This window comes from Gymnoscopelus microlampas (assembly GCF_963454915.1).
Source record: "Gymnoscopelus microlampas genome assembly, chromosome: 11".
Classification (NCBI taxonomy): domain Eukaryota; kingdom Metazoa; phylum Chordata; class Actinopteri; order Myctophiformes; family Myctophidae; genus Gymnoscopelus; species Gymnoscopelus microlampas.
In genome coordinates this window covers 48,630,327-48,774,505 of record NC_139948.1, presented here as the reverse complement: position 1 = coordinate 48,774,505, position 144,179 = coordinate 48,630,327, and the positions used below count along the sequence as shown (strand labels likewise).

The following is a 144,179-nucleotide window of genomic DNA, read 5'->3' as shown; positions in this document are numbered from 1 at the left end:
AATAAAAGATTCACTAAATACAGCCAGACAGGTACATAACAACCAATCAGAATTGTGTGACGCTGTCGTTATGATCAAGCAGGGTGTTAATTTACGAAAATAACACAAATGGTTAGAATATGGATTTAAGAGGTTTTCTTGCCCGACATCAACGATATCCAATATAAGAGAAGTCCCCCCCCCCCCACCCTCCTCTGCCTCTCTTAACCCTTTCAGACCGGCAACGCATCTGTGTCTTTCTTTGGATTTCTTGGCTATTCAAAAATAGCAGATCTACAAGCTCATAGCGCGGCACCGAGTGCCGCGCTATGAGCTTGTAGATCTGCTATTTATTTATTTTTATCGTGAAAATGTGTGCAAATCTTTAGTTTGAATATATATATATTTTTTTAAAGCGGAAGTTTTTAACTAAAATCTTTGCTTCTGGGGATTTTACAAACGTCTTCTAAATCCTAACTGTTTTTTCTTCCTAAAGTAGTTTTTTTTTTTTTTTTTTACTTATGTTGCTATATTATCAATGGTTTTCAAACTTTTTTCATGTCAAGGACCCCCAAAATAATATGTATTTGTCCGCGTATTTGCCCCCTCCCACCTAAAAATATTTAGTTCCAGGGACCCCCAGAAGCAAAGATCTGAGTTAGAAATGTATATAAAAAATGTGCACAAAGTTTCGCGATTAAAAACAAATAAATAGCAGATCTACAAGCTCTGAGCTTGTATATCTGCTATTTTTGAATAGCCAAAGAAATCTTTAAAATGACACACATGCGTTCCCTTCCCGGCCTTAAAGGGTTAAGGGAAACATAATTACACAGATGATGTGCAATAGAGAGTATCGTATCACATGGATCACAATCAAACCAAGACGAAGCTCGATAATCATATTGGCGTCTGAACACAGGCGGCCGCAGACTGTGGTTTGGGTGATGTCATTACAGGTTTCAGATGAATGTGGCTGTTTCTGTTGTGCAGTGGTGTAAAGTAACTAAGTACATTTACTCAAGTACTGTACTTGTTAAGTACAATTTTGAGGTACTTTGACTTTACTGGGGAGTATTTCCAATTGTCAGTACTTTTACTTCTACTCCACTACATCTCAGAGGCAAATATTGTACTTTTACTCACTACAATTATTTGAACACTTTAGTCACTAGTTAGTAAATATTTTAGTACTTTTACTTTTGGTACTTTAAGTACATTTTGATGCCAATACTTCTGTGCTTTTACTCAAGTACATTTTTAATTCTGGACTTTTACTTATAACAGAGTATTTCTGTATTGCAGTATTGGTACTACTTAAGTAAAGAATTTGAGTACTTTTTCCACCACTGCTGTTTCCGTTGTAGCTGCTCTTTTCAACAAGACAACACCCTGCACAGTATTTATGCAACTGCAACCCGTTTAGAAGAGCCAAAGGTCAATCTATGATAGGGTTTAATTGGGGCCCTTTTACCCAACTCTTAAGGGACGTTGGCGTGTCGGACATGCTTCGAAAGGACGATAATGGAAATACCTCTTTTGTAACTTTATGCACTTCATTTGCCCTTTGTGTTGGTCTGATTTATTTTTACAAATTTATTTTATTGATTTCTGTTAGGGTCCGGTCTTTTTTTTGTTGTTGTTTTGTTTCTGCCTCTGTGTAAAATATGTGTAAAGATTGTGTAAAGTTTGTCATGTTTTATAATTTTGTTTAAAAACAATAAACATATTGTTTAAAAAAAAAGAAGAGCCAAAGGTTGGCCAAGAAGATTACAGTGAGCCGTTGTGAGCTTGTGTGAGCTTGTAGATCGGTATTTTCAAATTATTTCTATACATTTTGCAAAGCTGTGAAATGTGACATTCTGCATAACGAGTACTTTTACTTTTGATGCTTAAAGTATATCTTGATGCCAATACTTTTACCCAAGTAAATGTCAAATACCGGACTTTTACTTGTAACAGAGATAATTTCTTCATTATGGTATTCATAGTTTTAGTTAAGACCTAGAATTGTGTCATTTTTAGATTTGAGCTAAAAAGCATTATTTTACACTGTGGGCTATTCAAAAATAGCAGATCTACAAGCTCGTAGCGCGGCACCGAGTGCCGCGCTACGAGCTTGTAGATCTGCTATTTTTGAAAAATCGTGAAAATGTGTGCAAATATTTTAAATATATATATATTTTTTAAAGCGAACATTTTTAACTCAAATCTTTGCTTCTGGTGGTCCCTGGAACAAAATATTTTGATGGGGGTCCGCGGCCAAATACATATGATTTTGGGGGTCCTTGACATGAAAAAGGTTTGAGCACCACTGATATAGAAACATACGTTTTTCAGAAAACTGTTGGGATTTAGGAGACATGTAGAATCGGCTTCAGGCTTCCACCACTGATGAGGTCAAATGAAACCCAATGTAACACCCCATGCAGATTCAAACCCTGGTCTCCCGTGTGGGACACCAAACATCTACCTTCCGAGTCCCCCCCCCCCCCCCCTTGGCCAGGGGAGATACCAGGCTTTTGGGGGGCTTCACGTTGAGCTGGTCTCCTCAAGCATTTTATCAGGAAATTAAGGGTAAATCCAGTAAGCCACCATGGCAGACCATGCATTACTAAGCTCTATATGTAGATACATTAAAGGACAACTTCAGCCATTTTCACCCTATCTTCATATAATTGGTCCTCACTAATGCGCATGATAAAACGGTACAAAATTCTACTCAGTCTGCAGAAACCCGCCTACCAGTGACATCATCGGTAGGCAGATTTTTTTTTTCAAACAAGATTTCAAATGTTTTACTCTTATTTGTGTTAAGGTTACACGTGGCTAGCTTCCACTTTAGCATGCTAACTTTCCAGGAAGAGAAAGCCTGCGGTTTCGATTAGCTTGGATTCCCCCATCGATGATGTCACTGGTAGGCAGGTTTCTGAAATGACAGAAACTGTACCATATTATAAGGAACATGTTAGTGAGGACCAATTATATGAAGGTCCTTTTTAACCACTTTCAGCCTGGCGTTCCTCACCCACACAAAGTATTGGTTCTTCACTGGTTCTCTGCTGGCTTTTCACCCTAGTTTAGGCACCTCTAAAAGGCTTTATATAGCACCATTACACAAAGGGCACCGTTAACACATTCACTGCCATGTACTATATGCATCAGGGAAGTCACAGGCTCTCAGAAGGTGGGTGGGGTGGACTTTCGGTGGAAGGACTAGCCTATACCCCTTATTTTACACTTTGGCTATTTCAAAATAGCAGATATACAAGCTCATAGCGCGGCACCGAGTGCCGCGCTATGAGCTTGTAGATCTGCTATTTTTGAAAAATCGTGAAAAACATTTGTAACTGTCAAATGTAAACAAATTTTGCATTTTCAAACTGTTGACTTTTTTGGGTGGATTGTGTTAGTTTGTTTTCGTGTTTTGGTTACTTTATTTCGGTTTTAGGGTTAGGGTTAGGTTATTTAATTCTTATTTTTGCCTTATTTTACCGATTTATTATCAAAACATTTTTTTTATTTTATTTTTTTCAAAAAGTTGGGGGTATGAAATCACAGATCTGTGAGAGTGAGGGTGTCGCGTCGTACGCACAGTGAATGGCCGTGACGCCCCTGCTATGCATACGTATTTCTTTAGCTTCTGCCAGGTTTTTTTAAAATTTTTCTAACCTTTTCAAGTAGTCACAGAATATCTCCAGTACGATCGATGCCCTGATGGTTGCTAATCACTGAGGGTTTCACTGTGCTTCTGTGAAAAAGAAAAGAAAAAATGTGTTAAGATTGTAGAGTGTTTTAAAGTGATATGGAAATGTCATTAGGCCTAATAGGTGAACGGTTTTCCAAAGATTTCAGAAAAACTTTCAGAGAATAGCGGATCTGCAATTTGTTTTTACCCATTAAAACCGGGAAAGCATCTTGTGTCATTTTAGATTTTAGCTAGGCTATATAGCAACATAAGTTCTTCAGAAAGCTCTTAGGGCAGGGGTCTTCAACGTTTTCAGGCCAAGGACCCCTTGGCTGAGAGCGAGATAAAGCAGGGAACCCCATTGTATATTGTATAAAATATTAATTGTTTTTCATAGATTTCATCGGCAACTTCATAGACTTGTTTCACAGCACTATCATCTTGGATTCATGTTAATGTGTATTTTCAGATATTTAACCATGCTCTTAAACAATACATAGTATACCTGACCTTTCACTCTGTACTTAGTCTGCTCTTTTTCCCCCCTACACCAAACCACTTTGCCGAAAATAGCAGATCTACAAGCGCACAACGCCTCGCAGCACGAGGCGTTGTGTGCTTGTAGATCTGCTATTTTTGGCTAAAGTTCTCCACAGAAAAGGGATTGGGGTTGAAGTGGTTAATGTAAAAATCACACAAAGATTTGGCGGACCCCCTGCAGTAACTCTGAGGATCCCCTAGGGATCCCGGACCCCCTGTTGAAGACCTCTGTCTTAGGTAACACAGCGTGGCACAAAGTGACGCACTGTGACCTTGTACATCTGCTATTTTGAAGAAAAGAAAACTGTTTGAAAATGTTTGAATAATTTTGGATTTATTAACACAAATCTTCTCTTATGGGGGGGGGGGGGGGTCCCTGGGCACAAAATACATGCCAAATACATATCATTTTGGGGTCCTTGGCATGAAAAAGTTTAAGAACCACTGATTTGAAAGGCATTTGTAGAATGAACCTCAGGTCTTAAAGGACGACTTCACCGCTTTTCAACCTGTCTTCATATAATAGGTCCTCACTAATACTCATGATAAAATGGTACAATTTTTTCCTACTCGGTCTGTGTCTCAGAGGAGGGCTGTGGACAGTCCAGAAACCCGTCTACATCATCATTAAGCAGGATTTTTTTTCTCCAACAAGATTTAAAACATTTTATTTCGATTTTTATTAACGCGAGAACAATGGCTTCTATTATTGCATTGCAACTTTCCAGGAATACAAAGCCTGCAGTTTCTATTAGCTTGGATTCCCCATCGATGATGTCACTGGTAGACGGGTTTCTGAACTGTCCACACTCTCCTATGAGACACAGACTGAGTAGAAAAAAATGGTACAGTTTTATCATGAGCATTAGTGAGGACCTATTATATGAAGATAGGTTGAAAATGGGTGAAGTCGTCCTTTAATGGGGTAAAAATAGAGCTTCTATAAGGAACATGTTTAGCAGCCACTGTGACAGCCTGGCATGATGGCCGCCACATGGTAGATCCATTAGCACCTCCAGAGGGGGGGCGGGTATAGGCAGGGGCCCGGCCGGCAGCCCCCCCAGCCCCATAAACAGCCCCAGCCGGGGGTCCGTCCTAATGGACTGAAGCTCATTCCCAGCCACAGGCCCGGGCCCAGGGCTCCAGGTGGGGAAAGCTGGCCCTGTAATTGATAATTAGGGGGCAATAAGCCAGCGGTCAATGGAGGCCTCACGTCATGGGGGGGGAAGGGGAGGGGGGGGGGCGACAGGCCTCACACTGTCACTCACAAAACACAGGGAATGAAGTATAGAATGGAGGGGAGGGGAGGGGGTTGTAATTTGACAATAGGAGTGAAAGGGAGGGGTGGGTGGGTGGTTGTATAGAGCATACATGGGCAACTGGCGGCCCGGGGGCCACATGCGCCCCCCCCACCTTCACTTAATGCGCCCCGCAGGTTAATATCAGAATACTGATATATTATTGATTTTTCAGCTGTTACAATTCCAAACATGACCCGCTTTAAATACTTCAGTCTATATTAGTAGCTTAATGACTAGTATTAAGATTCTATTGACTTTTTTTATGTCCAATGTATTTCAAAAAGTTAACATAAGTATATGAATTTGAAATTAAATCAAATGTTCTGGAACTTTTCAGGATTCCAATAAAAAAAAAGCAAAAACAAAAAAATCATGATTACAATTCAAAAATAGTTTTTTTTTTTTTTTTGCTACTTTTGTGTGACATAGAATGGCCAAAGTACGGCATTCATTTACGAAAAAAGTTAAAAATGGAGGAGATAAAAGGTGTCTGGTCGACAGTATATGCAATGTGGCCCTCTGGAGTGAGTGTGGAAATATAGTGGCCCTCTCCATCATCAAAGCTGCCCACCCCTGTTGTAAAGAGTGAGGTGGGTCCTGAAAGCCTAGTGACTTGTCTCTCAGTCAGTCAGTCAAGCAGGCAGATTTCTTTAAAAAAATATCTTGCACAATGCATGAGGGGGCCGTGTTTTTTCATTTTTTAAAAAAATATTTTTTTGAGGGAAATGAAAAAAGTAATCCAAAAAACAAGGTCCCTCACGCATAAGAAGGACAATACCAGTCACAAGAACCAAGGACGGGCGTTTTCAATGAATCCATCATGGTTAAAATGGAGTTTGAAGTTACAATGGGTTTGTATGGGAAGGGGGCGTGTCTGATAAAAATGAATATCAAATATCGAAACACTGACTCAAGCAACTTAAAAACCGTCCGGGGTGTCTACAGAAACCAGAGTAGATGTTAAAATGACCCCAAATATGTTTGAAAGTGAAATATCCCTGTAATGAGAGTCAAAGGGGGGTTCAACATTATCATTCCAATGCTTGTCGTACAGATGAGCAAAAATATAACCTCTCAATAATAAAGTGTTATATCACACACGTACGCACGCACTCATGCCCAATAAACCAGTGTAGATTTCATCGACTAAAACTATGACGAAAAATGTTCGTTGACTACCTTTTTTCACTAACGAAAACTAAATAGAAACTAAATAGAAACTAAGCTATGATGTCTAAAGCTAAGATTAAATATATTGACAATTTCGTCAATACATACAAACTAGACTAAAATGTTAGTGAGGGTCTAGTGTAGAACAGATCCAGTAGAAGTTTGGTTGCGCTTTGGTTGCGCTCAGGTGTTGCGCTCTGATAATAGCAGATCTACAAGCTCACAGCGCGTTGTGAGCTTGTAGATCGGCTATTTTCAGCATGCAACCAAGTGTAAAATCAGCCATTAAGACGCCATCAAGGCACCACCAACATACATTTTAGTCGACTAAATCAACTGTAGATTTAGTCGACTAGAATCTTATTATATTTAGTTGACTAAAACTAGACAAAAACTAAAACTTTTCAGATGACTAAAATATGACTAAAACTAAATGGAATTTTATTCAAAAGGCTATGACTAAAACTAAATCAAAATTTGCTGTCAAAATCAACACTGCCCCCAAGTTTATTCTAGCTTTACATTCAGCTCAATTCAACTAATCTTTCTTTGTCTTTATACACGGCTGTGGTCATTGCTGTTCGCTGTCTTGTCTGCCATTGGTGAAACTAAAACATTTGCATAATACAACGTGTCACTTCGTGCCGCGTTTCGAGCTTGCAGATCTGCTACTTTTGATGCTTCCGTGTGACGTTGTAGTGTGATCAAGTATATAGACGTTCATTTTCGCTGTCTGCTATTGGTGAAACTAAAACATTTGCATATGCAACGTCAATTACATTGTCCAAAATGCAGCACACCAGAAGAAGAAGAGATCACCAGTCTTGTCAACACTACTCTGGCTACCTGTATCTTTTAGAATTGATTTTAAAGCACTTGTATTTGTTTACAAAGCAGTTTACAAATCCACTCAAGGATTCTATAGAGCTTTATGTTCCAACCAGAACACTCAGGTCCTCCTCCGCTCTCCTACAAGAGGTTCCCAAAGCTTCTCATAACGAACACCGGTGAGGCTGCTTTCTGGGTCTATGGCCCTAAGTTGTGGAATACATTAACACTGGAACTTAAAACGGCGAGCTCTCTCAGTGTTTTTAAGAGTAAACTGAGAACCTATCTTTTAATATGGCATTTATCTAAATTCATCTTGTGTTCACGTTTTATGCTTTTTACTATTTTTATTACTTATATTTTTGTTTTGTATTGCTATTTCTGCTTTGATTAATGTGTATAATTCTGCCCTACTGTATGTCGACTTGATCTTTAGTTTAACTAACTACACTGTTTAGTTGTGTTCCTGTTTGCCAATTAATTTTTTTCTGGCATTCTACTATTCATTATCTTAATGTGAAGCACGTTTCATGTTGCAATTTTGCAACCTGTAGATGGACCCCTGCGTATGTCGTTGTGTCCAATAAATGATACAAGCTTCTGAGTCTGTCTTCAATTCCATGCAGTACCGAAGCTCTAAAGTTTTACAGTTAAGCTCTATCCAATTCATTAAACGCTCAAATCCTTCTCCAGGGGTCTTCGAACTTTTTCAGGCCAAGGTCCCCTTAGCTGAGAGAGAGATGAAGCAAGGGGTCCAGTACATATTGGATGCATGTTAATTCGTGTTTTCAGACATTTAACCATTAGACTCTCACTACTTTGTAAACATGACCGTTGGCTCTTTTTTTCCCTGTACACCAAACCTCTTAGCCCCTTTTGGATAATTAATTAGTATTATTGGTAACACCTGTAAAGGAAGTAAGGCAGGGGCCCAATTCATTCCCAATATGGCTGCTGTGCATAGAGCATATTAGATTTGAAGTCATATCCCCCATCAGCCCTATACTGCCACGTCAGCAGACTAACAGCCGTGCCACTACACCCAGCAGTGTCAAATAAAGCTCCAGCATTGGTCGGCCTTGCATATTGTACACCATGCAGTCTGTGTACCTTGCAGCCTCGCCGCACATTATCAGACATACTAACGTTTGCTGTTAGACCACAGATCCTATCACAATCAGCACGGTTTGTGTGCTCAACGGTTTCTCAATGACACCTCTTGTCTGTCGCTTTAGGCAAAGCGGCCGTGGGAATATATTATATAACACTCTCGGATGATACGTCCCCCATTTACATTTTATGAGCCGGCTGATAAGCTTCTGTGAAAGCAGCTCTAGCAGCGCCCACGTTTCATGTCCTCCTCCTCCTACCACACAGGTAGCCTACCGGTGGTGTATGATACCACACACACACCGCTCTCTGCGTTCAGTCTGTTAGCCTTGCATCTGGCCTATTTTGTCCATGTTAATCATTACATTTATATTCATTGATAAAACACAGTGGTGGAAAAAAAGGTACTCACGTTTTTTTACTTAAGTAAAAGTGTCAATACTGCAATGTAGAAATACTCTGTTAAGTAAAAGTCCGGAATTCAAAATGTACTTGAGTGAAAGTACAAAAGTATTGGTATCAAAATGTACTTAAAGGTAGGGTAAGTGATTTTTTAGTTTTTTAAGTACTATATTCTTATAGTAATCATTGCTACAGAGCATTTGTTCGGTCACAGGGGTCTCTCCAGCTCTTTAGTAAACACAATATAGTACATTTTCAGGTAGGTGACAACATTTAAGCCAATCGGGAGAGAGCACTGAAAATGCATTTTCTGTTTAATGAAGAGCTGGAGTGACATGGAGACTCCTTTTACTGAACAAACACTCTATAGCAATGAGTACTATCAGAATATAGAGCTATTTAACACTTATTGTAACCAAAGTAAATCACTCCTTGCAACTGCCTTTGGGGATAATGGTTGCGAGTAGTTGCATGTTGCAAGGAGTTGCATTGGTGTGGACTGGCCTTTAAAGCAGGGGTCTTCAACGTTTTCAGGGCAAGGACCCCCTAGCTGAGAGAGAGATGAAGCAGGGACCCCCTACTCTATATTGTATAAAATTGTGTTTCAGATTAAAGTTTTTTTTTTTCACTTAGTCTGCTCTTTTTTCCCTCTACACCTATAGCCTCTTTGCCAAAAATAGCCGATCTACAAGCTCTCAACGCCTCGCAGCGCGAGGCGTTGAGAGCTTGTAAATCTGCTATTTTTGGCTAATGTTCCCCTCAGAAAAGGAATTCTAGGGTTCAAGTGGTTAAAGTAAAAAAACGAAATGTAAAAAAAACGAAATCCTATCACACAAAGAATTGGCGGACCCCCTAGCTCTGAGGACCCGCTAGGGGTCCCGGACCCCCTGTTGAAGACCCCTGCTTTAGAGTGTGCGAAGGTTTTTCTACACAACCGTGTATCTCCTCACCTTTTTGAAGCGGTTTCATAAATTAAACGCACTATTTTATACTTTGTCGTAATGACGGTGTCAAAAAAGCTAAAACAGACGATCTACAAGCTCACAATGTGTGTGTGGCGCTGTGTGCATTGTGAGCTTGTAGATCTTTCTATATTCACTGTTTTCTAACCGTTTTGAAAGAGAAAGCGGCTAGGTGAGTCTAGTTGTATAAGCAAAGCGGCCGTGGCAATAACACTCTCCAATGTCACCATTTACATTTTACGAGCAGCTGATAAGGTTCTCTGGAGCGCAGTACGTTTCATGTCCTACCACACACACACACACACACACAGGTAGATACCACGCACACACGCTGCACCTGCATTTCAATCTTTTAACCCTCTATAGCTGCTATAGGGCTGCAGGAAAAAAAACGATTTGAATACAAATCGCGATTCTTAAGTTTGAACGATTCAGAATCGATTCTCATTTTCTAAAAAATATTTCACCGGAAGGAAAAATCAGGTCAATCAAAAAATCCCATTGACCAGATCTGTAGAGCAGTGGTTCTCAAACCTTTTCATGTCAAGGACCCCCAAATTGACACTTATTAGCCCGCGGACCCCCATTTCAAAAGATATGCCAGGGACCCCCATAAGAGAGGATTTTTACGGCTCTACAGCAGTGATTCTCAACCATTTTAATTTCAAGGACCCCCAGTTTGACATGCATTAGGGCTACGGACCCCCATTTAATGGCATTTCTTTCACTTGGACCACAATTCATATTGTAAAATCTATGTCAATTTAACTCTGAGAGTGTACAAATGGAATGGGTCCATTTGGTTCCATTTGGACACTCTCAGAGTTACAGACCCATAAGGGTCCATTTGGTGCCTAATCTATCATTTAGCTGGGGACCCCCTGGAACTCCCTCAAGGACCCCTGGGGGTCCCCGGACCCCACTTTGAGAACCAATGCTGTAGAGGGCGCAGTGGAGCAACCAAAAAACATTTTCCTTACGGTGAAATATTTTCTTTTCTGGCCAAAACGTGTATTTTACAGAGAAGGTGGGGTGCTGAGAGGCTTCCCACCTCCGAGAACAGACGTTCAACAACACAAAACAGCCTTTGTTTCGGTGAGTATAGCGAAGTGGTTTTATTTATTTTTACTACAGTTGGAGCCCTCGCAGGGCAGTGGAATATATTCCTTGTCTATATGAGCAGAGCCGAGCGCCTGGAAGGCCGTTTGAGAGAACTCACTAAACGCTCTGGACCAGGGCTTCACTGGTCACAACATCTCGGAGGCAACCGCACCTCTGAATGACGTCATATTGTAGTCTGGACCTAGCCGAACCAAACTCTTTTTTTTCTCTGTACGCATCGTGCTTAAGTGTCTCCTCGTAAAACATCCTCCGTGTCTGATGCTGTTTTTCTGAGGTTCCGGGTTGTTTACCAATAATAAAAGACCTGTATGAGTTACTGAAAAAGTGAGTCACGGCCTGGAGGCCTGAAGTTATGAGTAATGAGAAGTGGCATTTATTCATTTATGTGTTTATTGTCATTTTGCCTTTATCTGGTTTCTTGCTCTTGAAACGCATTAGGGCCAGAGAGGGGCTATCAATCAGGGGCTTAATGGGCTGTAATTGCAGGCAGGCTATAGGCCCCCCACATCAGAGGCTGCCCAGAGGGTCTCTGGGCACCGAAACACACCGCGCGCACGCGCGCACACCACACGCGCACACATACGCGCACACACACACACACACACACACACACACACACACACACACACACACACACGTTTGTATTACTACATTTGTGAGGACATCAACATTTTAGGAAGCCTATTTTATGATTGATTCATGTTTTTTTTTTTGGGGCATTTTTAACCGCAAGTCTAAAGCCGGAAAATAGCAGATCTACAAGCTCACAACGTGTCGCGCTGCGACACGTTGTGAGCTTGTAGATCGGCTATTTTCCGGTGTTTTGACATCGCCACACAACTACTGTAAGTATGAAATAGGGAACAATCTACAACCCCGACCCCTAAACCTAACCTCTGAATGTCTGATCATAAACCTAATCTCAAGCTGAATCTTGTTCTAATTGTAAAAAATTCACAGCTCTATATCTGCATACTCCAGTACATACATGGGCAACTGGCGGCCTGGGGGCCACATGCGGGCCCCACCTTCCCTTAATGCGGCTCTTATTAATATGGGAATACTGATATATAATTGATTTCAGCTGTTACAATTGCAAACATGCAAACATGACCCGATTTAATTACTTCAGTCTATATTAGTAGCTTAATGACTAGTATAAAAATTATATTGTCTTTTTTATGTCCAATGTATTTGTATTCAAGTTCATGAAGTGCACATAAATATAACTAAATGCATTTGAAATTAAATAAAAATGTTACATTTCAGGATTTCAATTCAAAAATAGCAAAAATAGGAGATCTACAAGCTCAAAACGTGTCGCGCTGCAACGCATTTTGAGCTTGTGGATCGGCTATTTTTGCTACTTTTGTGTGACAAAGAATGGCTAAGTACGGCATTAAAGGAGGAGTTCACCCAAAAAATGACTTATTTTCTATCAATTACACACCCCATGAAGCCTTGATTTCATGGATTTATTTCAGTGTTTGTGGCATTCCTAAGACAATAATTTGATGACCGTGTAGGAGACACAAATAATCTACTTTGTGTCTCCTACCGGATACATTAGCCGGTAGGACACCGGAATCAAATTATTAGCTTAAGAATGCGACAAAAACAAAAACGAATCCATGGATTCAAGGCTTCATAGGGTGTATTATTGATAGAAAATAAGTCCTTTTTTGGGTGAACTCCTCCTTTAATTTAAGGAAAAAAAGTTAAAATACAGAGATAAGAGGTGTCTGCCCTCTGACAGTATATTATGCAATGTGGCCCTCTGTAGTGAGTGTGGAAATATAGTGTCCCTCTCCATCATCAAAGTTGCATCACCTCCTGCTCCAGTACAACAGCCGATGTGAGTTTGGTTTTGGTTGTGCTCCCCGAACAAAAAACAAACAAAAACAAAAGTGGCAAGGGGCGTCCGCTGGCCTAGCGGTCCAGGCAGGCGTGTACCGCATACGCTGGTAACCCAGCTTGACAGCGCGTCGCGGGTTCGACTCCCGATCCCGATGACCTCTCCTGTGTGTCTCCCCCCATCTCTCTCCCCATTTCCTGTAGCCTACTGTCCTGTCTAAATAAAGGCATTAAAGCCCCAAAAAATATCTTTAATATATATTCTTTTTAAAGTGGCAAATGTCATTTCATACTTCTGGTGTCTCGCCCTCGCAGCTCGTGCTGTTGGTGGCGAGTGGAGACTCGCCCAAGCAGTGTGTATAGGCCAGTGGTGGAAGAAGTAATCAGGTATTTTACTGAAGTAAAAGTAGCAATACCGCCATATAAAAATACTCTGTTACAAGTAAAAGGCCTGTGTTCAAAATGAAACTTGAATAAATCGTTTTTTTTCCAGCGCTGCACACCACACACGCGCGCACGCACACACACACACACACACACACACACACACACACACACACACACACACACACACACACACACACACACACACACACACACACACACACACACACACACACACACACACACACACACACACACACACACACACACACACACACATGCACACGCACACACAAACACCATGGACCAAGTCCCCGGGTTGACCGTATGGTTCGGGTTAGTATAATGTACAACTCATTTTCCTTTTGAAACTGATTATAGTCGTTCCCAACCACTTCTTGCATTAATCAACTAGGTTACCATACTTAAGAAGAAGAAGGAGAAGAAGAAGGAGAAGGGCCCAGAGCTGAATCTGGAGAGAAGGAAATAAAAGACCGTTTATCCCTTTTAGAACGGGAACGCGTCTGTGTGTCATTTTAAGATTGCTTAGGCTATTCAAAAATAGCAGATCTACGAGCTCATAATTTTGGAGAGAAAAAATTAACATGTGTGCAAATCTTTGAATATATGTTTTTTAAAGCGAACATTTGTAACTCAAATCTTTGCTTCTGGGGGATTCTACAAATGTCTTCTAATTCCTACCAGTTTTTAAAAAAAACTTATGCTGCTATAATATCAGTGGTTGTCAAACTTTTTTCATGTCAAGGACCCCCAGAATGATATGTATTTGGCCACGGACCCCCATCTCAAAATAAGTTGTTCCAGGGACCCCCCATGAAGCAAAGATTTGAGTTAAAAATGTTCAAAGATTTACAAAAATCTTCACGATTTTTCAAATATAGCAGATCTACAAGCTCGTAGTGCGGCACTCGGTGCCGCGCTATGAGCTTGTAGATCTGCTATTTTTGAATAGCCAAAGAAATCAAAAAAATGACACAGATGCGTTCCCGGTTTTAATGGGTTAAAGAACATCTACAAAGCATTTGGGATAAACAAACAAATACTCCCCAAATATGGATATTGTTTTGTCACTCTGAAACAAGTGTTCCTAGTAAAGGAAACGAGAAGAACATTCCATGGAAGGAGGTATTCGTGGCTTTCATATTCCATGGAAGGAGGTATTTGTTCTTTCATATTCCATGGAAGGAGGTATTTGTGCCATATAATAGTCCATGAGCCAGACAAGATTTTATTACCAAAAGAGTGGGCAAAACCATACCTATATTAAATTGTTCATAGGGTCAATATAAGTAAATAAATGTATGATAACCTTTCCACAGGAGTAGCTTTTTCATATCACATGACACATTTAGTTATTTTCCCCATACGTACATGACGGGTGAAAAAAAAATCACAAAATTTAAAAAATAGTTATCATAATGAAACTTCCCCAGTTGATTACTTACATGAAGACAATGATTTATCGTATTACAAGTTTTCTGAAATTGTATATTTAAATACGCAAATTAGGCATTATATAGGAAAATATGCCCTAATTTGCATATTTAAATATACAATTTCAGAAAACTTGTAATACGATAAATCATTGTCTTCATGTAAGTAATCAACTGGGGAAGTTTCATTATGATAACTATTTTTTTAATTGTGTGATTTTTTTTCACTTGTCATGTACGTATGGGGAAAATAACAAAATGTGTGATAAATATGAAAAAGCTACTCCTGTGGAAAGGTTATCATATATATATTTACTTATATTGACCCTATGAACAATTTGATAGGGGTATGGTTTTGCCCACTCTTTCGGTAATCATTGCTCAATTTTGGGTCTCTGGCTCGTGGACTATAAGGAGATTTTCGTGCTTTCATATTCCGTGGAAGGAGGTTTTCGTGCCAATTCGTGTTCCTTCTTCCGAGGAACTGTTTTGAATTGAGTGACACACTCATTACATCAACACTGCAGGATCCTCCTATCTCCTTATAAAATCTTTAATCTTTAATCTCCGACCTTTTTTTATCTCCCTATCTCATCATGATAGAGTGTCACGCAGAAATATTTATAAATATAAATGTTGCTATTTTTTTTGTGTGTGACGTAGTTCCATGGAACTTCTATGATAGAAGACATACTGACTTCAACCGAATCCAAATGACTGAAACTGAAACTTTGATCCAAAATGAACTTGTGACTAAGTAATAACAGTGGTGTAAAGTAACTAAGTACATTTGCTGAAGTACTGTACTTAAGTACAATGTTGAGGTACTTTTACTTTACTGGAGTTTTATACTGGAGTTTTTTTTCCAACTTTCAATACTTTTACTTCTACTCCACTACATCTCAGAGGCAAATATTGTACTTTTACTCCACTACAATATTTGAAAACTTTAGTCACTAGTTACTTTGCAGATATACATTATTATATTATAAAACATGCATTAACCACTTTAGCCCTGTTTTAAATATAGGCTATTTGAAAATAGCCGATCTACAAGCTCACAACGCGTCGCATCGCGACGCGTTGTGAGCTTGTAGATCGTCTATTTTCAAACATTTTAGTACTTTCACTTTTGGTACTTTAAGTATATTTTGATGCCAATACTTGTGTACTTTTACTCAAGTAACATTTTGAACACAGGCCTTTTACTTGCAACAGAGTATTTCTACATTGTGGTATTGCTACTTTTACTTAAGTAAAAGATCCGAGTACTTCTTCCACTGAGTAATAACCATAGGAACACAGGTTCTCCCCCCCCCCCCCCCCCCCCCCACTTTCGGATATACAAGTTTTCCACCCGACAGACGACACAGCATCTTTTACTGGAAGAGCCACTCCCGTGGGAACAAACAAAGCAAACCTGGCAACCCTCAAAGATCAAGTGTTTTTCCCTGACTTTGGAGGACCTGGCCACCTGACAGAGACACTGATCCTAATCACACAACTGTGTCTGACAGTCAACAAAGTACATGTACTCAAGTACTAATACTTAAAAGAACACTTGAGGTCATTTTACTTTCAGAATAAGAATCATCTTTATTGTCAAATTTCCCTGAGTATGTCAATTTTCCCAATATTTATATACTTTTACTTCACTACGTCTCACAGGCAAATATTGTACTTTTTTCCCCACCAGTGTTGATTTTGACAGCAAATTTTGATTTTGTTTTGGTCTTTTGAATAAAAATCCATTTAGTTTTAGTCATATTTTAGTCATCTGAAATGTTTTACTGTTAGTCTAGTTTAGTCGACTAAATAGCATAAGATTATAGTCGACTAAATCTACAGTTGATTTAGTACTAAAATGTATGTTGGCGGTGCCTTGATGGCGTCATAATGGCTGATTTTACACTTGGTTACGTGCCGAAAATGGCCGATCTTGTGACGTGTTGTGAGCTTGTAGATCTGCTATTTTCAGAGACCAACACACGAGCGCAACCAAACATAAAATGACTTGTCTTTTAGTTCTACTGGATCTCTTCTCCACTAGTCCCTCACTAACATTATAGTCTAGCTTTTATTTGTTGACGAAATTGTCAATATATTTAGTCTTAGTTTTAGTCATAATAGCTTAGTTTTTATTTTGTTTTTGGCAGTGAAAAAAGGTAGTAGACCAAAATTTTTCACCATAGTTTTAGTCAACAAAATCAACACTGCCCCACCACTATTATTTGAAGACTTTAGTCTTTGCATATCTAGACTATAACACCACATACATTAACCAGTTAAGCCATGTCTTCTTTTTTTTTACATTGTCTATTAGAAAATAGCAGATCTACAAGCTTATGTGTGACATTGTGAGTTTTTGTAATTCTTTGGAAGAGTTGTAATTGTAAAATTGTAAAGAACGTTTGAAACAACATTGTGGAATAAAGCATTCTGCATAATGAATAGGCCACTTCTTACTTTTGGTACTCTAAGTATATTTTGATGCCAATCCTTTTGTACTTTCACTGAAATAACATTTTGCCGTACTTCTCAAACCACATGTGTTGCCGCCGTGAAGCCAAGCCATCGCTCACGAACCAGAACAAGATCTGATTGTTCTGTTCTTTTACAGCGCTTAAACTCCAGGAAAAACAACAAGTTAAGTGCCAGTGTCTGGGGATGACGAGATTAAGTAAAAATCCACCTGAAACACGACTCACACAATAACCCTTTGATCCACGGACCATTCAGTCATGACAAAGTGTACACAGACAAGTCTCTTCAGATGCTGCAAACCAAGAGAGCTTTCAGGTCTCTAGTGTGTGTGTGTGTGTGTGTGTGTGTGTGTGTGTGTGTGTGTGTGTGTGTGTCCCAGATATTACTATACTTAGGAGGGCCAGAAGTATTTGTAGCAGGCCTCAAGATATAGACCATTTTCCTGGACCCCACGAGAGAAATTGTCTATGTTAAAAACAGTAACAAGTAAAAGTATCAATACTGCAATGTGGAAATACTCTGTTACAAGTAAAAGTCCAGAATTCAAAATGTACTTAAAAGTGCAAAAAAAACATTTGAGTACTTTTTACACCACTGCTTTTGGTGTCTCGAGCTAGAGCGTTTGGGAACCAGTGACATTAGGAAGTGCCATGAAGTGAGCTTCCCACTGTCTGTGAGCACAGCAGATGTTATCAACATTCACAATAATTATATTTCATTATCTAAAACCCAGAAGAATGGCTTCGTGACAGTGTTGATTTTGTCGACTAAAGCAGGGGTCTTCAACGTTTTCAGGCCAAGGACCCCCTAGCTGAGAGAGAGATGAAGCAGGGACCACCTCTATATTCTATAAAATTGTGTTTCAGATTATACTTTTTTTTTTTTTACTTGGTCTGCTTTTTTTTCTCTCTACACTTCTACATCTTTGCCAAAAAATAGCCGATCTACAAGCCCACAACGCCTCGCAGCGCGAGGCGTTGTGGGCTTGTAGATCGGCTATTTTTGGCTATAAATTGCTGATACAAGCTCAGAGCGCGGCACTCAGTGCCGTGCTATGAGCTTGTATATCTGCAGAAAAGGGATGCTAGGGTTTAAGTGTTTACGGTAAAAAGAAAAATAATATCACACAAAGATTTGGCGGACCCCCTGTAGTAGCTCTGAGGACCCCCTAGGGGTCCCGGACCCCCTGTTGAAGACCCCTGGACTAAAACTACGACGAAAAATGTTGGTCGACTACCTTTTTTCACTGACGAAAACTAAATAAAAACTAAATAAAGCTATGATGACTAAAACTAAGATAAAATAGAAAACTAAAACTAAATATATTGACAATTTCGTCAACAAACAAAGACTAGACTAAAATGTTAGTGAGGGATCTAGTGGAGAAGAGATCCAGTAGAACTAAATGAAAAGTCATTTTTGGTTGCGAGTCAAGGCCAGAGTCAAGGCCGGAAAATAGCCGATCTACAAGCTCACAACGTGTCGCAGCGTTGTGAGCTTGTAGATCTGCTATTTTCGGCATGCAGTACTATAAACCAGGCATTACGACGCCATCAAGGCACCGCCAAAATACATTTTAGTGGACTAAATCAACTGTAGATTTAAATGTGACTAAAACTAAATGGAATTTGATTTAAAAGACTATGACTAAAACTAAATCAAGATTTGCTGTCAAAATCAACACTGCTTCATGACATTTATTTCATTTCAAGGTATAGACTCCGGCTTCTGCTGCAAGAAAAGTGTCTTTAATATGAACCTCTGTTTCTGTGATGTGAGAGATGTAGAGGGTCAGGAGGTCAAGAGGTCGCCGGGACATTCAGTGAACACGGTTCAACCATCCATATGGTCTCTGTGTGGTGGAAACCTCACATGTCCAAAACCGTTACTTTTCAGGATTCAAATAACTACTTTTGATGCTTTTCGTGTGACGTTAGGGCTTTCACGACTATAGAGATTTTTACTGGTCGACTAATTTGACCCAGTGGTGGTAGTGGACTAGTCTACTAGAAATTACCTATTATTATTATCCTCCTGTCTTTATTTTTATGACGTTTTAACCCATTAAGACCTGGAACTGTGTCATTTTTAGATTTGAGCTAAAAAGCATTATTTTACACTTTGGGCTATTCAAAAATAGCAGATATACAAGCTCATAGCGCGGCACCGAGTGCCGCGCTATGAGTTTGTAGATCTGCTATTTTTGAAAAATCGTGAAAATGTGTGAAAATCTTTGAATATATATATTTTTAAAGCGAACATTTTTAACTCAAAACTTTGCTTCTGGGGCGTCCCTGGAACTAAATATTTTGATGGGGGTCGGCGGGCAAATACATATAATTTTGGGGGTCCTTGACATGAAAAAGATCGAGCACCACTGATATAGAAACATACGTTTTTTTCAGAATACTGTTGAGATTTAGGAGACATGTAGAATCGGCTTCAGGTCTCAATGGTTTGGTTTTAGTTGGCGAAAGCCCTACACTGTAGTAACACTATGAGACTAAGCCCTATACGCTGTAGTAACACTATGAGACTAAGCCCTATACGCTGTAGTAACACTATGAGACTAAGCCCTATGCTGTAGTAACACTATGAGACTAAGTCCTATGCTGTAGTAACACTATGAGACTAAGCCCTATGCTGTAGTAACACTATGAGACTAAGCCCTATGCTGTAGTAACACTATGAGACTAAGCCCTATACACTGTAGTAACACTATGAGACTAAGCCCTATGCTGTAGTAACACTATGAGACTAAGCCCTATGCTGTAGTAACACTATGAGACTAAGCCCTATACGCTGTAGTAACACTGTGAGACTAAGTTCATTTAAGAAAACACACACAAAGCTAAAATAGATAAGAGGTTTCTGCCAGCGACGATAAAAAAAATACAAAAATAAAACAGGGCCGGTGATTAATGTAGATAGTGACTAACAGTGTGTGGATACAGCTTCATGATTTTAATAAACATTTTAATAGAAATTGCATATGCAATCATTATCATAATGGCATTTACACGCACGCACACACACACACACACACACGCAGTTCCATTTTGTGCAGCAGTTCTGGGTTAGCTCTCTCTCTCTCTCTCTCTCTCTCTCCAGGCATTTCCAGCAGGCAGCTGCACATGATAACTACTGGAGGAACAGACCCAGTAATGCATGTCATTACAACACACACTGGAGAGAGAGAGAGAGAGAGCGAGAGAGAGGGGCAGAGGAAGTGAGAGAGAGAGGGGGCAGAGAAAGAGCGACAGAGCGACAGAGAGAGAGAGAAAGAGAGAGAGAGAGAGACCCACACACACAGAGAGAGAGCGAGAGAGAGGGCGATTTAAAGGTCCTAATGTTACCTTTTAGCGGTGATTTGAGGAGGTTTTGTTCCCCTCAGGAGAGTCATTCACTAAACTCTCGCGGGAGAGACGTCTCAAAGAGGGTCAAGCCGGCTGGCAGGCCGCCCTGACAGCTGTGTGTGTGTGTGTGTGTGTGGCCCAGAGCTGGGAGGCCATTAGGCCTGTGAAATGTTGTCTTGGTCGTAGACTGTCATCCAGAGCGACTTACAGTAAGCAATATGGTAAATAATAACATACACAGAACACAGAGAGAGAGAGAGAGAGTGTACCTTCTAGAAACTATAGGACACTGAGTAGACCATGAACCTAGCATCTGTCTAAACAATAATGCAATAATCTAAATAACAATCTTGCACGTTAGAACAGCTAGCATACCGTGTCTCACAAAAGTAGCGCAAATAGCCGATCTACAAGCTCATGACTTCAGCTGCTAGAGACTCTTCTAGGTCTAAAGACTGTCGGTCTCTCTCTCTCTCTCTCTCTCTGAGCTGGCCAGGCTCTGCTGTAGAGAGTAGACTCTTCTAGGTCCAAAATATTGCTCTCTCTCTCTCTCATTCCCTCTGTGATGTCTCTCTCTCTCTCTCTCTCCATGACGAGTGGAGCTCTCTCTCTCTCTCTCCATGATGAGTGGTATAATTACGGAGATTGGTCAGGAGGAGGCCTTCTACAGGCTGCTCCCCCAGCTCATTACCAGATGTTTGGAGGTCACTGCAGTTTACGCACACGCACACACACACACACACACACACACACACACACACACACACACACACACACACACACACACACACACACACACACACACACACACACACACACACACACACACACACACACACACACACACACACACACAGCGCAGTGAAGCACATTGTACAGCACAGCAGAGAGAAAGAAGTGAAGATACATTCATGTGGACAGATTCTATTGGTGTAGTGAGGACAGTGTGAGGACAGTGTGAGGACAGTGAGGACAGACATGGCACACTGTCCACAAAGTGTTTTCATTTCAGAGTGAGAGGGAAAAGGATTGCCGGGCGAAAATAAGAAAAAGAACAAAGAACAGAAACAAAGCAACAACAATAACACTGCAGTTGATTTTTTTTCCCAACAACTTGATTAAACACAGGAGACCAAACAATCAGCTGAGAACAGGAACATGGGGCTGGAATACAGTACTATCCCTGGGTAGTGTTCTGTTCTGTTCTTTGGCCAGCAGTGGTGTCACGTTCATACAATCATAGAGCAGTGGTTCCCAATTACCTTTATTCCTTGGAGCCAGTGGTGTAAAGTAACTAAGTACATTATTTAAGTATTCAATTAACTCTTTGACTGCCAGAGTATTTTCATAAAGTACTCCCTCAGTGCCAGCGATTTTCGCTCGACCCCCCCAAACAGGCTCAAACAGTCCAAGCGTCATATCTGGATATGACGTTTTCGCCGCTCGCCGATCGGGCTTCAGATCGTTGGTATACACAACGACGATAACCGATCGTCATCCAGACTAAAGAAAATAGAACTGGAGCTCTCCGTTCGTTTTTTATACTGTGTGAAAAAAACGTATTTTTCCCTATTCTGGCCTAAAAGGACACTTTCAAGCTTCTAGAGAACCGGAAACGGAATCTGCGTCATGAATCCGGATCCCGGTGAGTGTGAAGTAAAGAGAAAGCGAAACTGATGGTGAAAAATACACAGAGAACAGCGCGATCACAGATTAAACAATGAAAAAGCTATCAGCGCGTCGACGGCCAAGTGGACAAACTATCAATTGACTCGATAACGCGTCGACGGCAGTCAAAGAGTTAAGTACTCGATAAAAAAAGAAAAAGAAAATGAGAATTGATTCTGAATTGTTCAACATAAGAATCACGATTCGCATTCGAATCAATTTTTTTCCATCAGCCCTAGCTCTTACACACCAGAACACCCAGGGTGTGATGCGTTGCATCCGTCTCCACATTTCAGCTGCTATTGCTTTGGATGGCCGACACATTCATTCATTATTTCATCCAAGTGCAGGGGTCCCTGGAACAAAATCTTTTCAGATGGGGGTCCGCGGGGGCAACATATACATCTAGGGGTCCTTCACATGAAAAGGTTTGAGAACCACTGTGATGATAAAGGAAACATCTTCAGCCAGTGGCGTGCACAGACATTCTGAGGGGCAGGTGCTCAAGTGAATTATACTTTTTTTTGTTTACTTGGTCTGCTCTTTTTTCCCTCTACACCTATACCTCTTTGCCAAAAATAGCAGATCTACAAGCACACAACGCCTCGCGCTGCGAGGCGTAGATCTGCTATGTTTGGCTAAAGTTCTCCTCACAAAAGGGATGCTAGGTTTCGAGTGGTTATGGTAAAAAGAAAAATCATATCACATAAAGATTTGGCGGACCCCCTGTAGTAACTCTGAGGACCCCCTAGGGGTCCCGGACCCCCCGTTGAAGACCCCTGCTGTGCCCTTTTTTCAAAAGGGCACTTCTGGTCAAGAGGGCAAAGGGCAGGTGCTCTAGCACCACCTAGAGTCTATCTGTGCACGTCCCTGTCTTCAGCCCTATTCTGATGTGAGCATTTTGTGGTGTAAAAAAAAACATTCTTACCTCAGTTTTGGTTTTGTGTTGAAGTGTTGTTCAGCTAGCTGTACCCTCTATAATACGTGACAAATTGCTCATGCAAGGATTATAGCCGCATAGTATTGCTAAATATTCTGTAATTGCTGAAGTTTAAACGCAAACATACACATTGCTGACAGGAGAAACAAGGAAACAAAACAACAAAAGGATTTCACTTTCAAAATATTTTTGGGTCATTTTATCGTCTGCTCAGGCGTTTGTGAGCCCCCCAGACAGTTTTTAAGTTGCTTGATTCAGTATTTAGATATTTGATATTCATTTAATCAGACACGCCCCCTTCCTATACAAACCCATTGTAACTTCAACTTCCATTTTTAACATGTTAGATTCATCAGAAACACGCGTCCTTGGTTCTGGTGACTCATCCTGCCCTCGTAATACGCGAGGGGGCCGTGTTTTTTCGATTACTTGTTTCATTTATTTTATTTTATTTCTTTATTGTATTTAAAAAAATAATAATCCCCAAATAAATATTAAAAATACATGAAAAAAGTGATTAAAAAAACACGGCCTCCTCACGTATTAGAAGGACAATATCAGTCACCAGAACCAAGGACGGTGTTTTTGATGAATCTAACATGGTTAAAATGGAGTTTGAAGTTACAATGGGTTTGTATAGGAAGGGGGCGTGTCTGATTAAATGAATATCAAATGACTAAATACTGAATCAAGCAACTTAAAAACTGTCCGGGGGGCTCACAAAAGCCTGAGTAGACGATACAATGACCAATTTAAAAAAAAACGTGAAATATCCCTTTAAAATGTCCCAAATAATTCATCTCATAAATAAACCTAATTTGTGAGTCGACCCTATCTGGGGGTTTATATCGACGGGCTCGTATCTCATCTCATGTTAATAAAAAAAAAAGGGCCCAGGCCGTGCACTAAAGTTGAGATATGCACACATAATTTGATTATTCACACAAACATTCCATTGTGAGCATGTGAACGACTTTCATAACGTTCAGTGAATGAAGCCTCCAGTCTCATGTTTGAACCCTTGCGTGGATTCCAGTCCAGTCCAGTCCGGTCGCCCCGCCCCGCCCCCAGACCCTTAACCCATTAAGACCTGGAACGCATTTGTGTCATTATTTTATTTGAGCTAAAACGCATTATTTTACACTTTGGCAATTCAAACATAGCAGATCTACAAGCTCATAGCGCGGCTCAGAGTGCCGCGCTATGAGCTTGTAGATCTGCTATTTTTGAAAAATCGTGAAAATGTGGGCAAATCTTTGAATATATATATATATTTTTTTTAAGCGAACATTTGTAACTCCAATCTTTGCTTCATGGGTGTCCCTGGAATTAAATATTTTGGAATGTTGGTCCGCAGTCAAATACATATAATTTTGGGGGTCCTTGACATGAAAAAGCTTGAGAACCACTGATATAGAAACATATTTTTTTTCTCAAAAAAACTGTTAGGATTTAGAAGATATTTGTAGAATCCCCAGAAGCAAAGATTTGAGTTACAAATATTTGCTTTAAATATAAATGTATTCAAAGATTTGCAAAAAGAAACACTTCTCAAAAAATAGCAGATCTACAAGCTCATAGCGCGGCACTCGGTGCCGTGCTATGAGCTTGTATATCTGCTATTTTTTGAATAGCCAAAAGAAATCTAAAAATGACACACAGATGCGTTCCCGGTCTTACAGGGTTAAACACAAACCCCTTCCCATGACCACGTTGGAAGCGCGCCAAGTTTTGTAGCGGACAGCCAGGCTTTCAAACCTGAATTTTTGAGCAGCAGAATGGCGGATGATGATTGTCCATTGTCCTCCAGCAGGAAAAGAGTTTTTTTTCCTCTTTTATTTAATTAAAAAGAAAGAAAGAAAGAAAAAGCTCTTGGTTATTCCGTCCAGCAGCAGAGCATCATGGGTAAATGCCGCGCGGAGTCACGTGACATAGTTTCCGAATACATTCTGGTATAAGGCAGGGTGCCGTGTCAAGCCACGCCACGCCACACCACGCCATGCCAAACAATCAAATTGGCTCTTTTCCGCCTACGAATGGTTAACCCTGAATCTTACCAGAACCTGGAACTTTCCAGAACCCTTGAAGTTCTGGCATGTTTTTTTGTTTGCTGTTTGTTTACGTTTCCTTTATAACCCAGGACAACCACCTCTGAAGGTTGACGTACGTCATAAAAAATGAAACTCATAAAAGAAGAGAACATAGGAAATCTACATTCACATTGTCGCATTACAACAGCTTGTAGATTTGCTATTTTTGCTATTTTCACACACAAAAAAAAACATCTTAAGTATAAGTTGTGGGTTCCTAGAACTCAGGGTCAGTAACACCTCCTGAGCAGGGCCCAAATTAGGTTCTGATCACCAAGGGCGCCGATACTGTGGGTGCCTCGGAGCTAAAGCACCCAGGAGAAATGACGAGCACCCATCACAAACTCATCACAAAAAAGAAAAAACCTCCGACATCTACACTTCATGGAGTACATGTTTTGTACCAAATTAAACGCATTAAAGTAACAAAACCCCCCAAAAAGGTAACAAACCCGGAAAAAAACGAATACGGATGCGTGCCGCGTGCGTTGCGCACCCAGTAGCGCGGACATAAATCGGCGCACCTGCTGATAACCTTATCTGAAACCCAGCCATAAGCGTGTATGGAAACAAACCCAGAACCTGTGAAACTCGTTTCACGGCCACAGCAACGGGTTCAGCTAAGTTCTCGTAGTGGGAAAAGAGCCAAAATAATTCTCCTTAACGATGGCGATGGCGAAACGGGTGGATGGCCGTGGCGACTGCGGCGACATCCCCCAAACCCCCAAACTCATGAGAAACACATCTGTCACTTTGACCAGTAAGCTCCGCCCTTAGATTGTCCCCCCCCCCAGCCTCCGCCTCGGCTCGCTCACGACTGTTTCCGGAAGGTGAAAATCTCCCGGGCCTTGTTGGAGGCCTTCTTGCCCACGGGCGGAGGGGTGGGCGCGGGGTTGGGGGAGGGCGAGGGCGTGGGCGACGGGGAGGGCGAGGAGGAGGGCTGGGGGGTGGAGGTGCCTCCATAGGGGCAGCTCTGGGAGTCCGGGTGCTCGCCGGAACACTCCACGGTGGGGATGTAGCGGCTGTCCCACATGCCCGGCCCGCACAGCCTGCACAGGTCGTGGAGGCTGCAAGGGATCCTGGGTAGGAGGCGGAACTGGTACAGCAGGCTGCGTGCCTAGGAGGAGACAAGGTGATAATTGGCTCTTTTTTCTTTTTCTGTGTTTATTGATTTTCCTAGCCAAGATTTCTTTGGCTATTCAAAAATAGCAGATCTACAGTACAAGCTATGAGCTTGTATATCTGCTATTTCTTTTTTTTAAACGTGAAATGTTTGTGTAAATCTGAATATATATATATTGTTTAAAGCAAACATTTTTAACTCAAATCTCAAATCTTTGCTTCTGGGGGTCCTTGGAACAAAATATTTTGAGATGGGGGTCCGGGGCCAAATACATATCATTTTGGGGGTCCTTGACATGAAAAAAGTTCGAGAACCACTGATATTATAGCGATATAAGTTTAAAAAAGAATCCCCAGAAGCAAAGATTTGAGTTACAAATATTTGCTTTAAAAAAAGAAATGTATATATTCAAAGATTTGCACACATTTTCACTAATTTTCAAAAATAGCAGATCTACAAGCTCGTAGCGCGGCACTCGGTGCCGTGCTATGAGCTTGTAGATCTGCTATTTTTGAATAGCCAAATGACAGATTATTTCCTGGTCTAAATAGGTTAAAAAGAAAGAAAATGAAAAAGGAAAATGACAGTACAGATGTTTCGTAAAAGACAATAAAAACAAGTAAAAAAATCAATTTCCTCACAATAGCTCAAAAAATAAAACACTACTATAATACACTATGGATAAACAAACAAACAAACAAAATAAAATACCATATACATGAACAAAAGAAACTCACAAACCAAACTCAAGTGTAAAAAGAATACGTCTCTTTTCAAATATGAAGGGTAACCTGTGAATTTCATGAATGTTGTTTTGTTTGTTTGCTTAGTTAGTTGCTCAGGCGACAAAGAGATGGAGTAACAGGGTTGCCAACTACCTGAAATGCAAATAAAGGGACACCTGGCTGTAAAGGACGCCCAGAAACAGATAAAATCTCACTGTATATAATGTACAGTTTTTGTATATAATATTAACCACTTGAACCCCAACATCCAATTTTCTGGGGGGGAACATTGGCCAAGAATAGCAGATCTTGTGATTTTGTATATCGGCAATTTTTTGGCAAAGACATTTGGTGTAGACATAAAACGGCTGTCCAAGTAGAGAGACAACTCCGGTCCAGTTTATTATAGCATAATGTATATGAGCCGTTTGAACCTGTAAGATGAACAAAGTCTGTCCCAAAAGGGACACGTCTTTTAGTTTCTCCAAATAATTCAACAATTCAACGAGACAATTCCGTCTTTCAGGGGACTGTTGGCAACTCTAATGGAGTACGAAGCAGAAGCAGAGATACTGTAGGTAAGAAAAATGTATAACAAAAGAACATGTTTTTACAACTGTCACCATAAATGCAAAGCAGAAATGAGTGCAAACGCGGGTTTAAAAGATAAGGTCACAACGACAAAGTCACTGATGCGTTATACAACCTCTAGAGTAAAAATATTCCCGTCTGCTCCCCAGAACTACACATGCAAAATGTCAACCACACAATGCAGGCACAGCAGTAGCAGTGTTGATTTTGTCGACTAAAACAATGACGAAAAATGTTGGACTACCTCTTTTCACTGACGAAAACTAAATAAAAACTAAATAAAAACTAAGCTATGATGACTAAAACTAAGACTAAATATATTGACAATTTCGTCAACAAATAAAAACTAGACTAAAATGTTAGTGAGGGACTAGTGGAGAAGATATCCAGTAGAACTAAAAGACAAGTTATTTTATGTTTGGCTGCGCTCGTTTGTTGCGCTCTGAAAATAGCAGATCTACAAGCTCACAACGCGTTGCGCTGCGACGCGTTGTGAGCTTGTAGATCTGCTATTTTCATCATGCAACCAACTGTAAAATCAGCCATTACGACGCCATCAAGGCACCGCCAACATACATTGTATTAGACTAGCAGCAGCAGCAGCAAACAGGAGTGCAGGCTGCTCACTGTGCTTGTAGCAGTAGGAACGCATGCAGCATACACATACACATGAGGAAGCGCACATAATACATGCACACAGACACACATTTGTATTACTATTCTTGTGAGGACATCAACATTTTAGGACACCGATTTCATGAATGGCACATTTTAACCTCTAAATGTGCAGTCAATGCATTTAACCTATTTTAAATAAAGTGCTACGTACACTATATACTGTAGTACAATGAAGTTCACCGTTTATCATATAACGTGTGTGCACCAAACAGTCTATTAAAGTGCATATTATGGCATTGTCTCCCCCCCTCACTGTGTGTGAAATTTGGGATAGATTGGAAGGTTCAGGATTTTTGCCTTTAATGAAACAACTTAATTGTACCCAAAATGTAAAGCAGGATGTTATAGCGCCACCATGAGGCAACTTTTAAAATTGTGGTGTGGGGTGTCTTCCTTGGTCTACTGAGAGTGTACACACACACACACACACACACACACACACACACACATGCACGCACGCACGCACAAGCAGGGGTGCAGATCATAAATCTGGGCATGGCAGCATTCATTCAGCATCTCAAGGCTGCTGTGAGGCTACTGTCTATCAAGACGTAGTCCCCCCCCCCCCCCCCCCCGCAGCATCAGAAAAGGCAGAGAGAGAGAGAGAGAGAGAGAGAGAGAGAGAGAGAGAGAGACAGAGAGACCAGCGCTACACTGACTCACAGTGACTGAATGGTATTGCCACATATCACATTGATCACATTTAGCAACATGCCAAAGAAAACCAACAACTCATCATTACTAACATCATCTTACGACCATTAATTTACACACTGAGTCATCTGCAGTGGTACTCTGATTGTTTTGTAGTAGTAGTAGTACCAGAGTATTGGCATGAAAATATACTCTGTCCCATTTGAAAAAAGTAAATCTAAATTTGGCAAAATGATGCAAAAATAGCTCATGCCTTGTGAGCTTGTATGTGGGCTAGTTTTCAAAAGACAAAGTATAAAATAGGGATTCATTGGTTAATATATATATATATTTTGTTGTATTTTGTAATAATGATCTAAATCTGCAACGTAACCAATAACTGTAGTGGAGTAAATTACAATACTTGCTTTTGGGAAGTAGTTAAGTAGAAGTACTCAAGAACTACTCATGTATGCCTTTTATTTCTTCCCAATTCATCTGAATGAAAGTGAAGTGACAGCACATACATATTGTAATCAATAGTACTTGAGTAAATGTTCTTAGTTAGTGTACTTTGCACCAGCGGTGCTGTGCATGCAGGTGTGTGTGTGTGTGTGTGTGTGTGTGTGTGTGTGTGTGTGTGTGTGTGTGTGTGTGTGTGTGTGTGTGTGTGTGTGTGTGTGTGTGTGTGTGTGTGTGTGTGTGTGTGTGTGTGTACCTTGCGCAGCACCAGCTCTCCGTTCATGTGCATGGAGAGGTTGCTGAAGTGCAGCAGCATCTGGTCGGTGGCCAGCTGCTGCTCTGACACATCCTCACCGTACAGCACGATGATGGAGACACACAGGAACAGGTGGAAGTAGTCTGTCTGCAGAGAGAGAGGGGGGGAAGAGAGAGAGAGAGAGAGAGAGACAGACAGACAGACAGACAGACAGACAGACAGACAGAGAGAGTGATACACATTGTCAGTGTCATCCACAGTACAGCCAACAACAGAGCAGTGTAGCTTTTTTTTCTTTCTTTTTTTGTGAGATCTGACGTTCATAGTGACAGAACACTATGCCAGTGGTTCTCAAAGTTTTTCATGTCAAGGACCCCCAAATTGACACTTATTAGCCCGCGGACCCCCATTCGAAAAGATAAGCCATGGACCACCATAAGAGAAGATTTTTACGGATCACTAGCAGTGATTCTCAACCATTTTAATTTCAAGGAACCCCCAATTTGACATGCATTAGGCTACGGACCCCCATTTAATGGCATTTCTATCTCTGGGACCCCAATTCATATTGTATAATCAATGTTAATCTAACTCTGAGTGTGTACAAATGGAACCAAATGGACCCGTTAGGGTCCATTTGGTTCCATTTGTACACTCTCAGAGTTACAGACCCATAAGGGTCCATTTAGTTCCTGTCCATCATTTAGCTGGGGACCCCCTGGAACCCCCTCAAGTACCCCTGGGGGTCCCCGGACCCCACTTTGAGAACCAACGATCCACAGGACAGCCAACAACAGAGCAGTGTAGCTTTTTTTCTTTCTTTTTTTTGTGAGATCTGACGTTCATAGTGACAGAACACTATGCAACGTGATTGTCTTGAATACCCCTGGGGGTCCCCGAACCCCACTTTGAGAACCAATCCACTATGCAACGTGATTGTCTTGAATGAATGCGTCCCACCGGAAATCTCGCAAGACTTCGGGTGTGGCGCAAAAATATCAAAATATGTGATCTAGCGCAAGGCCTATTGGAGCGCGTTTCTAGCTGTGGCGGATCCGGGATGGAGTTAAAAAAATCACACCCAGTGTGAAGTGGGCGGTGTGTGGTCATCACAACATGACTCACTTAAAAAAAAGGACAATTGACTTTTTTTTAAGTCCATACTGCTATTCATAGGGCTGCACATGTGTCATGTGTTTCGCTAGCCAATCACAGTCCTGAATTTGCCAAGTCAGCCAATCACATTACAGCTAGTGGTGATGACACTAGCTGTAATGTGATTGGCTGACTTTGCAAAAGTATAGATTTGCATTGACTGTGGAAGGGTTAGGGTTGTAGACTGCGTTGTAGACTATTGGCCAATCACGGTGCAGGATTGGTCAGTGTCCAAAACTCACTTATAGGAAAACCGTGGTCCAAAATTCCCCTCTAATAATGTAATGAAATCCCAAACCACCTCAAGTCTCAGCTCCTCCTTAAATAATGGAGGACAATTTGTCTGTAATTTCTGTCCAGTTCTTCTCAGCCAGACCCCAAAAGAGACGGACTTGATTTTTCCACTGCAGTTTCTAACATGAATCGATCAGGTTTCTTTTGTCTTCCCTCGCCGACCTCGTAAAGAAGCTCAGTGACCATCTTTGGCATCGTGAAGGAGTTTTCACTCTTATTCTTTTTCCCAGTCAGTTTGCTGCCAGCGGCGTTCACTCTCACTTCTCTTTCTTGGGATTCCCTCAAAAGCCTCAAAGAGAGGAGATTTTCTTTTCCTCTTGAGTGAATTCTCCATTTCTCTCGCTTCTTTTTTTCTCAGCCAGTAAATTTATTTGGGAGGAGATCCAGTTTTGCAAAGGCAGTATCTAAGTAAATTTACTCAAGGACTGTATTTAAGTAGGATTCTTTGTTACTTTTGAAACAAATAGTTTATACTTTCATTCATTTACCATTGAAATCATTGAGATACGAGGTTTCTGCCTGACAGCAGAGTTATGCTGCTTCTCCCAGTCCAAACCCTCACTCTGTGTCTGGCTGCATCTCTCTCTCTCTCTGTCTGTCTGTCTGTCTGTCTGTCTGTCTGTCTGTCTGTCTGTCTGTCTCTCTTTCTCTCTTTCTCTCTCTGTCTGTCTGTCTGTCTGTCTGTCTGTCTGTCTGTCTGTCTGTCTGTCTGTCTGTCTGTCTGTCTGTCTGTCTGTCTGTCTGTCTGTCTGTCTGTCTGTCTGTCTGTCTGTCTGTCTGTCTGTCTGTCTGTCTGTCTGTCTGTCTGTCTGTCTCTCTGGCTCACGGTAGCTTCTCTTCTCATGCTGTTTGCTTTGAGAACAAACTTCACGCTGTTGCTTGTCGTCTCATAGATTCAAAGCCTGGTGTTTCTGGCTTCATTCTGATAGCGGTCTGTGTACAGTAATATTCCGAAAAGACATGAAACCGGTACCGTAGCACAATCTCAAAATGTCCAAGTCAAGGAGGACTTGAGTTGACTGACTTGCGAATCGGAGAAGTGTTTCTACCTGTTTCATAGTTCTGTCTTCGCCAGGCCGACAGGCCCGAGAGACTAAGACTATGTATTCGCCCCTGTGTGTGTGTGTGTGTGTGTGTGTGTGTGTGTGTGTGTGTGTGTGTGTGTGTGTGTGTGTGTGTGTGTGTACGCACTATTTGCACGCACACTCTCAGTAGACCAAGGAAGACACCCCACCCACATTTTTCAAATTGGCCTCATGGTGGCGCTATAACAATAAAGTTGCTTCTATTATAAAACATGCATTAACCACTTTAGCCCTATTTTATACCTAGGCTATTTGAAAATAGCCAATCTACAAGCTCACAACGTGTCGCATCGTGACGCGTTGTGAGCTTGTAGATCTGCTATTTTCAAACATTTTTTGTACTTTTACTTTTGGTACTTTAAGTACATTTTGATACCAATACTTTTGTACTTTTACTCAATTAAATTCTGAATTCTGAACTTTTACTTGTAACGGAGTACTTCTACGTTGCAGTATTGATACTTTTACTTAAGTAAAACATTTGAGTACTTTTTCCACCACTGGCGGACGTTTAGTGTTTTTTGTTGATGAGGACCACAATGGAAATAAGCCTTCTGGCTTTATTGTGTTTTCATCCTCGGTGATACAATATGTCGGAAAGTGCTTTTGTGCACTTTTTTTTTATGTCACCAAATAAAATCAATCAATCAATCAGCCAAACCCCATTTGAATTACACTCATAAAGGGGCACCACAACGTATTTCAGCTTTCTATGACTCATTGTTTGTATATTGCATTGTATATCGGCCCTGTTGAGAGATCTTTATGAGAAAATGTCATTATTTTGTCAGAGTCACGCAGTGCTTTGGAGACATACGCTCACAGCTGAGAATGCATAACTCACCATGCATAATTCACCAGCAAATTAGAAACAAGACAAGTATACATTGAGTGTATAGCCTTACACATAAACGCCACTACACAGTAAATTCCTCAGTATTAATCTAACTCCCAAGAATGTACTTAATGGAACCATTCAGAGTTACTGTACACTAATGTAGATGTTTCACTGTCTGGTAGTCAGTGTTGCCCTAACCCTAGCCCCCCTGTACTTGAACATTGCAGTCGGTACAGCTGCCTTTGACGTACTTAAGTACAGTACTTGAGTACAGTACTTGAGTAAATGTACTTAGTTACTTTCCACCACTAACGACATAGTGTCGATGACGAGAGTCCCTTGTACTGTGATGCTAGAGACCGGGGACGACGTGGCGTTCCTGAAGTGGGTTTGTCCCCAAATATTCCGCTGACAATGTTTGACTTTATGACGTCCATATCTAACCGGTATACAAATACTACGTCTTTGTCTGGAGAGCCACATCCAGGAGGTATGGCGTGCACTGGACAATAAAACTATAAATGACCAGATAATAAAAAGCAATAAAAGCCAGTGTTCTTGGGAAAGGTTGTTCCTTTTCCCACCTTTTTAAGTATTTCATTTGTTTAAAAAAAAGAGTAACCTAAAAAGTGTAAACTTTATAAAAAAATCTCCTTATATTTCTGCCTTTTTTATACATTTTGCCATTTTGTTTATTCGTATTTAGACTTACTAACCTTTTGTGTGGATGTATGCTTATAAATTGAGCCTGTCGGAAATTGCAACAGTAAATATGATGTATGGGGCTTTTTTGGAACATAAAATTGTAGTGGTACGTAGAGTAGATCTAGGCTTACACTAAGGCGGACATGCATCTCCATATCGTATGTACAAAGACGTGTAACACAAACAAATACCGTACTGTAAAGTAATAAATGACAGTATTAAAAAAAGCAATAAAAGCCAGTGTTCTTGGGAAAGGTTGTTCCTTTTTCCACCTGTTTTCATTACATTACATTACAGTCATTTAGCAGACGCTTTTATCCAAAGCAACTTACAATGAGTGCATTCAACATAGGTAGGGAACGAAAACTACTAATCACTAGACGTCTTAAGTGCATTTGCTGCAAAAACAAGCAACTAAGAGTATACCTAGCGCTAAGGTAAAAGTGCAATATATCAGCTACCTATTTCCTTAAACAGATGAGACAAAATAGCAAAACCAAATGAGCAGGAGCTAAAACAAATAAGTGTATCGACTAAACAAGATCCAATAAACAATACAACAATAAAACAAGCGTTCGTACAACTAGTTAACAACAAGTAGGCCAGGCAGAGAGGAAGGATAGTGTTTCCTGAAGAGGTGGGTTTTCAGCCTGCGGTGAAAGATGGGCAGTGACTCTGCTGTCCTGACATCAGTGACTCTGCTGTCCTGACATCAGTGGGAAGTCCATTCCACCACTGTGGGGCCAGAACAGAAAAAAGTCGTGACCGTGTAGATCGGCCAGAAGGACCCTTGAGTGACGAGGCAATCAGTCGCCCCGAGGTGGCAGACCGAAGTGGTCGGGCAGGGGTGTGGGCATTGACCACAGCCCGGAGGTAAGTAGAAGCTGTTCATTTCACTGCCCTATAGGCTAGCACCAGGGTTTTGAACTGGATGCGAGTCGCTACGGGGAGCCAGTGTAGAGAACGGAGAAGGATAGTTGTGTGGGAGAACTTGGTGCGGTAGAACACCAGACGAGCCGCAGCCTTCTGAACAAGCTCCAGAGGTCTGATGGTTTTCTTTAAGTAAAGTGTTACCAAAAGGGGTAACCTGACTTTTTCTGCTTTACTGAACAATGGCTTTTGCTAAGAAGACTCCACCCAAAAAAAATAACGTCCACACAACAGCAGCCCTACAGTATACAGTACCTGGTAGTGTGCCCAGCAGGCCTCCCACATGCGCAGGGCCTCGGTGTCGGGGAACTCTCTCTTGAAGCAGAGGAGGATCCAGCGGTGGCAGAACAGCAGTTGGAGGCCGTCTTCCCCCAGCAGGGTGAGGTGCTGGTGGAAGCCGGGCAGCATCAGACGCAGCAGCTCTCTCAGGAACATCTGGAGGGCAGAGAGACGGGAGCAGAGTTGATTTCGTCAACTAAAACTATGACGAAAAATGTTGGTCGACTACCTTTTTCCACTGACTATGAAAACCTCAACCTGCCATCTCCCACATCAAGAAAACAGCAGCACTGGCTGCAGTTCATTTTTAAATGTATTCATTTTGATTATCCACAGTATCTGAAAAAGCTTATGGGACCTTTCACTTCTAGACGTCAGCTAAGACATTGTTCACAGATTTACTTTGAAGTTCCAACTGCATCTACGTCAGTTGCCAAAAAATCATTTATGTTTAAAGCTCCTTCTGACTGGAACAACTTACCTGTTCATATTCGTTCAATAACATCTTTTCATTTGTTCAAAACTGCCCTGTCCTCTCACCTTGAGATTACCTGTTCATGTTTCGACTAATCATCATTATAACTGATCTATGACGCAATGTTTCATATACGCGCTATGTGTACTGTTGTAGTTGTTGTTGTGTTATCGTTGTATTCTTTTTTTTTGTCTTGTTTCTTGTTTTGTTTGTTTTGTCTGGTTGTTGTTGTCAGATTTGTCTGTAAAAAATATTTTGTCTTATTGCATGAAGTGTCTTTTGTAATTTGAGGACCCCCTCGAAAACAAGATGATTCATCTCAAGGGGTTACTCCTAATAAAGAAATTTCAGAATGACGAAAACTAAATAAAAACTAAATAAAAAATAAGCTATGATGACTAAAACTAAGACTAAATATATTGACAATTTCGTCAACAAAGAAAAACTAGACTAAAATGTTAGTGAGGGACTAGTGGAGAAGAGATCCAGTAGAACTAAGACATTCTATGTTTGGTTGCACTCGAGTGTTGCGGTCTGAAAATAGCAGATCTACCAGCTTGTAGATCGGCTATTTTCAGCATGCAACCAAGTGTAAAGTGTCAACCATTATGACGCCATCAAGGCACCGACAACATACATTTTAGTCGACTTAAATCAACTGTAGATTTAGTCGACTAAAATCTTATGATATTTAGTCAACTAAAACTAGACACAAACTGAAACATTTCAGATGACTAAAAAATGACTAAAACTAAATTAAATTTTATTCAAAAGACTAATTTTATGCTAAAACCAAAATAAAACGTGCATAAAAGATCTTATGCAACCAGTGCACACACTCACACTCACACAAGGCGCACACACGTGCGCGCACACCCACACCCACACACACACACACACACACACACACACACACACGCACGCTCCTCACCAGCTGCCTCTCCATGTCTTCGTCTCGCGGGGAGCTGATGAAGATGGTGTTCTCCATCAGCCCCACGAAGCACCAGAAGGTGTCGCTCTCGTCCTGGACCTCGGTGAGCAGGGGGGCCACCAGGTCGGACATGCCCTGGCAGTAGCCCATGTCCGGGTTCAGCACGGCGTAGTTCAGCAGGACGCGCCTGGAGAAGTCAAGTTCAACTTCAAGTTTAATTATGTCCCAAACTGGGCAATTTATGTTACAGCAGAGATAATAAGTAACTCCAACACACAGTAAACATACATACACCAGACAAACATAGACATGATCCAGTGGCGTTCCCAGGAATTACATTTAGGGCAGGCAAGACCCCGGGTACTCGGGGGAACAAGTTAACAACAACACTACATTGACTACAAAACTGAAAAACGTTAATAAAAACAATAATAAGTGTATATTCAATGTATGTATTTGTATTCTAAAAAAACAGCATTACAGAAAAGGCGAACATGATGTTCTCGCGCAAATTATTGACAAATTTCAACATTGCGATTACAACAGCAACAATAATAGCAACATCAAATAGTGTTCAAGCATGTAGTGATGTCTCAAAACAAGAGACGACGGGGCTTGCTGCACTTGAAAATATCTATAGCCTAACTGAATTGTAGTTCAGACCTTCAGTTAAATCTCTCTCAAACGCTAGGAGACACAGACTATTTAGGCGAGAGTTTGTCATTGTACTTCTGTGTGTACTTTTTATGCCAGGTGAGTACAGGTGATGGCCCACTGGCCCAGACCCCCACTCCTGGCACGGTGGCACCCCATGAAAACAAAGGCATACATTTGCATCACTATAGGCGAGGGTAAAAGTACAAAAGTATTGGCATCAAAATGTACTTAAAGTACCAAAAGTAAAAGTACAAAAATGTTTGTGAAAATAGCAGATCTGAAAATGTGTGCAAATCTTTGAATATATATATTCTTTTAAAGCGAACATTTTCAACTCCAATCTTCGCTTCTGGGGGTCCCTGGAACCAAATATTTTGAGACGGGGTCTATTAGCTGATATATAAAAACATTGAACAAAGTATTAGAAAAATGTGCTTCTCGGTTATTCGATTAATCAAATAAACGAATAATTGCTAATAAAGTAATGGATAGTTGCAGCCCTGCATCATCCAGAGACAAGAAGCAGGAGCCGTCATGATGAGGACGATGACGATGAGGCAAAGTGAACTAATAACATGCTGTTTAAACCCTCCTGCTCCTGCTTCAGAAAAGCCATTAGCTATGAGTACGCATCACAAGTGCTCTAACGGCTTAGCCAGAGTCAATAAAGCATGAAACTCATTTGCGGCTCTCCCCCCCCCCCCGGGGGTTCAGAATATGAAATGAATAGGCAGGTACTCCTGTGTGTGTGTGTGTGTGTGTGTGTGTGTGTGTGTGTGTGTGTGTGTGTGTGTGTGTGTGTGTGTACCGAACGGGCTCTGGGATGGAAGAGATAACACTGCTGGGTGGGGAGGAGAGGGGGAGAGAGAGGGGGCTGGGAGAGAGAGAGAGAGAGAGAGAGAGAGAGAGAGAGAGAGAGAGAGAGAGAGAGAGAGAGAGAGAGAGAGAGAGAGAGAGAGACTGGCAGAGAATAACCGTCAGATAGCATGTTGTGTGCGGGAGATTTATTATAATCCATTCCATGACTGGGTCAATAGATACATATATGTGTGCGTGTGTGTGCGTGCGTGCGTGCGAGAGAGAGAGAGAGAGAGAGCGTGTGTGTGTGTGTGTGTGTGTGTGTGTGTGTGTGTGTGTGTGTGTGTGTGTGTGTGTGTGTGTGTGTGTGTGTGTGTGTGTGTGTGTGTGTGTGTGTGTGTGTGTGTGTGTGTGTGTGTGTGTGTGTGTGTGTGTGTGTGTGTGTGTGTGTGTGTGTGTGTGTGTGAGTGAGTGAGTGAGAGAGAGAGAGAGAGAGAGAGGTGGGGGGAAGATATTGCTTTGTTTTGTTCCACTTTGGCAATGTTAAACGTATGTTTTCTCATGCCAATAAAGCTCCTTTGAATTGAATTGAGAAGAGAGAAATAAAGAGAGCGAGATGGTAGTTATACTATATGCTGATGAATGTTGGCTATACTTGTTTACATAATCTGTATGTCATTTTGACAGACACATCATCATGCCCGGAACGTTTTTTTTTTGTCTAATAAAATATTCAATCAATCAGTGTGGTTGAGACTAACAACCGTGTGCCGCGGAGCGGAGTTGTTGTTGTTGTCCTGACCTCATGATCTCCACATTGGGGTTGTTCTCTCCTCTGAAGAAGACGTTGCTGCGGTCAGTCCTCACCACGTCCTTGTCCACCGTGAACTGGACCTTCCTCCAGAACTCGCTGTGCTCCTCTGGACTCATGGACAGTCTGGACAACACAACGAGAACAGAGAACAGCCGTCATGAAACAAAGACGAAAATAACATGAACCCATTAACTGGAACGCATCTGTGTCACTTCAGATTTCTTTGGCTATTCAAAAATAGCAGATCTACAAGCTCATAGCGCGGCACCGAGTGCCGCGCTATGAGCTTGTAGATCTGCTATTTTTGAAAAACCTTGAAAACTTTATTTTGGGGGATTTTTAGGTTAGGTTTCAGAAAGCATTTTTAACAATCGCCTCAGGTTAATGGGTTAACTCATTCACTGCCAAGGTCGAATTATGACTACTTTTTTATTGTAATTTTCTTCTTTTTTTTCCACACAGAACCAGGACATAACTCAATCCGAAGATTTACTGTTCCATTCACTTACTGGTTATCTTATTACTTAAAAATCCTGTATCTCGATTTTACTATGTATTTTTGACGAGACATGTTTTTTCAACGGCGTATATTAAGCGAACGGGAGGTCGCAATTACTTTTTTTTTTCTTTCTCGGAAGCACAGTGAAACCCTCAGTGATTAGCAACCATCAGGGGATCGATCATACTGGAGATAAATATTCTGTGACTACTTGAAAGGGTAAGAAAATCGAAAAATCGCTGGCAGTGGGTGCACGCAGCCATATATAAGTCTGGCAGTGAAAGAGTTAAAACCAGGAACGCATCTGTGTAACCATTTAAAACCATTATTTTATACTTTGGCTATTCAAAAATAACAGATATACAAGCTCTGAGCTATGAGCTTGTAGATCTGCTATTTTTGAAAAATCGTGAACATGTGTGCGAATCTTTGAATATATATTTTTTAAGCAAACATGTTTAACTCAAATCTTTGCTTCTGGGAGGTCCCTGGAACAACATATTTTCAGATGGGGGTCGGCGGCCAAATACATATCATTTTGGGGGGTCCTTGAGGTGAAAAGGTTTGAGAACCACTGATATAGCAACAGTATACGTTTTTTCAGAAGACATCCCCAATACACAAAGTTAAATAAATCATGTACAAATGGAACCAAATGGACTCTTCTGAGTTAAATGAACACTCATGGTTATACAGTGCAGAGCAGCACAATAACCCTGCTAACAGGTCTGTGCAGCGACATACTGTTGTGTTAACAGATTAGATTCAAGTTTTATAAACAACCATTTGGATAAAATGACTTACTCTCTCTCTGTCTGTCTGTCTGTCTGTCTGTCTGTCTGTCTGTCTGTCTGTCTGTCTGTGTGGTGATTAATAGATCGTTGTTGTCGGGCAAAAACCTCTTATCTTCCTATTTTATTATTTTTTTCCCCCTGTAATTCTTCGTCATATTAGTGTCACACAAAAGTAGCAGATCTACAAGCTCAAAACACGTTTTGAGCTTGTAGATCTGCTGTTTTTTTTTATCCTGGAAAGTAACAGTTTCAGGATATATAAGAGGTTTCCACTACCTTACAGCCAGTGGTGGAAAAAGTACTCAAATGCTTTACTGAAGTAAAAGTATCGATACTGCAATGTAGAAGCACTCTGTTAGAAGTAAGAGTCCGGAATTCAAAATGTACTTGAGTGAAAGTACAAAAGTATCTGTATCAAAATGTACTTAAAGGACCAAAAGTAAAAATGCTAAAATGTTTGATAATCGCAGATCTACAAGCTCACAACGCGTTGCGTTGTGAGCTTGTAGATCTGCTATTTTCAAATAGGTACTAGGTATATTGTATGTTTTATAATGTAATAATTTATATCTGCAAAGTAACTAAAGTTTTCAAATAATTGTAGTGGAGTAAAAGTACAATATTTGACTACTGAGATGTAGTGGAGTAGAAGTAAAAGTATAGACAATTGGAAAAACTAAAGTAAAAGTACCTCAAAATTGTACAGTACAGTACTTGAGTAGATGTTCTTAGTTACTTTACACCACTACCCTATACAGTCAAAGAGATGCGATGTCCTAGCTAAGTCGGTGGGGGATTTAATTAAGCGTGTTTATTTTTCTCCAGCGCGGCGGTGGTCCCAGCAGGAGCAGAAAGACGTACACACCTGATGCAACGCTACGCAACCGTTACGTTCCATGACCCTATGTTGTTTATGTGGTTGGACACTCCCCCGAGATACACACCTGTGTGTGTGTGTGTGTGTGTCGATGACTTGACTCTCTGCCTTGATCGCTGTGTATCCCCAGTGGTCGCCCAAAGCACTCAACACACAGAGGTGGAAAAAGTATTCAGCTTTTTTTTTTTACTTAAGTAAAAGTATCAATACTGCCATGTAGAAATTCTCGGAATTTAAACTTTACTTGAGTAAAAGTACAAAAGTATTGGTATAAAAAAATACGTACAAAAGTAAAAGTACTCATTATGCAGAATGTCCCATTTCACAGGTTTTCAAATGTATAAAATCTTTTGAAAAAATCTTTTGAAAATATCAGATCTACAAGCTCACAATGCGTCGCATCGCGACGTATTGTGAGCTTGTAGATCGGCTATTTTCAAATGGCCAAAATGTACATATAGGGCTGGAGTGGGTAATGTTTTGTAATAATCAAAATCTACAAAGTAACTAGTAACTAAAGTTTTCAAATAATTGTAGCGGAGTAAAAGTACAACATTTGCCTCTGAGATGTGGAGTAGGAGTAGAAGTAAAAGTACTGAAAATTGGAAACACTCCTCCGGTAAAGTAAAAGAACCTCAAAATCGTACTTATAAGTACCGTACCTAAGTAAATGTACGTGGCTACTTTAACACCACCGATCGTGTGACACCGTTTCGATCAAGAGCTCTTCATCAGGAATTGAAACGGGTAAAGGGCATAGAGAGACACATAGGCACCGTGGCGTATTCTTAGCAGCGTGGGGGATTTCATTTTCTTTTATCCCATTAAGACCTGGGACGCATCTGTGTCACTTTTTGATTTGAGCAAAAAAAAAAGCATTATTTTACACTTTGGCTATTCAAAAATAGCAGATATACAAGCTCATACGAGCTTGTACATCTGCTATTTTTGAAAAATCGAGAAAGTGAGTGCAAATTAATATATCAATATTCTTTTAAAGCGAACATTTTTAACTCAAATCTTTGCTCCTGGGGAGGTCCCTGGAACTACATATTTTGAGATGGGGTGTCGGCGGCCAAATACATATCATTTTGGGGGGGGGTCCTTGACATGAAAAAGTTTGAGAACCACTGACATAGAAAACGTACGTTTTTCAGAAAACCGTTGGGATTTTATAGGAGACATTTTGTAGAATGGGCTTCAGGTCTTAATGGGTTATTATAGGCATTTCATGGCATGTTCCTCTGCTATGCGTGGAAGGAACCCGGCGGAGGTGAAACTCGTCACCGTCAGGCGATAAAGAGGCAGCCGTCACGTCACGCCACGCGTATCGTACCGGAGGAGGAGGACACACATATGTGTCTGTCTGTCTGTCTGTGCTCTTCTCTCGCTCTACAACGGCCGACTGTAGGAGTTCTAAGCAGTGACAAGGGAGTCGAGGGGACTAGAATACATGGGGGGGGGGGGGGGAGTGGGGGCGGGGGCGGGTATTGGGAAATCGGCTAAACTGGGAGAAAACGAGAGAAAGTTACAAATCCAGGGGCACTTTATTGCCAAGTATGTTCAGTAAGTAGGTCACACAGTTAGGAGTGCAGTCTGGTACTCCAGTTGTACTGCAGCAGAGTTAAGCCATTTAGAGCGGGAACGCAGCTGTGTCATTTTTAAGATGTCTTTTGGGCTATTTTTCAAAAAAATAGCAGATCTACAAGCTCATAGCGCGGCACCGAGTGCCGCGCTATGAGCTTGTAGATCTGCTATTTTTTGAAAAATCGTGCGAATGTGTGCAAACCTTTGAATATATGTATTTTTTAAAGCGATCATTTTTAACTCAAATCTTTGCTTCTGGAAGATTCTACAAAATGTCTTCTAAATCCTAACAGTTTCTTTTTAGAAAAAAATGATGTTGCTATATACAGTATATTATCAGTGGTTCTCAATTTCTTTTCATGTCAAGGACCCCCAAAATTATATGTATTTGTCCACAGACCCCCCATCTCAAAATATTTGGTTCCAGGGACCCCCAGAAGTCTGAGTCTGAGATACAAATGTAGATATATATTTTCAAAGACTTGCACAAATGTTCAAGATTTTTCAAAAAATTGCATATCTACAAGCTCAGAAAACCGTTCTAGGATTTAGAAGACATTTTGTAGAATCGGCTTCAGGTCTCAAGGGGTTAACACAGAGTTAACACAGAGTTAAGACAGCTCAGTGGAAGCTCTCTCTCTCTCCACCTCCACAACCTGAGTGACACGATCCACTAGAGCTGTCTCTCTCCGCCAGCGGAGCCTCTGACATCTTCAAGGACTCATGAGAACCATGCCAGCTACTACAACCCAGAGACTGAAATACAGCTGTGAACACACTGCTGAAACCGTAACCCCATTCCCTCCAAACCGCGTGCGCGCACACACACACACACACACACACACACACACACACACACACACACACACACACACACACACACACACACACACACACACACACACACACACACACACACACACACACACACACACACACACACTTATATTCATACCGCTTTATCCACTGACTGGTTCTCATATTTTTACATACCCCCAGAAGCAAAGATTGGAGTAAAAAATGTTTGCTTTAAAAAAAACTATTTTTGAATAGCCAAAGTATAAAATCTGACTAAAATCTAAAATGACACAGATGCGTACCAAAAGAGTAAGATCGTGGATATACAAGAGGCCTAAATGAGTTTTTCTCAGACGGGGGGGGTGGCTGGCCGGCCTCTCCCTTAGAGATAGGGTGAGAAGTTCAGTCAGAGACTCGGTAGTAGAACCGCTGCTCCTTCACTTGGAAAGGAGCCAGCTTAGGTGGTTTCGGGGCAGCTAGTACGGACGCCTCCTGAGCATCTCAGGGGGGGGGGGTTATCTCCACACTGGCCTTATAACGCCTCTGGATGCTCCAGTAGTGGGAGAGCTTAACAAGATAATCGAAACGAAGCGGATAAAAGCGCCAATTTTTTTATGAGGCTTCTTTAGGACCTACTGATGGATTCTAGCCTTGGGTACCAAACTTTATTTTGAAAAGTATCCATACAATTAACCATATCAATATTCATTAAAAAAAACAGGCCGATTCACTTTTTGGCCTATAACTCTTGAACCGTAGGTCATAGGATAAAACGTATTTTTTCCCTGGACTCCTTGGATCATGACGCAACTTCCCATATAGGTCCCGCCCCTTTTCCGATTTCAAAGTTTTACGCCATTTTGCGTTATTTTCAAAACACACATTTTGCTATTACTCCTACAAATGTTGTCCAACTCATACAAATCAGCACACACTGTGTCTTTGGTCATGTGGAGAAGGAGAAGTGACGAGCTAATTGATTGCAGGGGAGTTGGCTGCCAAGCGCATTTAAATGCAGGTGTACAAATTTTAGAAGCCAATCGTAGCCAATCTGAGGGGAATATGAGAAATCGGACTGATACATCTACATCACATGACCAAAGACACAGTGTGTGCCGATTTGTGTGAATTGTGGATTTAATAAAATTAAATTAGATTTAATTTAATTGAAATCGGAAAAGGGGCGGGACCTATAAGAGAAGTTGTGTCGTGATCCAAGGAGTCCAGGAAAAATATATTTTTGATTCTATGACCTACGGTTCAAGAGTTATAGGCCAAAAAGTGAATCGGCCTGTTTTTTTTAATGGATATTGATATGGATAATTGTATGGATACTTTTCAAAATAAAGTTTGGTACCCAAGGCTAGAATCCATCAGTAGGTCCTAAAGAAGCCTCATAAAAAATTTGGCGCTTTTATCCGCTTCGTTTCAATAATGTAAAAAAATGGGGTTAAGCTCCTCCACTACAGGAGGAAATGGCTAATGTTGCTCGGGAAAGGGAAGGTCCGGAGCTCTCTTTCTTGGAACTGTTGCCCCTGCGACCCGGATAAGCGGTTGAAGGTGGGTGAATGGATGGTATATTGTATCATGGTATGGTATGGTTTCTCAGGGTGGACACTAACCACCGCATGCAGGCCATTGAGCTGGTATATACATATATATCGATGTATCCTCAGTCTTAAATTAATGATCAGCCCTGGAAGAAGGGTTCGAGTCAAGTGTTTTTTTTATAAGAATCTACATCACAGTCAAAGCACTGCCTTTAACGATCAGCCCTGGAGGGAGGGTTCAAGTCAAGTGCTTTTTAAAGGAATCCACATCATAGTCAAAGCAGGGCTTAATGACCGCTCTTAACGAGGGACCACTCTTAACGAGGGACCAGACCACTCATGTATTCAACATGTTAATAAGACACAAACAGCTGAAACCTGCTCGATTAGCATATCACTGCTTTCACACAGAAACCTTGTATCTCCACACATTCCTACAACGGGGCGGCAGTGGCTCAGGGGTAGAGCGGCTGGATGGAAGCCGTGAGGTTCCCAGTTCGATCCCGGGCTCCCCCAGAGTTAGTGTCTAAGTGTCCTTGAGCAAAACACTGAACCCCTAATTGCTCCCGATGAGCAGGTTGGTGCCTTGCATGGTTTCCTCCGCCATCGGTGTGTGAATGTGTGTGTGAATTGGTTAATGTAATGCACAATCTATGTAAAGCACTTTGGATAAAAGCGCTATGTAAATTAACCATTTACCATTTATTAATGCGTTTCTTTTTGTGTTTTTGTGTGAATTAAGGTAGGGTAAGTGATTTCTTTGGTTAAGACAAAAGGTTCTTTTCACTATATTCTGATATTAGCTAATCGTTGCTTTAAAGTTTAGAGTGTTTGTTCGGTAACAGGGGTCTCGCCATCTCTCCAGCTCTTTAATAAACCAAAGAGACATTTGCGGGTGGGTGGGTTGCTGATTTCAGCCAATCGGGAGAGAGCACCAATTTATCAGCTTGCAATGTTATAGCGTTCCACTTAAAATTTTTGTCTGCTCCATTGCTATGTGTCATCACTTACTATTTCACTTGTTTATCCTGTATCCTGTATGGATTCTCTCTCCTGATTGGATAAAATTGGTATCCTGACCCAGTTGCTATGTGAGAAAATGTGAGAAAATGTGCGTGCGTGCGCACAGACTTGCGCGTGCACGCATATGCGTGCGCACAGGAAGACTGACACACTCAAGGGTATGTGCATATAACCAGGGCGCGGTGTGTGTGTGTGTGTGTGTGTGTGTGTGTGTGTGTTTTCCTATTGATGTGAGAATATGATCTGATAAGCGCTGACATGTTTATTCCCCAGAGAGCTGTTAATTCACACCCAGCGCTGCGCCTCTCCCCTTTAACACTTCCCTCTGATTGGCCCTATTGATTGCTCCGTTCCCCGCCACGGAAAAAAAAAAGAAGCCGCAGAACACTCACATATAAGTGCGTGTGTGTGTGTGTGTGTGTGTGTGTGTGTGTGTGTGTGTGTGTGTGTGTGTGTGTGTGTGTGTGTGTGTGTGTGTGTGTGTGTGTGCGTGCGTGTGTACTTGAATTGCTATACTTGTGAGGGCCTTAACCCAATCAATCCGGGAACACATCTGTGTCATTTTATTTGGGCTGTTAAAAAATAGCAGATATACAAGCTCATAGAGCAGCACCGAGTGCTATGAGCTTGTAGATCTGCTCATTTTGAAAAATCTTGAACATTTGTGCAAATCTTTGAATATAAATACATTTCTTAAAGCTAACAACTCAAATCTTTGCTTCATGGGGGGGTCCCTGGAACAAAATATTTTGAGATGGGGGGTCCGCGGCCAAATCTAAAAATGTTTTCTAAATTCCAACAGTAGGTTGCTGTATCAGTGGTGCTCCAACTTTTCCATGTCAAGGACCACCCAAAATTATATGTATTTGGCCGCGGACCCCCATCTCAAAATATGTTGTTCCAGGGGGAAGCGCAGATCGGAGTAAAAAATGTTCGATTTAAAACACATTTTTCAAAAAATAGCAGATCTACAAGCTCATGCTATGAGCTTGTAGATCTGCTATTTTTGAATAGCCAAAGAAAATCTTAAAATGACACAGATGCGTTCCCGGTCTTGATGGATTAATGTCCCCACAAGTATAGTATCATTTCAGAAATAGATTTTTTTTCACGGTTAAAAATGATTTGGGGAAAAAAAAGAGTCAGGTTGGGATAATGATTATAGGCATGTAGAGGTTAGATTCTGTGGGTTGGAGTTAAGAGTTATGACTGATTTATACCTACTGTAGTTACACGGCTGAAAATAGCTGATCTACAAGCTTGCAGATCAGCTATTTTGAAGATCAGTTATGAAAAAAAAGAAGGCATTAATAAAATTGCTGTCTTAAGATAACACGTTTGTACGTAATACAAACGTGTGTGTGTGTGTTTGTTTGTGTGTGTACAGTATGTGTGTGCGTGTGTGTGTGTGTGTGTTTGTGTGTTTGTGCGTGCATGTTTGTGTGTTTGTGCGTGCGTGCGTGTTTGTGTGTTTGTGTGTTTGTGCGTGCGTGCGTGTTTGTGTGTTTGTGTGTTTGTGTGTTTGTGCGTGCGTGCGTGTTTGTGTGTTTGTGCGTGCGTGCGTGTTTGTGTGTTTGTGTGTTTGTGCGTGCGTGCGTGTTTGTGTGCGTGTTTGTGTGCGTGTGCGCGTGTGTGTGTGTGCATGTGTGTGTGTGCATGTGTGTGTGGCGTGCGTGGTGTGCGTGGTGTGCGTGCGTGCGTGCGTGTGTGGAGTGACAGTTTATCAGCTCCATCACATGTCACAACAGCAACACGTCTCTGTCAGGCTTTTCTCAGGCGAATAGGTTTCAGTGCATTTTTATCCTTGTTGCCTCTCACACCGGCCGGGTTTCCAGTATAGTCACGCTGTGGTTTATAGACGGGTTTCCGAGCGACGTCATCACAGAGCAGAATGCGCAATCTGCGCATGCCTGGGGGAAAGGCGCGTTCGAAAATACAGCCCTGAGCGGCAGTGAGCGCACTGGCCAATACAAACTAATAGGCGAGTGTGCTCCGGTGCGTAATTTCCAAACGCACCCATAGGCTTACCCCCTCCTCTGCGCGGTCATATCCTCTCAATGTTTACAAACATGAAACCCGTCTATTAGATCCATCATTTACCCCACGGCAAATTTGCGCACGCCAAAAATAGCTGTTCCACAGATCGCCATGTTGTTGTCCAGTGGGTCTTTCTGTTTCTCTCTGTCTGTCTTTCTGTTTCTACATCTCTGTCTGTCTTTCTGTTTCTATATGTCTGTTTCTACATCTATGTCTGTCTTTCTGTTTCTATATGTCTGTTTCTACATCTATGTCTGTCTTTCTGTTTCTATATGTCTGTTTCTACATCTATGTCTGTCTTTCTGTTTCTATATGTCTGTTCCTACATCTCTGTCTGTCTTTCTGTTTCTATCTCTGTGTCCCTCTGTCTGTCTGTCTCACTTTCTTCCTCTCTCTCCGTCTCTATCTCAGTCTTTCTTTCTCTGTCTGTCTGTCTGTCTCCCCACCCACTGTCTTGATCCTCCCTGCTCCACCATGCCCCCCCCCCCCTCTCTGCTGGATGTCATGTAGTGGGATTACTACTGCTGTTGCTATAGAGTACAGAAGTCCTGACGTCACTCGTTCATCCCCTGGGTCGTAAAGTAATTTCTCTATGGAGAATAACATTGGGTCATCTTAGAATCGTCTCATATAAGAATTGTGGTCCAAAAATAAACAAACTGTCTCTGCGATATTGTCAGGGAGGAGGTTCTGTATCGTTAATGATAGTCAGTCAGCATATTTGATAAAGTCTGTTTCTGTTTAAAACACTGTTTAAAACAAATTTAACTAATTCGGCGGAAGTAACATTATCGTTTTCTCACCGTCAGTTGAGGCTTCATATCCATAAGAGTAAAACCACAGGGGTCATTTGTTCATTTTTGGAACACAGTTCTTATTTGACGCGATATTAAATACGCCTATGGGAATTCAGAACGGGGTGGAAAACCGCGAACCAGGTAGACAAACCTAGGATGTGTAAATTACGTCAGACTTCGGTGCTCTATTGTTTGCATCTCTTTCTCTCACTCGCTCTCTGACAGTGGTTCATGTCAAGGACCCCCAAAATGATATGTATTTGGCCCCCATGTCAAAATATTTTTGTTGCAGGGACCACTCCAGAAGCAAAGATTTGAGTTACAAATGTTCGTTATTACGTTATTAAAAATAGCAGATATACAAGCTCATGAGCTTGTATATCTGCTATTTTTGAATAGCCAAAGTATACCAAAGGACCCCTGGGGGTCCCCGGACTCCACTTTGAGAACCAACGCTCCAAAGACTCACCTTCTCTGCTGGATGTCGTGGTAGTGGGAGCGTTTCTGCAGCCTCCAGGCCTCTCTCTCCTGGGAGGTGGAGTCACAGCTATAGTAATGGAGCAGGAAGGGCCACACCTCGCCGCGGATGGACGGGTCGATACCGCCGAAGAAGATGGCCTGCAGAGCGAGGGGCGGAAACAGTTAACACATTGCCTGCCAAAGACATACAGTATATACACGTCCTTTCAAATCCAACACTTGCCTGCCTAAGACGTATATAAACGTCCTTTTAAAAAACAAGAAATGATGACGCAGTCATATTAATACCAGGTTGCTCTCTCCAGCGTCCCTGCACAGAACCAAATGGACCCGTGGTCCTGTACCTTTCGGTCACGGAGTAACAAATCGCTGTTGGAGGCGGCGCTGTGTGTGTATGAGCAGTCAAGTCAATAGTTTGTTTTGTGGCGACACGACCACACAATTTCTTTTAATAGTTTGTTTGGTGGCAACGACCACACTTTTTTTTTGTTCTGGGCTAGAGGGTGCTCTACACTGACCTATGAATGATCCCTTGACTGCGAGAGAAGGCTAGAGCAAGAAATTACCTCATCCCAAAAACAGTCACTCCATCCAATCCCATGTTATGAGATGTAGAAAAACACATCTGGCTCGAACTTCTTCTTTTTTTAATGAAAATGAGCCATATTCAACTGCCGATAACAGAATGGACGATTGCGGTAAAAAAAAGTGTACTGAACATAGCATATTATAGGATGTTGTGTACTGAACATAACATGTTGTGTACTGAACATAACATGTTGTGTACTGAACATAACATGTTGTGTACTGAACATAGCATGTTGTGTACTGAACATAGCATGTTGTGTACTGAACATAACATGTTGTGTACTGAACATAGCATGTTGTGTACTGAACATAGCATGTTGTGTACTGAACATAGCATGTTGTGTACTGAACATAACATGTTGTGTACTGAACATAGCATGTTGTGTACTGAACATAGCATGTTGTGTACTGAACATAGCATGTTGTGTACTGAACATAACATGTTGTGTACTGAACATAGCATGTTGTGTACTGAACATAGCATGTTGTGTACTGAACATAACATGTTGTGTACTGAACATAACATGTTGTGTACTGAACATAGCATGTTGTGTACTGAACATAGCATGTTGTGTACTGAACATAGCATGTTGTGTACTGAACATAGCATGTTGTGTACTGAACATAACATGTTGTGTACTGAACATAGCATGTTGTGTACTGAACATAGCATGTTGTGTACTGAACATAACATGTTGTGTACTGAACATAGCATGTTGTGTACTGAACATAGCATGTTATGTACTGAACATAGCATGTTGTGTACTGAACATAACATGTTGTGTACTGAACATAGCATGTTGTGTACTGAACATAACATGTTGTGTACTGAACATAGCATGTTGTGTACTGAACATAGCATGTTGTGTACTGAACATAACATGTTGTGTACTGAACATAACATGTTGTGTACTGAACATAGCATGTTGTGTACTGAACATAGCATGTTGTGTACTGAACATAACATGTTGTGTACTGAACATAGCATGTTGTGTACTGAACATAGCATGTTGTGTACTGAACATAACATGTTGTGTACTGAACATAGCATGTTGTGTACTGAACATAACATGTTGTGTACTGAACATAGCATGTTTGTACTGAACATAGCATGTTTGTACTGAACATAACATGTTGTGTACTGAACATAGCATGTTTGTACTGAACATAGCATGTTTGTACTGAACATAACATGTTGTGTACTGAACATAGCATGTTTGTACTGAACATAACATGGTGTGTACTGAACATAGCATGTCTTGTACTAAACATAGCATGTTGTGTATTGAACTGTGTGACCCTTGTGGCACTTTGTATCGGAACACAGCAGGAAAAGGTCTTTCTCACAGTAACTGCTGCTGAGTCATCCTCCTCAACACTGTGGTTAGAAGAACTTGAGTGAACCAGTTTCCGAAAGCGCTCAAATGACTCAGACTGTCCAAAGCAAAAACCACTCCATGGCTTTAGAGACTGTTATTGTTGTTCAGAGCCCAGGTGCTGATTAAAACTGAAAGCTACGCAATCAAAGAGGTTGGAGTTCCAAAAGTATACATGATGGCAGACTGAAAGAGAGGAAAGAAAGTGGACTTGGACAGACTGACACGCTCGCTAACCAACTCAAGTCTAAATATATGGTACATATATTGTATATTATATATATATATGTACCAGAGGAAAGGCAATGGACATGGTGTCAGTAAAATCAGTAGGGTTAAAGGGATAGTTCACCCCCAAAATGACTTTTTTCACCCCATGGAGACTTGAATGAATGGATTTTTTTTGGTATTTGTCGCATTCCTAAGCCAATGATTTGATGACGGCAGCGGTTCCGGTAGGAGGCTCAAAGAGTCTCCTTTGTGTCTCCTACCGGAACCGCTGCCTACCGGTAGCAGATCTACAAGCTCTGTGTAGATCTGTGAGCTTGTAGATCGGCTATTTTCAGCTTGCAACCAAGTGTAAAATCAGCCATTATGACGCCATCAAGGCACTGCCAACATACATTTTAGTCGACTAAATCAACTGTAGATTTAGTCGACTAAAACTAGACAAAAACTAAAACATTTCAGATGACTGATATATGACTAAAACTAAATGGAATTTTATTCAAAAGACTATGACTAAAACTACATCAAAATGTACTGTCAAAATCAACACTGACACACACACACACACACACACACACGGGGGGGGGGTCCACCTTGCGTAGCTTGTACTCCTCCTCCACCTGCCCGCTGTGGTTGAGGTGGCGCAGCCAGGTGGGCACGTCCAGCCGGCGGTAGAGCTTCTCCTCTGGGTGGGTCTCTGCAGAGGGCAGGGTGGGCCTCCTGATGGAGAACTGCATGCAGGACTTCTCATCAGACACCTGGTGGTGGAGGTGAGTGCACAGAGATATTAACAGAGACATTATTACAACGTTTATGTATTGAACCCATTGAGACCTGAGGCAATTCTACATGTCTCCTAAATCTCAACGGTTTTCTGAAAAACGTATGTTTCTATATCAGTGGTGCTCAATCTTTTTCATGTCAAGGACCCCCACAATTATATGTATTTAGCCATGGACCCCCATCAAAATATGTTTTTCCAGGGACCCCCCAGAAGCAAAGATTTGAGTTAAAAATATTCGCTATAAAAATATATATATTCAGAGATTTGCACACATTTTCACGATTTTTCAAAAATAGCAGATCTACAAGCTCATAGCGCGGCACTCGGTGCCGCGCTATGAGCTTGTATATCTGCTATTTTTGAATAGCCGAAAGTGTAACATAATGCTTTTTAGCTCAAATCTAAAAATGACACAGTTCCAGGTCTTAATGGGTTAACAGAGACATTATTACAACGTTTATGTATTTATATAGACGGGTTTCCGAGCGACGTCATCACAGAGCAGAATGCGCAATCTGCGCATGCCTGGGGGTGGAAGGCGCGTTCGAAAATACAGCCCTGAGCGGCAGTGAGCGCACTGGCCAATACAAACTAATAGGCGAGTGTGCTCCGGTGCGTAATTTCCAAACGCACCCATAGGCTTCCCCCCGCAGCTGCGCGGTCATATTCCTCTCAATGTTTACTAACAGGAAACCTGTCTATTGCACCTGTAGCTACATTAGAAGGCTCAGTGTTTTTACAACAAAAAGAAAAAATCATGAAAAAACAAGTACATCAATCTGAAAACATCCTGAAACAGAGAGAGAGAGAGCGTAAGGATGCAGTGTTGATTTTGACAGCACATTTTGATTTAGTTTTATTCACCGTCTTTTGAATAAAATTCCATTTAGTTTTAGTCATATTTTAGTCATCTGAAATGTTTTAGTTTTTGTCTAGTTTTAGTCGACTAAATCTACAGTTGATTTAGTCGACTAAAATGTATGTTGGCGGTGCCTTGATGGCGTCGTAATGGCTAATTTTAGACTGAAAATAGCAGATCTACAAGCTCACAACGCGTCGCGCTGCGACGCGTTGTGAGCTTGTAGATCTGCTATTTTCAGAGCGCAACACCCGAGCGCAACCGAACACAAAATTGTCTTTTAGTTCTACTGGATCTGGTCTAGTTTTTATTTGTTGACGAAATTGTCAATATATTTAGATTAGTAGTTGACGAACATTTTTCGTCGTAGTTTTAGTCGACGAAATCAACACTGAAAGGAAGATAGAAGGAGAAACGGAGAGAGAGAGACAGGGGAGACACAGAGGGGTGAGTGAGTGAGTGAGTGAGTGAGTGAGTGAGTGAGTGAGTATTGCAAAGCAGTATTGTGATGTATTTTTTCCGAGACTATGCTATTTTTACGGGAGGTCGCAATGACATTGTTTTTTTTTGCCTAAGCACAGTGAAACCCACCGTGATTAGCAACCATCAGGGGATCGGTCATACTGGAGATAAATATTCTGTGACTACTTGAATTGAAAAGGTAATAAAATCGAAAAATCGCTGGCAGTCTGGGACTTATTTAGTTGTATATACTTAAAGAGTTAATGGACTATTTATGACTTTGCCATATGACAGTATCGCACAATATTAGCTAAGGTTTGCTACAAACGTACAACGTTACAACCTTGTGCACTTGTATATGGGCTATTTTTGCCATTAACCCATTGAGTTCTGAAGCCGATTCTACATGTCTCCTAAATCTCAACAGTATTCTGAAAAACGTATGTTTCTATATCAGTGGTGCTCAATCTTTTCCATGTCAAGGACCCCCAAAATTATATGTATTTGGCCGTGGACCCCCATGAAAATATTTTGTTCCAGGGACCCCCCAGAAGCAAAGATTTGAGTTAAAAATGTTCGCTTTAAAAATATATATATATTCAAAGATTTGCACACATTTTCACGATTTTTCAAAAATAGCAGATCTACAAGCTCATAGCGCGGCACTCGGTGCCGCGCTATGAGCTTGTAGATCTGCTATTTTTGAATAGCCCAAAGTGTAAAATAATGCTTTTTAGCTCAAATCTAAAAATCTGATAATGGTCTATAATGTACCAACCTGGTCTTTGAGCTGCGTCTCCCGGCAGCACTTCCACTGCTGGAAGACCTCGGCCAGCTTGTCCAGGCCGGCGTGGTGGAAGTGCAGGATCTTGTACTGGCTCTCTCTGCTGGCGATGACCAGCTGACCGCTGGTGCAAGCCTCGTCACTGCAAACACAACAACACGTGTCCCCTGTCACAACAGTGGTTCTCACAAACATTTTCATGTCAAGGACCCCCAAATTAAAGTGTATTTGGCCACGGACCCCCATCGGAAAATATGGTGTGCCAAAGAACACCGGACCGTTTTTGAGAAGCTATGCGTTATGTGCCATAGACGGTAAAAAAAGTGCCATAAACTAAAAAAAGAGTCTCTAAGAAGGAGAGGCCGCATGTGGTTCCATGTCAAAAATGCTTCCGGTCGGCCGCTCCAATGTTATCTCCTTGACTAAAAGCTTAATATCTCCATTTCTTTTTAACGTGGTGGAATTGAGCCGTTTTTCGATCGGCGATCACTCTGCAATGGAGGATCGCGTTAGAAATATTATTGTTCCAGGCGTTAGTCGGGACCCTCCGCCGTCTCGCACGCAGGCTTTGTTTACATGCGCGTACTCGTCGGGGCTTCTACAAAACGAAACATATCAACGTAAGTGGATGAAAGATGGCACTAGATGTACCCTATTTTAATAAACCTCTGGCACACAATGTGTTAAATAGGTAAAAAGTACTCAACTTTATTGGAACAAGGCTTCATGATATCCTCAGAAACAGCTATTTTGAGTGAATGAGTGAATTTTTACATTTTTATATTTGAAAAAAAGATATATTGAAAGACGAAACCCTAACCCTAACCCAACATAATATTTTAAAAAGTGTTTACATGGATATGAATGCATAACAAGTCAGCTATGAGGTTGGAGAAAATGATAAATGCACACACACACACACACACACACACACACACACACACACACACACACACAGTAGAGCAGAGTACATCTGATCCAGTCAAGAGTATGCCAGTCTTCCCCATATATAGAGAAGACAGAGACGTCATCAATATGGCCTCAGTCTTGCATATATTGAGTTCCACTCTGTTGTATTACTGTGAGGTATCATTTTTTCAAGATCTTGTACTCAGTGTGGTTAAACGGTACACCACAGAAAGTTACTCAGTCAAACATTCTCTTGAGTAAAGTAAAACTTCTGGTTCTTATAGAATACACTCAAGTACCTTTTCATTCCCCCGTACCACCTGCGTCCCCGGCATCAATCCTCCACCACAGACCAACCACCTTTTGTCATTCTGGCTCCTCCATCATCCCCGGCCCCGAACCCAGATGGGGCCAAACATGCCCCTTCCCTGGTCCCTCCAGCCGCAGCGAACATTCCCAACACAGTGGACACAAGGCTCAGTCCCTCTGTGCCACAAGACGGAAACAGGGCAGAGCATGAGGACTTCCTGCTGGCACTGCAGGTCAATGAGGATGAATATAAAGAGCACAGCCAGTTGATAGTGTGTGGCTGCTGCTATGGCGAGTTTGCGTTTGAGAAGATGACGCAATGTTCTGACGGTCATCTCTTCTGTAAAGAGTGCCTGGTCAAATACGCTCAGGAGGCGGTCTTTGGCTCTGGACAAACAGAGCTGAGCTGCATGGAGGGTGGGTGTACCTGCTCATACCCAGTGCGTGAACTGGAGAAAGTCCTGCCAGAGAACATCCTGCGTAAATACAACGAGAGACAAGCAGAGGAGGCGGTTGCTGCCGCCTGCGGTGACGAACTAGTACGGTGTCCATTCTGCAACGTCCCAGCCCTGTTGGACAAAGATATATCTCAGTTCAGTTGTCCCAACCCCCAATGCCACAAGGAGAGCTGTAGGAAGTGTCGGACGGAATGGAAGCAGCATGTGGGCAAGACGTGCGAGCAGGTCACGGAGACGGACGAGATCAGGACTAGGGTTCTCTTTGAGGAGCGTATGACGGCAGCGCGGGTGAGGAACTGTGCGAAGTGCGGTGCAGGTCTGGTCAAGGACGTGGGATGCAACCACATGACATGCCGCTGCGGCAGCCACATGTGCTACGTGTGCAGAGAGCCCCTCGACCCCAGGAGCGTCTCCGTCCACTTCGATGGGACCGGGTGCTCACGGGATACTGACCCCACGCTAGATGATGATCGAATCATTCAGGAGATCCAGAAGGAGGGCGAGGCAGAGCTGAACAAGAGTCCGCATCTTCCATGGAAGTTGGTCGGTCCTCCTCCAGATAAGAAAAAGGTGTTTACTGTGTAAATTAAGTGATCCTTAAATTATACAACGTTAGCTTGACGTATGTCAAGCTATGCCCCTGACAAATAAACAATATTTTATAATAGAAAACATAAAACTAACACTATAATTATTTAAAACTAAACTAAAATTAAAGGACCACCTCATCCATTTTCAACATATATTCATATAATTGGTCCCCTCTAATGCTCATTATAATAATGGTACCATTTTTGTCTACTCACTCTGTGTCTCAGGGGAGGGCTGTGGACAATTCAGAAACATGCCTACCAGTGACATCATCAACGGGGATTCTACGCTTATAGAAACTGTAGGCTTTCTATTCCTGGAAAGTTAGCATGCTAAAGAAGCCATTGTTCTCGCATTAATAAGATAAGAAATACAAAAAGTTAAAAAAAAAATGAAATCTTGTTTGAAAAGACTAAACCTGTCTACCGATGTTGTCACTGGTAGGCAGGTTTCTGAACTGTCCACAGCCCTCCTGAGACAACGACTGAGTAGACAAAAATGGTGCAATATTTTAATGTGCATTAGTGAGGACTAATTATATGAATATAGGTTGAAAATGGGTGAAGTGGTCATTTAACACAAAATACAAAAACACGAGCATGCACAGGCACACACACACACGCACGCACGCACACACACTATGCTATTCTATGCGATCAGATCAGAGCACATCCAGTCAGAGTATGCTAGTCTTACCCATAAATGTAGAAAAACATACGTCATCAATATACCCTCAGTCTTGCATATATTAAGTTCCACTCTGTTTTCATCTCTGTACAGTATCACCTCTTCAACATCTGCTTGGCGGTGGAGATGCTCATGGTCAAACTATAGTTACATTTCTGGTTCTTTTAAAATATTCTCGAGTATTCAGAAGTACCTTTTCACCCTCTGCGTCCCCAGCATCAATCCTCCACCACAGACCGACCACCTTTTGTCATTCTGGCTCCTCCACAATCCCCGGCCCCGATACCAGATGGGGTTAACCACGCCCCTGGCCTAGTCGTGGTCCCTCCAGCCCCAGCGAACATTCCCAACACAGTGGACACAAGGCTCAGTCCCTCTGTGCCACAAGACGGAAACAGGGCAGAGCATGGCGACTTCCTGCTGGCACTGCAGGTCAATGAGGATGAATATAAAGAGGAGAGCCAGTTGATAGTGTGTGGCTGCTGCTACGGCGAGTTTGCGTTTGAGAACATGACTCAGTGTTTGGACGGTCATCTCTTCTGTAAAGAGTGCCTGGTCAAATACGCTCAGGAGGCGGTCTTTGGCTCTGGACAGTCGGAGCTGAGCTGCATGGAGGGTGGGTGTACCTGCTCATACCCAGTGCGTGAACTGGAGAAAGTCCTGCCAGAGAAAATCCTGCGTAAATACAACGAGAGACAAGCAGAGGAGGCGAGGAGGAGGAGAGTTGCTGCCGCCTGCAGTGACAAACTAGTACGGTGTCCATTCTGCAACGTCCCAGCCCTGTGGGACAAATCTATATCTCAGTTCAGTTGTCCCAACCCCCAATGCCACAAGGAGAGCTGTAGGAAGTGTCGGACGGAATGGAAGCAGCATGTGGGCAAGACGTGCGAGCAGGTCACAGAGACGGACGAGATCAGGACTAGGGTTCTCTTTGAGGAGCGTATGACGGCAGCGCGGGTGAGGAACTGTGCGAAGTGCGGTGCAGGTCTGGTCAAGGATGTGGGATGCAACCACATGACATGCCGCTGCGGCAGCCACATGTGCTACGTGTGCAGAAAGCCCCTCGACTAGGGCTGCACGATATGGACAAAATTTCATATCTCGATATTGATGCCAAATATCTCGATATCGATACGATATACGATATTACCGTTCAAATGTCATATTCTATATTTCAAGTGTTGCAACGTCAAATTCTTCAAAAAACTGACAAGTCAATATCACTTGTCACATTTTAAGTGCTATTGGGTTCACACCAGACCTGGAATTTTGTCATTTTAGGGGCAAGGCCACTTGGCTTTTGGTGTTGAATTTTTTTTGAGGGCACAAGGCCAAATGCCAGGGCAGGAAGGACCAAAAAATATTTAGAAGTCCACATAAATAATTAATGTAATTTGAGGGTTAAGGATGATTTTATTTTAATATTTTATAAGAATAGTATAACTATCTGTGAAATATAACCCATTTATTTCACAAAATAATGTTTAGTTGGTCTCAATATATGTCACATTCAGCCCTGGACTTCACTGACTGAAATTTTAAATAATTAAAAAAAGGAACATACAAGGTTTCCACCCGACAGTGACAATACATAGCCAATATATGGTTCTGTATCAGTATATGAGTCAGTTTTAGCAGATGTCATTCTAATTGTCTACTATGACTGCCTATGAATTTCATTGGCCTGGGTAGGTCACCCTGGCCTGGCGGGGATCTGCCCTGCTGCGCACACTCCGCACAGCAGTACAACAAGGTGAAAGCAATTTAATCTTAACGAGGGCTGTGTTGCGCACCAAAACGGGCTCAAACAAACTGTCACATTCTAGCTGCTGAAATAAACTTTCCATTTAGATCATTGTTGACAAACTAACAGAACATGGATGTTGTTTGAAAAAGGATTATTTATTTCTTGTCCATCAAAGAGGTGAGGTCATCTACTCTTGTTTGATATTGATAGCATAAACTTTTAATTTGTTTGCCTTATATTAAGACTCTCATAATTGTGGGATTTCGCTGTATTTTGTTAAATGTATTAAACTATATTTTGGTGTTGAAAAAAACATGGGGCATATCGTTCGGTAGGCTACTACGGAATCCTCGCTTGCTCTCTCTCTCTCTCGCTCTCTCTCTCTTTCTCTCCCTGTCAAAAGCATTGCTTGATCTGCAGCATTTTAAACTGGAATATAGGCTACAAATCAAACATACCAACGGGGTCATCCCTATGTTCCCCGGGTTCTATGTTACCAAAGGCACTGACTGGTGTCTAAAAAAAATGTATTCACAGGAAAATCGCGCAGAGGATAAACGGTGAAATCAGCTGCTGGCTGTGCAGCTGACACACACACACACACACACACACACACACACACACACACACACACACACACACACACACACACACACACACACCAACAGGCGCATGAAAGAGAGGGAGAAACGGAGGGTTGGTTTATTTACTGGCTAAAATAAAGGGATGTTGCTCGCTTTAGCAGTGGATGAGCGGGGGGATTTATATCGCCGATATCGTTGCCTTTTGCGATACTGACATTGCGCACTTTCATACCGCGATAGCGATACGATAACGATATATCGTGCAGCCCTACCCTCGACCCCAGGAGCCTCTTGGTCCACTTCGATGGAACCGGGTGCTCACTGGATACTGACCCCACGCTAGATGACGATCGAATCATTCAGGAGATCCAGAAGGAGGGCGAGGCAGAGCTGAACAAGAGTCCACATCTTCCATGGAAGGGGGTCGGTCCTCCTCCAGATAAGAAAAAGGAGGTTACTGGGGCGTCCGCTGGCCTAGCGGTCCGGGCGCAAGCCAGATGCTGGTAATCCAGCTTGACAGCGCGTTGCAGGTTCGACTCCCGATCCCGACGACCTTTGCTGTATGTCATCCCCCCATCTCTCTCCCCATTTCCTGTCAGCCTACTATCCTATCAATAAAGGCAGAAAAAGCCCCAAAAATATATTTAAAAAAAAAAAAGAAAAAGGAGGTTACTGTATAAATTAAGTGGTCCTTAAATTATACAATGTTAGCTTGACGTTTGTCAAGCTATGCCCCTAACAAATAAACAATATTGTATAATAGAAAACATAACTAACACTAAAATTAATTAAAACTAAACTAAAATTAAAGGACCACATCATCCATTTTCAACATATCTTCATATAATTGGTCCTCTCTAATGGTCGTTATAATAATGGTACCATTTTTGTCTACTCACTCTGTGTCTCAGGGGAGGGCTGTGGACAATTCAGATACATGCCTACCAGTGACATCATCAACGGGGAATCTAAGCTTATAAAAAACTGCAGGCTTTCTATTCCTGGAAAGTTAGCATGCTAAAGAAGCCATTGTTTTCACATTAATAAGACTAGAGGTTTGGGCCGCTTCGCGGCCCTCACATCTAGGCCCTCACATCTAGGCCCTCACAGCTACATCACAGCTATGTTGCACCAGTGATCCAACTGATATGGCCATATATGGAGATGCGCAGTAGTTGCTGCGGCCAAAAAGAAGGAAAGCTGCTGTGGCTAAAATGTTAAAATGTAGTTTTATATCAACTGTACAATATGTAAGTACACTGAAGGCGGGGAAAGAAGCCTAAGTATTAGCCAGAGCACTGATCAACAGTCTGTGGCAAGTTTGGAGGCAAGTGTGTGCTGACCAACCCCGGACGTACTTTTGGAGGTCATTTCAATTATAGTAGTAGGATAGGATAACAAATAAAAAAACTTTAAAATGAAATCTTGTTTGAAAAGACCTAAACCTGAGTAGACAAAAATGGTACAATATTTTAACGTGCGTTAGTGAGGACTAATTATGTGAATATATGTTGAAAATGGGTGAAGCGTAGGGGTGTGCCGATACACTAATTTCACTAAACGATACGATACGATATTTGGCTCACAACTTCGATACGATTTCGATACGATACGATACGCACTTGTTTTATTATGAAAATATATGGAGGAGAAAAAAAGAAAATGCAAACAAATAATTCTGTTTTTGCATTATTCAGACATGCAAACTTGTAGCTTTTCAGCTACAATAGCCGTTTTGAATCCAAATAGTATGACACCTGACCCGAAAAAAAACATGTTGTCACTCTTTTCACTTCGGGGCCGTTTGCATGCCTGATTATTATGATTGTAAAAAAAAAAAAAAAAAAAAAAAAAATTTTTTTTTTTTTCAAAAACGATATTTTTTTCCCCCAAAACGATACATATCGTCGCGAAAACGTATCGCGATATATCGCGGGACGATATATCGGCACACCCCTAAGCGGTCATTTAAAACAAAATACAAAAACATGAGCATGCACACGCACGCACACACTATGCTGATCTATGCGATCAGATCAGAGTACATCCAGTCAGAGTATGCTAGTCTTCCCCATAAATGTAGAACATACGTCATCAATATACCCTCAGTCTTGCATATATTAAGTTCCACTCTGTTTTCATGTATGTACAGTATCACCTCTACAACATCCCTTGCTCAGTGGCGGTGGTCTCGTGGTCAAACATTACACCACTGAAATGTACTCAGTCAAACACTTTCTTGAGTTAAACTGGTGATTTTAAAATACACTCAAGTATTCAAAAGTGTCTTTTCATTAGGAAGGCTATCAGTGAACGGAAGCAGGATCTTGGCTTCACCATAACACCAAGGAGGTCGAGACGACACTTCACAGTGGTCCCGACAGACCTGGTCTACGCGGAGACGTCAGCCTGCTGTCCAAGCACGTAGGACAGAGTGTGCCAAGGTCTGTCTTCGGCTAAATGCCAAGAAAACCGAGGTTATCATCTCTGACATCCTATCGGAACATCCACCTCTAACAACAACAGGAGGCACTGCTTTGAAGGAAGTCGAGGACTTCAAATACCTGGGCTCATAGGTCAACTCAACGGAGCAAGATCTTAAAGTGAAGAAGGCACTTGCGTGGAGGGCCCTAAACGGTACGGTATGGCCAGTGTATGAAATTCCAACCTCCCGTGACAAATCAAACTCGGCTTCTTTTATGCAACGGTAGAGTATGTTCTATATGGCAGTGGATGCTGGACTCTGAAACCAACCCTGCAGAAGTCTCTAGATGGGTGCTGCACCAGAATGTTACGTGCGGTACTTAAAAATCAGTAAGAGTGAACATGTTACCAACAAGGAAAATGAGACTAGCAGGACACTGCCAAAGACACCAAGAACTGCCAGCCAGCAAATTGGTGCTGTGGGAACCAACACAAGGGCATCGGTCACAAGGACGTCCGACATTAGCATACATGGACGACGTACTGAAGAAAGATGCAGGAGCGCAAAGTACTGACGAGCTGGTCAGATGTATGGAGGACAGAGATGACTTGAAGTGACGATGGAGGGCTCGTCTGAGGACGACCTAGAGAGAGAGAGAGAGAGAGAGAGAGAGAGAGAGAGAGAGAGAGAGATGACTGACATCATAGACTGGCTGTGAGATCTGATCCAATCAGAGTATGTTAGCCTTGCCCAAATATGGAGTTTCACATTGATGTCATCAATATGACCTCAATCAGACCCAAACATTAACTTCCAGCCTGCCTGTTGTTGTGTTTGTACGGTATCTCTTTCCAGGGGTGGAGATACTCATACTCTAGGAAACATTACTACACTGGATGGAGCCAAGTCAACGTTTCACTTTAGTTAAAGTGCTGGAGTACTTGATTCTAAAACTATACTCAAGTATTCAAAAGCACCTCTTAATTCCCCCTTGTACCCCCAGCATCAATCCCCCACCACAGACCACCTTTTCTCATTCCGGCTCCAGCACCATCCCTGGCCCCCAAATTCAGACCAACCTCGCCAGTGCCCAGGTTGTGGTCCCTCCAGCCCCAGCACACATTCCCAGGATGGAGGACTGTGTCAAAACAGGGAAACAGGGCAAAGATCAACCTCCTATTATGACTGGGTTGTTGGACTTATTCCCTGATGTCCAGGAAGACTACATAGAAGAACTTGTCCAACAGCACAGTGACTTGAATGTTGTGTGTAATTTACTGTTGGAGAACGCAGCCTATCCCAGGAGAGAGGCTGCAACGGCCACAGCCGTTCCAACCAGCATCCTGCTGGAGTCTGGAGGGACACGGACTCACGTGACTGAGGACCTGTTTGACTACAGCAAGCTGGGGACAGTGGGAGGAAAGGCTGTGAAGCAGACTGTCCACCTGCTGATGGCTGACTTCAGAATGCTCAGCTGTCAGGACATAGAGTGGGCTCTCGACGCTCTCAAGGGACACTATGCACTCACACGCAAGGCCTTATCCGAAGCTCTGAATAAATGGCAGGAATCAGGAAAACCTTCTGACAAGCCGTGGTGGAGTATAATGTCCTCTCCAAGCGGCTTCATAGATTTCCAGTTTGAGCACGGTTCAGTGAAATTAAACAAGAGAATGTACTTCATTGAAAATGAACGGCAGAGTTTCAAGGCTGATGAAACACTGGAAGCCTCCGTTCAGAGAGAGCTCAGGCAGTGGACAGAGCATGAGGGCTTCATGCTGGCACTGCAGGTCAATGAGGATGAATATATACATGAAGGCCAGCTGATAGAGTGTGGCTGCTGCTATGGCGAGTTTGTGTTTGAGAACATGACCCAGTGTTTGGACGGTCATCTCTTCTGTAAAGAGTGCCTGGTCAAATACGCTCAGGAGGCGGTCTTTGGCTCTGGACAGTCAGAGCTGAGCTGTATGGAGGGTGGGTGTACCTGCTCATACCCAGTGCGTGAACTGGAGAAAGTCCTGCCAGAGAACATCCTGTGTAAATACTTTGAGAGACAAGCAGAGGAAGCGGTTGCTGCCGCCTGCGGTGAAGAACTAGTACGGTGTCCATTCTGCAACTTCCCAGCCCTGTTGGATAAAGGCAGGTCCCTATTCAGTTGTCCCAACCCCCAATGCCACAAGGAGAGCTGTAGGAAGTGTCGCGTCCGATGGAATCAGCATGTGGGCAAGATGTGTGAGCAGGTCACGGAGACCGAGATCAGGACTAGGGTGCGATTTGAGGAGCGTATGACGGCAGCACGGGTGAGGAGGTGTGCAAAGTGCGGTGCAGGTCTGGTCAAGACTGTTGGCTGCAACATAGTGAGGTGCCGCTGTGGCACCGAGATGTGCTACTTGTGCCAAAAGCCCACCAGCGACAACCACAATTGCACAACATGCAAACTCAGCTGGTCCTCGCAAGATGACGAACAAATCATTCAGGAGATCCAGAAGGAGGGCGAAGCGGAGCTGAACACGAACAGTCCACATCATTCATGGAAGCGGGTCGGTCCTCCTCTGGAACAATCTACAAGCTCAGAAGAATGCGTCGTAATGTAACGCATATGCTTAGTCTCAGAGATAAATTAAGGCTTTTGCAGTGTAGATTGGGGTCCCAGAGAGATATAAGAAAAAAATTGCCTCATGCATATCAAACTGGGGGTTCTTAAAATCCTAAAAGTTGAGAAACACTAGTAGTACCGGAGATATTGTCCCAGTAAAGTCATTTTACATCAACGTTCCACTTTAATACCGTAACTATATAATGCATCTAATTAATCTCTCATGTTTATCCCATGCAAGCAGTAACAGTTAAAGATGGTTTATATTCATAGGAAACATATTGGACCCTTAAATGATTAGGATTTTATTGATTCCTAATTTGGAATCGGTTTCTACTTATATTCCCATATCCAACCATAGCCTAAACATGACCCTAGTCTTCCCATACATATCCAACCATAGCTTAAACATGACCCTAGCCTCCCCAGACAGAGGCGTCAGTTCAGACAAAAACTAGGGGGTGACAAAACAAGGGAACCAGGAGACCTGGTACTGCCAGACCCCTAGTGGTTGAAATCTGAATGGCCGGACTTCGCATGACGTGTGTGCAGAGGAAAAGAGGGACAGACAGACAGACCGACCGACCGACAGACAAAGCCTCATTTAGGCCGACCCCCTGGGTCTGGCAAAAAGTGAAAATAGCCAAAAATATTAATCTTGAAAAAAATGTGACAAAATTGGAATATTGCGGAGAAAAAAAAACAACACAAATCTTGTATGGGGGGGCCCCTGGCACAAAATATTTCCAGAAGGGGGTCCGTGGCCATACTTATTATATCAATTTGTGGGTCGTTGATATGAAAAAAAGCTTGATATTTTTTACATTTAACATTTGAGCAGTGGTGGAAAAAGTACTCAAATACTTTACTTGAGTAAAAGTACCAATACTGCAATATAAAAATAAAAGTCCAGAATTCAAAATGTACTCGAGTAAAAGTACAAAAGTATTGGCATCAAAATGTACTTTAAGTACCAAAAGTAAAACTACTAATAAATCTACAAGCTCACAACGCGTCGCGATGTGAGCTTGTAGATCAGCTATTTTCAAATAGCCTATGTATAATATAGGGCTAAAGTGGTTAATGTATGTTTCATAATACCATCATTTATATCTGAAAAGAAAGTAGTAACTAAAGTTTTCAAATAATTGTAGTGGGGTAAAAGTACAATATTTGCCTCTGAGATGTAGTGGAGTCTAAGTAAAAAGTATTGGAAATACTCAAGTAAAGTACGAATACCTCATTCGGTACGGTACTTAAAGTAAATGTACTTAGTTACTTTCTGACCTGAAGAAGAGTCTCAGGGAGCGCATGTGGCCCAGGTCCACCCTGAACACGCCGCACAGCTGCTCCAGGGCCAGCACCTTCTGCTGCTCCTCCCACCGCACGCCCTGCGATTGGCCGCTGCCCTCCGAGGGGGCGTGGCTGTCCAGGCTGGAGGCGGAGCTCGCCGAGTGGGTCATGGACTCGTCGCAGCACAGCTCCCTGGGAAATGCAGGAGAAGGAGAGAGAGAGAGAGACGGTTGTAAGGAAAGCATGGAGATTGGACAAAATTTGAGAGATGTGTGGCCTATAAACCAGATTGGAGTTGCATTGTTTTTTTTATGCAGTCTGAACAACAACAACAACAAAAACACATGGTAACAGATTTTTGCAAATCAGATTTGAATCACATTCCCAGTGGTGGAAAGTAACTAAGTACATTTACTTAAGTACTGTACTTAAGTTTTTTCAATTTCCAGTACTTTTACTTCTACTGCACTACATCTCAGAGGCAAATATTGTACTTTTACTCCACTACAATTATTTGAAAACTTTAGTTACTAGTTACTTTGTAGATCTACAAGCTCACAACGTGTCGCACCGCGACACGTTGTGAGCTTGTAGATCTGCTATTTTCAAACATTCTAGTACTTTTACTTTTGGTACTTTAAGTACATTTTGATGCCAATACTTTTGTACTTTTACTCAAGTAACGTTTTAAACACAGGCCTTTTACTTGTAATAGAGCATTTTTTATATTGTGGTAATGCTACTTTTACTTAAAGGGGCTACAGCATGAATTTCATTTTTTTTTAGGTTTTTAGTATTTTTTGGGCTCCCCAGTGTCTCTTGTACCCCAAAAAATATTTTGTTTTAACATTCAGTCATTCATGCTCATTTCATGGATTTCCTGAATGGGCGTGTCTGAACAGGCCATTTCAGAATGGCAGGGCAAGTGATGTCACTTGCACAGATTTTGCATTGATGATGGCCAGACAGAATTGCTCAGTAGCTCCCCCCTGCCCAATAGGACGTTTTGGTATTGCAGCTGAAAAAGCTTGGAATGACAGACAGTCAGATTGTGAGAAAAAATATCTGGATGTTTTTTAGGCTTACAACCTGTTTAAAACGTATTAGGGGGCAATATTTATATATAATATATATTTTTTAAATTTATGGTGTAGCCCCTTTAAGTACATTTTTAATTCCAGACTTTTACTTGTAACATAACAGAGTACTGCTACATTGCAGTATTGGTACTTTTACTTAAGTAAAACATTTGAGTAATTTTTCACCACTGAAGGCAAGGAAGGTTTAGTTGTACTAGAGTCCCTCACATAATACGCTCCACCGCCAATCAGACCGATACGCCCGTGTAGGGAGATCTCTGTATCGGTCAGTCCTTGTCCCAATGCCCATATATGGGCATGCCCCCCTTTTGTGCCCGTATATGGAGCTGACTGAGTTGTCTGCGCCTGATGCCATGACGACACATCGAGGTTAGACGACACACTCCATATTTGGACGTAAGCTGCATTGGGGACTCCTTATATGGTTATGGCTGAGTCATGGCGACATGAGCGTGAAGACGTGGTGACATGAGCTTGACGACGTGGTACGCCGGCCCACCGGCTGGTCCTCCCATTAGCCAGTGTTGATTTTAACAGCATATTCTGATTTAGCTTTAGTCATAGTCTTTTTGAAAAAAATCCATTTAGTTTTAGTCATATTTTAGTCATCTGATTTTTTTTAGTTTTTGTCTAGTTTTAGTCGACTAAATATCATAAGATTATAGTCGACTAAATCTACAGTTGATTTAGTCGACTAAAATGTATGTTGGCGGTGCCTTTATGGTGTCGTAATGGCTGATTTTACACTTGGTTGCATGCTGAAAATAGCTGATCTACAAGCTCACAACGCGTTGTGAGCTTGTAGATCGGCTATGTTCAGAGCGCAACACCCGAGCGCAACCAAACATAAAATGACTTGTCTTTTAGTTATAATGGATCTCTTCTGATTGATTGATTGAAATTTTTATTAGGCAAAAGAATGTAAAACAACACAGTTACATTTATAATGCTTTTGTCTAAAAGGTCCGGCCAAAAAAGTCCTTGCGGACTTGTTTCCGTTGGGGTCCTTGAATTAATTTCATAGACATATATAGTAGCAACCAAACAGTTCAAAAATCAACATAAGAATACAGAGGGGGAAAAAAAATACCATTATGTACAAAAAAGGCATGAGAAAATAATAAAATATATACAAAGCAGTTTTGAATGAGCCCAGCGAACTGCATTTTTTGAGGGATGGGGTTAGACTATTCCATTCCTTGGTGGCTGTGCTGTAGAAGGAGAATTTGCCCATGTTTGTTTTATGGGTGGGTGTTACCAGATTGTTGTTTACGCTCCCTCTAGTTTTGTGACTGTGGGTGTCACTAACTTTTTGGAGGTACTTATACAGATATGCGGGTATAGGGGGCATTTCGGGCAATTATTCATTAGATCCCTCACTAACATTTTAGTCTAGTTTTTATTTGTTGACGAAATTGTCAATATATTTAGTCTTAGTTTTAGTCATCATAGCTTAGTTTTTATTTAGTTTTCGTCAGTGAAAAAAGGTAGTCGACGAACATTTTCCTCATAGTTTTAGTCGTTGAAATCAACACTGCCATTAGCCAATTTTAATATAGGATATAGCAGGGGTTGACACTAACGGTTGCCCGACTGTCCGTGGCAAGTGAATAAAACGTTCAGGTTGCCCGACGGGCAAGTGCATTTGGTCTTCATTACATATTAGCTATTTATGATGAACAATAATGCTACCTTTTTACAACCTTTTTACAGACACAGCAGTTGCACTCATTCTGGTTTCCACTCGGCAATTATCGATTGGACTTAACCCATTAAGCCGATTCTACAAATGTCTTCTAAATCCCAACAGTATTCTGAATAAAACGTTTCTATATCAGTGGTTCTCAAACTTTTTCATGTCAAGGACCCCCAAAATGATATGTATTTGGCCGCCGACCCCCATCTCAAAATATTTTGTTCCAGGGACCCCCAGAAGCAAAGATTTGAGTTAAAAATGTTCGCTTTAAACAATATATATTCAAAGATTTGCACATATTTTCACGATTTTTCAAAAATAGCAGATCTACAAGCTCATAGCGCGGCACTCTAATGCTTTTTATTTTAGCTCAAATCAAAAAGTGACACAGATGCGTTCGAGGTCTTAATGGGTTAACATTAATGTGTTCTACAGGCGCAAAATGTTACCATCATTTTATAATGGACAAAAGGCTCTATGCACAGCAGCCATTTTGGAGAGAAATTGGGCCTCTTCTTACTTCCTTCACAGGTGTTACCAATGATACTAATGAAGGATCTGTTCCATTCTGGTCAAACAGAGTCAGGGTGCTGATATTGTGCATGTTGGCTCACTGGAAACACTGCTACACCAGTGGGTCTCAAAGTGTAGTCCAGGGACCCTCATGGTTCCTTAAGGGGGGTTCCAAATGTCCCCTTACAAAAAAGGTGTGTAACTCTGAGAGTGTACAAATGGAACCAAATGGACCCGTACGGGTCCATTTGGTTCCATTTGTACACTCTCAAGAGTTATGTGGGTCCAGAACCACTGTGCTACATGAAATGGAACAGAGCCTTCATTAGAATCATTGGTAAAACCTGTGAAGGAAGTAAGGAAGAGGCCCACTTTCTTTCCAATATGGCTGCTGTGCGTAGAGCCTATTAACATTTTGGGCAAGTGGGGCATGACCTTCGGGCAAGTAGAACATGCTGTGCTAACGGTGTGTCTGTCCGTACAGTGCCATGTCTGCATGGAAGGCCGTTTAGCCCAGTGACAGATGCACAGACACACTGACAGGCTCATCCATACAGATCACTGTTGTTTTATGTCTCAATGTGGTTCCAAGAGGCCGAGAATGGGAGGAATGCATGCAGGCCAGAACACACACACACACACACACACACACACACACACACACACACACACACACACACACACACACACACACACACACACACACACACACACACACACACACACACACACAGCAAACATCAGGAGCTACGCGCACACACAAATCACACTGTCCGCCGTCCAATTTCCCCAGTCTGTCTCTCACAGCCAGCGAGATGCTACACACACACACACACACACACAGCATGATGTTCCAGACACTGAAACCTGAGCCTGGGGTTCCTTCTGCTGCAGCACTGGGCGCGCGCGCGCGCACACACACACACACACACACACACACACACACACACACACACACACACACACACACACACACACACACACACACACACACACACACACACACACACACACACACACACACACACACACACACACACACAGAAAGAGAGATGCACACACACTCAGAATTCATACAAGATCCAAAATAACACCCATACCCGAGCAAATAGATACAAACGCTTCACACACACACACACACACACACACACACACACACACACACAGAAAGAGAGATGCACACACACTCAGAATTCATACAAGATCCAAAATAACACCCATACCCGAGCAAATAGATACAAACGCTTCACACACACACACACACACACACACACACACACACACACACACACACACACACACACACACACACACACACACACACACACACACACACACACACACACACACACACACACACACACACACACACACACACACACACACACACACACACACACACACACACACAGGGTGAAAGGAGCATGGCTAATGAGCATAATGCTGTCTCAGTCATGTCTCCAGACATTCTCGCACAGAGAGACAGACAGACAGACAGTACTGAGGGTTCATCTCAGTGCTTCCCAAATGTTTTTTTTCAAGACAAGGACCCCCAAATTAACATGTATTTGGCCATGGCGGACCCCCCCCCCCCCCCCCCCGCATTTGAAAGGATTCTGTTCCAGGAACCCACATAAGAGTGGATTTGTGTTAAACATTTTCCAAACAATAATTCCACATTCAGAAAAAGATTTTTCTGATTTGAAAAAAAAAAGAAAAACGCTGATCTAAAACCTCACAACGTAAATTCTAGGGGGCCTAGTATAGAGCCCTGGGGGACCCCCCCGTTGGGTCCACTAAGTATAATAGGGGTTTTAAGTGGTTATTAGAGTGTGTGGGACCGGGAACGTCATGAAAAAGAAATACCTTATTAATATAGAAAGATATGAAATCGTTTCCCAGCATATCTCCTCACCATCCCCTGACATTTGAACAAATTCAATAACCGCCGACGCGAACGCTAGAGCGGGGGGGGGGGGGGGGGGGAGAGAGAGAGAGAGAGAGAGAGAGAGAGAGAGAGAGAGAGAGAGAGAGAGAGAGAGAGAGAGAGAGAGAGAGAGAGAGAGAGAGAGAGAGAGAGAGAGAGAGAGAGAGAGGACCCAATTCCACCCTGAATCAATCAATCATGTCTAGCTAATCATTTCCCTGTTCACAGATGAGAAAATAACCGGGCTGATCAATCCCAGGCTGTCCTGGCGGTTTCCTTCCTACGCCGGGCCTGCTGATTTACTGCACCACCCCTCTGTCTCATGGATCACACCGCAAGCCAGGCTGCACACTGACTGCACGCACACGCAAACGTGCACACGCACGCGCGCACACACACACACACACACACACACACACCACAGGGCAGTGGTGGACACGAAGTACTCAACCCCAGTTAAGCAGTTAATTAAAGGACGACTTCACCCATTTTCGACCTATCTTCATATAATTGGTCCTCACTAATGATAAAATGTTACCATTTTTTTCTACTCGCTCTGTGTCTCATAGAAGGGCTGTGGACACTTCAGAAAACCCGCCTACCAGTGACATCATCATTAGGCAGGTCTGTTTTTGTTTTCAAACAAGATTTTACATGTTTTGTTTAGATTTGTATTAACACACCGTGTGCCAGAGGTTTATTAAAATAGGGTATATCTAGTGCCAGCATATCTTCCATCCACTTACGTTGATATGTTTCGTGCTGTAGAAGCCCCGACGAGGAGCGCATGTAAAACAAAGCCTGCGTGCGAGACGGCGGAGGGTCCCGACTAACGCCTGGAACAATAATATTTCTAACGCGATCCTCCATTGCAGAGTGATCGCCGATCGAAAACGGCTCACTTCCACCACGTTAAAAAGAGATAGGAGATATTAAGCTTTTAGTCAAGGAGTTAACATTAGAGCGGACAACCGGAAGCATTTTTTTTACATGGATCCACATCCGGCCTCTCCTTCTTAGAGACTCCTTGGATGATCCCAAAGTTTCGTTAGAGCCCCCCACGTGGGAAAAATATATTTAAAAAAAAAATGGGCCAAAAACGGTCCGGACCGTTTATGGCACATAACGCATAGCTTCTCAAAAACGGTCCGGACCGTTTTTGGCACACAATGTATTAACACATTGACTGCCAATCGCGTAGAGCTACGCGAACCTATTTAAAGCCGCCACATGCCAGTCGCGTAGACCTACGCGAAGTGGTGTTTTTTTCTTTTTTTCGTTTTTTTTTTTTCCAATTTTCGATACGGCACATTTCATTGTAGCACCACCGGAAACGGAATTATCCGGGATCCGGTTTTGCCGATCCCGTCGGCCTCCGTTCTAATGACGAAACTGAAACGCCATTTTCTCTTTGTAGTTTTTCTCCTCGCTGATCACTGTTTAACATAAACCGTTCTAACTACAACATGGCGGCTCCGTTTTGCACGTGGTTTTCACTGGTCGAAGCAGGCTCCGCTATGTTTACAAACAGTATAGAGCTCAATCTTAAGGATTTTAACGAGGTCTATGGCGACACGAAAAAAACTAAAAAACAATAAAACGCTGGCACTGGTAAGTACATTATGAGATTAACCTCTGGCATGGAATGTGTTAATGCAAGTACACATAGGTACGTTCATACGTACGATCTACAAGCTCACAATGCGTTCGCAACGCATTGTGAGCTTGCAGATCTGCTATTTTCAAAAGACATTTATACATTTTATTTATACATTTGAAAACCTGTGAAATGAGACATTCTGCATAACCAGTACATTCTACTTTTGGTACTTTAAGTACATTTTGATACCAATACTTTTACACTATTACTCAAGTATATTTTGAATTCCGGACTTTTTACTTGTAACAGAGTGCTTCTTAAATTACAGTATTGATACTTTTACTTAAGTAAAACATTTGAGTACTTTTTTCACCCACCACTGACAAAGTGTAGGTTATGGAAAAACAAGCTGTTTTCATGGAGTAAACAGGGCGTCCCTCCAGGCCTGGGTGTTGAGACGGAGCTGCCCAGAGCTCTACCGCTCAACAACACTCCTCCCCGGGGGGGCATGGAGCTGTTGTTGCCACCCTGAGAAGAACCAGGAACTGGTTGGTGGCTATAGGGCAGTGGTTCTCAAACTTTTTCATGTCAAGGACCCCCAAATTGACACTTATTAGCCCGCGGACCCCCATTTGAATAGATATGCCAGGGACCCCCCCATAAGAGAAGATTTTTACGGCTCTATAGCAGTGATTCTCAACCATTTTAATTTCAAGGACCCCCCAGTTTGACATGCATTAGGGCTACGGACCCCCATTTAATGGCATTTATATCTCTGGGACCCCAATTCATATTGTAAAATCAATGTTAATCTAACTCTGAGAGTGTACAAATGGAACCAAATGGACCCGTTAGGGTCCATTTGGTTCCATTTGTACACTCTCAGAGTTACAGAACCATAAGGGTCCATTTGGTTCCTGTCCATCATTTAGCTGGGGACCCCCTGGAACTCCCTCAAGTACCCCTGGGGGTCCCCGGACCCCACTTTGAGAACCAACGCTATAGGGCATAGCAGTTGCGGCCACTTCCTGGTTCTACTCCAAAATACTCAATGCATTTTTCCCATTGACATTTCCAAAAATATTTATATCAATTCATTTAAGCCTAGAATCAAGCCATCCAGGGTCCTGGTGAATCATGACCATTAAACATTTTTTTCTGTGATTGTTTTTATTTTATATTTAATTATATGATATGATATACTATATTTAATAAATACCCTTTGTTTTGCCGTTTTCAAAAACGTTTTTTTCACAGAATCAAACGTTTTATGGTCATGATTCACCAGGACCCTGGATGGCTTGATTCTAGGCTTAAAATAATTGATATAAATATTTTTGGAAATGTCAATGGGAAAAATGCATTGAGTATTTTGCAGTGGAACCAGGAAGTGGCCGCAACTGCCCTATACAGAGGGACTAGTGTTGATTTTGACAGCAAATTTTGCTTTAGTTCAGTCTTTTGAATAAAATTCCATTCCACGGTCTCCTCGCGTATTAGAAGGACAACATCAGTCACCAGAAAAAAAGGACGAGTGTTTCCGATGAATCTAACATGGTTAAAATGGAGTTTGAAGTTACAATGGGTTTGTATGGGAAGGGGGCGTGTCTGATAAAATTAATATCAAATATCTAAACACTGAATCAAGCAACTTAAGAACTGTCCAGGGTGCTCCCAAAAGCATGAGTAGAAGATAAAATGACCCAAAATTAGTTTGAAAGTGTAATATCCCCTTAACTATTGAGAGGGTAAAATGAAACCAAATGGACCCTTACGGGTCCATTTGGTTTCATTTTACGCTCTCAATAGTTAAAAATCTATAAGGGTCCATTTGGTTTCATTTTACGCTCTCAAGAGTTAAAGATAAGGGTCCATTTGGTTTCATTTTACGCTCTCTAGAGTTAAAGATCTATAAGGGTCCATTTGGTTTCATTTTACGCTCTCAAGAGTTTAAAGATCTATAAGGGTCCATTTGGTTTCATTTTACGCTCTCAAGAGTTAAAGATAAGGGTCCATTTGGTTTCATTTTACGCGCTCTAGAGTTAAAGATCTATAAGGGTCCATTTGGTTTCATTTTACACTCTCTAGAGTTAAAGATCTATAAGGGTCCATTTGGTTTCATTTTACGCTCTCAAGAGTTAAAGATCTATAAGGGTCCATTTGGTTGCCAACTCTCCATCATTTAGCTGGGGACCACCTGGAACCTCCTCAAGGACCACTGGTTGAGAAACCACTGTTGCACATCAAGCTGCCTCACGCTACAGAAACAGGAGATACTTTAGGCTCCTGACCTATAAGGGCCACATGGCTCTGGAGCAGTGGGTTCCCAAGGCTGCCTCCCTTCCGTACTACTTACTAAACATTACTATATTCACCCGTTTCCTAGACTGTGAGTTTTCCACTTCCTGTCGATTTCATTGGATATCATTGGAAGTGGAAAACACACATCAAAAAGGAAACAGGTGAATAGAGTGTTTGTTCAGTAACAGGGGTCTTTCCAGCTCTTTAGTAAACAGAACATAAATCTTCAGCTCAGGATACCAATTTGATCTAATCAGGAGAGAGAGAACAGACAACTCATAGAGCCTACAGAATAAACAAGTATATTATTTTTTATTGGAGCACTTAAAACATTGAAGCTGATAAACTGATAAACGGCTAAAATGTTGTCTCTCCTGATTGGAGGAAATTGGTGACCCACCTGATTTATTATTGTTTTGTTTATGAAAGAGATGGAGAGACGGGGAGAGACCTCTGTTACTGACCAAACACTCTATAGAAATACATAATATAGAGCTTTAACTTATTTGTTTCTTTATATTTACATTTGTTTTGGAAAGTATGAAATTATTAACACATTGATTGCCATAAACGAGAATTCTCGTGTTTGCAATAGTGTTTGCCTCGTGGAGGCTTCTGCAGCTCTAAACAGATCAGCGTAAACCGTTTGAAAAAACCTCTGGTGTTAAACGGGTCAGTAATTTCTATATGTATATTAAATTTATTTTCGCATATCTGCCACGATGTGCAATTATTTGTGTGGCAATTAACACATTCCATGCCAGAGGTTAATCTCATAATGCACTTACCAGTGCCAGCGTTTTATTGTTGTTTTTTTGTTTTTTTCATGTCGCCATAGACCTCGTTAAAATCCTTAAGATTGAGCTCTAAACTGTTTGTAAACATCGCAGAGATCTGCCTGGTTCGACCAGTGAAAACCACGTGCGAAACGGAGCCGCCATGTTGTAGTTAGAACGGTTTGTTAAACAGTGATCAGCGAGGAGAAAAACTACAAAGAGAAAATGGCGTTTCAGTTTCATCATTAGAACGGAGGCCAACGGGATCGGCAAAACCGGATCCCGAATAATTCCGTTTCCGGTGGTGCTACAATGAAATGTGCCGTATCGAAAATTGAAAAAAGGAGCAATGTGATTTTTTTTTTTTTTTTTTTTAAAGAAAAAACCACCACTTTGCATAGCTCTACGTGATTGGCACTCAATGTGTTAATCGTCAACTTAAATTTGTAATGGTGAAAGCCGTATACAACCAAAACAAATGTATTTAGATGTAAAAAAAAGAAAAGAAAAAAGAAAAACCCTCTCAAATAAACACTCCCAGGAGCCCACAAGCTCAGCTTCCGGGTGTTTGTGAGCTCAAATATCAACCAAGGGAAGACATCATAGAAGTAACATAAACGGCAATAAGATTCTTCTACAAGACCTCTTCTGCACGGGCCGTGTGATATTATGAGGTTCAAGTCCTTCACACAAGCGACAGTGGTTTGTTATATATCATTGTAAACTTGTTTTAAAGAGACTCGTTAAAAATACTCAAGAGAGGGTGGCTTCTATCTCTCCCTCTCTCTGTCTCTCTCTCTCTTTCTCTCTCAGGGGTGTTACAAGGCATTGGTTCTAAAAGTGGGGTCTGAGGACCCCCAGGGGTCCTTGGAGGGGCAGCCTAAGTCGGACTGAATGACTAAAACGTTTTTTTTTTTTTTTTTTTTTGTAGGGGATTACATGTAGCCTATCTGTTATGAAAGAGAAATTGTATCATGAGTTAGTTTAACTAAGGTCCGTTTTACTAAGTATATATGTCACAGGTAGATTGGCATTCCAGGTAGATTGGAAGTGGAGCGCTTGTTTTTAGTGCTCGGTGCGGGGCTGCGATGCGAGGACGACGACTACGACAACATGAATATACATACATACCGGCCTCAGTGGCGCACTTCGATAATCATTAGACTCCCCATCCACTATCACTGGGAGTCTGGGTTTGACTCCCGCTTGGGACATTACTTTTTCAAACAACCGCGGACTACTTTTTTTCACCGATAAAGTATAGTTTTGGACCATGACGGAGGCGCGCCGACTCAGCAGACCTTGAGGCCAAGGAGGCGCACCCGAGCGCCTCCAGGCGCGAGTGCCCGCGCCGACCGGCCGATGGTCTGCTAGTCGACTGAGCGCCGCCCGAGTTATGTACCGATAGGCACAGAATCGTAAATGATGTTGTGGGGACTGCGTTTGCCCCTCTGTGGTTTGCCCCAACTGCCACTCGCTGCACTAACATAGCCCGCCAGCCCGCCCCCGCCCCCTCAGGCTCGCCCCCTTGTGCTTCGCGTGTGTGTGTGTGTGTGTGTGTGTGTGTGTGTGTGCGCGCATGCGTGTGTGCATGCTCGTTTGTGCGCGTGTGCATGCGTGCGTGTGTGGTGTGGGACTCATGTCTGGCTTTTATTGCCCGCTAGCGTTGGTTCTACAGAATTGCCTGGGGGGGGCGGACGGGCGATGAAAACAAGCACTTCTTTTCCAATTTACCTGGAATGCCAATCTACCTGTAACATATATATGGGTCTAAGTGGCTAAACTGAAGTGACATTGATGAATTCATTCTGTTATCAAAGTATTCTGAGGCACCCCTGGACTAGTCTGGGAGGGTTAGCGTCGGAGCTTGGACAGCAGGGGCGCGGCCACTGCGTTGTGATTCAAATCAACAGCCAATGAAGAAAAGGGGGCGGGATCCACATGCAGTGGGTGTTGCATCTAAATAGGATCGACAGGAAGCAATTTCCCCTTGAGAAATTTCGGCCGCCATTGTTGTGTACTGCTGTTTGCCTCTCGTCGGACTTTTTAGACGAGTTGCACAGCTCTCAGACCGGTAAGAGGCGTGTCCGCTCAGATTCAGAGCGTAAGGTACATCCCGCCCACAAATACCAGGGCTCTGGCCCAGAAGTTCCTCGCCAGAGCTGGCGATAACTTCTGGGAACTCAGATTACCCCTGGACTTGCGTCAAGGCACCCCAGAGGGCCGCGGCACCCACTTTGAGAAGCCTTGCTGTAGAGGACCATGCATCCCCGACGCCACGGCGGCTGGCGAGGAGCACTTTGAGTGTGTCTTTTTTTTTTTTCAAACGAGAGGCGGTTATTCTCTGAGAGCAACGTGGTCGTTCAGGACGGAGTATAAGTTAGGCTTAACGATGAGGGAACGAGAGAGAGAGAGAGAGGTTGCCAAGTCACATACTGACTGCACTTACAGAGAGCTTGGCTCTTAGAGTGTTTAAAAGAACTTAAACACACACTGGGTCACACACACACACACACACACACACGCAGCTATTTGGCCTGAAACGCTGCCCAGAGAGAGAGAGAGAGAGTGTATGTGTGTGTGTGTGTGTGTGTGTGTGTGTGTGTGACTGTGTGTGTGTGTGTGTGTGTGTGTGTGTGTGTGTGTGTGTGTGTGTGTGTGTGTGTGTGTGTGTGTGTGTGTGTGTGTGTGTGTGTGTGCGTAAACGACCTAGGAGGGACTCGTAAAGTCAAACGGCCGTGAGGTCAGGAAAGCAACACCGTGGCGCTCCAGATGGCTCCCTTGATTAGCCCATTAACCCCTTCAATCCGGGAACGCATCTCTGTCATTTTTTTGATTTCTTTGGCTATTCATCTACAAGATCGTAGTGCTAACAGAGCTTGTAGATCTGCTTTTTTTTTTTTATCCTGAAAGTTTGTGCAAATATTTGAAAATATTGTTTTTTTTTTTAAACGAACATTTGTAACGCAAATCTTTGCTTCTATGGGGGGGGGGGGGGGCCTGGAACAAAATATTTTGAGATGGGGGGTGGGGGGGGTCCGCGGCCGAATACATATCATTGTGGGTGGTCCTTGACGTGAAAAAATCACTGATTACAGCGACATAAGTAAAAAAATATATACGTTTTTTAGAATCTCCCAGCAGCAAAGATTTGAGTTACAAATGTTCGCTTTGAAAAAAATATATATATTTAAAAGACTTGCACACATTTTCACGATTTTTCAAAAATAGCAGATCTACAAGCTCATAGCGCGGCACCGAGTGCCGCGCTATGAGCTTGTAGATCTGCTATTTTTTGAATAGCCCCAAGAAATCTAAAAATGACACAGATGTGTTCCCCCTGGGTCTTAAAGGGTTAAGATCCGAAGCCGACTCTACAAATGCCTTCTGAATCAGTATAGTTCTCACAACTTTACAGATTTTTTCCAAAAATAGCAGATGTACAAAGCCTATTAGGGCTGTTAACTTTCCTCAGAAATTATATTCGAATATTTGGCAGCTACTGTAGCGCCCATGGGTTGCCGGTTCGATGCCCTATACCGGGACAGTGGCGGCGGAACGGGGCTGTTAGAAAAACAAAATGCCCTCCGGGGTGGATGAGGCCATCTGCTGCGTATCATATAATATCAGTGGTTCTCAAACTTTATCCATGTCAAGGACCCCCAAATTGATACTTATTAGCCCGTGGACCCCACATTTCAAAAGATATGCCAGGGACCCCCATAAGAGAAGATTTGTTTTACGGCTCTAGCAGTGATTTTCAACCATTTTAATTTAATTTTAAAAGGACCCCCAGTTTGACATGCATAAGGGCTACGGACCCCCATTCAATAGCATTTCTATCTCTGGGACCCCAATTGATATTGTAAAATCAATGTTAATGCAACTCTGAGAGTGTACAAATGGAACCAAATTTGGTTCCATTTGTACACTCTCAGAGTTACAGACCCATAAGGGTGCATTTAGTTCTTAACTATCTATCATTTAGCTGGGGACCCCCTGGAACTCCCTCAAGGACCCCTGGGGGTCCCCGGAAAAAAATACCTCAAAATTGTACTTAAGTAAAGTACTTGAGTAAATGTACTTAGTTACTTTACACCACTGGCTGACACACACACACACACACACACACACACACACACACACACACACACACACACACACACACACACACACACACACACACACACACACACACACACACACACACACACACACACACACACACACGTCGCCCTCTGGCAGCAATTCACTTCTCTTTGGCTCCCTCATGTGGTGGCTGATGTCAACTGCATGCAGTCTTTTTGAAAGCATGAAGACAGTGTGAGAAACACACATCTGTGGATTAACAGCAACTCTTACAAGGGTTATAAAGGTGGGAATTAAAAGCTGTGGACCGGCGCTGTAAAGCCATCGAGTGGGTGTGGGGGGGGGAGGGGGGCAGCAATTTAATATCCTTATCTGAGGTAATGACGAGTGGGCAGTGTTGCCATGTCCAATTATTATAAGCGACTTTGGGCTTCTTGTCCTGTAAAGTTGCTCGTAAATATTGGGCTTGCTTCCAAATGTTTTAATTATCATTTAAATCTGTGGTTCTCAAATATTTTTATGTCGAGGAGCCCCAAATCAATATGTATTTGTCCCTATACCACCCATCTGAAAATGTTTTGTGGCAGCCTGCCAGGGAGCACAGTACCAGATTTGTGCACATTATATTTAAAGATTTTGTTTTTTTAAATAGCAGATCTACAAGCCGTTGTGAGCTTGTAGATCTGCTATTTTCAAATAGCCGATGTATACAGTATAATGGGTTTAACGTGCTCATGTAGCCTATGGTTGCTTCTTTTGTGCTTGTTTTCCTAGTTTCCTGGTTGCTTATCTCTCTGGCAGAATCTGGCAACACTGATTGCTGCGTCAAGTAATAACACTCCTTTGCTGCAGGCCAGGAACCAGAGATGTCTGTCTGTCCCTCATGTGACAGGAGAGAGAACCCACATATAAGTGTGGTTTTCGCACATGAACCTACAGTAGGGCTGCATTTGGCCTCCCATAATTAAATGAACTTGAGATGACTGGTGGATCACGGCTAATCTCTCAAGAACAGATTGAGAGCTGCGCTACCGAATCTGTTCGGGAGCCCCGTTCAGAACGTGTGAGCGTTGGCCTTCTAGTTTACCCAATCAAATGTAGTGGGCGGGATTTACATCTGCGCGTTCGCTTCCCACTGGAAACAAACCCAAACTCATTTAACAATAGCGTCCTCGGAGCCGACAAAACCCACGGAAAGTTAGTAACATTTTAACTTGCTCTTTCATCATAGAAACAAGTGGGCTTATAACCAAAACCATCCATGTTCTCTGGGAGAAATGGTGTTAAGTGTTCCGTGGAGAAATATTGTTAGTGGGAATGAAAACATGGGCGCACCACCGGAAGCGGAGGGCTGAGGGTAGAGACCAAACGCCGGTTTCCAGTCATCGTCGGTCTATTGAATCACTCCCCCCAGAGTCAAATGCAAAAGTGAAAAACGCCAGGGGTGCGGTTCTTCCTTTTTTTTTTTTACGATGGGTTCCCAGATTGGGCTTCCCATAATTAAATGAACATGAGTAAAGTAGTGATAAATGATTACATTATAAAACATACATTAACCACTTTAGCCCTGTTTTTTTTATATTCACCGACCTGTTTCCTAGGCTGTGTTTTCCACTTCCTGTCGATTTCATTGGATATCATTGGTCATCTGACCAGTTTCATTGGATTTCATTGGATCAAATCGACAGGAAGTGGAAAACACACAGCCTAGGAAACAGGTGAATAGGCTATTTGAAAATAGCCAATTTACAAGCTCACAACGCGTCGCATCGCGACGCGTTGTGAGCTTGTAGATCGGCTATTTTCAAACATTTTAGTACTTTTACTTTTGGTACTTTCAGTACATTTCGATACCCATACCTTTGTACTTTTACTCAAGTAAATTTTGAATTGAGTACTTCTACATTGCAGCGTTGATACTAAACACTTGAGTACTTTTCCCACCACTGCTTATTATGTAGAACTATGTTCTTATTCCTGCTTTCAGAGATTTGCCCGTTTAACCCATTAAGACCTGGAACTGTGTCATTTTTTGATTTTAGCTAAAAAGCATTATTTCACACTTTGGGCTATTCAAAAATAGCAGATATACAAGCTCATAGCGCGGCACCGAGTGCCGCGCTACGAGCTTGTAGATCTGCTATTTTTGAAAAAATCTTGAAAATGTGTGCAAATCTTTGAATACATATATTTTTTAAGCGAACATTTTTAACTCAAATCTTTGCTTCTGGGGGTCCCTGGAACAAAATATTTTGATGGGGGTCCGCGGCCAAATACATATAATTTTGGGGGTCCTTGACATGAAAAGGTTTGAGCACCACAGATATAGAAACATAAGTTTTTCAGAAAACTGTTGGGATTTAGGAGACATGTAGAATCGGCTTCAGGTCTCAATGGTTTAATGCTCTCCTCCTCCTTCCATGAGCTCATGTAATGAACTTCTATCTTGGAAATATTAAGTGTCTCTCCGGCTCCGTTTTGCCTCAACGTCCTGATTGATGGAGGATTCCTCGACAGAGGACATCATCATAATCTTTAATAGCCTCTTCTTGGCACGCAGCATAACGGCCCTTATCCATTTTTTTCCCCACAACCACAACATCTTGTAAAAAGAATACTCTGTATGAACTCACTCTTGGCTCAAAGCAATCCTTTTTGATCAATGAGTAGGGCTGTGGATCTTCTGCTATCTCACGATTCGATTCCGATTATTGGGTTCACGATTCACATTTTTCCAGATTTTTTCAAAACAATCGATTCTCGATTCAAAAACGTTTTTGTTATTTTCCGATTCAAAAACTAGATCGCTATATTGCTTGAACATGTGGCTTTGGTTTTGTGGGACATTATGCTATATCATACATGGGCAACTGGTGGCCCGGGGGCCACATGAGGCCCCCACCTTCACTTAATGCGGCCCACAGGTTAATATCAGAACACTGATATATTATTATTGATTTCAGCTGTTTACAATTCCAAACATGCAAACATGACCCGCTTTAATTACTTCAGTCTATATTAGTAGCGTAATGACTAGTATTACAATTCTTGTCTTTTTTATGACCAATGTATTTGTATTTAAGTTCTACAAGGTTATTAAGATCTACAAGCTCAAAACGCGTCGCACTGCGACACGTTTTGAGCTTGTAGATCTGCTATTTTGCTACTTTTGTGTGACATAGAATGACGATGACATAATTTACGAAAAAAGTTAAAATACGGAGATAAAAGAGGTGTCTGCCAGGAGCTTTCTATTATTGGCAAGTAGCTTCTGCCAGCATTTTAAGCATTCTGACTAATTCCACACACACACACACACACACACACACACACACACACACACACACACACACACACACACACACACACACACACACACACACACCTGCTCTCGTTGTCCAGGAAGACGGAGCCTTGGCTCTCTTGGAGCGCCTCGCTGACGGGGGACAGGCAGAAGGGGGAGGAGAAGGTGTCAGAGTCTGAGCCCATGGTGCTGTCCCGGCTCACCTCGTCCGAGAGCTCGCACGAGCCCTCGTCCGCCTCTTCCCCCGGCGCCGCTGGTGCTGCCGGCACCGCCGGGGCCTGGGCCTGGTCCTGGTCCTGGTCCTGGTCCCGGTCCTGGTCCTGCCACCAAAAAGGTTATTAATATATAGTTAAAAAGCATGTATTATGCATGGATTTAAAGCAGAATAAAAAATCTCACGTCTGAAAAATGACATCCTATAATTTGCGATTTGGGAAACGGTGTGACCGGAGCGAATATCGGTGAATATCCCAGACAATTCAGGTTTTATGGCAGATGGAAACCAAAAGTAGAATGGACAAAACATTTTAAAAACTAGGATTTGCAAATAAATTATCTAAATCATACATGGGCCCCCACCTTCACTTAATGTGGCCCGCAGGTTAATATCGGAATACTGATATAATATTGATTTCAGCTGTTACAATTCCAAACATGCAAACATGACCCACTTTAACTGAATGACTGCCAGAATCATTTCAGATTTTTTGCTGTTGTCTGCCAGAGATTTTTGATTGAAATTAAAAAAGTACACAGGAGCCGAGATACAGAATTTTTAAGTTTTGAGTTAACAAGGAAGTGGATGGGAGTCTAAATCTTCGAAAAATCATATCTCCTTGGTCTTTGGGTCAAATTGATTTTTTTTTTTTTTTTAAATCAATTTTTTTTCAATTTTTTTAATTTTTCAATAGAACGCATTTATGCGTGATTGGCGGCCAAGTGCGCTATTTAATAGATCGCATTTATGCGTGATTGGCAGGAATTGAGTTAATACTATATAAAACCACAATGTTAAAGTTAACATAGGTATAACTAAATGCATTTGAAATCAAATAAAAATGTTCCTTTTCAGGATTCCAATTCAAAAATAGCAACAAAAAAAAACAGGATTCCAATAAAAAAATAGCAGATCTACAAGCTTGTAGATCGGCTATTTTTTCTACTTTTGTGTGACATAGAATGGTGAAGATAAGAGGTGTCTGAGAGTTAAAATACAGAGATAAGAAGTGTCAGCCCGACAGTTTATGCAATGTGGCCCTCTGGAGTGAGTGTGGAAATATGTGGCCCTTTCCATCATCAAAGTTGCATCACACCCCTGATCTAAATGAACTAACCAAAATGGTATTGTATGTTTATAAAACTAACAAAACATAGAAAATGCCTCTTAGTTTTATTTTTTTGTAAATATTTCCAACATAAGCCTGATATTTTGAGTGCATATGAAATCTTATCTTGCAATTTTTTTTTAGCAATGCCAGTATTAAACCCAGTCGTCAAAAACTGTCAAATATCTTCAAAAATAGCGACATAGTGCGGCACTCGGTGCCGCACTATGAGCTTGTATATCTGCTATTTTTGGGAAATATCTTGGAAGTTTTGTGCAAATCTTTGAATATCATTTTTTCTTTTTAAAGCGAACATTTTTAACTCAAATTTTTTGCTTCTGGGGTATTCTACAAATGTCTTCTAAATCCTAAACGTTTTTTGAAAAAAAAAATGTCAAGGACCACCCAAAATAGGTATTTGGCCGTGGACCCCCATATCAAAACATTTTGTTCCAGGGACCCCCAGAAGTTGTAACTGAGTTAAAAATATTTGCTTAAAAAAATATACACATTCAAAGATTTGCACTAATGTTCACGATTTTTCAAAAATAGCAGATCTACAAGCTCATAGCATGGCACTCGTGCCGCGCTATGAGCTTGTAGATCTGCTATTTTTTAATAGCCCAAAGAAATCTAAAAATGACACAGATTATTTCCTGGTCTAAATGGGTTAAAACATTTAAAAATGTATACAATAAAATAAACTAGCAAAACTGCTTTCAAAACTAATATAAACAGATAAAAAAAAAGAAAACGTCTTAACTATAATAACCTTGTTGTGCTGGGTGGGTGAAGGCTCTATGCCGGCCTCCTCCACCAGGGGGAGCTGCTGCTGGCCCTCAGCGGTGGTGGTGGCGGTGCTGGTCAGGTTCCTCTCCTCATCCTCCTCTTCCTCCTGGGCGGCGGGGGGGCGGGGGTGTGGCCTGGGGGAGAGGGAGGGTGGGGGGGGGGGGGTAGACAGTAGACAGATGCTCTTGAACAACACTGATCTTTCCATTTTAGCTGTGTTAATCACACTAATCCATGTAATCAATTATACAAAATAATCAAGAAATCAATAATATATTGGTTATGTTATGCGAAAAGTAAAAAAAAAATTATATATATATATATATATATATATATATATATATATATATATATATATATATATATATATATATATAAATATATAAATATATATATATATATATATATATAAATATATAAATATATATATATATATATATATATATATATATATATATATATATATATATATATATATACTGTATATATATATGGCCAAAACAGGGCAAATAGCCGACCTACAAGCTCACCAGGAGCTGTTTTGAACAATGCTATAGACGGATTTCCGCGCGACGTCATCACAGAGCAGAATGCGCAATCTGCGCATGCCCGGGTGAAAGGCGCGTTCGAAAATACAGCCCTGAGCGGCAGTGAGCGCACTGGCCAATACAAACTAATAGGCGAGTGTGCTCCGGTGCGTAATTTCCAAACGCACCCATAGGCTTCCCCCTCCTCTGCGCGGTCATATTCCTCTCATGTTTACTAACAGGAAACCCGTCTATTGTGGGACCCAGTATAACATGAAGTGGTTAAAGGTAGGGTATGTGATATTTTTTGGTATACATATATATTTTTTTGTTAAAAAGGTTAAAGCAAGGGTCTTCAAAAGGGGGGTCCGCCAAATCTTTGTGTGACATGATTTTTTTTTTATCTTAAAGGAGGAGTTCACCCAAAAAATGACTTATTTTCTATCAATTGCACACCCTATGAAACCTTGAATCCATGGATTCTTTTTTGTTTTTGTCGCATTCCTAAGCTAATAATTTGATTCCCGTCTCCTACCGGCTAATGTATCCGGTAGGAGACACAAAGTAGATTATTTGAGTCTCCTACCGGAAATACACACGGTCATCAAATTATTGTCTTAGAAATGCCACAAAAACAAAAATAAATCCATGAAATCGAGGCTTCATGGGGTGTGTAATTGATAGAAAATAAGTATTTTTTTTGGGTGAACTCATCCTTTAACCACTTGAACCATAGCATCCCTTTTTCTGAGGAAAACTTTAGCCAAAAAATAGCAGATCTACAAGCTCACAACGCCTCGCAGCTCACACCAAGCCTCTTTGGCAAAGAGGCTTGGTGTAGAGCGAAAAAAGAGCAGACCAAGTAAACCAAAAAAGTTTAATCTGAAACATATAATATACAATATAGAGGGGGTCCCTGCTTCATCTCTCACTCAGCTAGGGGGTCCTTGGCCTGAAAACATCGAAGACCCCTGGGTTAAAGTAGTATATTCTGATAGTAATCATTGCTACAGAGCATTTGTTGGGTCACAGGGGTCTCTCCAGCTCTTTAGTAAACAGAATATAGTACATTTTCAGGTAGGTGACAACATTTAAGCCAATCAGGAGAGAGCACTGAAAATGCATTTTCTGTTTAATAAAGAGCTGGAGAGACACGGAAGACTCCTTTTACTGAACAAACACTCTATAGCAATGAGTACTCATACTAATCAGAATATAGAGCTATTTAACACTTATTTGAATCGAAGTAAATCACTTACCCTACCTTCAAATCGAGAGAGATAAATAGTACTATTTGTTCAATTTCAAATATAGTGAAAATAGCAGGTCTACAAGCTCACAATGCAATATTTTCTATATATTTTTAATACAGCAATGCATTGATATTAAAACAATGGTTTGATAATATTTTTTTTTAAAGCATGTAGATACTTTTGAATAGTTAAGTATTTTTTTGGTTAAGTAGTCCAGTACTTTAACTCAAGTATACAAAGTTGACTGAGGAACCTTCACCTTTTCATTGAGCAATATTTGCCCAGGAACATCTATTACTTTGCCCCAAGTACTGGTGGTGGTTGAATACTTTGTCCACCAATGCTAATAGAGAGTTTATTACATGAATGTTCTTCACAACGGAGACACACTGAAATGATGGCACCAGTAAACACATGGCTATGTTTTAATGTACTTTTATTGTGGAGACCCAGTATACAAGTCAGTGTGGTTGAATCGGACAATCCACTCATTAGGGAGAGACTGTACGAAGTGCACACACAGAAGTGAAAGTATAAGAACATCCCATGTTACACCATTCACCGTAATTGTGACAGTTTGTCATCACACAGTCTCCAACGGTATTTGCCTGTCCATTAAACCACGAGGTGTAGCTCACTTTGGAGCCATCAGACCACATCCACACAGTGTTCCACTGGGTGTCAGTCAGTCCAATCCAGACCCACATCCGATATGGGTCAACGTTATGGATCAGGCTTTGGACAAAGTCCATCTCCTCCTGGCTGTGGATGGACACCAGGTTGGCATCTTGAGACACGCAGTTCATCTCGGCTTGGGCCCAGAACATCTCTGAGGCGACGTACTTGTAGCAGCGGCCGTTGAAGCTGAACCAGAACATCGGGCAGTTTCCACGCTGTAGCTTCACCTCCGCCGAGGGAGCAGCGTGCACGGTGCCTATAGTACACACAGAGAGATAAAGGTGACACTCTTCAGAGGGATGCCATAGAAGAACAGTGGTGTAAAGTAACTTAGTACATTTACTCAAGTACTGTACTTAACTTTACTTGAGTATTTCCAATTTTCAATACTTTTACTTCTACTCCACTACATCTCAGAGGCAACTGTTGTACTTTTACTCCACTACAATTATTTGAAAACTTTAGTTACTAGTTACTTTTCAGATATACATTTATATATTATAAAAACACACATTGACCACGTTAGCCTTATTTCATACATAGGCTATTTGAAAATAGCCGATCTACAAGCTCACACATATATACATATATATATATATATATATATATACATATATATATATATATATATATATATACATATATATATATATATATATACATATATATATATATATATACATATATATATATATATATATACATATATATATATATATATACATATATATATATATATATATACATATATATATATATATATATATATACATATATATATATATATATATATATATATATATATATATATATATATACACACACACATACATATACATATACATATACATATATATATATATATATATATATATATATATATATATATATACAGATACACATAGCATTAAAAACAAATCTGCAGGTATGTACATGAGGTTAAACATAAGGTCCAACCATATAATGGTCATATATGGAACCATATGGCAGGGGTCCTTGAGGGGGTTCCAGGGGGTCCCCAGCTAAATGGTGTATAGTTAGGAACCAAATGGACCCTTACAGTGCTGTAACTATGATAGTGTACAAATGTAACCAAATGGACCCTTGCAGATTTCTTTGACTATTCAAAAATAGCAGATATACAAGCTCATAGAGTGCCGCGCTATGAGCTTGTATATCTGCTATTTTTGAAAAATCTTGAAAAAAAAAATTTTTTAGATTTTTTTTCCAAAAACTTAGGATTTAGAATTTGTTTTAAGAATAGCCTCAGGTCTTAATGGGTTAATGGATTAAAAGAACCATTCAATAACCTTTTTTTTTGTTTTGTTTTTACCTAGTGCCATGAGGCCCAGCAAGCACAGGAGTTGAGGAATCAGCAGCATGTCAGCCTGAGATGGTCTCTGCGTCCTTGGATCTTGGATTGGGGTCTTCTTTGAAGGGTCTGCGTCAGTGGAGCCTGGGTCGGGGTCTTCTAGAAGGGTCTGTGTCAGTGGAGCCTGGGTCGGGGTCTTCTTGAAGGGTCTGTGTCAGTGGAGCCTGGGTCGGGGTCTTCTTGAAGGGTCTGTGTCAGTGGAGCCTGGGTCGGGGTCTTCTAGAAGGGTGTGCGTTGCCATCTGTGTGTCTTGTTTGTCTGTCTGTCTTTTTATCTGCTCCACATGAGGGTGTCTTCACAGCTGGCATCGTTTGATTGGTCAAAATATATCAGCAGCTGTGGCGTTCACATAATCGTTGCTGTCGGGTGAAAATCTCGTACGTCCAAACCTGTGACTTTTCAGGAAATGGAAAAGTACTCTAACGTGTACTCAGGTACTGTACTTAAGTGCACTTTTGAGGTATTCTTATTTTACTGGAAGTGTTTCTCATTTTCAATACCTTCAACTCCACTACATCTCAGAGGCGAAATATCATACTTTTAATCCACTAAATTATTTGAAAACTTCAGTTACTAGTTACTTTGTAGATTTTGATTATTAATATACAAAACACACATTAACCACTTCAGGCCTATATACAGTACATTTCCGCCATTTGAAAAAAAGCCCGATGCCACACATAGTGAGCTTGTAGATCTGCTATTTTCAAAATATTTGTATACATTTTATTAATTTGAAAACTTGTGAAATGGGATGTTCTGCACATAATGAGTACTTTCTACTCTTGGTACTTTAAGTACATTTCGATACCAATACTTCTGTACTTTTAGTCAAGTACATTTTGAATTCCGGACTTTTACTCGTAGTGCTTCTACATCACAGTATTGATACTTTTACTTAAAGGACGACTTCACCCATTTTCAACCTATCTTCATATAATTGGTCCTCACTAATACTCATGATAAAATGATAAAAAGAAATCTACTCGGTCTGTCTCATAGGAGGACTGTGGACAGTCCAGAAACCCGTCTACCAGTGACATCATCGTTAAGAAGATTTTTTTTTCCCCAACAAGATTTCACATTTTTTATTTAGATCTTTATCAACGCGAGAACAATGGCTTCTATTGTTGCATTGCAACTTTCCAGGAATAGAAAGCCTGCAGTTTCTATTAGCTTGGATTCCCCATCGATGATGTCACTGGTAGACGGGTTTCTGAACTGTCCACAGCCCTCCTCTGAGACACAGAGCGAGTAGAAAATAATGGTACCATTTTATCATGAGCATTAGTGAGGACCAATTATATGAAGATAGGTTGAAAATGGTTGAAAATGGGTGAAGTACTCCGTTAAGTCAGTGGTTTTCAAACTTTTTCATGTCAAGGACCCCCAAAAGGATATGTACCCCCATCTAAAATATGTTGTTCCAGGGACCCCCAGAAGCAAAGATTTGAGCAACAAATGTTCGCTTAAAAAATATATATGTATCAAAGGTTTGCACAAATGTCCATGATTTTTCAAAAATAGCAGATATACAAGCTCATAGCGCGGCACTCGGTGTCGCGCTATGAGCTTGTAGATCTGCTATTTTTGAATAGCCAAAGTATAAAAGGTCATAATTATTCTGATGCTATATTAACACATTTTGCTGCGTATACCCCCTGGAACCCCCTCAAGTACCCCTGGGGGTCCCCGGACCCCACTTTAAGAACCAATGCTTTAAGTCAAATATGCGAGTATTTGACGAGCATTGGCCTGCCGTACATACCTGCGTGCTCGGTGGCGTGCGTTGCGGCGCACGGGGGAGCTCTCCGGGGTGATGTAGCGCAGCGCCTCCTCGTCCTGCCTCTGGATGCGGGAGTTAGGAACCCAGGTCAGGATCAGAGTGGTCCCCATGCTCTCATCCTTCTCCATGTGCACACACAGGTAGCCTGCAGGGGGCAGTGCACACACACACACACACACACACACACACACACACACACACACACACACACACACACACACACACACACACACACACACACACACACACACACACAATCACAACAGCTCATTATGTTTGTTTGGTGTCCATTCACACAAAAAAGCCAAAAAAGTGCAGTAACTGCATTTGTTGGAGACACGTTTACATTACATAAATAGCAGATCTACAAGCTCGTAGCGCGGCACTCGGTGCCGCGCTATGAGCTTGTAGATCTGCTATTTTTGAATAGCCTAAAGAAATCAAAAAATGCCACAGATGCGTTCCCGGTCTTTAATGGTTTAAATGTGAACGTCCTCACAAGTATAGCCATTCAAATGTGTGTGTGTGTGTGTGTGTGTGTGTGTGTGTGTGTGTGTGTGTGTGTGTGTGTGTGTGTGTGTGTGTGTGTGTGTGTGTGTGTGTGTGTGTGTGTGTGTGTGTGTGTGTGCATCTAGTAACTATAAAAGCACGTCCCCTCAAGTAAATGTGTGTGTGTCTGTGTCTGTGTGTGTGTGTGTGTGTGTGTGTGTGTGTGTGTGTGTGTGTGTGTGTGTGTGTGTGTGTGTGTGTGTGTGTGTGTGTGTGTGTGTGTGTGCATGTGTGTGTTTGCTCTCTTCTCGTATTGCATGTGTGGCCGCATTTGATCCCCAGGCTCGTTAATAAAGACTCTGCTCCTGTATGTCATTCCTTCTCCAGTTACCTGCTTAATCCCACTGTTGTTGTGTGTGTGACACTGGTTCTAAAAAACCAGGGGTCCGTGAGGCCGGGGGGCTTTCCGCAAGGGGGTGGGGGGTCCCCAGCAAAATGAGGGAACAGTTTTGAAGGGATAGTTCACCCCCAATATTACTTATTTTCTATCAATTACACACCCCATGAAGCCTCGAATTCATAGATTTGTTTGTTTTTTTGTCGCATTCCTGAGCCAATAATTTGATGACCGGCAGTCTCTCCGGTAGGAGACTCAAAGTGTCCACTTTGAGTCTCCTACCGGATACATTAGCATCTTTGCACCGGTCATCAAATTATTGGCTTACGAATGCAACAAAAACAAAAAAAAACTCCATGAATTCAAGGCTTCATGGGGTGTGTAATTGATAGAAAATAAGTAATTTTTTTGGTTAACTATCCCTTTAAGGACGGTGACTTTATGATTTTGACAGTTTTTTTCCATTTTGAATCCCCAAGCCTGAAGACGAAAATAGACGATCTATACAAGCTCACAATTTTAGTATAAATCTGGAATAAGTATAATAACCTCTAAACCTAACGTCTAATGCTACTATACTTGTGGGGACATTTGGCTCTCACACGTATAGTGTGTGTATTTTACAGACTGTTATTGCCTATTTTGTAAGTATATTTAGTTTTTAGTTTTCCTTTTTTATATTGCTACAATTTTATATTTCTGTCATATTTTATTGTTATGCACACTGTTCAGGAATATATAAGTGCAAGAAGGCTGCTATGTGACAATGAACACCAGGAACCATGACGCTAGAGGTGTGTAAAGTTGACCCACAGAGCCCTCTGGTGGACATATGTGTGAACAGATTGTCATACACCCAGACAGATAATAATACTGTAGTTCAGAGGTCTTCAACAGGGGGTCCGGGACCCCTAGGGGGTCCTCAGAGTTACTACAGGGGGTCCGCCAAATTTTTGTGATTTTTACATTAACCACTTCAACCAAGCATCCCTATTATGAGGAGAACTTTAGCCAAAAATAGCAGATCTACAAGCACACAACGCCTTGCGCTGCGAGGCGTTGTGCACTTGTAGATCTGCTATTTTCGCCAAAGTGGTTTCGGTATAGGGGGGGAAAAGAGTGAAAGTACAGAGTGAAAGGTCAGGTTTACTAAGTATTGTTTTTAGAGCATGGTTAAATGTGTGGAAATACACATCAACATGAATCCAACATGATAGTGCTGTGAAACAAGTCTATGAAGCTGCCTATGAAATCTATGAAAATAAAAAATACTTTATACAATATATAATGGGGGTCCCTGCTTTCTCTCTCTCTCAGCCAAGGGGTCCTTGGCCTGAAAACGTTGAAGACCCCTGCTGTAGTTGCATTAGTCGCTTTGCCACTTCAAAGGTAGGGTAAGTGATATGTTTTGGTTAAAAAGGTACTATATTCTGACAGTAATCATTGCTACAGAGCGTTTGTTCGGGCACATGTGTCTCTCCAGCTCTTTAGCAAAAACAGAATATAGTACATTTTCAGGTAGGTGACACATTTTAAGCCAAATAGGACTCAGAAGAGAACACTGAAAATGCATTTTCTGTTTAATAAAGAGCTGGAGAGACATGGGAGACTCCTTTTACTGAACAAACACTCTATAGCAATGAGCACTATCACAATATAGAGCTATTTAACACTTATTTTAACCAAAGTAAATCACTTACCCTACCCTACCTTTAATCCTGGCCTCCCTGTATTGGACGTGTCATTATAGGGGGGAAAAAGTCAATTAATTAAAGAGTGTACAGTGCTTAAAGGTAGGGTGATATATAGTGACATATTTTAGTCAAATATTTTCTTTTGTTAAAGAGGCTAAAGTACTATATTGTGATAGTAATCATTGCTACAGAGTGTTTGTTGGAGAGAGAACCAATCAATGGGAAACCAAAGAGTCCAGAAATAAACTGTTTGCACACGGCGTACGGTATTTTAGTTCCCTATACGGCTGACAAAACACTCATTGTATTCACACAAGTCATCTTATTATTATCATCATCAGGTCCAGTTGTACTGACGGTGATACTTTGACATACTGCACGCTCGGCAGCATTTTTGTGCCACAACAAGCGTTCCCGTGGGAAAGCCTCATAACTCTTTAAGACCGGGAAAGCATTATCTGTGTCATTTATTTGTGCTATTCAAAAATAGCAGATATACGAGCTTGTAGATCTGCTATTTTTGAAAAATCGTGAAAGTGTGTGCAAATGTGTCAATATTTTTTTTAAAGTGAACAATTGTAAAATATTTAGTTCCAGGGACCCAGAGAAGCAAAGATTGGAGTTAAAAATGTAAAGAAATTATTTAAAAATATTTGCACAAATGTTCAAAAATAGCAGATCTACAAGCTCATAGCGCGGCACTCGGTGCCGCGCTATGAGCTTGTAGATCTGCTATTTTTGAATAGCCAAAGAAATCTAAAAATGACACAGATGCGTTCCCGGATTGAATGGGTTAACCCAAAGCTTTGTTGCTTTTATTGTGTGCGTGAACAACAACACGACAACATGTTTTCTGTCTGTCAACATGTTTACTGTCTGTTGGGGGAACGCAACAACAGGAGGGATGGTTTTGATGATTAGAGGCCCCCCGTCAGACCAGGCTATTCTATTCTCATTCTCTATACTGTAGCTTGTTGTTGTTGTTGTGAAGCCAGGGTGAATCCGTTCTTTAACCAGTGGTCTTCAACGTTTTCAGACCAAGGAACCCTTGGCTGAGAGAGAGAAGAAGCAGGGACCCCTCCACTACATAGTGTATAACATTGTGTTGTAAATTAAAAATGTTCATACATTTCTTAAACAGCTTCATAGATAGCACTATCATCAGTGTATGTTCGATTAATGTGTATTTTCAGACATTTAACCACTTGAACCATCAATATTGAGTCTTTTTCCCCCTCTACACCAAACCTATTTGCCAAAAATAGGCGTTGTGAGCTTGTAGATCTGCTATTTTTGTCTAATGTTCCACTCAGAATAGGGATGCTGGGGTTCAAGTGGTTCATGTAAAAAACATGATCCTATCACACAAAGATTTGGCGGCCCCCCCTGTAGTAACTCTGGGGACCCCCTGTTGAAGACCCCTGCTATAATCCATGAAGACCGGAAACGCATCTGTGTCATTTTAAGATTTCTTTGGCTGTTCAAAAATAGCAGATCTATAAGCTCATAGTGCCGCGCTATGAGCTTGTAGATCTGCTATTTTTTTCAAAAATCCTTGAAAATGTGTGAAAATCTTTGAATATATAATATATATGTTTTAAAGCGAACATTTTTAACTCCGATCTGTGCTTCGGGGGGGTCCCTGGAACAACATATTTTGAGATGGGGGTCCGCGGCCAAATACACATCATTTTGGGTGGTCCTTGACATGGAAAAGTCGGGGCACCACTGATATAGAAACCTACGGTTAGGATTTAGAAAACATCGGGTTCCTGTGGCGGTGGCGTTAGTTACGGCATTGGTTCTCAAAGTGGGGTCCGGGGACCCCCAGGGGTACTTCAGGGGGTTCCAGGGGGTCCCCAGCTAAATGATGGATAGGAACCAAATGGACCCTTATGGTTCTGTAACTCTGAGAGTGTACAAATGGAACCAAATGGACCCTTATGGGTCTGTAACTGTGAGAGTGTACAAATGGAACCAAATGGACCCTTATGGGTCTGTAACTGTGAGAGTGTACAAATGGAACCAAATGGACCCTAACGGGTCCATTTGGTTCCATTTGTACACTCTCAGAGTTAAGTTAACATTGATTTTACAATATGAATTGGGGTCCCAGAGATAGAAATGCCATTAAATGGGGGTCCGTAGCCTTAACACATGTCAAACTGGGGGTCCTTGAAATTAAAATGGTTGAGAATCACTGCTAGAGCCGTAAAAAATCTTCTCTTATGGGGAGTCCCTGGCTTATCTTTTCAAATGGGTGGTCCGCGGGCTAATAAGTGTCCATTTTGGGGGTCCTCGACATGGAAAAGTTTGAGAACCACTGAGTTATGGTACCTACCTGGGTGGTGTTCGGCCAGGCCGGGCAGCGGCTCGGCGGGGTGAACACACACGTTGTTCTTGGAGAAGATGATCTCCCCGTCCAGGCCCGACCGCCCCGCCCCCGCCGAGCCCCCGGCCCCGGGGTTAAAGGTCAGGAGGTCGGAGGCCTTGGAGGACGCGCGCCGCAGCAGCCGACCCAGAGACATCTCCGCAAGCAGCAGCACCTCCAGGACGCTGCGCCCATCCTCTGAGGAGAGAGAGAGAGCTTTTATTTCACCTTTATCGTACCACCAAGACCAACTGAGATTACAAATATCTTATACCAGAGAGAGAGATTACAAATTACTTATTATACCCAGTGTTGATTTCGTCGACTAAAACTGTGACGAAAAATGTTGGTCGACTACCTATTGTCACTGACAAAAACGAAATAAAACCGAAATAAAAACTAAATAAAAACTAAATAAAAACTAAATAAAAACTAAATAAAAACTAAGCTACAATGACTAAAACTAAGACTAAATATATTGACAATTTCGTCAACAAATAAAAACTAGACTAAAATGTTATAGAGGGATCTAGTGGAGAAGAGATCCAGTAGAACTAAAAGACAAGTCATTTTATGGTTGGTTGCGCTCGGGTGTTGCGCTCTGAAAATAGCAGATCTACAAGCCCACAACGCGTCGCACTGCGACGCGTTGTGAGCTTGCAGATCGGCTATTTTCGGCATGCAGCTAAGTGAAAATCAGCCATTTCTACGCCATCTAGGCCCGCAAAAAAAAACTATTTTAGTCGACTAAAATCAACTGTAGATTTAGTCGACTAAAATCTTATGATATTTAAAACTAGACTAAAAGTAAAACATTTCAGGTGACTAAAAATAAACAGAATTTTATTCGAATGACTATGACTAAAACAAAATCTAAATTTGTCGTCAAAATCAACACTGCTGTACAGGCAGCGACAGTGGACAAAAGCAAGTTATTTATTTATTTTTTTAAACTTTAGACCAACTCCAAACAAACAAGGTGTCTCACTATGATCTTAAGCGCCCCCTAGCTCCGCCAAGCGGGACCCCGAACCCCAGGGTGGGAAACCCCCACTGGTCCACAAATCTGTGCAGCAACATCTGGGCCCGTCACAATTATTACATAATCGCTTAATCTCAATTATTTGAGATAATCGCAATTATTTTGCATAATCGTCATAATCGTTTCCATGTTTAAAAAATTGTTCATGCGTTTTCCAAAAATAGCAGAAACAGCAGGTCAACAATCATGCAACGCGTCACTTTGTGACGCGTTGCAAGCTTGTAGATCAGCTACTTTTACCTAATAAATAATATGTCAGTCATTTCTTTAGTTATTATTTTATAAGTTATTTGTCATATCTGCCCTGTGCAATTTTTGATTACGATGCCTAAAAGGCAAACAGAAATTACGTTTTTATTCGTAACTATTTGTGTGACAATTAATCGTCAACTTAAATTTGTAATCGTGACAGACCTACCAACATCAATATACAAGAGAAAGAGATGGAGAGATAGAGAGAGCGAGAGCGAGAGAGAGGGGGAGAGCGAGAGCGAGAGAGAGAGAGAGGGAGGGAGAGGGAGGGAGCTCAAGGTGACACAGTTTGTCTCTCCAGGCCTGTTACTGTTAGTTCTGTTCTGTTCTGTACAACGTGTGTTCAAAACCCACTGCAGTGTCCTCAGAGAGAGGTCAGCTCTGTGCAATCTGTACTGATAGTCCTACTGAGGCCCTTTCCTTATGCCACGTCTTCTTAACACATTGTCCTTATGCCACGTCTTCTTAACGCATTAAAACCTGAGGCCATTCTAAAACATGTTTTCTAAATCCTAACAGTTTTTTGAAAAAAACCTCTAAAAATTAAAAAAAAAAAGATTTTTCAAAAATAGCAGATCTACAAGCTCATAGCGCGGCACTCGGTGCTGCGCTATGAGCTTGTATATCTGCTATTTTTGAATAGCCAAAGAAATCTAAAGTGACACAGATGCGTTCCAGGTTTAACACATTGAGACCCAGAACGCACACACCGCGTAACTCTTCGGATCGAGCGTTATGACGATGTCTCGTCATAAGTCGTCCTTGGTAGTGAATGAGTTAAGAGTTCTTTGGCTATTCAAAAAAATGTCAGATCTACAAGCTCATAGTGCGGCACCACAGAGTGCCGTGCAAATGTATTTTAAAATGGTGAAAAATTTGGGCAAATGTTTGGGATATAATACAGATCTACAAGCTCATAGTGCGGCATGAGCTTTTTGTAGATCTGCTATTTTTGAATAGTGACACAGATGCGTTCCCGGTCTTAATGGATTAACAAACACACGCACGCACGAATGTACGCACCCACACACACACACAGTTACTGTAGCTATCCTGACCGGTAGCTGTACAGTAGCACTGTGTAGGTAAATGTGTGTCCCGCCTTATGCAAACATGCACTCTCTCTATCTCGCTCACACACACACACACAGCCCTGTGCAAACACACTCCCTCTGCACCTGCATGTGTGAAGCTTCCAGCGAGTCAACAGATGTCATCAAACGTCAACAACATAACTGAACATGTCACACACACACACACACACACACACACACACACACACACACACACACACACACACACACACACACACACACACACACACACACACACACACACACACACACACACACACACACACACACACACACACACACACACACACACACACACACACACACACACACACCAAATGAATGGAGGGAAAAGAAACGTGTCACCACTGCAGGAAGACAAACAGAAAGGCATTATTAGGACCAGTGTTGCCAGATTTTGCAAGAGAAACAAGCGGCCATGTCTAAGAAAACAAGCCCAAAAGAAGTGACAAGGCTATTTTAAAATAGCAGATCTACAAGCGTGTACATCTACAAGCTTGTAGATCTGCTATATCTATCTGCTATTTTCAAAAAACATAGAGAAAACAGTATATATATAAAGTACATTTTGAATATTTAAAAACAATTAACAACACAGGGTCCCTGGCTCAAAGTATTTTCAGAGGGGGTTCCGTGGACAAATACGTATTAATCTGGGGGGTGAACCTTGACATGCAAAAAACAACATTAGGAAGCCAGCCCAGATAAGCAGCTACACTTTAGAAACAAGACCCCGCAACAAACAATATTTACAAGCAACTTTACAGAAAAACAAGCCGAAACAAGCGAAAAAGTCGCTTGTAATAAGCAGACATGGCAACACTGATTACGACGTCGCTCTCCCTTCACGTCTGGATATTCAGGTTCTAAGGCTAACCTACAGTAAGCCTCAACTTACTGTTAGTTGAGATATGGTATTTAAACAGGAATTATACACTTTTTCTTTGCAGGGGGATAATTATTATGACAGGTATAATTGCTACTTTGTCATTTAGAACAGTGATTCCCAAACCTTTTAGCTCAAGAGTAAGACCCAACAGACCTCTTAGGACCACATGGTTGGTCGACTAAATTCACAACACAGCCAAACTGGACTCACACGGATTAAAGCAAAATAAATTCTCACGACTGAAAAAAATGTTGTATGACGTTCAAAGTCCTAATGTGCGATTTGTGAAAGATTATTAAAGGAGAGTGAGCGCGCGCACACACACGCACGCACGCACGCACGCACGCACACACACACACACACACACACACACACACACACACACACACACACACACACACACACACACACACACACACACACACACACACACACACACACACACACACACACACACACACACACACACATTACATTACAGTCATTTAGCAGACGCTTTTATCCAAAGCAACTTACAATAAGTGCATTCAACATAGGTAGGGAACGAAACTACTAATCACCAGAGGTCTTAAGTGCATTTCCTGCAAAAACAAGCAACTAAGAGTATACCTAGCACTAAGGTAAAAGTGCAATATATCAGCTAGCTATTTCCTTAAACAGATGAGACAAAATAGCTAAATCAAATGAGCACGAGCTAAAACAAATAAGTGTATTGACTAAACAAGAGCCAATAAAACAATAGTTCCTACAACTAGCTAACAACAAGTAGGCCAGGCAGAGAGGAAGGGTAGTGTTTCCTGAAGAGGTGGGTTTTCAGCCTGCGGCGAAAGATGGGCAGATGGGCAGTGTGCCCATCACACACACACACACACACACACACACACACACACACACACACACACACACACACACACACACACACACACACACACACACACACACACACACACACACACACACACACACACACACACACACACACACACACACACGTTGATTCCTAAACAATGATAAAATTAACATCATGATAACACTATGATGTTTCAGTGTTAGTAATGTAATCCTTGCTGCCATGAAATGCTTGCCCTGGGACAACCTCCTCTGTGGAATGCTCCACTCCTTCTTCCTCTTCCTCATGAAGACGTGTTTACCTACCCGCCTGATTAAACCAGAGTGCCACTTCCTGAATGCCAGGCCCCCCAGACAGGAAGTCTAACTACCATGGAATCCAGGCATGAGCCCAGACACTTATCATCATCATCCTTCATGGTCATGTCATGCATGCAGTAGAACAGGCAGTGGCGTGCACAGACATTTTGAGGGGCAGGTGCTCAAGTAACAAAAAAAGAGCACCTTGCGCAGCGTGCGGAACCGCCGGCTGCCTATAGTGTGAGATTTATAGAAGAAAATTGCAATGCACATTTTGGGGAATTGTTAATATATTAGAAGCTCTTAATCCAGAATTGATCGATGTCACCATGGGCTACATACTGTAAACCAGGGGTCTTCAACGTCACCTATACCTCTTTGCGAAAAATAGCCGATCTACAAGCCCACAACGCCTCGCAGCGCGAGGCGTTGTGGGCTTGTAGATCTGCTATCTTTGGCTAAAGTTCTCCTCAGAAAAGGGATGCTAGGTTTCGAGTGGTTATGGTAAAAAGAAAAATCATATCACATAAAGATTTGGCGGACCCCCTGTAGTAACTCTGAGGACCCCCTAGGGGTCCCGGACCCCCTGTTGAAGACCCCTGCTGTAAACTATCTGTGCACGTCCCTAAGAACAGGGGTGATGCAACTTTGATTATGGAGAGGGCCACTATATTTCCACACTGACTCCAGAGGGCCAACATTGCATATACAGTCTCTGCGTATTTTAACTTTTTTCGCCATTCTATGTCACACAAAAGTAGCAAAAATAGCCGATCTACAAGCTCAAAACGCGTTGCGCTGCGACGCGTTTTGAGCTTGTAGATCTGCTATTTTTGCCATTTTGGAATTGGAATCCTGAATTAGTTTTTGCTATTTTTGAGTTGGAATCCTGAAAAGTAACTTCAAATGCATCTTAGTTATACTTATGTTAACTTTATGAACCTAAATACAAATACATTGGACATAAAAAAAAGACCATAGAATTGTAATACTAGTCATTACTCTACTAATATAGACTGAAGTAATTAAAGCGGGTCAGGTTTGAATGTTTGGAATTGTAACAGCTGAAATCAATAATATATCAGTATTCCCATATTAACCTGCGGGCCGCAAGTTGAAGTTACAATGGGTTTGTATAGGAAGGGGGCGTGTCTGATAAAATGAATGTCAAATATCTAAATACTGAATCAAGCAACTTAAAAACTGTCCGGTGTGCTCCTCTCAAAAGCCTGAGTAGACGATAAAATTACCCAAATTTGTTTTGAAAGTGAAATATCCCTTTACTGTAACTAGATAGTACAGTGTTTTAGGTAATATTTGGTCCATGAATGTACTGTATACTAAAAGGACTATAATGTTTTGTCAATGTTTAGCTCACTGTCAAGAAGTCAATACTTTCATTATGCTGCTGACTATTTCCAGTTGTGTTGCCATTCCTCCGAGGCATTTGGTTTCCATTCATTCAGAGCGGTACTGTATGCAAAATTGCCTTCATGGGCTGAACATGCGATAACACCAGAATGGTCCTTTTAATATACATGTTGACAGTATATATCTAATGTTGTGGTAGCGATACTGTTACCAGTAAACAAAATTGAAGCTAGTCTTTAAAACAAATTGAAAATTGAAACAAATTTAATTTTGCAATCACTACATCAGAGGAAAATATTGTAGTTTTACTCCACTACAATTATTTGAAAACTTTAGTTACTACTTAGATTTAGCTTTTTATTACTAAACAGCATTAACCACTTAAGGTCTATATATATATATATATATATATATATATATATATATATATATATATATATATATATATATATATATATATATATATATATTTCGGCTATTTGACTATAGCCGATCTACAAGCTCACACCACGTCGCTTTTCTTTCTAGATTTCTATACATTTTATGAAAACTTGAAATGGGACATTTCTGCATAATGAGTACTTTTACTTTTGCCACTTTAAGTACATTTCGATGCCAATACATTTGTACTTTTACTCAAGTAAGTTTTTAATATTGAACTTTTACTTGTAACAGAGTATTTCTACATTGCAGCATTGATACTTTTACTTAAGTGGGGAAAAGAATGAGTACTTTTTACATCACTGCCCAGCCGTCAGTGACAGCTGCTGTTCATAGAAGCCAGTAAGCCACCTGTATGTCAGGCCAGGCCTTATCTGTACGACGACGACGAGTCACTGTTAACAGAGACGGGGGAGATTTGCATGCTTGAAACAATGTGCGATTAAAGCATACATGGGCAACTGGCGGCCCGGGGGCCACATGTGGCCCCCACCTTCACTAAATGCGGCCCACAGGTTGATATTGGAATACTGATACATTATTGATTTTAGCTGTTACAATTCAAAACATGCAAACATGACCCGCTTTAATTACTTCAGTCTATATTAGTAGCTTAATGACTATTCAAATTCTGTTGTCTTTTTTATGTCCAATGTTTTTTGTTTTCATATACATATCATAAGTTGACATAAGCATAACTATATGCATTTGAAATGAATTAAAAGTGTTACTTTTCAGGATTACAATTCAAAAATAGAAAAAATAGCCGATCTACAAGCTCAAAACGTGTCGCACCGCGACGCGTTTTGAGCTTGTAGATCGGCTATTTTTTTCTATTTTTGCTACTTTTGTGTGACATAGAATGGCGAAGTACGACATACATTTACGAAAGAAGTTAAAATACAGAGATAAGAGGTTTCTGCCCGAGTGTGGAAATATAGTGGCCCTCTCCATCATCAAAGCTGCCTCACCCCTGGATTAAAGGCTAGTGTACTCTTTGCTGCAAGGTGTGCTCTAGTTGAATATCGTGTGTATTTGTGGCCAGTGACACAGCTGCACAACAAAGTGTAACTTAGACTTGATCTTCTTCAAACTTGACCTTACACTGACAATATATCATTCAGACATTACATAGTCTGAAGGGAGCCGAACAGAAACAAGTCCCAATAAAGTACCTTGAACCTTGAAGAACCTTAACTTACTGTCAATGAAAGATATTGAATAGATCAGTCAGTGGTTCCCAAACTGTTTAGCTCGAGACCCGCGTGATAGTCATAGTCTTTTGAATCAAAAACCATTTAGTTTTAGTCATATGAAATGTTTTAGTTATGTCTAGTTTTAGTCGACTAAATATCATAAGATTATAGCCGACTAAATCTACAGTTGATTTAGTCGGTTAAAATGTATTTTGGCGGTGCCTTGATGGCGTCATAATGGCTGATTTTACTCTTGGTTGTGTGCTGAAAATAGCAGATCTACAAGCTCTTGTGAGCTTGTAGATCGGCTATTTTCAGAGTGCAACACCCGAGCGCAACCAAACATAAAATGACTTGTCTTTTAGTTCTACTGGATCTCTTCTCCACTAGTCCCTCACTAACATCTTAGTCTAATTTTTATTTGTTGATGAAATTGTCAATATATTTAGTCTTAGTTTTAGTCATAATAGCTTAGTTTTTATTTAGTTTTCGTCAGTGAAAAAAGGTAGTCGACCAACATTTTTCGTCATAGTTTTAGTCGACGAAATCAACACTGCTTCTATGTAACCAGAATCTATTCCTGACCTGTAGTACGTCCTACATACGGGCAAATAATAAAGTATTTCTCAGTTCTGCCAACTGTGCACAGCAGACTGACTGCATGCGCTGGACTCTTCAGACACACAGGTGCCCAGAGTCAAAGCAACACCATCAGCACCAGTGGTGTAAAGTAACTAAGTACATTTACTCAAGTACTAGTACTTAAGTACAATTTTGAGGTACTAACTTTACTGGAGTATTTCCGATCTACAAGCACACAACGCGACGCGTTGTGAGCTTGTAGATCTGCTATTTTCAAACATTTTAGTACTTTTACTTTTGGTACTTTAAGTACATTTTGACACCAATACTTCTGTACTTTTACTCAAGTACATTTTGAATTCCGGATTTTTACATGTAACGGAGTACTTCCACATGGCAGTATTGATACTTTTACTTAAGTAGAACATTTGAGTACATTTTCCACCACTGATCATCAGCGCATAAAAATACTCAAACAGGCCACCTGGCAGTAGCGTTCATAATGATGAAGTTTGGTTTCTTCTAAACAGGCTTTAACCCATTTATAGTAGGGGCTGCTAACCACATAAAATGGCCAAATCGTTACGCGGCGGATAAAAGCACCAAATTTGATACAGATGTCCCTTGGGTCATCCTAAAACATCCTAGAAGGGGTGCCCAAAAAAATCTTAAACAGGAAGTGAGTTATGGACAAAATTCAAAATGGCCACCTAAACTGTTTACCGTTGACTCAAAAGACACCAAAATAATCTCCAAAAAGCATAAAATTTGGCACATATGTCCCTTGGGTCATCCTAAGACATCCTAGAAGGTGTGCCCAAAGGAATCTGAAACAGGAAGTGAGTTATTGACACAATTGAAAATGGCCGCCTAGTGTTGTCGATTGACTCAAAAGATAACTAAAGAATCTCATAAAAGCATACAATTTGGCACACATGTCCCTTTGGTCATCCTAAGATATCCTAGAAGGGGTGCCCAAAAAAATCTTAAACAGGAAGTGAGTTATTGACAAATTTTAAAATGACCGCCTACAGTGTTATCGATTGACTCAAAAGACAACTAAAGAATCTCATAAAAGCATACAATTTGGCATACATGTCCCTTGGGTCATCCTAAGACATCCCAGAAGGGGTGCCCAAAAAAATCTTAAACAGGAAGTGAGTTATTGACAAAATTGAAAATGACCTCCTACAGTGTTGTCGATTGACTCAACAGACAACTACAGAATCTCATAAAAGCATACAATTTGGCATACATGTCCCTTGGGTCATCCTAAGACATCCTAGAAGGGGTGCCTGAAATGATCTGAAACAGGAAGTGAGTTATTGACTAAATTGAAAATGGCCGTGTACAGTGTTGACAGATGATGCAAAAGACACTCATAAAAAATAATCTCATAAAAGCATGACATTTGGTACAAATGTCCCTTGGGTGATCTGAATGCATCTTAAGGGGTGCCCAAAAGTTTTAATAGTCTCTCAATGGAAAACACTCCTCCCCCACGGGCTGCACTGCTACAACATTCAAATCGAGCAGTTTGCCAATCTGGCATTTGGTCCAGAAGCCTGAAAGCTATGCAATCTCTACCATCTCCTGACAAATATGGATGGATTAAAGTCGCTGATTTGTGGACACCTTTATGGACACTCTTGCCAGAGGCTGCCAACGTTTGTAGAGAACTCAAGTGTGGCTGCAAAGCTGAGCCCTTCTGTTCGAGAAAGTGTAGATGCCGGGATGCTGGGTTACCTTGCAGAGCATTATGCCAATGTGCTGGTAATTGCGAAATGGCACACATGAATACATGTAGTTACTAAACACTAATCACAAAAAAACAGTAATGATCAAGAAGAAAATACATGAGAAGATAGAGTGTAAAACCAGCAAGAGTAGAGTGCAAAATAAACAATATGCAGAGAGTAAAATAAGAATATGCAGAGTAAGATAAGATGCAGAGTAAAATAAATAAGAATATGCAGAGAGTTAGATAATTAAAGAAGATTCAAAGAGTAAAATAAAAAAATAATGCAGAAAGTAAAATAAATAAGATTATGTAGAAATGAAAACAGAAGGTAGACTACAAAATACGGCAGGTTATGCACTGCATAACCTGTCATATTGAGTCTGCATAATATGCAGACTGCCGTGGTCAACTGTTTAAACAGCCATTTAGAATTTCTTCAACATGGTCCCTTCCTAAAAAGTTTAATAAACAAGCAAACAAACAAATAAATAACCCCTTCTTGGATATATTAAGAAGCACTCAATGTACGTACCAAATGGTACACTTTTAAGACGTCCCTTTATGTTTTCTTTTGTGTCAACTGCTTTAGGCGGTCACTTCCTGTTTAAAACCTCTTTGGGCACCCCTTGTAGGATGCGTTCAGATCACCCAAGGGACATTTGTACCTCATTTCATGCTTTTATGAGATTCTTTAGGTATCTTGCATCATCTTTCACACTGTAGACGGCCATTTTCAATTTAGTCAATAACTCACTTCCTGTTTCAGATTATTTTGAGCACCCCTTCTAGGATGTGTTAGAATGACCCAAGGGACATATATGCCAAATTGTATGCTTTTTGGAGATTCTATAGGCTTTTTGAGCCAATCGCCAACACTGTAGGCGGCCATTTTCAATTTTGTCAATAACTCACTTCCTGTTGAAGACTTTTTTGGGCACCCCTTCTAGGATGTCTTAGGATGACCCAATGGACATGTGTGCCACATTTTATGCTTTTTGGAGATTCTTTAGTTGTCTTTTGAGTCAATCGACAACACTAGGCGGCCATTTTCAATTGTGTCAATAACTCACTTCCTGTTTCAGATTTTTTTGGGCACCCCTTGTAGGATGTCTTATGATGACCTAAGGGACATGTGTGCCAAATGTTATGCTTTTTGGAGATTCTTTTGGTGTCTTTTGAGTCAACGGTCAACAGTTTAGGTGGCCATTTTGGATTTTGTCCATAACTCACTTCCTGTTTAAGATTTTTTTGGGCACCCCTTCTAGGATGTTTTAGGATGACCCAAGGGACATCTGTATCAAATTTCATGCTTTTATCCGCCGCGTAACGATTTTTCACTTAGCAGCCCCTACTATTAGACCCGGGGGGAAGAATCAGAGCCATTTTTAGATTTCTTTTGCTATTCAAAAATAGCAGATCTACAAGCTTGTAGATCTGCTATTTTTTGAAAAATCGTGAATCAGAAAAAAACATATGTTTCTATATCAGTTGTTCTCAAACTTTTTCATGCCAAGGACCCCCAAAATGATATGTGTTTGGCCACGGACCCCCCCCATCTCAAAATATTTAGTTCCAGGGACCCCCATGAAGCAAAGATTTGAGTTAAAAATGTTCCCTTTAAAAAAATTTATATATATTCAAATATTTGCACACATTTTAGAGATTTTAGATCTGGTATTTTTGAAAAATCTTGAAACATTGTGCAAATCTTTGAATATTTATTTATATATATACATTTTTAACTCAAATCTCAAGTTGCTTCAGGGGGTCCCTGGAACTAAATATTTTGAGATGGGGGGGGCTTTGCGGACAAATACATATCCTTTCGGGGTTCCTTGACATGAAAAATGTTTGAGAAACACTGATATATATCAACAAACATTTTTTTTGTGTTTTTTTTTAGGATTTAGAAGACATTTGTAGAATCCCCCAGGAGCAAAGATTTGAGTTTAAAAATGTTTTGCTTTGAAAAATATAATATATTCTAAGATTTGCACAAAAATTGCAGATCTACAAGCTCGTAGTGCTAGCAAAAGAAATCTATAAAATAAATGGCACACAGATGCGTCGTTCCCGGTGTTAATGGGTTAACAGCTGGTTCAGCAGTCTGATAACAGCAATAATAATGTTGTTCCCTGCAATGTTCCCTCACTGTGTGAGCCCTGGTGGTTATTTTGGTCTGCAGACTCACTGCATGTGATTACAGGGCCATGCGGGTCACTGAGATGATGGCACACTCTCTCTCTCTCTCTCTCTCTCTCTCTCTCTCTCTCTCTCTGCATTCAGGCTGCTATGGCTGAGGGGCGCCGCTCTCATAACACTACAGTGTTCTCTACAGAAAGTAACAGTGGTGAGAAAAGTACTCCACTTTTTTTTTTTTTTACATAAGTACAAGTATCAATACTGCAATATGGAAATACTCTGTTACAAGTAAAAGTCCGGAAATTCAAAATGTACTTGAGTAAAAGTACAAAAGTGTTGGCATCAAAATGTACTTAAAGTACCAAAAGTAAAAGTACTCATTATGCAGAATGTCCCATTACCCAGTTTTCAAATGTATAAAAATCTTTTGAAAATAGCAGATCTACAAGCTCACAATGCGTCGCGTTGCGACGCATTGTGAGCTTGTAGATCGGCTATTTTCAAATGGCCGAAATGTAAATAGGGCCGAAGTGGTTCATATGTTGTAATAATAATCAAAATCAAAAAGTAACTAGCAACTCAAGTTTTGAAATCATTGTAGTGGAGTAAAAGTACAATATTTGCCTCTGTCTGAGATGTAGTGGAGTAGAGGTAAAAGTATTGGAAATTGGAAATACTCATGTAAAGTGCCTCAAATTTGTACTTAAGTACAGTACTTGAGTAAATATACTTAGTTACTTACAATTTAATTCAGGAGGGAGCTATGGATGAAAAAAAAAAAAAGTTATTTACAGTGGGTGACCTGAGTCGGAAAAAAAAAAAAAAAAAGTTTGAGAACCACATGCTCTCTGCGCTGTCGTCTTCCCCTCGCCCTCTTGCTATGTCTGATCTTGTCAACACCTCGGTGTGTGTGTGTGTGTGTGTGTGTGTGTGTGTGTGTGTGTGTGTGTGTGTGTGTGTGTGTGTGTGTGTGTGTGTGTGTGTGTGTGTGTGTGTGTGTGTGTGTGGCGTTTCTTCACACTCTGTGACCCCGGCCCGGCAACGCTTTTGTATACTGTAGTCTCAGATGACTCGGACACTGAGTCACACACAGACACAAAGCCAGTCCCGCTGGTGGCTGATCGGTCACTTCACACATCAGGGCTTTTATCATAATAGGCTCCATGCGTTGTTACACCAATGATACTAATGAAGGCTCCGTTCCATTCAGGTCAAACAAGAGTCAGGGTGCTGCTGTCGTGCACGTTGGCTCACACTGGAAAAAAACAGTGTTGATTTTGTCGACTAAAAAAAAATGTTAGTCAACTACCTTTTTTCACTGACTAAAACTAAATAAAAACTAAGCTATGATGACTGAAACTAAGACTAAATATATTGACAATTTCATCAACAAATAAAAACTAGACTAAAATGTTAGTGAGGGACTAGTGGAGAAGAGATCCAGTAGAACTAAAAGACAAGTCATTTTATGTTTGGTTGCGCTCGGGTGTTGCGCTCTGAAAATAGCAGATCTACAAGCTCAACACGTCGCGCTGCTTGTAGATCGGCTATTTTCAGAGTGCAACCGAGTGTAAAATCAGCCATCACGACGCCATCAAGGCACCGCCAACATACATTTTAGTCAACTAAATCAACTGTAGATTTAGTCGACTAAAATCGTATGATATTTAGTCGACTAAAACTAGACAAAAACTAAAACATTTCAGATGACTAAAATATGACTAAAATTAAATGGAATTTTATTCAAAAGACTATGACTAAAACTGAATCAAAAATTTGCTGTCAAAATCAACACTGCTGGAAACACTCTGCTATACACCAGTGGGTCTCAAAGTGTGGTCCAGGGACCCTCATGGTTCCTTGAGGGGGTTCCAAATGGCCCCTTTGCGGGGTGTGTAACTCTGAGAGTGTATAAATGGAACCAAATGTCCATTTGTACACTCTCAGAGTTATGAAGGTCCTTGAAAATAAGAACTTTGAGAACCACCATGCTACACTAAATGGAACAGAGCCTTCATTAGTATGATTGGTAACACCTGTGAAGGAAGTAAGGAAGAGGCCCAATTTCTTTCCAATATGGAAACCCGTCAAACAAGGACTTCACCCAACAGTGTAAAAAAAAAAAAAAAAAAGAGTGATAATTCTGCCATGTCTCAGTGTCTGGGGAGAGAGTCAGAGAGCTTCACCTCAGATAATGTCACCGGTGTTGCCATGATTTTGCGAGAGAAACAAGCAGCCAGGTCTATGACAACAAGCCCAAAATAAGCGGCGAATAGGGCAGGTCAGTCAAACTGTATGGTCTAATTTTAGCGCAGTCGCTGCTTCTCAAATGTTTTCATGTTGGTCACAGATCCCTCCCATCTGAAAATATGTTGTGCCAGTGACCCCCCCCCCCCACACACACACACACACACACACACACACACCACACACACACACACACACACACACACACACACACACAAAATTAAAAAAAGGAATTGAAGATTCTTTGAAAAAAGATCTACAAGCTACAATGTGTCGTGATGCAAGGCTATTTTCGGCTATTTTCAAAAAGCTGATGTTTATAGGTTAATAAACTGAAGCACGCCCAAATAGGAAAAAAACACTAAAAACATACCCAACACAATGCAACCCACAACTACCTACAGTATAGCAAATGTATAGAAAAACAAGCCACACAGTCGCTTATAATAGGCAGACTTGGCAACAACACTGACACGAATTCAGTTGTCACGATGACATCTGAATAGACGGGACAATAATGAACTGGCCTGTTCATCCGGGTGGAGCGTACACGCTACAGTGCCCGGGGGGGAGGAGGAGGGGTGGAGGGTCTGAAACACAAGTCTGTTGTGGACTTATTATCCAACTTATTATCTCGTCTCTGTCGGGTGGAAACCTCATCATATGTCCAAAACTCGTACTTTTCAGGATTCAAATAAAAAAAAATAATGGCAAAGGTTGCAGATCCACAAGCTCAAAACGTGGCGTGGGAAAAAAAGTACAGAGGTACAGCTATACAATAATGCTAAAAGGATAACACAAAATGCCCCCGAGGGCTTGTTTAGATTGTGGTCTTATGTATTTCAATTCATCAATAATATAGAATATTTCATCAAGTATATACAGCAGGGGTCTTCAACGTTTTCAGCCCAAGGACCCCCTAGCTGAGAGAGAGATGAAGCAGGGATCCCCTCTATATTGTATTAAATGTGTTTCAGATGAAACTTTTTTTTACACCTATACCTATTTGGTATAGGTGTAAAGCTCACAACGCCTCACGCTGCGAGGCGTTGTGAGCTTGTAGATCTGCTATTTTCGGCTAATGTTCCCCTCAGAATAGGGATGCTAGGGTTCAAGTGGTTAATGTAAAAAAAACAAATCCTCTCACACTAAGGCGGACCCCCTATAGTAGCTCTGAGGACCCCCTAGGGGTCCCGGACCCCCTGTTGAAGACCTCTGATATACAGTATACTTGTAATATACAGTAAGGCCATCAAATAAAACACTGATATTAAGTCCACTGAAATAATACATTTCATTTAATGGTTAAGAAATAATTTGTATTAAATATGAAGTATAACTATGAGTGAAATAATGTTTTTTTTTGTACAAACTCCTGAAAAGTAGTTCAGAAGTTCATACTCAGAGTCACTGGACTGGTTTGAAGATGGGGATGAGAACTGAGGAGGAGTTAAGAATTCAGAATCTTGACAGTGAAATAGATTTAACTGTAATTCTGTACTCTGTCTGGTGACCTTATGTCCTGTAACTCAGTGGTTCTCAAACTTTTTCATGTCAAGGACCCCCAAATTGACACTTATTAGCCCGCGGACCCCCATTTGAAAAGGTACTGTAAGCCACTAAGCCAGGTACTCCCCATAAGAGAAGATTTTTACGGCTCTAGCAGTGATTCTCAACCATTTTAATTTCAAGGACCCCCAGTTTGACATGCATTAGGCTACGGACCCCCATTTAATGGCATTTCTATCTCTGGGACCCAAATTTATATTGTAAAATCAATGTTAATTTAACTCTGAGAGTGTACAAATGGAACCAAATGGACCCGTCAGGGTCCATTTGGTTCCATTTGTACACTTTCAGGGTTGCAGACCCATAAGGGTCCATTTGGTTTGTATCCGTAATTTAGCTTGGGACCCCCTGGAACCCCCTCAGGTACCCCTGGGGGTCCCCAGACCCCACTTTGAGAACCAATGCTGTAACTGTTGGCCCAAACAGTGTGTGTGTGATTAGTGCATGTGAGTTTATGTTCCGTTTGTCACGTATACTCTGTGTCTCAGAAGTCACACATAGACTGTCTGAGTTGTCTTTGCACCTGGCAGGGGACCTTGATGCGACTATTTTTGGTCATCCTCGTTGGCAGTCTACGCTCTTGCAAGTTCAGTTGCATATTATGTCCTTCTCTGACCACAAACGGTTCATGTCCTGAACGGTTCATGTCTGTGAAGACTACTGGAATAAGAGACAGAGGAGAAAACTGTTAAATCAGCTGGGGGGCAGTGTGGATGATGTGGCATCAAGGCCACTGTGGACTCAGGGCAGATCATTTTTTTGAAGGGCAGAAACTTGAAAGCCAAACTGTGGGGCAACGACGGCCATGGCCTTCATGCCATGGCCTCCCTGAAATTCCTGCACTGGATGGGAGTCACACTTTCTTCTTCTAAAATGTTTATCCCACGATTTTGTAACCCATATTTTTTTTCACCCAGTGCCAATTGCCTATGTAATCCTGGGCGCTACTCTCCCTCTGCCAGCCTACAACTGAGCTCATGCCTCCTTCAATGCATGAGGAGCTAGCAAGCCGCTTCTTATAACCCGACAGGGGTGAGTTTCCCCGGGTAGGACGTAGCGTGTGGAAGGAACACGTTATTCCAACCAGTTCCTTTCCCCTCCATCAGGCGCCCCGGCTGACCAGGGGGAGGCAGTATAGAGACCAGGATTACTGTATGTTTTTCAGTGAGGGTACCTACCCTAGGGGACACAGGGAGAACATGCAACCTCCACACAGAAAGGCCCTTTTGCCGACCCCACCTAGGGTATGGGCACTGATGACGCGGAGGAGAGGACACGCCCCCAGCGAACACAGTGTCCCCGGCGGGAATCAAACCCAGGACCTTCCTTCTAGCTATGAGGCGACAGCGCCACCGTGCCCCGGGAGGCACACTTGACTTTTTGATGGCTGGTGATAGGGCATTCCACATTGGCGTTTCTCACTCTATTTAAGTAGTCTGACAGGTACATGGACACTGGTCCATTGAGTATCTTCTTGTAAACCAGGCCTATTGTAAATTGTTGATTTTGTTAGGGAGGGAGGGACAAAGGCATTTTAGTTTGGTTGCGCTCAGGTGTTGCGCTCAGAAAATAGCAGATCTACAAGCTCACAACGCGTCGCAGCGCGACGCGTTGTGAGCTTGCAGATCGGCTATTTTCAGCCAAAATACATTTTAGTCGACTAAGCCAACTGTAGATTTAGTCGACTATAATCTTATAATATTTAGTCGACTAAAACTAGACTAACAGTAAAACATTTCAGGTGACTAAAATATGACTAAAACTGAATGGAATTTGATTCAAAAGACTACGACTAAAACTGAATAAAAATTTGCTGTCAAAATCAACACTAGTACTCTGTCCTCTACCCTGAGCCAGCTGGTAACCTTTGTGCTGCATAGAAATGACACAATATAATAATAACCCATTCAACTGCATTGAATTGAAGCAACCCGTGACTCCAGTGTGCAAGGCAGCGTGGTGTGATAGCTCTCAGTGGTTCTCAAAGCGGCGTTCGGGTTTAACCACTTTAACCATATCGTTTATACCTTTTTGGCTGTATAAAAGAGCCAATCTACAAGCCCACAACGTTGTTAAGTTAACTATGTTAACTTTTTTTTTTTTATTGTTTTGAAAAGTCTTGAAGAATTCAGAATTAGTATGCACCCCGTCAGAACCACTTCCGGGTCCAAGTGTGTGTTTTGCCAATAACAAAAAAAATATATATAACATTAATAATGATAATTTAATAAAAATAAGAAATTAGCATTAAGACCCTTTTTAAGCCTCAATGGTTCCTTTCTGAAAAAGGAGGTTATTGTAAAAAGATTTACGGGCTCCGACATGTTTGTTTACAATGAAGAGTGGACGTCGCTTGGTGCCACTTGGACCCGGAAGTGACGTCGGACCACAAAAAGACGGGTCAGACTAAAAAACACCACCACAGATCTCTTATGGGGGTCCCTGGTACTCCTGGTGGTCTGGAGGTCAAATAGATATTAATTTGGGGTTCCTTAACATGAAAAGCTTTTTGAGAACCCTATTAACTACGCAAAGAATCCCTAACTAATCCCTAACTACGAAAAGAATGCCCTTTGCCCTACCACCAGCTATCAAAAAGTGAGACTCCCCACCCTACCCTCCTTCAAAACCGCCATAAAAGAACACCTGTCTGTAATTTGTAACAGGACCTGGACACGTCTTCTAGCTTGTCAAAAGAAATTACCGCCCACTGTTTTTTATGTAAATATACTTTTACAGCCCCTAGTATCATGGAAACAATGTAAACAAGCCCTCAGGGCTTTTTTTGTGTTATCCTTTTAGCATTATTGTAAAACTGTAGTAACTCTGTACTTTTAGCAAACTGTTAATAAGGGCAATCAATCAGTCAAACTGATTATAAAAAGGTTTCAAAGTGTTTCAACTGGCCAGCCAAATGGGTTAACTAATTTATCAGTATATAAAAGATATTGTACCAATAGTATATCTGATCCTGAGGTAACTGTTTATCCCTCAAAAATCATGAAGACTGATTTGACCTTTGAGACAAATGAACATGAAGTGAATGCCTCCGAAAACGTAGTTACTGCACTTTGGCTTGTTTGTTTTGAAGGGCACAGACTGTACTAGCTAGTACAGTAATAACATTGTATTATATCTTATGCTTATCTTGAAGAGGCGTTGCCAAGAGGACAGGGCTTCCTCCAGCTACAGTATGTATGTACAGTATGTATGTGTAAAATGGTGCATTCATATAGCGCTTTTATCCAAAGCGCTTTACATAGATTTGATTGTGCATTATATTCACCCATTCACACACACATTCATACACCGATGGAAGAGGAAACCATCCAAGGCACCAGTGGTGTAAAGTAACTAATTACATGCACTCAAGTACTGTACTTAAGTACAATTTTGAGGTATGTTTTACTTTACTGGAGTATTTCCAATTTTCAGTACTTTTACTTCTACTCCACTACATCTCAGAGGCAAATATTGTACTTTTACTCCCCTACAATTATTTCTAAAACATTAGTTACTAGTTACTTTGCAATTATCAATTATTATACTGTAAAACACACATTAACCACTTTTAGCCCTATTTTGTACATTGGCTATTGGCTATATATTTGAAAATAGCCGATCTACAAGCTCACAATGCGTCGCATTGCGACGCATTGTGAGCTTGTAGATCTGCTATTTTCAAACATTTTGGTACTTTTACTTTTGGTACTTGAAGTACATTTTAATACCAATCTTTTGTACTTTTACTCAAGTAAATTTAGAATTCCGGACTTTTACTTGTAACGGAGTATTTCTATATTGCAGTATTGATAGTAAAATATCTGAGTACTTTTTCCACCACTGCAAGGCACCAACCTGCTCATCGGGAGCAATTAGGGGTTCAGCCTCTTGCTCAAGGACACTTCCACACTAACTCTGGGGGAGCCCCCCAGCTCCAAGTTCCAGCTCCAGCTTCAAGTTCACTCTACCCCTGAGCCACTGCCGCCCGCTGTTTTGTGTATGTATGTATGTATGCATGATCAATCCAGGGGATCTCTGGATGAATTTAACGGCCAGGGGTCGACAGGAGAGGCGTAGGACTTACCACCACAGCACTATTTACACACAGGCAGGCAGGGCTGTCTACCTGGCTGCTATCTAGCTCTGGTCCATAGCTCGTCCTTGCCGCAGGGGTCTTCAACAGGGGGTCCGGGACCCCCAGGGGGTCCTCAGAGCTACTATACAGGGGGTCCGCCAAATCTTTGTGTGATATGATTTTTTTCTTTTTGACATTAACCACTTGAACCCTAGCATCCCTTTTCTGAGGAGAACTTTTGACAAAAATAGCAGATCTACAAGCTACAACAACACCTCGCACGTTGTGAGCTTGTAGATCTGCTAATTTTGGCAAAGAGGTACAGGTGTAGAGGGGAAAAAGAGCAGAAGACCAAGTAAAACAAAAAAGTTGAATCTGAAACACAATTGTATACAATATAGAGGGGGTCCCTGCTTCATCTCTCTCTCTCTCTCTCTCTCTCTCTCTCTCTCTCTCTCTCTCTCTCTCTCTCTCTCTCTCTCTCTCTCTCTCTCTCTCTCTCTCTCTCTCTCTCTCTCTCTCTCTCTCTCTCTCTCTCTCTCTCTCTCTCTCTCTCTCTCTCTCTCTCTCTCTCTCTCTCTCTCTCTCTCTCTCTCTCTCTCTCTCTCTCAGCTAGGGGGTCCTTGGCCTGAAAAACGTTGTAAACCCCTGCCTTAACGCTATGGACCAGAGCTAGCTGCTATCTTTCTACTGCATCAGGCAGAGGGGTTTTATTTCAGCAGCCTACAACAACAGTAGGCTACAATATCTACCATCTTGAACATATAAATATTTCAAACTAGCTGACCCAAGGCTGCATTTCCCCCCTACCCTGTCTGTCTGTCTGTCTGTCTGTCTGTCTGTCCCTGCCTTACCTAGCCTTGGACCAAGACTATCATAGATGTAGCCTATTTTATTGAGAATGACTTTAGCTTCCATATCATAGATATGCAAATGTCAAAATCGATAATAAAATACATCTATGATAGTCTTAAGGTCCAAGGCTATATATGCCTTTACCCCTAACCCGTAGGCTACAGTACGTGTTCACATCCCAATGGAAGGAAACTTACAGTAAGTATAAAGTTTGTTTGTAAATGCCTGCATAGAATTGTCAAAAGAAAACTGGCATTTGCATTGAAAGAATAGTCGCTACATAATAACATCCTCAAACGAAGGCACGTTGGGTTTGCGTGCAGCGACAATGTAACGAATGAATGAATGAATGAATGAATGAATGAATGAATGAATGACGATAGTGACCAGTTGGTTGCATGTTGAAGACATAAGAACCAGGGCAGGCTGAGGCAGCAGGCTGCAAACAGCTACATTATAGTAGCCATGCAGCCTCTGGTCCAGAAGAACTGGCTACTATGTAGCTGGACTCAGAGCTCAGCTACATAGTAGCCAGTATGTGACAGTCATGTTTCAGAACTACATAGTAGCCAGTTCATTGCATGGTATTAAAGACAAGAGGCAGGGCTGAGAGGTGCAAACAAAACAAACAAACAAACAAACAAACAAACGTCTTTGCAGAAAGAAAGCTGTCGCCTATTCCCGACCCAAAGAACCAGAGCTTCAAGCTCGCTAAACGCGAGCTTGAAGCTCTGGTTCTTTGGGTCGGGAAGCCGTGTCTTTCTTGCGACGGAGCAGACGAGTACCAGACGTCTAAATTACGCATGGTGGCTTTTATCTATGTCTCACCTTCAGTCCCGTCGGAGGAGGAGGAGAGGTCTACTGCTGGAGCCCATCCCGCTTCTTACACTCCATTATATATTCCGAAGGGAAGCCTTGTTGTCAGCGTGCAGCATATATACAGCAGGATGGCTTAATGTGTATGTATGGGTCTTTTTTTTAGGGTCTATCTTGTCTTTTAATCCGCTAAAGCCCGAGGAGCAGCGCTGCTGTAGCCCTGTTAATGTTTGTATCTCTGTATACCAGACTGCTGCTGCTAGTCCGACAGTGACACCTCACGGAGGAGAGGAGAGCAGAGCCAGCCCACTATCAGAATGAGTATCCTATCCCTGTTCCTTTCCGGGGAAAGAACAGCAGAACGACAGCAACATCACGCAATTTTGTTATTTTTATAATTTATAAAATAAACTTTAAACACCAGGAGATATTCAACGGTGTTCTTCCCCCCAAATAAATGTAAAAATGATTATTTTTAGCACTTTAGCCTTGCCGAGCTGCAGATATCCTCTGATAACAGGGAGGCAGAAAGTTGACCTTTTTTCATCTACGGCGTGACGTTTTAGAGGTTACTGTGGGGAGAGCTTCAATGCTGTTGGCTCGAGCCATTGCGTAGGAGGCGCGTCATCATTATCATCATCATCATCATCATCAGGACCAGTGATGGAGTAACTGTTAAAGGTAGGGCAAGTGATTTACTTTGGTTAAAATAAGTGTTAAATAGCTCTATATTGTGATAGTACTCATTGCTATAGAGTGTTTGTTCAGTAAAAGGAGTCTCCCATGTCTCTCCAGCTCTTTATTAAACAGAAAATGCATTTTCAGTGTTCTCTCCTGATTGGCTTAAATGTTGTCACCTACCTGAAAATGTATTTATAGTGTGTTCACTAAAGAGCTGGAGAAACCCCTGTGACCGAACAAACGCTCTGTAGCAATGATTTACTATCAGAATATAGTACTTTAACCTTTTAACCAAAAAGTATCACTTACCCTACCTTTAACTGTGGTATTGATTTAATATTTAGTAATATTGATTTTGTAAACATCGCACAACTAGATGATGATCAGCTAGATACTAATACATTCTAATTGTATGTAATGTAAACGGTGAGATTCTCTTGTAAGCCCTCCTATAGGGTTTCTTACCTCACCGGCACAACAATATTATTCTGTCGTCTTTCGGAGGCAAGAAGTAGCCAAGTATACACAGTATGTATATCATTCCTGTTGTGCACATCAATAAAATATATCAATAAATGAAAAATGTCACCTGATTTGATTTGGTACACAATATAAAACAATATGACTTAAACCCAGGATATACACACACACACACACACACACACACACACACACACACACACACACACACACACACACAAAAGCGTAATGAAACACTTATTTCCAATGTTGTGATTCTTTTCATCTGTTTTTTGTTGTTTTTTTGTTGTTGTGATTAGTAGTATGCCTATACATTTTCTGGAAAAAAGTTTGTGCCTTTAGCCTATCATAATACAGTATTATATCCATACACAGTTCTAAATCACATTTTATGAAACACACAAGAGAGGTGATGAAAAGTGAAGAATATGAAATATTATATAATCAAATTCTGTCTTCATTCATTCAAAAAGGTGAACCTTTGCAATAGGCCTGCATAATATACAATGTGGTTTGTGTGTAAGGCTGTCACGATTACTATATTTAAGTTGAAGATTAATTGTCACACAAACAATTGCGATTAATGATTAAATAGCTTTTTTGGGCATTGAACATTGGAACATATGAATAAAAATGACATTTCTGTTTGCCTTTTAGGCTTCGTAATCAAAAATTGCACAGGACAGGTATGACAAATAACTTAAATATACGAAGAAATGACTTTGTCAGTGACACTGTATAGGCTACTTTTTAAAAAAAATGTAAAAACAATAGCGGAAATACCAGATCTACAAGCTTACAACGCATCACAAAGTGACAGCGCTGTAAGTTTGTAGATCTGCTATCTCCGCTATTTTGGAAAATATTTGAAAATGTACATTTTTCAATGTGGAAACGATTATGACGGTCATGCAAAATACTTGCGATCATCTCAAATAATTGCGTATACTTAACTTACTTAAGTACAATTTTGAAGTGAATGAATGAATGAATGTCTTTATTGCAGACTCAAGGTCCATAGATACATACAAATACATACGCCAACAATAAACATGAATTAAAAACATTGGTTTGAAGTTTGAAGTATTTGTACTTTACTTGAGTATTTCCGATACTTTTACTTCTACTCCACTGCATTTCGGATCAAAATATTGTACTTTTACTCCACTACAATTTTTTAAAAACTTCAGTTACTTTGGCTATTTGAAAATAGTCGATCTACATGTGTGGTCCAGCCCTATGGACTATGGAATGCATGTGCTAATAAAAACCTATAATATTGTTTTGATGCCCATATTTTTTTATTAGCACTATGAATTGAATACCTATAGGACCTCATTGGAAACAAGACCGCAAGGACTTTTATGAGCGGACCTTTAGACAAAGTATTTTAAATGTAACTGTGCTGTTTTAGGCATTTTTTTTTGCCTAATAAAATATTCAATCAAACTAAGAGATTTTTCCATTTCCTTTTTGTCCTGATGTGAGACCAGAAGAGCTGCATCATCGGCAAAAAGGAAAAGATCACAGTTACAGTTCATATCATTGACATAAATCAAGAAGAGTGGAAAAAATACTCCCTTGGGGCACTCCGCAAGGGCACGTTTAACAGTACTAATCCTTTAACACTATGAACACTCAACCCGATCGCCAGAGGAAACGTTCTCATTGAACGTTTTTCAACGTTTCTCAAAATCCGTGCATAGACTACTGGAAAACCACAAATTCCGTGCATAGCCGCCTCGCATCTCCCCCGTTGTGACTAAACCATTTCGGAGGCGCGCAGTCTCAAGGGAATTGTCGCCGTGTGAAGGACCACCGAGCGAGCTAAAGCGAGCGAGTTGCCGTCCTGAACATTGCGACATTCCCTTGAGCCTACTCAGCGCCGTTTGAGTTACGTACCGATAGGCACAGAATCGTAAATTTTGTTGTGGGGACTGCTCTACTTCCTGGTTTTTCCGGGTTGCGACTGGTTACGCCCACGTGGGACTCCCCGTACATATGCACGGAATTTGGGGGTTTCTAGGCGACTATGCACGGAATGACGTGCACAAATCCGTGCAATGTATACTAATTCTCTGGCGATCAGGCTGGAACACTTTTAACACTACTAATACTTCAACACTTTTAACACACTACTAATACTTAATACTATCAACATTCTTAGCAATCCCACACTGTTTCTTCAGGAACAGTATCCCCCCCCCCCCCCTAAATAAAACAAAGATAAAAAAACGAGCCTGGTGTAGAATAGCCCCCCTCATCAGTCGGAGAACAAATTAAAAAGCGACCATTCGCACATCTGAACAAAGCTGCCATGTTTTTCATTTTCCATCATGTTGCATTCATTCAAATGCATTCATCTCATCTGTAACAAACTGCACGGCCTGTTTTTACGAAGCTGGTTCGTAAAGTGAATGCGACCACTGCAGCCTCCCATTGTGTATGTGTATGTGTATGTGTATGTGTGTGTGTGTGTGTGTGTGTGTGTGTGTGTGTGTGTGTGTGTGTGTGTGTGTGTGTGTGTGTGTGGGGCTGATGAATTAGCTGAATTTACAGCTGCAAGGTGAATGGATTATGTTTTATACCAGGGGTCTTCAACGTTTTCAGGCCAAGGACCCCCTAGCTGAGAGAGAGATGAAGCAGGGACCCCCTACCCTATATTGTATAAAATTGTGTTTCAGATGAAAGTTATTTTTTTACTTAGTCTGCTCTTTTTTCCCTCTACACCTATATACCTCTTTGCCAAAAATGTTCGGCTAATGTTCCCCTCAGAAAAGGAATTCTAGGGTTCAAGTGGTTAATGTTAAAAAAAGAAATCCTATCACACAAAGATTTGGCGGACCCCTTATAGTAGCTCTGAGGACACCCTAGGGGTCCCGGACCCCCATGTTGAAGACCCCTGTTTTATACTGTACAGGTACAGTACAAAATGCTGTGTCTGTACAGATACTGTATCTGTATTTGTGTACAGTCAGATATAGTACAAAATGCTGTATCTGTTAAGATCTGGGTGGGGCCCCCCGCAAAACCTCAGGTCCACCCATTAGATGTGTCCTGTATCCGCCACTGCCTTAGAGCGATGGTTCTCAACCTTTTCAAATGTAATTATTTGGGGGGGGGTCGCCCCCCAAAATAATTGCATTTGAGTTGAGGTATTCAATTTGTTTGACTCGGTTCCACAGATAAAATATTGTGAAAATAGCAGATCTACAAGCTCAGCTTATAGATCGGCTATTTTAAAACATTTTGCCTCTTTTTTATATACCTATTATTTGATCATTTAAATGGCCAATATTTACCAGTTTTTATAGTATAGTTTGTTGATTACCCTTGATGCAGTGAGGGTATTTTTTCAATAATTTCTTATATTTTTTGAGCGGTGTAGCCGCTCCTATAGTAAGTGGGTTTGGGTTCTTTCCGTCGTGAAAATGTGTCTTTCGCTGTACTGTGATTGGCTGACTCTATTCAGACCCTTTGCTTTGATTGGCTAGCGAGATGCATGATGAAATTAATAACCTATAAATAGCACCACACACTTCAAAAAAATACTTTTTTTTTTTTTAAGTGAGCTTCCATCACTGTGATGACCACTGTTGTTTTTAAATAACACCGCTCACTTCACACTGGGTGTGATTTTTTAGGTATTAAAAAGGTCTTAAAAGTCCTTAAATTGTCACTGTCATCTGGGGACCCTCCCGAAATCATGTTGGGACCCACCTGGGGGGGGGGGGGGGGGGGGGGTCCCGACCCACAGGATATGAGAACCACCGCCTCAGAGGCCATTGCCTACTCTCACGGACAGAACATGCTGGCCACAGACAGTGACGGTGACCGTGTCGATCTTCATCAGAGCTCTCTTCAGCTTGACGTGTGTGTTTTTGAGGTCGTCCACCACGGCGTCTCCCAGCAGCTCTCTGACGTGGCAGTCCTCCAACTCCAGGAAGCTCGCGACGCCTTTGACGTGCAGCTGTCCCGTGAACGCCCTCCTCAACGCCCTGGGTTTGTAGGTCATAGCAGGAACACAGCTCTTACAATCGTACGCTCCCCTCTTTTTCTCCAGCACTTCGTGGCCCTTATCGCATATGAGCTTTACAGGATTCAGGTTGACTCCGTCCATTTCCCCGGTGAACGTTTTGGGCGGCGAGACGTCGGCGGGCGGCGCCACGGAGGTCCAGGAACGCGCGATGGGCGTGAGAGCGGAGTCCGCCGTTGTCTGGAGGGCCGACTCGCCGCCGAAGGGTACCGGCGTGAGGTTGGTGATGCCGTGACAGGTCCGGTCTGCCAGGGTTTGAGCGTTCCAGACGGTCAGAGAGGAGGACGCGGTGTGGTCGGCGACCAGGTACTCTGTAAACGGACGATACGTCTTGTCTCTGTTCAGCCGGTGACCCACTCTCAACCTCCAAAGAACCTCCAGGCGAGGGACTGTCACCTGAAAATAGAGGAAAAACATAATAGGCAAGGCAAGTTTATTTGTATTGTACATATTCATCGGGGGTTCTGGTGACTGATTTTGTCCTTCTAATACGTGAGGAGAGCGTGTTTTTTCAATAACTTTTTTACAACACAATAAAAACATTAAATTAAATAAATGCAAAAGGTAATCGAAAAAACACGGCCCCCTCACGTATTAGGAGGGCAGTATGAGTCACCAGAACCAAGGACGGGTGTTTTTGATGAATCTATCATGGTTAAAATGGAGTTTGAAGTTACAATGGGTTTGTATAGGAAGGGGGCGTGTCTGATAAAATGAATATCAAATATCTAAATACTGAATCAAGCAACTGTCTGGGGGGCTGACAAAAGCCTGAGTAGACGACAAAATGACCAAAACATTTTTTTAAGTGAAAATATCTCTTTAATCCATTGAGACCTGGAACGCATCTGTGTCACTTTAGATTTCTTTGGTTTTTCAAAAATAGCAGATATACAAGCTCATAGCGCGGCACCGAGTGCCGCGCTATGAGCTTGTAGATCTGCTATTTTTGAAAAATCGTGAACATTTTTTTAAAATATTTTTTTCGGAAAAACTGTTAGGATTTAGAACATTTTTAGAAGCGGCCTCAGTAGAACATGTGCCTTATGTTCCACGGACTCACCTTTTTGTTCTGATAGTTCTCTTTGTTCGTCTGCAGTTCAGCCAGGGTGACCTGGTGACTGGGTTCAAAGGGGAAGGGGAGGTCCTCCTGGAGGATTTGGAGCTTAGATGACTCATTAAAGTTTATGTTCTCTCCCCTTTCAAACGTCTTAACGTTATGTAACCCCACCGGAGACCTGAATGACAAAAACAAATGATACAATGTGGCATGACGTGACATAGTATGCATGGTACAGTATGTGCCCCCCCCCCCTTTTAATACAATAATAATTATATGATTACATAATAGAATTATGTAATAATATAATTCTATATTATTACAGTCATGAACAGTAATAATATAGAAAATTGAGATGCGCCGCAGAAACAAATCGAATCAATACAATGCATACATTGTACAGGTGAATCATAACTTAATCGAATTGTGAGTTGAAGATTCACACCTCTACTCACATTTTGGTGGAGTGGCAATCTGATTAACTCTTTTACTGAGTATATACATCAACAATTATCTCAGTCTCAGTCATATCTTAGTCATCTGAAATGTTTTAGTTTTCGTCTAGTTTTAGTCGACTAAATATAAGATTATAGTCGACTAAATCTACAGTTGATTTAGTCGACTAAAATGCATGTTGGCGGTGCCTTGATGGCGTCATAATGGCTGATTTTACACTTGGTTGCATGCTGAAAATAGCAGATCTACAAGCGCACAACGCGTCGCGCTGCAACACGTTGTGGGCTTGTAGATCTGCTATTTTCAGAGTGCAACACTCGAGCGCAACCAAACATAAAATGACTCGTCTTTTAGTTCTACTGGATCTCTTCTCCACTAGATCCCTCACTGACATTTTAGTCTAGTTTTTATCTGTTGACAAAATTGTCAATATATTGATCGAAATTGTCAATATTAGTTTCAGTCATCGTAGCTTAGTTTTTATTTAGTTTTCTAAAGTGAAAAAAGGTTTTCGTCATAGGTTTAGTCGACGAAATCAACACTGTGCCACTGCCAGAGAAGATGCCCCCACAAGACTCCACTAGTGGTGGAGCAGTAGGCCGTACTTTACCCCTGCGCCACCCAAGTGCCCAACAGTGTCTTACGATTATTGTATTTAACTCACTTGTCCTTCATAGCAGACAGGAAACGATCCCACTGATTGGTCGGGAAGACGGTCACTAGCCTGGTCTGGTTTCTCTCCTGGAAGGTGACCTGGAAGTACTGCTTATTTTTCTTCCTCAGTTCGGACACGGAGAGGACGTAACCTTCCAAATCCAAACAGGCCTTCTGACCACCATTTTGATCCGGCACAGAAACGCCTTTCAAAAACACACACAGTAGTATTAACCATGACTCACGTACGCTGCTACTTGTTAGGGCTGGTAAATTAATATTTGAATTTTGACAGGGACAACATTCAATTCAATTCAATTCAAACTTTATTCCAGACACACAGGGGGTCCATATTTCATACAGATAAAAACAAACAAATACAAAAAACAATGTATCAAGTTATAAAAACAAACAATATACTCAGGGGTGCACATAACTTTTTAGGTCTGGTACGCAGAAGAGCACCTGGACATGTGACTTGGTGCCCATGGCGCCCGTCCCGTTTTGTCAACGGGGGGGGGGGGGGGGGTTCAGCCCGGACAGTTTTGTCAACGGGGGGGGGGGGGGGGGGGGTTCAGCACGGTGCCCACCGGACAGTTTTGTCAACGGGGTGGGGGGGGGGTGGCAGAAAAAAAAGGACGCTCTGCTTCTAAATTCCGCCAATTTTCGCCGTTTTTTTTTTCTCACGCTGTTAGACAAAGCCCCCAAGGTTGGTGCCCTGTGCTGCTGCGCTGTTTTTATCCGCCAGATTGGGACGTTCACGGCATATTTTGCACCATTACGGTGCGTTCATCATCGGTGACGAGTGCCTCTAACAGCCGCTGCTGGCTGCGTGCACGCAGCGAGGCAATGCGAGGCGAGTCATATCTCTACCCCTGTGCCTAATGGCTGTACATACGCCCGACCGACGGGTGCTTTAGAGTGATTGTGTGAGTGTGGCTTCAGGAAGTAAATTCCTAGCCTCGATCTCCAGGCTTTTATTTTTTATTTTTGCTAAAAAATAAAAGCTTCGAAATTCCTGTCCCAGCTGTTGGTGCGCAAAAGCGCCTCGCGTCGCCTGATGTGGTGCGCATTTTTTATTTTGGGTGCGCATGCGCACCTGCGCACCAGTTATGTGCACCCCTGAATATACTGTATATGTTTTATTGGATCCGAGCACTTGATACATTGTTTTTTGTATTGTTCCTGTCAAATAAATATAAAAAAATGAAATAAAAACATTTTGTAATATATTTTTTTTAAATAGTAATAATAATATTCGAATATATTCAAATATCTGCCAATTTTTAAGACCAATATTTGAATATCATTTCTGAGGAAACTTACCAGGCCTACTGCTCGTCCAAGTTTAATATTGTACAATACATCAGTATTGTTGTGCTACATTCTATCGTATGTGGACACCAACAGAGCGATCTTAGTGGATCGCAGAAAGAATTCTATCAGTAACGATGATTCTCAACCAAGGACCACTGGTTGAGAACCACTTATCTAAAAGCCTATCAAACAGCAGGCAGCTGTTTGTTTGTTTTTTGGCTTGGTTTGCTTTAATAATGATTGATTATACGGTACCTGTGGCTCTCAGAGTGCGTCTCAGTTCAGACCCTCTTCTAGAACCAGAGGGTGTGACCCACTGGTTCTGGGTCAGTTCTGACAATTCTCTTCCAGAACCAGAGGGTGTGTCTAACTCGTCCCAGTTCACCTCTTTCAGTCCTGGAAATGTCTCCGTCATGTGTTTGTCGTTTCTGAGCAGAAAGACAAAGCTCTCACAAGTCTCCTCTCCTTTCTTCAGCAGCCGGTCCAGCACGCCAACTCTCTTCTCGCTATCTATGTTGAGGGATTTCTGCCAAGAGAGGACACAGAACACAGTCCAATCAAATGTTGTTTTGTTTGTTCATTCTTTCACATGTAATGTGGACAAATCAACATCAATGAAATGAACTGAAAAGTACAGACATACTATAGATTCCATCACTCATTAACCCATTGAGACCTGAAGCCGATTCTACATGTCTCCTAAATCTCAACAGTATTCTCAAAAACGTATGTTTCTATATCAGTGGTGCTCAATCTTTTTCATGTCAAGGACCCCCAAAATTATATGTATTTGGCCGCGGACCCCCATCAAAATATGTTGTTCCAGGGACCCCCAGAAGCAAAGATTTGAGTTAATAATGTTTGCTTTAAAAATATATGTATTCAAAGTTTTGCACACATTTTCACGATTTTTCAAAAATAGCCCAAAGTGTAAAATAATGCTTTTTAGCTCAAATCTAAAAATGACACAGTTCCAGGTCTTAATGGGTTAAAGGGATAGTTCACCAAAAAGAAAAAAAAAAAATTCTATCGATTATTCAGAGACTTGAATTCGTGGATATTATTTAGTTTTTGTCGCATTCCTAAGCCAATAATCTAGATCTACAAGCGACGCGTTTCGAGCTTGTAGATCTGCTACTTTTAATGATTTTGTGTGACACTGTATTATGATCAAGTAGGGTATTAATTTACGAAAAAACACAAAAGGTTAAAATATCGAGATGAGGTTTCTGCCCGACAGCAACAATATATTGCTGGTACAGTATTATTTTTCTTTTACAGAATAAAATGTAATGATTTACCAGGTCTTCATATTCACCATCGCTGATCAATCCCCGCTCGTGCACTTTGTTTAAAGTGAGATTGACATCATACACAGCCTCCATCAGGTCAGTTTTGTGGCTTCTAATGAACTCCCGATATTTCTCCAGTGGACGGGAGATCTTGACCAAAGGCTGTCCCTCATTGGATGGAGGAGTGATCCGTTTCATGATGATGATGATGATGATGATTATTACTATTGATGGTCAGGTAGAAGTAAACCTATGAGAGAGGGGGGGGGGGACGGACACATTGTTTAAACCCTTTAAGACCTGAGGCTGATTCTACAAAATCTCTGTTTTTAGAATGTCTTCTAAAAACTGTTTTTTGAAGAAAAAAAAGTTAGTTACTATGTCAGTGGTTCTCAAACTTTTTCATGTCAAGGACCCCCAAAACGTATATATGTAATTGGCCAAGGACCCCCCATCTCAAATATATTTTGTTCCAGGGACCCCCAGAAGCAAAGATTTGAGTTCGAAATGAAAAATACATATATTCAAAGATTTGCACACATTTTTACGATTTCTCTGTGCCGCGCTATGAGCTTGTATATCTGCTATTTTTGAATAGCCAAAGTGTAAAATAATGCTTTATAGCTTAAATCTAAATAGAACACTTCAGGTCTTAATGGGTTAAACCATTAAGACCTGAGGTAGATTCTAAAATTGACTTCGAAATCCCCCAAAATGATATGTATTTGGCCCCGGACCCCCCCATCTCAAATATATTTTGTTCCAGGGACCCCCAGAAGCAAAGATTTGAGTAAAAAAAGTTTGCTTTAAAAATATACATATTCAACGTATAACGCAGTGGCGTTCCCATGAATTACGTTTAGGGCAGGAGAGATTTTTTTTTCCTCCCAGGGGGGGGGGGGGGGGGGTGCACCAAGGAGCAATAGTGCAGCAGTGGTGGCAACACGTGGTGGCCCAGGCCCCAGACCCCCACCCCTGGCAGCCCATGAAGACATTTGCATCACTATAGGCGAGGGTCTCTCTGCTGAATGGAGAGTGTATTGGCTGTCTGGTGGGCAAATGGCTTCTGTTGGGAGAAGATTTTGAAGAAGATTTTTCAAAAAATAATCTTCTACAAGCTATGGGCTTGTACATCTGCTATTTTTTGTATAGCCAACCAATGTGCTATATATAGCAAAAATGATTTTAGCTATACTTAAAGTAAAATAAAATCTCAAGACATAAAAAGGAGCACCCCCCCCCCCCCCCCCCCCCACGGCCCAACCTAGCACGATTATGTAGAATTGTGATGTTTAGTGATGAAAGTAACCCATGACTATCTATCAAAACAACCATTAACCACTTCAGCCCAATTAAACTTCGTCTAGCCGATCTACAAGCTCACAACGCCATGCGACGTGTTGTGAGCTTGTAGATCTGCTATATTCTAAATGTTTTTTTTAAATTAATTTTAGACATGCGATAACTTGTGAGACGGGACATTCTGCATAATGAGTACTTTTTACTTTTGGTAAAAGTATATTTTGTTGCCAATACTTTTGCACTTTTACTCAAGTACATTTGCCCTGGAATGTCACCAGAAAAGCCCGTATTTCTCCAAACCTGTCTCCAAATGCAAAATATAAGCTGCTTACCCGCTTGCCCCAAATGTTAACTCGGTGTCCGGCGTGTTTGTGTAATGTATTAATCCATATTCTTCAATAGATAAGTGTTTAAATCCCGTCTGTGGCCGATTCTGTCGGAAGTTCCCAATTGACGGTAGTGACGGGGCGCATCCGGTGAAAGCCGGAATTACACGCAATGTAAACAGGAAGTAAACGAGGGGGGGAAATGGCGTTCGGCCACAGACTGGATTAAAACACTTATTTATTAGAAAATATGGACTAATACATTGCACAAACCTGCCGGACACCGAGTTAACAGTTGGGACAAGCGGGTACGCAGCGTACATTTTGCATTTGTACATGTTTGGAGAAATAAGGCCTTTACTGGTGACATTTCAGGGGTTGCTAAGACTCTCGTAGATTTAAAAAAAATAGTCTTGATCTAAGGCTAATGTAGCCCTGGTCCAGAGCGTTAGTGAGTTCTCTCTAACGCTGTGGACCAGAGCTAAGGCCAATAAATGATCAATGCTTCTATCGCTCATAAAATCGCTCTGAAAGAAGTGATCCACGGCTGTGTGTATTAACCTTTTACAGTCTATGGTATTAACTAGTTGACGGTGCCATGCATGCTTAAAACGCTATCTGTGTGAACGGTAATATTCGCGAATCAATAGCAACTCCAACTCACCCGAATCTTTTTCAAGCGAGTATCATCAAATATTCCATTTCATGTCCTTATTTATTTATTATTTGTGATTTTATCTCTCTCTCTATCTTTGATGCAGCGCCTCCCGGGACTTTGTTTTGAAAAACTGTCGCTCTATGATGACGTTATGCTTCTTCTCAGCGTTGCCATATTTTTGACAGAGACAAACAAGCAACTAGGTATATGAAAACAAGCCCAAAAGAAGCGACACTTTGAACGTTAAGATATTTGAAAATATCAGATCTACAAGCTCACAACACGTCAACATTAGGTAGATCTACTATTTTCAAAGATGTTTTTGAAACATTTTAAAATACACAAATCGAGGATGGGGGGTCCCTTGCTGGCACAACATATTTTCAGATATTTCAGATATGTGTCCAAATACAAGTTAATTTTGGGGGTCTTTGACATGGAAATGTTTGAGAACCACTGGTTTAAACAACGAACAAGCCCAAATAAGCAACTACACTTTAGGAACAAGGCCCAAAAAAAAAGCAACCCGCCACAACAAACAATATTTACAAGCAACTTTACAGAAAAATAAGCCCAAAGTCGCTTATAATAATCAGACATGGCAACACTGGTTCTGCTTCTTCTTCTTTTTGTTTGGTCTTATGGAGGGTTACAACCTCTCTGGGGTGTATACCGCCACCTACTGTATAAAGTGTTTCTGCTGTATTATACCAGCATATTGTCTGTGCAAAGTAAACTTAACTATGTACAGTATCCACCCAAAATATTCCATTCATGATACATACTGTGTACTGTCACGGCTGTGATACATTTCATGTATTCCAGATATGTCCTTTTTCTCTGCAAACTTCTAAATAAAGAATTCAATTCAATTCAATACACAGCCATAGATCACTTCTACGCCCGCACGGGTTGCAGAGTCATTTAAAGTTACTAGACCATACCCGGTCGACGCATCCGTGGGGGGATATGCGCACATTACATTACATTACATTACATTACAGTCATTTAGCAGACGCTTTTATCCAAAGCGACTTACAATAAGTGCAATCAACAAAGGTAGGGAACGAAAGCTACTAATCACCAGAGGTTATAAGTGCATTTTCTGCAATAACAAGCAACCAAGAGCATACCTAGCGCTAAGGTAAAAGTGCAATATATCAGCTACCTATTTCCTTAAACAGATGAGACAAAGTAGTCAAATGAGCAGGAGCTAAAAACAAATAATTGTATTGACTAAACAAGATCCAATAAACAATTCAACAATAAAACAAGCATTCGTACAACTAGTTAACAACAAGTAGGCCAGGCAAAGAGGAAGGGTAGTGTTTCCTGAAGAGGTGGGTTTTCAGCCTGCGGCGAAAGATGGGCAGTGACTCTGCTGTCCTGACATCAGTGGGAAGTTCATTCCACCACTGTGGGGCCAGAACAGAAAAAAGTCGTGACCGTGTCGATCGACCAGAAGGACCGTTGAGTGGCGGGGGAGTCAGTCGCCCCTTGGTGGCCGACCGGAGTGGTCGGGAAGGGTTGTGGGCATTGACCAATACCCGGAGGTAAGAGGGAGCTGTTCCTTTCGCTGCCCTATAGGCTAGCACCAGGGTTTTAAACTGAATGCGAGCCGCTACGGGGAGCCAGTGCAGGGAACGGAGAAGGATAGTTGTGTGAGAGAACTTGGGGCGGTTGAACACCAGACGAGCCGCAGCTTTCTGAACAAGCTCCAGGGGTCTGATGGCAGATGCCGGAGCGCCAGCCAGGAGGGAGTTGCAGTAGTCCAGGCGGGAGATGACAAGAGCCTGGATGAGCACCTGGGCTGCCTTCTCCGTGAGGAAGGGCCGCATTCTCCTGATGTTGTAGAGGAGGAATCTGCAGGACCGTGTCACTGATGCGATGTTAGCCGAGAACGACAGTTGATCGTCCAGGGTCACACCCAGATTCTTCGCAGTCCGAGTTGACGTCACCACAGCGTTCTCAATGGTGATGGCCATGTCTCGGTGAGGACAGCCCTTCCCCGGGATGAACACCAGCTCGGTCTTGTCCAGGTTGAGCTTCAGGTGGTTCGTCGACATCCACTCCGAGATGTCAGCCAGACAAGCAGCAATGCGTGCCTCCACGTGTGTGTCAGAGGGGGGGAATGAGAGGATCAGCTGGGTGTCATCGGCATAGCAGTGGTAGGAAAAGCCATGGGAGCGGATGACAGCACCAAGAGATGTAGTGTAGAGAGCACATGATCTGGCAACCCAGGAGGCGACATTGTTTGACACATAAACGCTAATAAGAAGCTGAGATTTGATGAAATTGAAAAACGGGCTTCACAGTTAAGTTCAGATGGTAATGGTCAATGGCTGTGTGCAAAATCAGAGCAATTGGTCCAGCCAGTGAGGAGAACCGGGTAGCTTCACTCACGCACCACTACAGAGGTTACTAGAATTATAGTAGGATTATAGTAGGATTATAGTAGGATAGTAGGATAGTAGGATATGGCGCTGCATGTGTACTCACCCAATAATTACATTTCTGCGACTTGGAGTCAGATATTGTCCTCTAGTTTCATATCCATTCGAAAGTTCTAGTGGAAAACGTGTGTTAAATAAAATATCTCCACTTTTCCCACGAGCTGCACACGGTAGGCTACAACATTCTCTGGCCGTGACAGGGGCCAGGACCCAGCTGGCACGCGACGTCCGTTGACGTTGATTTTTGGTTGGATTTAGGTTGTGACGTCAGCTAACCAAAATCCAACGTTGGACCAACGTCAACTTCCAACGTTGTATCAACGTATTAATTTGACGTCAATTGACGTTGATATTTGGTTGGTTTTAGGTTGTGTTGGTAACTGACCAATAACCAACGTCTATTCAACGTAATATCCCAACGTCATGTTGACGTCGAATACTGACATGCTGTTGTCGGATTCTTGACCAAACCTCAATGTCTGCCCAACGTTATTATGACAACGTCCACACAACGTTGCAGTCTAACATCATCAGACGTTGATATTTGGTTGGTTTTAGGTTGTGTTGGTAACTGACCAATAACCAACGTCTATTCAACGTAATATCCCAACGTCATGTTGACGTCGAATACTGACATGCTGTTGTCGGATTCTTGACCAAACCTCAATGTCTGCCCAACGTTTTTATGACAACGTCCACACAACGTTGCAGTCTAACATCATTAGACGTTGATATTTGGTTGGTTTTAGGTTGTGTTGGTAACTGACCAATAACCAACGTCTTTTCAACGTAATATCACAACGTCATGTTGACGTCGAATACTGACATGCTGTTGTCGGATTCTTGACCAAACCTCAATGTCTGCCCAACGTTATTATGACAAACGTCCACACAACGTTGCAGTCTAACATCATCAGACGTTGATATTTGGTTGGTTTTAGGTTGTGTTGGTAACTGACCAATAACCAACGTCTATTCAACGTAATATCCCAACGTCATGTTGACGTCGAATACTGACATGCTGTTGTCGGATTCTTGACCAAACCTCAATGTCTGCCCAACGTTATTATGACAACGTCCACACAACGTTGCAGTCTAACATCATCAGACGTTGATATTTGGTTGGTTTTAGGTTGTGTTGGTAACTGACCAATAACCAACGTCTATTCAACGTAATATCCCAACGTCATGTTGACGTCGAATACTGACATGCTGTTGTCGGATTCTTGACCAAACCTCAGTGTCTGCCCAACGTTATTATGACAACGTCCACACAACGTTGCAGTCTAACATCATTAGACGTTGATATTTGGTTGGTTTTAGGTTGTGTTGGTAACTGACCAATAACCAACGTCTTTTCAACGTAATATCACAACGTCATGTTGACGTCGAATACTGACATGCTGTTGTCGGATTCTTGACCAAACCTCAATGTCTGCCCAACGTTATTATGACAAACGTCCACACAACGTTGCAGTCTAACATCATCAGACGTTGATATTTGGTTGGTTTTAGGTTGTGTTGGTAACTGACCAATAACCAACGTCTATTCAACGTAATATCCCAACGTCATGTTGACGTCGAATACTGACATGCTGTTGTCGGATTCTTGACCAAACCTCAATGTCTGCCCAACGTTATTATGACAACGTCCACACAATGTTGCAGTCTAACATCATCAGACGTTGATATTTGGTTGCTTTTAGGTTGTGTTGGTAACTAACCAATAACCAACGTCTGTTCAACGTATTATCCCAACGTCATGTTGACGTCGAATACTGACATGCTGTTGTCGGATTCTTGACCAAACCTAAATGTCTGCCCAACGTTATTATGAGAACGTCCACACAACGTTGCAGTCTAACATCATCAGACGTTGATATTTGGTTGGTTTTAGGTTGTGTTGGTAACTAACCAATAACCAACGTCTGTCCAACGTATTATCTCAACGTCAGTTTGACGTTGAATACTGACATGCTGTTGTCGGATATTTGACCAAACCTCAATGTCTGCCCAATGTTATTATGATAACATCCACACAACGTTGCAGTCTAACATCATCAGACGTAGATATTTGGTTGGTTTTAGGTTGTGTTGGTAACTAACCATTAACTAACGTTTGTTCAACGTATTATCCCAACGTCAGGTTGACGTCGAATACTGACATGCTTTTGTCAGATTTTTGACCAAACCTCAGTGTCTGCCCAACGTTATTATGACAACGTCCACACAACGTTGCAGTCTAACATCATTAGACGTTGATATTTGGTTGATTTTAGGTTGTGTTGGTAACTGACCAATAATCAACGTCTATTCAACGTATTATGCCAACGTCGTGTTGATGTAGAATACTGACATGCTATTGTCGGGTATTGTGACCAAAACCCAATGTCTGCTAAACTTCATAATGAAAAGATCTCCTCAACATTCAAACCTCATTAGATGTAGATATTTTGCTGGGTTAATGTGGCTGTTACTTAAACAAAATCCAACATAGTCTGGCTGTAGAATATGGACAATAAGTACTGAAGGTTCTGACATAGAGTAATGATCTAGCATCTGTTTAACCTGCAATAGTCCAACCAGAGCAATTGGTAGCTGTTTCATCTGTGGTTCAACTATATTCTTCCAGATGAGCTACAGGGCCACCCCATGGCCCAGAAAGGTGTTTGTGCAGTTCTATAACCCTCAGCCTTTTCCAGATAACTGAATTTGACTTTCAGACAAATACCATCAAGTTGCTCCTGGGGCACATGCCAGCATCCCACCTATAGTGAACTTGTGGCTGTATATGAGACTGATTAGCTACAGGTTTCTTTGCCAGTGTGGATTTAGAGCCAAGGCAACATGGTTAAGGCCAGTTATACCTTTTCCCTTCCGCTTTAGCAGATGTTAGTTGTCGGTGATCAGCCAGCTGCATCTTAAAGGAATGCGACCGACAGTGAGGTAGGTAGACAGCCATGTCAACTCTTTATCGTCAATAATTTGCCCTTAGTTTGCTTCAGGAGACCTTCCTTAGTTCCAGAGGGCAAATTCAGTTTCAGCTTATGGCTGCTCAAATGTTTTATGTTGAGCGCTTGGGGTGGGTGGACTGTAGGGTCCACCCCTACAGTGTCTTGCTCAGGACACTTCGCCCCGTCCAGGGCCTTTGAGGCAAACCGGGGACCTTCTGATTATCTAACCAGTAACCTATGCTGCCCTAAATAATAAACCCATATGAAAAGAAATGCATCAATACATTACAATGCATAGACACCGGCCTACCTCAAAACCAGGGTCTTCCTTAGTTGTGACATATGGAGCAAGAGTGTGTGACTGTGACACCGTTTATCATCCACACCACTATGTATGTACTACTGGGTGGACGGAAGGGCGGACAGATGGACAGACAGACAGACAGACAGACAGACAGACAGACAGACAGACAGACAGACAGACAGACAGACAGACACTTTTTTTGTTACCCTTTCAGCCTAAATGCATGACTGTACCTCATGCTGTTTACATTTCTGACTAATAAAGTAATCAATCAATCACAAAAAGTAAAATAATTGTTTGCCCTGATATGTAGTGGAGTAAAATAATAAAGTATCAAAAGATAGAAACACACAAGTGAATTTAAAAAATACAATGCTAAGTACAGTACTTGAGTAAATGTACTGATTTTCACCATTGTTCATGTTTCATAGCTGTTGCAGTTCTTTATTTTTGCATTATATTAATTGCTAATCAAATAAATGATTGAGGGAAATATTTCACTTTTTGCATTAGGCCTACAGCATAATGCCATATGACACATACAATGTAAACTGACATTTAACATAATAACATTGGGCAGACATTGAGGTTTGGTCAAATATCCGACAACAGCATGTCAGTATTTGACGTCAACCTGACGTTGGGATAATACGTTGAACAGACGTTGGTTATTGATTAGTTACCAACACAACCTAAAACCAACCAAATATCTACGTCTAATGATGTTAGACTGCAACGTTGTATGGATGTTGTCATAATAATACATTTCAAACTGGATTGTCAAATGTCTCCTCAAATCACTGAGCAGTATAGCAACGTTCTGCTCTTTCATTGGACGAATCATTGGACTTGTGGGTGGGACCACAGTTGTATAACACCAGACTGGGCGGGGCAACAGTAACTGCTGCAGGAGCCTGCAGTTTGAATTTGGAGGGAGAGAAGACAGGAAGAGATACTTGTTTGTGCATGGAGATGTTTTTTTGACCATCCCAGGACTTCTAGAATCACAATCTTTTGCACAGGTGAGTTCATAATTAATTTCCTTCTAACTTGAAATGAAATATTTGACTGTTTGTTTTTAAAATAAAGTTCTACATTCTGTTTATGACCGAGTGAGGTGATTTCTTCATATTGCAAATCAGTCATGCTTTGTTGTTTTCTTTTTCTTTTCCTTTTCTTTGCATGTTTTTGAAACTGGCAGCATTGTTTGAGTAAATCCTTTGCCCAAAATGGTTACAGTACCTGCCTTTTGTGGCAAAACAGTGGGAACTAGAAAGAGGCTATACTGCATTAACTAGATGGACTGATCCCCATTGCTTTGTGTTGGTGGCTTGGTGCTGCTGAGTTAAACATTTGAATTGCAGCTTTTAAAGCTAATGTCTTATTTTAGGTGAAGTTCTGTTGTTCATGCATGATTCATGTTTTCAGTTGGGAATGTGTGTTATTGAAGGGTAAAAGCTCACATGCCTCACAGCCTGATTTTTGTGTGAGACAGTGCTGTGTAACTAAAAATCAGGCATAAGGGTTGGTTGCATTTGAATAGCCTTGTGTAGCCTTTATCATAGTTTTGATTATATTAGCTTGTAAGACATTATTTTCAGTCTAATATTGGCCAAGCCTAACAGTAAAGCCCACCTAAAAAAAATAAACATAATAGAGGAATGTAAACACTATGTTGAAGATTGATTGGTAAGTAACCAATCCCCAACGTCTGTTCAATGTATCATGCTGACGTCATATTGACATAGAATACTGACATGCTGTTGTCAGGTATTGTAACCAAAAACCAACGTCTGCTTAACGTCATTATGCTGACGTTCACACAATGTCAAATTCTAACATCATTAAGCGTTGTTTTTTTGTTGGATTTAAGTTGTGTTGGTAAGTAACCAATACCCAACGTCTGTTCAACATATCATGCTAACGTCATATTAACATAGAATACTGACATGCTGTTGTCGGGTATTGTAACCAAAACCCAACATCTGCTTAACGTCGTTATGCTAACGTCCACACAATGTTAAGTTCTAACATCATTAAATGTTGATTTTTGTTGGTTTTAAGTTGTGTTGGTAAGTAACCAATGCCCAACATCTGTTCAACGTATCATGCTAACGTCAAATTGACAAAGAATACCGACATTCTGTTGTCGGGTATTGAGACCAAAGCCCAATGTCTTCTTAACGTTATGACGTTAACGTCTACACAACGTTAAATTCTAACGCCATTAGACGTTGATATTTTGTTGGTTTTAATTTGTGCTGTTAAGCAACTATAATACAACGTTTTCTCAAAGTTTTTTTCATTTCTGAGGAATGTAAACACTATATTGAAGATCTATTGGTAAGCCATCTTAAGTTGAAATATTGAAGTAAGTCCTGTACAGTTGAATGGCCCAAACAGAGTGAAGAACAGTTAGTATTTTGCCATAACCGATACTTGATATACAGTAGCTGATAATGAAGTAGGTGTACTGTAGGTTTGATAGCTGTCGTTTTCGACGCTGTTCCAGCCCATATTGAATTTAAATGTCCACAGATGTTTCGGAAGGCAGAGGTAGCCTATCTAATCTGTTTTCTTGTGTGTGTGTGTGTGTGTGTGTGCGTGTGCGTGTGCGTGTGCGTGTGCTACTTCAGCTTCCAAACACCTGTGATCAAGACTTGGTGAGCCTCCACCAAGTCCGAAGTAAGTATAATATCAGGGCGTTAATTTGAGGGGTAATATGCTTTAAATTGGTTGTAATTTAAAAATATATATTGAATTAGATGATTCAGGTTTCCCACGGTAGTGACTTTCCTGGAACATTTTGAATTGAGTTATAAATTCCCACAGGGCTTTGGGCACCCTGATGATAGTTTTTTGACACAGTTAAACATAACAGGCACAGATAAACTAGTAAACATTAGTCTACAGTCAGCAGTGTAATGTAAAAGCAGTCTTATAGCGTTAATATTGAAAGGGTAGGGATGTGAAGTTTCACTCAACCAACGATTCGATATAATTCACCATACTGGGTTCACAATACAATTTCTTCTTGGGTTTTCTCTGAAGTAGTTGTGCCACGGCATGAGGCCATTGTGAGAAGTCTCTATCTTGCGTCAAGTATATTTTTCATTCATAATGTGTTGTGTATTTCTTATTTTCATGCTAGATGTGGTACATCAAGAGGTGGAAGGTCCTCTCAAGTAGAATACATCGGGTAAGTACCTCCACACTGAACTTCACTATTATTTGACAATAAAGCAACATAATTTTGATTTAAAACAAGTTTGATTTTTCACCGCTATTAAAGGTATCAGGTTAACGGCTATAAAAATGAGGCATCATATACAGTATATGAATAGTTTTGATGCGATAGCATCAATATATTCTAAAGAAGTATTTGTATAATTTATTCGTCATGTCCCTGGTGTTTAAAGACCTTAAGAGGTGTAACGATAGAATAATATCTTAGCTGTCCACTTAATATGGCATTTTCCTTCCTGTGACTTTTACCATACTCTCAGGTTGTCATGGTTGGAGACACAGGAGGTAATTCATTGGATGATGCACCCAGAAGAATGATGCCGTTCCTCATGTCACATGAATTGACACTCCAGTACAACCTTTGTTGACATCATGGCAAGAATAAGTCCCCGGGGCCTGTGTCTTTTTGACGTTGCATATGGTAAGTTAAACATTTTAATTGCCCGATGTAACTTGACCTTTCCGTTATCTTTCAAATTCAAAAAGGAGTGCTACAAAATGTTGATTATTTTTATATACGTTGGCAGTTATGCCTAAGTTCAAGAGTTTGGAATCACTGTGAAAATTAAGTAAGTACAGCCAAGACACTGATGATAATGATAAATGTAATAATAATAATAATAATAATAAGGGTAATAATAATAATAATAATAATAATAATAATAATAATAATAATAATGGTAATAGTAATAATAATAAGGGTAATAATAATAATAATAATAACTTATATTCTTCAACATTTCTGTTCATTAAATAATCCACCAAGTGCAGCAATATCTTTAAAGACCTTAGGCATTCTAGATGTCATATTCTCTAGATATCCAGGTCAAATTTCACCCCATATTTTCAGTAGAATTTGCCGTACTTTGAGACTGGTTTGTATAAAACTTCTCATGAACCTTACGGTATAGCTGTTCCCAACATAGGATTTAGATCAAGCAATTGTGATGGCCCTTCCATCAGAGACAGTACTCATATCTGCAAACTCAGTTAATTTCAAAATCATAATTTCTCACTGATTCCAAACTTTTGAACAGATATCTGTCAGTCAATAAAGATGTTTCATAATGTAAAAATCAAGTTAGAGTTATTAAAATAGCTTATTCCTGTCATTTATCTTTAGGGGAACTAAAGAAGAATGCAACCCTCAACAAATTAAACAGAATGATGCAGAGAAGACTCTCCAAGTGATTTACGGGAGCTCAGTGTTATTTCTCTCTCTTTTTAACGTTTTTTCCCTTGGTGCATATGTTATAGACATGCCTCAAAGAATGCACTTCATTGTTTTTATTGATTTGTACTGTTTAGTTATTTTAAAGTTTCACAAATGGAATCATTTTCCTACAAAGGCACTTTGGGCTCTGAACCTATTCACCAAACCTGTAACTGTTTGGACAACAATATGACTTGTAATTTCTGTTTGTTTATACTACCTATTCAAATGTGCCAATTACAAGTTTAAAAAATATATAATAATGTTGTTTTATTAAACTTTGTCAAATAATATTGTCTGATATTGTATTTTCACCTTGGTAAAACTTGACACTGAAACAAGATGTAATTTGTTGTTGTTTGTCTGACGTCGTGATGATGAGATATCGACGTCAAAATGACGTCTGGAAGATGTCCTGTTCCCACCGCCCACTCAGTGGGCACAGGAGACGTTATTTTAACGTTGATATCTTGTTGTGACAAGATATCTACGTGACAAGGTAACTCTGGAGGTTGACGTCCTGCTAATGTTGGATTGACATTTTATTCTCAACTAAAATACAACGTGATTACAACGTTAGAAATATGTCATATTTTGATTGTACTCTAACGTTGAGCCAATGTTGTACTATGACGTCAACCCGATATAAATTTTCAGCTAAAATACAACTTGTCAGTTTATGACGTCAGACAAACGTTAGGTTATGACATCAGACAAACTTTCATTTACAACTAAAATACAACTTGTATCCAACGTTGGGAGTCTAACCTTTAATCAACGTCTACATAACATCAGAGATTGACGTTAAATCAACGTTAGTTTAAGATGTCAAACCAACGTCAGTTTATGACGTCAGACAAACGTTAGGTTATGACGTCAGACAAACTTTCATTTGCAACTAAAATACAACTTGTATCCAACGTTGGGAGTCTAACCTTTAATCAACGTCTACATAACATCAGAGATTGACGTTAAATCAACGTTAGTTTAAGATGTCAAACCAACGTCAGTTTATGACGTCAGACAAACGTTAGGTTATGACGTCAGACAAACTTTCATTTACAACTAAAATACAACTTGTATCCAACGTTGGGAGTCTAACCTTTAATCAACGTCTACATAACATCAGAGATTGACGTTAAACCAACGTCAGGTTATGACGTCAGACAAACTTTCATTTACAACAAAAATACAACTGGTATCCAACGTTGGGAGTCCAACCTTTAATCAACGTCGACATAACATCAGAGATTGACGTTACATCAATGTTAGTTTAGGATGTCAAACCAACGTCAGGTTATGACGTCTAAACAACGTTGGGTTATGACGTCTAACCAACGTTGGGTTATGACGTCTAACCAACGTTGGGTTATGACGTCAGACAAACTTTCATTTACAACCAAAATCCAACGGTCATCCAACGTTGGAGTACAACGTTGGGACAACGTTGTACTGACGTCGCGTGTCAGCTGGGGAGTGATTGCTGGACTGAACATACGAACACCTCCTTGGGGAAGCACATACGTATGGGGCAAGCAATCGACAGGTGCGTTGCGATTGGTGTGGGGTGCAGTTAATCGTCACCTAGTGTCAGGGGCATCCGGGGGCCCAGTGGCGTGCACAGACATTTTGAGGGGCAGGTGCTCAAGTAAATTATACTTTTTTTTGTTTACTTGGTCTGCTCTTTTTTCCCTCTACACCTATTCCTCTTTGCCAAAAATAGCCGGGAAAAAAATAGATGAAAATAGGGCTTGTAGATCTGCTATTTTTGGCTAAAGTTCTCCTCAGAAAAGGGATGTTAGGTTTCAAGTGGTTATGGTAAAAAAAGAAAAATCATATCACATAAAGATTTGGCGGACCCCCTGTAGTAACTCTGAGGACCCCCTGTTGAAGACCCTGTAAACTGAAAAAAAAGGGCATTTCTGGTCAAGAGGGCAAAGGGCAGGAGCTCTAGCGACACCTAGAGTCTATCTGTGCACGTCCCTGCATCCGGGGGCCCCTGGGTGCCTACAGGCGCACCGTTGCTCCAATCCGCAGCAAACGTGCCGCGAACACTAGGCTGGGGTCTGCCATGACAATAGGGGCAGGTCAGGGGCATCCAGGGGGCCACAGATAGGCACAACGTTTCTCCAATCCGCACCAAACGTGCCACAAATACACCAAGGGCCATGTCAGGGGCCCGCGGCAGCGGCACACCATTGCTTCAATCGTCACCAAACATGGCACTAATGCTGCTATGACAATAGTCACACAATAAAAAAACCTTGGTGACCATAGTGTTTGAAATAGGGCTTAAGTGGTTGATTTATAGCAGTGGTTGTCAACCAGTGGTCCGGGGACCACCAGTGGTCCTTGAGGGGGTGCCAGGGGGTCCCCAGCAAAATGTGTTAACATAGCATCACAATCATTTTATCCACTTAGCTTTGGCTATTCAAAATTAGCAGATATACAAGCTCATAGCGCGGCACCAAGTGCCGCGCTATGAGCTTGTAGATCTGCTATTTTTGAAAAATCATGAAAATGTGTGCATATCTTTGAATATATATATATTTTTAAAGCAAACATTTTTAACTCAAATCTTTGCTTGTGGGTCCCTGGCACATCATTTTCAGATGGGGGTCCGCGGCCAAATGTATATGAATTTAGGGGTCCTTGGCATGAAAAAGGTTGAAAACCATTGATTTATAGTGTACCTTTTCCCTTCCTATAAATGTAGTGGAGTCAAAAGTACAATATTTTACTTTGAAATGTAGTATCGCAAAAATACAAATACTCAAATAAAGTAGCACATACCAAAACATTGTTACTTAAGTACAGTACTCAATTAAGTAAATGTAGCCCACTTCATTACTGCCCACCACTGCTGGCAATTTACATTAAAGAAGGTATAATCTGAGGTGAAACTCTGCATGTCATTATTGTGCCCACTATGTGGCAGTATTAAACCACAAATAGCAACCTGTTGCATTATAAGTAGATTGGGGTGTAAAATACTCAATTGGTGTTCTGCAAGCCTTTCATTTCTAACGTGGTTACGTTAGATGACAGTTAATCTCTCAAGAACAGATTCTGGAGGAACGAACAGCAGAGGTCGCTGTTTTTCTTTTTCAGTTGTCTCTGGGCTCCGAGATTGGATGACAGTAAGTGACAATTAAGGTAATACCTATAAAAAATAAAATTAAAATAAAAAAAGTCCCAGTTAAAACATGATTATGAGGGAGGGGGGTCCCCAGTTAAAATATGATTATTTTTGTCGGGTTGAGAACCACTGCAGTAGAGTCTTACTATGAGTAGAGTCAGTGGTGACAAGTAAAAGTCCGGAATTAAAAAATATACTGAGTAAAAGAACAAAAGTGTTGGTATCTAAATGTACTTAAAGTACCAAAGGTAAAAGTACTAACATGTTTTAAAATAGCAGATCTACAAGCTCGTTGTGAAGCAGATCTACAAGCTCGTTGTGAGCTTGTAGATCGGCTATTTTCAAATAGCCTATATAAAAAAACAGGGCTAAAGTGGTTAATGTATGTTTTATAATGTAATAATTTATATCTGCAAAGTAACTAGTAATAAGGTACAGGTCCATTTTTAAAGCCCCTGGAGATCTAAAATGCCATGCCAAAGATTTATTTGAACACTTGCGTGTCAAATGGTCAGGCGAGTGGACCATTAATGCTTTCGAGATTGTCAAGTGGGCCCTGATCCTGAAAAGGTTGGGAACCACTACCATGTACATATATGGAAATTCAACTCAAGGATGACAGTTCTACACACGCACACAGCGCAAAGTATTTAAGGGAGGTTTTAGTACATCTAGGTAAATACAGGCTTTTATTTGGACATCCGAGTCAGACTTCCAAGTAACTGACAACATTGATGCGCCATCATACATCAAATAAAAGCCTGTATTTACCTTGATGCACTCCGACTTCCATGTAACTGATAACATTGATGCGTCATCATACATCAAATAAAAGCCTCTATTTACCTTGATGTAATAAAAATTAAATAAATATAAATATTTCCACAGAAATGGGAGTTAGAATTTCAAAACTGTACCGGTTTACCTGGTTGAGTCATCATTAGTAGGAAATGTGCCCATATCAATCGCATGTGCTTGCTTGTACTTGTGCAATTCGAAAATGGCCCCTGTCTAAGTCCTAACAATTAGGCTATCAATTATGGCCGGATGATTCTGGTTTTACTTGTGGAGCTAGGCTGGCATCTATGCACAACTGTCCATATAGATCCAAATTAATCACATGCACAGAATTACTTCAAATAATTATGAATATCCAGTTATAAATTGGTCATTGTAACCTACCTGGTGTATGTAATTCTATGAGCAACAAAAACACACTTAAAAGAGGATATCTCTGTGTTGGAAATTGGGATAATGCATCTCTCTAATATGCCTAA

General features: G+C 41.3%; 4 protein-coding genes across 7 annotated transcripts; 1 reads left to right on the top strand and 3 right to left on the bottom strand.

Moving 5' to 3' along the window:
• Nucleotides 1-25,407: 25,407 nt before the first annotated feature.
• Nucleotides 25,408-117,536, bottom strand: tbc1d16 (TBC1 domain family, member 16). Of its 4 annotated transcripts, none has more exons than XM_084071157.1 (14): nt 117,344-117,536; nt 95,838-96,065; nt 90,899-91,061; nt 85,284-85,434; nt 83,268-83,506; nt 65,875-66,072; nt 54,279-54,426; nt 51,989-52,153; nt 49,193-49,341; nt 38,750-38,884; nt 36,493-36,679; nt 35,063-35,242; nt 29,801-29,947; nt 25,408-26,449 (listed from the first exon to the last, which is right to left on the bottom strand). In XM_084071157.1, the coding sequence occupies exons 2-14, from the start codon at nt 96,022-96,024 to the stop codon at nt 26,144-26,146; spliced, it is 2,355 nt and encodes a 784-aa protein (XP_083927283.1). In that variant the 5' UTR covers nt 96,025-96,065; nt 117,344-117,536; the 3' UTR covers nt 25,408-26,143. The 4 variants fall into 4 exon arrangements, with proteins under 4 accessions (XP_083927283.1, XP_083927285.1, XP_083927286.1 ...); XM_084071159.1 differs by having other exon boundaries at nt 83,268-83,488; XM_084071160.1 differs by having other exon boundaries at nt 83,268-83,482.
• On the top strand, nt 59,658-64,585 carry LOC311055738 (E3 ubiquitin-protein ligase RNF216-like; the record flags this gene model as incomplete). Its single annotated transcript, XM_084072006.1, has 3 exons — nt 59,658-59,681; nt 59,810-60,072; nt 62,998-64,585. 3 exons carry the CDS (start codon nt 59,658-59,660, stop codon nt 64,583-64,585), a joined length of 1,875 nt encoding a protein of 624 aa, XP_083928132.1.
• On the bottom strand, nt 87,517-89,359 carry LOC311055737 (galactose-specific lectin nattectin-like; the record flags this gene model as incomplete). The annotated part of the gene is made up of 3 exons (XM_084072005.1): nt 89,092-89,359; nt 87,719-88,014; nt 87,517-87,582 (listed from the first exon to the last, which is right to left on the bottom strand). Exons 1-3 carry the CDS (start codon nt 89,138-89,140, stop codon nt 87,517-87,519), a joined length of 411 nt encoding a protein of 136 aa, XP_083928131.1. The 5' UTR covers nt 89,141-89,359.
• Nucleotides 117,537-122,267: 4,731 nt separating the features above from the next.
• On the bottom strand, nt 122,268-129,704 carry LOC311054828 (uncharacterized protein; the record flags this gene model as incomplete). Its single annotated transcript, XM_084070830.1, has 6 exons — nt 129,600-129,704; nt 127,317-127,557; nt 126,271-126,541; nt 124,709-124,904; nt 123,592-123,766; nt 122,268-122,924 (listed from the first exon to the last, which is right to left on the bottom strand). Exons 2-6 carry the CDS (start codon nt 127,503-127,505, stop codon nt 122,268-122,270), a joined length of 1,488 nt encoding a protein of 495 aa, XP_083926956.1. The 5' UTR covers nt 127,506-127,557; nt 129,600-129,704.
• Nucleotides 129,705-144,179: the final 14,475 nt, after the last annotated feature.

Bases quoted from the DNA above. Each gene is read 5' to 3' on its own strand.
- tbc1d16 (XM_084071157.1), bottom strand. From the start codon at position 96,024: ATGTCTCTGGGTCGGCTGCTGCGGCGCGCGTCCTCCAAGGCCTCCGAC. The intron at 49,342-51,988 runs GTGGACCCCCCC...CTCGCTCTGCAG, and splicing joins AGGAGTACAAGCTACGCAAG to GCCATCTTCTTCGGCGGTAT. The intron at 35,243-36,492 runs GTGAGGAGCGTG...TCTGCCCTCCAG, and splicing joins AAGACATGGAGAGGCAGCTG to ATGTTCCTGAGAGAGCTGCT.